Raw genomic sequence first — 128567 nt, forward strand, 5'->3', positions numbered from 1 at the left:
CAGGAAAGCAGAGTAAACAATCATCCCGTGGTGCCTGGGCTCCGGGTACAGCGTGTGCAGCCCTGGCCAGCGCTGACAGCTGACAGCGCTTCTTTGGGACACATCTGCTGATAAGGATGAATGAGTTTGTGCATTTCCTCAAAAACTCCACGTCCCATTAATCAGCACCTGAGAGGAACGACCGGTCTGGCAATAATCCTGACACCCACTCCTCTCCTCAGCTTCTCCAAGAACATAGTCCAGAGAACCCTGGAGTTATCCCAGATCACAGGAATGCTCTGCTCGGAGAGCTTTGGTGCTGATCTGGCTTAACAGAATTCAGCTTTTCATTCTGAGGCAGCATCTGCCATCAGAAGGGGTTGGGAAAGTGTAACACATTTCAGACATGTGGTCTAATCTGTAAAAGTCTCATGTATAAAATTAGTTCACAATTTTAGCCACTTCAGAGCTCCGAAGTCAGAAGACTGTTCTTTCATTCAAAATTAAAACAATCAGTGCAGTCCTTGATAAAGGCAAATTAACCTAATAAACAAGTATTTATCTTTCAGTGCTCATTTTTCTCAGGACAAACCCCAATATGTAGAGTTTACCTCTGAGTTCTAGAGCAGAAGGAGGAGGTATAAGACAGAAGTTGTTCCCTATCTCATTCATCATCTCATTATCAACGACTTTTACATTTTTCAGTGGAGGTTGTTAAAGCAGGACACGTTAAATCCTTTGGCCTTTTGCAGGACCTGCCCAGCTAATTTTTGCTCAGCTTGTTTGAGCACACAGGTATGTGAGGTTCATGTGATGATAAGAAATGAATGTTACACCGAATGATCAAGGAAGGAAAGAATTCTACTTTGGGAGAGAGGAGGTGAAGTCAGGACGCAGTGACAGAACCAGGGTGGAGAAATTAAATTGCTTCTGCGGGGTCTGTCTGGGCTCTGGTCCCTGCAGGACATGGGCACACTGGGGCCAAGCTCCTCTGGCTGGTCTGCTGGAGAATTCCATGCCCCACGGAGACTCTAGGAAATGATATCTGATCCTGATGTGAAGGTATCTAAAGATTCCGACAGAAGGCACAAACAGAGTCATTTACCAATCAGAACAACCCAGACTGTGTCTCCTCACACCATTTCATTTCTGCAGGACCTTCCCCTGGGATGGTACAAACTGATTGTTGCTCTTTGCCCTGCAGTGGCACAAGAAAGGGAACGCTCCTGGACAAGGCTGTCACAGGTAGCTCAGCCCTCTCTGAAGTGAATGCCAGTGAGGTTTGATATCTGCCCCTGCTTCTCCAGTGCTGATTGCCTGACCTGTTGCCCTGCTCAGGATTCAATTTCCAAACCACAGAGCATTCATCGAGCAGCCAGTGCAGACTGACACGAGACTCATTCTGAACACGGCAGCCTCAGCTGCGTGGGGATTTTGCTAAATTTGTGAGATGCATTTGAAAAACAGAAATAATGGTACATACACTTGTAAGGACTCTGTCCCACTGATAGTGAGCAGCAAAAGGATAAATAATACCGTGAGTATCTTTAAATACAAATATAAATATAAAGTGTGGGACAATGTAGAGTTAATGAAATCTCAGTCAGCTATCTCTCTTAAAACATGTTGCAAACACTTGAATTTCTTCTTTTCCCAGCTCTGCATTCTCTGAAGAATATTATAATTTATTGTCTCAAGCCATATTTGGTATTTAGTGCCTCAAGAAGCTTGTGAAAAAAGATCTGTTTGTTACATGAAAATGAAAACATGTTGTGGTTTCACCTCAATTTCTTTCCTTCTCCCCCACTTCTAAAGAGAAGAGACAATTTTAAGAACCAAGAAAAGTAAACAATCCAGATATAAAAAACATACAAACACAAATACAAACAAAAACAACTCATAAGTTAGGAAAAAACTGGAACTTGTGCCTGGGGTAAAGCATGTAAAAAGTGGTGATTTATTCAAGGGCAGAATTTTGGCATTTTCTTTAGCTTCAAGTAAATAAATAAGACAAAAAGTCTTTTCATCTGATTGTTTTGCAGTGCCTGGGGCTATGTACGTTGGACACTGTTTGCAACTGTTTTCATTTAGGGGTGAGTGAAGTGGTTCAATTAAAACATGAGCAGCTCTGAACCTTTGCTAGGAATAAATCAGAATATTTCTGGGAAGGTTCAAGGAAGTCCAGTTAATTGTCATTATTTACCTCTTTGTAGTCATGTGTTGAGACACTGCCTGGATTCAAAAGTGCCACCATATAGCCCAGCCCTATTATATTATGCTTAATCCTGCTGATCAAACCAGTTTGAATTGGTTGGGCCAGCAGCACGGAAATTTTGGGGGAACTAACCCAAATAAAAGATGAAGTTTTGAGTTCCACCCATTACAAAATTCCCACAGCCACAACTGGGCCCTTTACTTTGGTGGGAAAAAAAGGAGCTGTTGTAGCCTTCAAGGAGAGGAGCCCTGGAGCAGTAAAGCCAGAGGCTGGGTCTGCACCAGGGCTCTGCAGAGGTGAGAGGGGCTGTGGGAGAAGGGCTTGGAGGAGACCGTGAGGGAGGGGCAGGGCAGTGAAGAGCCCTGGGCCGGTGAGGGCTGGTTCCTCTGGCAGGAGCTCTGCTGAGTTCACCTATGTGGAACAATGAGTTTTACGTATCTCTGAATTTATCTGGCATGAAAAACATATTTGTCACTTTACACAATACTCAGGAAATCACGCTTTCTCTGAGATGCAGAAATCCTTTCAAAAAACCATGTAAATACGTCCAAGAATACAGGTATTTTTCTACAACAGGGTATTTATTGTGCATCTCTTGGATGCCAAAATAGCTATAATTGTTATACTGCTTCCTACTGAGTGGAAGATTTAGAAGTGCACCTTTATAGTCACAGAAGAGTAACAGCAATTAGCAAAATTAATTTAGAAGTGTGAATTCTTTTTCAGTCTGGGTTACAGTATCTTTTAATCATGAAACCGTAAGAGATTTATTATTATACTCTGAGTGCACAGGCTTGTTCAAGGCTGTTCTTTACTGTGTGTCATGAAGCACTGATACCACTAGACAGCCCCAAATTCATCAGTTCCTGGTTTTGCACATCAGAAGGGCCCAGCTGGCACCTTATGCCACATCATCCATCCGTGTAGCTCCCATATGTGGATTCCCTTATCTCTTATCAATTCAGGACTGCTCTGTTCTCCTGCCAAACCTCAGCAGCAGCTAACTTCTGAGGATGCTCTAAACATTCATTCACTCTTTCTGTGCAAGCAGCTGGTGAAGAGCTCCAGATAACGGAACTGAAGGCAAGGTACAGTATTGTCACAGAAAGATTAACTGAAGGCAAGGTACAGTATTGTCACAGAAAGATTAACTGAAGGCAAGGTACAGTATTGTCACAGAAAGATTAACTGAAGGCAAGGTACAGTATTGTCACAGAAAGATTAACTGAAGGCAAGGTACAGTATTGTCACAGAAAGATTACCTCTTCCATGCAAGGCTGGGCATTGGAGAGGAAATGGAAACTGACTGCAGTAACTAAAACTTCAGACAGACAGTGACAGTGAATCCTGATTTGAATTTTGATAATTTTGATCCCCCACTTTTGCAAATGTCCAGATAACAGAAGTGTATTGTCATGCAGAGATAAGAATATTATTTTTAAAAGAAATGCCTACTACGTTATTTCATAGGAATGTTTACAATTTGGAATGTGTGGTCTGTTGCAGTTTCTGAGCACTAGACAATAACTATTCCAGGCTCAGGCTTCTTCCACTTACTATATTTAGAATTTAGCAGCCACTTTGCACAGAATCACACCTTTCCTCCTTCATGCTTCCCCTGATTATACCCAGTTCTGAACCTGGAGTTTATCACAACATTTTCCCAATTGCTGTCTGTATTGTGAATCCCAGCTGAATTTCCTAGCAGTTCTGTTAAGGAACACTGATAAATGTGCATTATCACCCGGCTGAGTGAACATTACACAAGGATTCCTGGCTCCAGAAGAGGCAGCTCCAATGAGAGTTGAAAAATCCGTTCATTCATTCCCTCCTTCCCAGCAGCATTCCCTGGCCTGGAGCCAGATGCCATTTGACGTCACGGCTCTGACCAGGAACATAATGTGCTGGCACTGGGACAAAAGCTCTACTATGGAAAAAAACAGCAGCAAGTAGAAACTTATCAGGGTGGCTGGGAAGAGGGAGTTTAGAGAACGAGGCTGAGGGCAAATCAGCAGAAAATTCAATGAACGATGTCAGGTCCAATATTTTGCTTTTGCTTTTCTGTACAGCATCTTCTTGGGTTACTGCTCCAAAGCACCAATCTCATTAACACAGACACCACACAGCAAAAAGATGTCTTAAAATACTTAATACTTTCCATTCTACTCTTTGCAGCGCTTACTGAAGTGCTCCAAAAGGTCTGGTTTTGCTTTTTTATTCAAATTCTTTCAAACACAATAACCCAAAGATTTATTTTCTGGTCTGCCATAGATCTGTCCTTAAAAATCTCTGTTCTGTTTATTTGAGTTAAATATTAAGCAGGTCTTTAAGTAGAGACTTAGCAGTGTTAGTACACAAAACTCAGAAGGTGGTTTAAGGACAGGAAAAAAATCTTGTCTCTTCATAACCATAATTAAGGTGTTGGGTAAAAAACAAAGACCAACAAGCTTCCAAACTAACTATGAAGCAGAGAAATAAAATAATAATAAATATAAAAAAGACTAGGAAATATTTGAATAGCAACAACTGCAATGGTTGCTGCTGATATGAGTTTAGAATGCCAGACTGACAACCAGCAGAGTTCCATCACTGATACCCACAGCTGTAGCATTGCAGCTATTGACTTGTAGAAGTTCATAGGAGAAATTTCCTGAACTGTCTATAGATCTTAGGATATGCTATCATGGAATTAATTTTGGAAACAAATGTATGTGGCAGTAAATTAACATATAATTCTCAATAAAATCTCCTGAAGATGTCCATCACCTTCCTGATTGTTGGAGCTCTTGGGCTCTTCACAGAAAATGCTGAGTTTCAATTACTCTGGAATTTGAGGCTGCTCAGCAGATGCCACCAGACAGCTCTCTGAATTTCAGTGCATCTTCAAGGACTCTGTTCCTGCTCACTTCAGGCAGGAAGGACATTGTGGGAAACGAGCTATGCACTTCCTTCCACGAGTGGCTAAACTGGAATCATGAATATCTCGTGTCCATCCCAAGCCAATATCAGCAATTCCTTTCTGCCCAGGTCATCAGACTCACAGCGTCAGTAACTGGAGCGTCCAAACCCCTTTTCAGCTGAATGTACCCAGTCATCAGGGACATATGAAGTGGAAAAAGTTCACAAACATTGTGCTCCATTGAAATCTGGAACTACTTAAGCTGAAATGAGGCAAATCTGGACAATAGCATCCCCACTCTGCACAGAAAAAACTGCCCTGCCCAAGCCCACATATCTGTTCCATGGAGAGTTTTAACTGGGGTGCCAGTGTCTAAGAAACCTCTCATCCCGTGCTTATCTCATTATCCAAGTACCTGCTAATCAGCAGGAGCAATATAGGCACAGTTAATAATGACAGCTGATAAAACTGAGCACTGCTGAAATTCCACAGGACAGGCCCACAGTGAACTGCAAGCTCCACCTATCCACCCTACACATGGATTAATGAAAGTGAATTCTTGTCAAGGCACATTATCACTGAAAGATTATCCTGGCTTCAGAATTTCTAGTTTGAGTTAAAACCCTGACATGGAGAAAATGTTACCTATCAATTTGACATTATTTCATAATGACTAAATTAGAAGTAATTTTAGTTTTCTAATCTCATAACATTTAAACCATAATTGTAACATTATTTTTTCCATCCTCTTTGTAAGTTGTTCTTATGGACTGCTCTTAGTTTGAACAATAAATAATATTTTCAAAGTAGCCACAGAATTATCTCTTAATTTGTAATGGATGCTCTGCTAGCTTCACATCTCACTGAGCCACTTCTCTTTGACCAAAGCTTCATTACTGAGCATTTATCACTCTTTGGTCAACAGCAACTGCCCTCAGGCTCATATATCCTCCTCCTCCCATGCCTGGCTTTGCATTGATAAAAGCTGCTTCATGAGAGAAAAAAAAGAAAAGAAAAAAAAATTATGAAAAAAAAAAAAAGGGCAATTATTCTATTCAACATTTTCCATACTTTTAAACTCTAATGCAAAATTTTGATCTCACCTCAGCTGGATTTTGCCTGCCAACAGCTTGGAGTTTCTCTAATCCCTAAAAAACTGCTGCATTGCAAAAACAATTGGTGGGATGCCTCTTGTGAAATCATTAATTTGACAAGTTCTATATATTTTGAATAACTGATTTAATGGATTTCCTCTTGTTCATGATTTACTTGGGATCAATGGCTTATGTGCAGAATGTGCAAACCTAAACACAAACAAGCCCCGACTGTCCTATTGCCCAGCACACAGTTCTGGGTTTGGGTGTGCACAGCCCCACCTGTTCCAGGCAGGGACACGGTGCCAGAATCCCAGGCCACGAGGTGGATCATGCACCCCATGGCTCTGCTCATCTGGGCAGCACATGCAGGACAGGCAGGGCAGGGACACTTCCCAGGGAGCAGGAGAGGATGCACAGTGAGACTGCACAAAGGCTAAAAGCCACTGGATGGAACCACTGCTTGAACCACTTGAGGCTGCTCAGGAATGAATATCTGAGAAATATCTTGAGGTATCAAAATCTGGCTGCATTCCAAACTGGAACAAACTAAAGATCTTCCAGCTCTTTTCCAAGAGGAGAACACAAGAACATAGCCCTTGTAACAGGCAGACAAATCTCCAGCAGCCAGTTCTGCAGACACTTCTCTGAGACAGGCACAGGCAAGGCTGGCACCGCCAGCACTGACCACTGGGCCCCTCCACCTTCCAGAACATTCTCTTCCTCTGGCTACAAATTCCATCTGAGGCTCACATGGTCTTTTGTAAGAAGCACACATCCACAAGTGTTTCTCTTCAAACCCCAGCATTTTCAGACAAAGAATGCCTTGCTAAAACATCCCCAACCAGTGCTCGACCCTGCTCTTCCAAGCTTAGCTACATATTTCTACTTCAGAGAGGGAAACCAAACCTTGAACGCCAGACTATTGTGATTCACTGAAGTGTTGCATGGTGGAATGAATTTCAGAGATGCTGCTTTACTGAAAAACTGCAATTTGCTGTGAAGACACCGCCTTTTCCTGCACATCAAACTACACTCTGGCAGCAGAGATTTTTCACTTCATAAAACAAGACGTTCTAATTGAAAGCATAGAAAATTCTTTGCTGTAGCAGAAATGAAGTCTCTCGTTCCATCTTAAAAGTTCCTCGTGGGAAACAACAACAACAAAGCTTAAATGACCCTGAAACCGACCGTAAAATAGTATAGAAATTATCCTGTTAGGAACAGATCCTCTGTGGATAAAGGTGGTTTCTGTTTTTTTAAGGACCTTAGTCCTTAAAATACATATTAGTTTTGGTTGCCATGCACACCTGCTCCCTGAGAGGTCACTGTGACCCATTCATATTGATCTACATGCAGATAGGAGTGAAATGTTGATATTTTGTAAGTGTTCCATGTTTTCACAGACAATATTTTTCATAGGAACCAGAATAAATTGGTTTGGTTAAATTTTCTCATGTTTTATCAGCTACAAAAGAGAGATTAATTCCTGCTGGAGGGGTTTTCCTTATAAAGAAAAGCTTGTGATTCAATTCTTTATCACAAACACTCAGAGAGGATTCATGTGTGGTGTGCCTGATGCCACAGGCAGAGAAGGTAACAGATTTTTAAAGACACTAAGCAGGCACAATTGTTCTTGCAGCTTGCTTTGGAACAGAACACCTCTGGAAGCCAGTGGTGACAGGGCACTAAAGAACACAAGCCCTTACATTCAATAAACAAGGTGTTAACAGGCTGACAGAGAAATTACAGGTGAAATATAACCACTTCCACTTCCCTTCAGTGTTAAGGTAGCTGATTGGGCTGAGAACACCTGATCCAGGAGGGAAGGTGGAGGCACAGATAACTCACCTCAAACATCAGACAGTGCACACTGTGAAGTGTTTGGTTTGGAGTTTTCTTAGTACTTTAAAATAATAACAAAGACCTGAAAACTTCATTTCTGTTTCACACATTTCAGAAGGCATTTTCCAGGCTTTGCAGAATCAGGTAACTGTCATCGAATAATGACACAGTTGTTCTCTAATTTATACTGACAATTGTTTCACCTACCTGGCAGGGCAGAGAGAGCAGCAGCAGCTCTCCACCACCATGATTACAGATCGTGCAATTTTGTTGTCATTTGAGAAAACAGTGAGCAGATCCAAGGGGATTTCAGAAGAGCCAATGTGGGTTAAACCATTCCCTGCCCAGTCCCACCACCCTGCCCATTCTCCACCCCAACGCCTCCTCCTGCACACGCAACTTCTCCCTTCTGTTTATTTTTCATTTTAAACACTCTAAGCAGAAATTGACTTTGGCTGCTTTTCCTGAACTCTGAAGTGTTTGAGCAGATAAGATTCAGATAACCCATCAGAAGAAAGTTTCCTAGGTCCCTCTTCTCCTGGCAGGTGCTCACCAAGGCCAGCCATGCACTGAGGTTTCTTTGCCCTGCAGAAGGATTTTTCTGTCTCATTTACTTTTCAAAATGGGACAGATTTGAATTTTTTACTGCATCTCACTTGGAAAAAATGTTTCAGCTGAAAGATATGTGTTTATATACAGTGCTGGGGAAATACAATGTGTAAATCTCCCTGCTGCCATCCCAAATGTGGTGGTAATTTCCCAAGCAGTTTTATTAAGCCCCTCAGACTCAGCAAAAGGGAGCTGATCTGAGCTCCTCCTCCTTTATGGGAAATAAATAAAGAGTGATAAAATTCTCACACTGTAAAAGTACTAAGATGTGCCTCCAGAAATAACTGCTCTTTAGAGGACAATATAAAAATAGTCACATTTGTTTCAAGGAAATACTAGTTAAAATGGATAAACTTTTATTTTCCTACAACTATTGTTTTTTTCACTTAAAGGCTTACCTGAAATGAGAAAGCTTTTGTTCTCCTCCTAGACAAAAAGGAATTCAGGCTGTTCTTTCCACACAAGATATTTGTTGTAAGTACAATTTTACTTATGACTGGCATGGATTTTGTCACTAATAATAATAATAGTAATAATAATAATAGTAATAATAATATTATTATTGTTATTACTATTACTACTACGACTACAAATAACATTCTAGATCAAAGTTTACTGTGGATCACTAAAATTGTAGAATTAGCTGGGGTGTCTCAGGAGGGACTCAAGTGGTAATACTGGTTTATGGTAGTGGTATTAATCTTCTGTTCTCCTCCTGCCCCAGCATCAGTGTGTTCTGCTGTTGTAGAAATATTGTTTATGTGCCATGTGGTTCACTGTACTAGAGACCTAATCTGGATTAAAACTAATCCAGAAGAAAACACCTTTTTTTTTTTTTTTTTTTTTTTTTTTTTTTTTTTTTTTTGTGGGGTGTGGTTTTTTGGTGGTGGTGGTGTTTTTTGAGGGATTTTGGGGATTTTTTTAAGTAGCTGTGTTCCCAATTCCATTCCCAAGTGCAGCTGCATAAACACTGGGGCTGACAGAGCTGCAGGGCTGGGATGCCACAGAAACCAGCAGCAGGTGAGGCTCGGTCAGTATTGCTGCCACACACTTTGCCTGGATACCCAGCCTCAAGTGCAGCAGCCAGCAGATCATAAAGAGAACTCACTTCTCTCCAAGCTGAGGCTGCTGGCAGCCAGGAACTCAGAGCAGAGTGCAGACCCCTGTGGGAATCCCAGGTAAATCTGCAGCTGCCTTGCTTGCCCTGCCTGCCACGCTGCACTCACAGGGACACCGGGGACACGGCTGGGTCAGTAACTCACATTGAGCTAATGCTCCCTTGCATTTGTAAAACCACCAGCCACTCTGAATGAAATGAGACATTCCCTTGAACATTTGTATCCTCAGTGTGAGGGGAGAAACACTTCAGCTTGCCAGCCTACAGGTGTGCAGACTGGAGCACTCACCGTTCTGCAGCCCTGGAAGCATTGGTGAAGGTGATTCCAGACTCAGGGATGCTGGATCTGCTGCAAGGAAAAAGGATCATTTAAGGAAAGGGTTGCTGAATACATTTTCTCATTAATCTAAAACAGTGCATAAAGCATAAAACAGTGACTGAAAGCCTAGGGATAAATTACCTCACAATCATAAACACACACAAATCTCTTCTGGCACTAGAGAGTACATCACACCTGAGTCCCTTGTGACAAAACCAAATGCATTTGGAAATGTTTATTTAGAAAACTAAACAATCCGACAAGATTTTAACACAGCCCTCCTAAAGCATGATGCTGTGAAACTAAAGCCAGCTCTGCCAGTGTAATTTTACTCTATTATCACATTAGCCATAAAAAAAGTGTCTTCCTAATCGTTACTACTTGACTTTAAAATCCTGTGCACGAGTAAAATCCAGGCTGTGATCACCACGAGCAGTAAGGACTGGAGTGCCATCCAACGGTGAGATAGTCATTAACAGCTCAGATTAAAGATTTCTGCCTCTACCAGCTCCTGTCACAGCAGGCTGTGAAACACCCTGCAAACCCGTGGAGACCCTAAAACATCTGAACCAGCAGAAGGTGCCCAGGCACACACACACACACACACACACACAGAGTTATTCTTACTCTCCTGTAACACAGGCAGTAAGCAGAGCCTTTGATATCCTAGTCTTGTTTACAGCATTCAGGTTATCCCATCCCATCCCATCCCATCCCATCCCATCCCATCCCATCCCATCCCATCCCATCCCATCCCATCCCATCCCATCCCATCCCATCCCATCCCATCCCATCCCATCCCTTCTGTTTCCCAGAAGCTAAAGCCTGACAGAGCAGTGAGCCCTGACACATATCCTCCCACTCCAGTGTCGTTTGTGTATTTGCAACTTTCTCCATCAAGTTTCTTTGAGCTGTGGAGGATGAGGAGAGGATATGAAATGTAGGATTGAGTTTGGACAAGCACCTGCCTTTCTTATGAAGTAGAAATAAGTAACAGGATCCAATCCTTTCCCTGGATTCTCATTGTCATCTCAAGGGCCAGGCTCTAGTGGACAATTTGAAAACTAAAACCTCTGAACCAGACTACACTGGGATGAAAAACAATGTACCCTAAGCTGCACATGTTGGAATTATTTTGGGAAGGGACTGCCTTCCTATGTGCAAAATGCAAGAAGGGTTGTGTCCTGAGACCACAGAACGTTTTCATTTACCTAATCCTCCGTTAATATATGGATCTAAGACACCAGTAAAACTTTTAATCTCTTCTGTGGTTTTTTTTTTTCTGCAATGCTTTTGCAGATTTTGTAACTTTTAGTATTTTGTAAGGTAGATCATAAATTTCATAAAGCCTGTTAGGAAATTTTTTGCTGCTCTGCATTTTAGTGGAGGCACAATTTGAGGATTAAACATCTGTTAAAGGGTGAACACGTTTGTAGGGCACATGTCTGATCCAAGAGGCCCTTTTCAGCTCATATTTTTGGCTGAAATATATTTCAGACCTTCAGCTCTACTGGCACAGGCACCCAAAAGCGTGGAGCCAGTTGACTCCAATTCAGCACTGGGGTAATCAGGTATTGCCCCCTCTGGCCTCAGCTGAGGTTAAATCCAGAGATTAATTTACCCTTTTTCCCTTGCAAGCCAGGACTGGAAATGCCATGAAAACAGACCTTCCTGTAGCAATTTCAATCCAGACATTCTTATTACCTTTCCAATTCTGTCCAAATCATCACTAAATTCTATTGTAATTTTTAATTTTTTTAATTTTTTTTTTCAGTTTGTACTGCTTCCTACTAAGAAGGAAATGGTTCAGAAGCCACCTAAGAAACTTTGCAAAGCAAGCCAAACTATGCCAGGGCAAATTTTACCTGCAGAAGCATTTTAGACTGAAATATTCTGCAGTGGAAAAGTACATCTTCACAATGAGGAATGGAAAGAAATAGTGTAAACCTTGCACGAAGAGCTCTGCCCTTCCGCACCTGCCCCCGGCGCTGCTGCCGCAGGAGCCCGAGCAGGGTTTGGCTCCGGCGCTCGCCTCGCTTCTCGCAGCACTCCCGATGGAGGAGTGACACCAAGCGGCCCCTGCCACCGCTGCGCACCGCCTGCTGCTGCTGCTGCTGCTGCTGCTGCTGCTGCTGCTGCAGGGGAGCTGCTGCTGCTGCTGCTGCAGGGGAGCTGCTGTCAGGGGCTCCTCGTCGAGATCCTGCGGGGACAGCAAATCGGCTGCAGCGTGGGGACAGGGACCCCGGCCCCAGCCCTCACACACCTGAGGGACACCGGCCCTCACACACCTGTGTAACCCCCCAGCCCTCACACACCTGAGGGACCCCCGGCCCTCACACACCTGTGTAACCCCTCAGCCCTCACACACCTGAGGGACACCGGCCCTCACACACCTGTGTAACCCCCCAGCCCTCACACACCTGAGGGACACCCGGCCCTCACACACCTGAGGCAGCCCCCCCTAGCCCTCACACACCTGAGGGACCCCTCAGCCCTCACGCACTTGAGGGACCCCTCAGCCCTCACGCACCTGAGGGACCCCTGGCCCTCGCACCCCTGAGGTACCACAGGCATGACGTGGCTCCCTGACCCGCAACCCCCGCCCCAGTCCGATCTCTGATGTTGCATGTCCTTGTCCTCACTCTCATCTCTGCTCACCTGCCCCTGGCAGATCTGTCCCAGCCGAATCCCGGTGCCTGGCTGTCCCCTCTGCCATGTGGCTCTGCCCGGCTCCTGTCCCCGCTCCTCTGTGGCACTGCCCGGCTCCTGTCCCCGCTCCTCTGTGGCACTGCCCGGCTCCTGTCCCCGCTGCCGTGTGGCACTGCCCGGCTCCTGTCCCCTCTGCCGTGTGGCACTGCCCGGCTCCTGTCCCCGCTGCCGTGTGGCACTGCCCGGCTCCTGTCCCCTCTGCCGTGTGGCACTGCCCGGCTCCTGTCCCCTCTGCCGTGTGGCGCTGCCTGGCTCCTGTCCCCTCTGCCGTGTGGCGCTGCCCGCCTGTCTCCGCTCCTCTGTGGCGCTGCCCGGCTCCTGCCCCGCGGACACTGAGGCGACACCGGCCCCTCACAGCTGCTGCTGTTCCCATGCTGATCAGGAAACAAAGGGCCCAGCAAACCAGGCCACAGCATGGACATCCCAATTTCCTCTCTAGGACTGGGCACCTGAAGGCTGTGGGCACAAGGTGCCAAAGAGATAAAACCTTTATGCGGGAGCACATCCACAAAGCTGGGGAAGGGTCCGGAGTGTCCTGTGAGGGGCGGCTGAGGGAGCTGGGAAGGGTCTGGAGCCCCAGGAGGGGCTGAGGGAGCTGGAAAGGGTCTGGAGCCCCAGGAGAGGCTGAGGGAGCTGGGAAGGGGCTGGAGCCCCAGGAGAGGCTGAGGGAGCTGGGAAGGGGCTGGAGCCCCAGGAGAGGCTGAGGGAGCTGGGAAGGGGCTGAGCCTGGAGCAAAGGAGGCTCAGGGGGGCCCTTGTGGCTCTGCACAGCTCCTGACAGGAGAGGACAGCCGGGGGGGTCGGGCTCTGCTCCCAGGGAACAGGGACAGGAGGAGAGGGAACAGCCTCAGGCTGGGCCAGGGCAGGCTCAGGGTGGACAGCAGCAGGAATTTCCCCATGGAAAGGGGGCTCAGGAATGGGAACTGCCCAGGGAGGTTTGGAGTGCCCATCCCTGGAGGTGTCCAAGGAATTCCTGGATGTGGCAGTCAGTATGCTCTGGGCACAGCTTGGACTCAATGGGCTTGGAGGGATTTTCCAACCCAAATGATTCCGTGATTCTATGATTTGGCATAAATTGGTATCCATGTATTGTGAGGATCTCAGTTCTCTAGCCCTGGATATCCTTGCATGTAAAGGGAAATATACAGGTAAAAGCAAATATTTGTAAAGTAATCTACTCCCTCAAAATTTTCATATTTAGTAAAATCATTTATTGAATCAGACTGATACATTTAAAATGTTACTTGTCATACATTTTGCCTCTGTGATGGACAGAGATTTATGGAGAAATGTAAGATACACTGATTTTCTAGGTTATCCTGTGAAATCTTCAGCTGAGTATCGGTTTGTTTGGCATATACGACTAGGGATATCTCTGTATGGTTGGAGTATCTGGATTTCAAATCCAGGAGTAAGGACAGGGCCCCTCTGAGATGTGTGAGCTACAATTCCATTTGGAAATGAATGGCTTTATGAAAAAGCTGAGGTAGAGTGACAGGTTTACCTCCTGGGACAGGACTATAGCACCTGGCCAGTAATGGCCATTCAGGAGTAGGGATGCCAGCGCTGGGAACAGATGTTTAAATACCATCGGAGCTCGTCGATTTCCTTAGATCAAAGGTATGGGGCAACCGACACCAGTGCGTTTCATTCTGCAGATTGTGCAGGAGCGAATCTCCATCTTCTGAGTGCAACAAGAGAATGTCTTGCCCGGCGCTGAGCGAGCCCCCGGACTCGCACCCAAGCACCCCGCACGATCGGCTCTGGCACCGCCACCACTCCGCCGGTGCCCTCGGCGCCCTTCCTCGGCACCCAAAGGCCGCAGGAGAACGCGCGGATCGCGGACCCTCCTGCCGCAGATGAGCACATGACCCGGGCCGTTCCTGGCGGCCGGAGAGGCCAGCCCGGGGACAGATGGCTCCGCTCCGCCGCGTCCTCGCTGCCGCCGCCGCCCTGCGGCCCCTCCGCCGGGCCGCGGCCGCCGTACCCGGGGCTGGACCGGGAGCGCGGGGGCCGGGGGCAGCGCGCTGTGCCCGCGGCCCCGCCGCTGCTGCCGGCTCCGAGGGTCCCCTTGGCCCGGCCCCCGCGGCCCCCTCAGCCCCCGGCCCGCGGGGCGGGCGCGGCCCCGCTCCCGCCGCCCCGGACGTCGCGTCGCCGGGGCGGGTGCGCAGTTCCGGCGGCAGCGGGAGGGCGGGGGCCGGGCACAGCCGCCGCGGCCTCGGCAGCAGCTGCAGCCGGAGCGGCGCGGGGGGCCAGGCCCCCGCCATGGAGATCGAGAAGGAGTTCCAGCGGCTCGACCAGGCCGCCAGCTGGGCCGACATCTACCAGGTGAGGGGCAGCGCCCGGCCGGCTCTGCCCCGGCGCCAGGCGCGGAGCGCGCTCTCCGCTCCCTCCGGCTCCCTCCTCTCCCTCCCGCTGCCCGCGATGCCGCCGGTGCTGCCCGGCCCTGAGGGCCAGCCCTGCCCTGCCCTGCCGTGCCCTGGCAGCGCTGCCCCCGCTGGCTCCCCGCCCGGGGGCACAGGGAGCTGCCCCGGCCCGGCCGGGCTGCAGGCTGGGCACGGCGGAGCGGGGCAGCCCCGCTCGGCGCTGGGCACATCCCCGGCCCCGCGGGGACATCGCTCCGCCGGAGCTGCCGGGGCTGCCCCTCCCGAGCCGCGGGCAGCGCATCCGTCGGATTTGTCTTTGGCTTAGAACAGAAAGGCAGCGAAGGGGGAGTCAAACGCATTTAGCTTTTCAGTCACCTTAATCAAAGAACAGAGCCTGAAACAACCTGTGCAGCTAGCTGGTACTGCGTTTTTATTGTATCGTTTACTGCATTTAGATATTTTCATGATATTTAAAACAATCCTGTCGCAAACGTGAATGCTTGCAACTGTATTTGCCTTCTGGATCCAGCTTCACATACAAGCCACAGAAGCTCGTGCTTTTATCTTTAAAAGTTCTTCACACCTTTATCTAAAATGAAGTTTAAGAGAAGCTGAAATACATGAATGACTGGGCGGATGTGTTCAGTCAGAGCAGGCAGCATTGCTCGAACATCCATTTGAATGTTTAGGCTTGTATATTGCATAAATGAATGACTTGAAGTTCATGTTTGCAGCTTAGACGTTGAGCTTTGCTTATTTCAGTGTGAATTTCTCTGGCAATAGACCACTGAGAGAAGAACTTGTATAAAAGTGAAATAAATTGATTTCAGTTTCAGAATCGCAGCAGGCAAGTTTTAACCGTAATAGCTTGCAGGGTGAACATCTTCAGTTGTCTGGCATTTAGAGAATAAGCATGAAATGTTAAGCCTGCTTTTCAGAAGGTCCATTTCCTACATTTCCCTTCCCTGCCGAGTGTCAGTGCTTGCTGACTGTGAGTTGAAAGTCATGTGGATATATGACGTTATGTTTTTGCTGAACTGTTCTGGATGATTTGGGGTGTTGCAGGCTCAGTGCTCAGGAAATGATTTTGAGTAATAGAGCTTTGTAGTTCAAGTGGTACATTTCTACAGGTACAATTTAATTACAGAAGTGAAATATCTAAGTAGAATGAGGGAATGGCCCATTTTCAATGAGGGATCAGCATTCAGTGATATTTTTGTCCTGCTCTCTTTGAATGATATGACTCAGTGGCCTGCTCAAATTGTGGCACAGCATGAGCTTTGATTGAGGACTAAAATTCAATTTAAAAAAGGACTAAAGTGATTCTTTGATTTGCATCCAACTATTGACAAGCACAGGGGGTGGGTTTTGTACTTTTTTTTTCCCCTGATTGATTAGAAAATATGTGCCTCTATGTCATGAAATTCAGTTTTTCGGCTGTGTCCTGCTTTTAAATAAACTGTTGCAGATGGCACCTTGGCAGGTCATGTACATCTGGAAGAGCAATGTACTTCTCTCTGATCTGTGCTCTTGGTGTCTGAGATGTGACATTAACAAAGCAGTTTTCCTGCACCGCTGGATTTTGCATGGAGAGTGCAGTAAGTAGAACAATGGATGTGATTGGTGCAGAGGAACATCTTCCCCCAGGGTAGTTGTAGCACAGGCTTGTGGTACCCCAGAGCTATGGCTGGAACTGCTGAAATCCAGAAAGGTTCAGCGGTGTTCCAGGTGCAGCATATGCAGCTTGCTCCTGTGCCTTGTCTCTGTTATCTGGAGCTGCAGCACGGCATCTCCAGGAGGAATGAGCCCTAGACAGGGAGGTGTGGCCAAGGGAGGCTTGTCTGGGTGCCACATGACTTGGAAGGGTTAAAATTGTCCGTGCTTTTCTTCTTTTGGGACAAGCGGAAGCTGTGTTCAGCTATGATAGTACAGCTGTGAAACAACAGAATTGAGATTACCTTCTTCTTCAGCAGAAGTAATCACAGGACGGGGACACAAACATTTCAAAATTAAGACCTTGTTTAGGTGATTTTGAGACAATCATGTCTTGGGCACTGCACAATAGTGGAACCATTCTCTGTATACCTGGGCAGAACAGGGTGAGCAGAGATGAAGTTCTTCATGTTTTGTTAGTCTGGGTTTTTTTTTTAATGTTTGTTTGCTTTTTAATACATATTTCTATCCCTTACTTTCCCCTAGGTTTACTTTCTGCAAGAACTATGAGCCATGAGATCCTGTGGAGGTTGTTCAGGGACCCAAGTGAGAAAAAGAATTGCTCAGATTCTGGCTGTTGCTTGTATTTTAGCGAAACATAAGTACAAGAAAAGCCCATCAATTTAAAATCCTCTTCCATAAAACAATAAGTTAGAGGAATGTGAGCTTTACCATGTGCTAACTGTGGTAAAGGTGTGCAACAGAAAACAAATGCTTAAGGCAAGTGAATGATATGCACCCTGCAGAAATAGCATTAGAAGGTTCTGTTGGAATGAGAAGCATTCACTCTGGAGATGTCACAACAAAAACCCATACCCCAAAGCTAAGGAAAGCACAGCTGAGGTTTTTAGAGCAGGGAAAAAAAGTAGATATTTGTCCAGAATATCAAAGCAACACTGGATTGTTATTTGCTCACAGTGAGTGCAATATCAGATTTTAAATGCAGAAGCCTTTCAGAACTTTAGGAGATATTTTAGTTTCTAACTTCTTACACAGGGTAATGGAACAAGATATTATCTTAAAAACACAACCCTCAAATACAGGTAGAGTTGCTTTTTGTGTTTATATAAACCAGATATGTTGACTTTATGTTGGCCAATGATATTAACTTTGATGTGCTTATCAGGAGCAGTAAAAATACCTCTGAATTATTTACTGGTGTGCCATTCAGGTGGGGATTCCATTCACTATGGATGGAGGCAGAGTTGACATTTGGGGACAGCTCATGCAAAATTTCCCATGTGAAGGTAGCAAAATGAAACTAAAATGTGCACTCTTTTCTAGTTTTTATAGTTAGTGGAATATATAATAAGAAAGAACTGGACATAGTTTAGATTTTCCAGCATGTTTGGAAGTGAGTGTCCTGAAAACAGAATTACCTGTTTCTGGAAAGCCGAAGTGTACATAGAGCTGGGTTTGAGGCCTGTAAATAACTGTTCTCAGTTTCTTTATTAATTTTTTGAGGGTCTTTTAACCAAATATTAATGTGAATGTTAATTTTCCAAACCTCTCTAAGCTAAACTAAAATGCCATAAATTATGAAAATTAATGAACTTCATTTAGATTATGGGAGGAAGGTAAAAAGGTATTGTGGACATTTTGGATACCCCTCTGTCGAGAGGGAAAAGGCACGGGAAGTTTTTTAGGTATTCACTGTCTCTGGAAAAATATTTGTAGAATATGTAGATGGATTCTGGTGCTGAAAGTAAACTCTGAAATGGTTGACCCTGAGGACTTATAACAGCGTGGTTGTGTTGTGTATTTAAAAGCAATGGACAGGAAGCTCTACAAGTGGTGTTGGTTTATAAGCTGCAGCAAGAGTGCAGGCTGCAGTCTGAAAGCATTTGGGTAACTCCTTTGCTCGGGTGCTAAGCAGCAGATAAATTGTGGCATGAACATGACTTCTTATAAATGCGTCTTTGTGCTTTATTCTGCCAGTTGTAGCTGCAGGTCTCTGCATGCAGTGCCTTGCCACTGCTTAATTCATGCTCTGTTGATTCATCGAGGCTCAGCAGAATTGGCTCTGGTTGTGGAAAGCTGGTTTAGAACTCAGGGTTGCAGGAGTCTCTGTTCCCTCAATAAGCTGGAGATATTCTGTATTTTCCTGTGCTGTACCCCGAGTCTTGCTACACGTGTGCAGGGTTAGTGATGGAGGAGCAAAGCGTGGCTCACAAAGTCAGGATGCTCCCTGAAGGGCAGAGCCGCTGCTCAGCTGCAGCTGAGGGCACCTTTGTGCCCTGGGGCTGGCTCAGGGCACGCTGCTGCCCGGGCTGGGTTTTACTGCTGCCTTTTCCAGAGCAGCACCACCTGTGCCTGCTGCTGGCAGATTTGAGATTGGGTCAGTGCCATTATATAAAGGTACTGAGCCATTTAGTCTTGCTTTTTCTATAGAGTTTAAAATCTAATTTCTTGAACCCAGAGCTTCTGTGATAGTCTCGCTGGAAGCAGAGCATGGACGAATGGAGCCTGTTATGGTTATCATTTGCTAAAATTTAGAAATCATGCAGTGTGCACACAGTTCTCACCTGCTTCTGAGCATTTTTGGAAGGGTTTTATGGTGTTTGTGTGTTCTCCCACATGGCACTGTTGCCTCCGCTGTGTGCTGGAAGAAATAGACGTATGGAAGGAAACTGTTAAGGAGAAAGCAGTGTTGGCCACATGCCAAATGATGGCAAATTCAAATAGAAATAGCCCTTGCAAGTAGAGAATAAAATGTGGCAGTGGTAGACCAAATATTTTTCAAACTAAAATAACTTTCTAAATATGCTGGGTAGGTTTGAAATAACAGTTCATCCTGTAGTTAACTAAACATTAAAATCAAATGTTTTCCTGTAATACTTGCTTTGCAAATGGACTTTTTGCAATGGTTCTCTTTAGTTGAGACTCCATAAGATGTGGCTTACACTGAAATATCACTGCTATTTTCTTCTAAACATGAGAATTACCAGGTTTTTGGTCCGTGTCACTTGCATGGCCTTAGTATCTGTTTGGATTGTGAATTTAGGCTCATTAAATACCTGAGGATACTCAGCTATTCCATACTACACGATTGCTTCTCTGCAGGGTCCATAACGAACACAGACTTGATCTGATCTCTGAGCTTGGATGTTTGCAGCTCTTCCATTGAGGTTTTCTGGGTTTTTTTAGTCATTGGTCAACTTGTTTCATGTTGATTTGCAGAAGAGGTGGTTTTTGCTCTCTGGTGCCAGGAGACGTGCCCTTGCTGGTTTGACTGGGAGAGGCACTTTGATAGAGCATCCAAATGCCTTTGTGTGTTCACTTTGTAGATGGTGTAGTACAAATGCCAATTCACTTTCCACCAAGCCCTGTGAATTCAGATGTGCTTTTTCTCTCACCCACGCAGAATACAGCTAAGATTCAACAGCTTGCCTGTCATATTATACCAAGAAAAACTGGTAAAAGTGATTCTTGGAAATGCATGTGATTCTGCTAATAGTGATAGCTGATCTACTTTCAAATTGGCTTGTATTTTCTGCATTGAAGAAAGCAGGTTCATAGAACAGTAGTGAAAATTTTATATCCTGGTTGGGAAGGAAAATGAGCTGCCATAATATGAAACTTTTAGAAATATTTTTAATTCTATTTTTTCTTACTTTTCATTCTGTATGCTTTCCATGTGTACAGTTGTCTCAGCTTTTGGTTGTTGTGGATGCTTTAGGAACATGTAGTTTAAGGCCTCAAAAGTCACCTTCAGCACCGAGGGTGGGGAAGATTTACCTGTTTCACTAATGATGAAGAGGTCATTTAATCAGATTTACATTGTTCTGTGCAGACTTTTTCTTCTCCTTAGAAGGTTAAAACAGTTTCTACATCAGTAGAAATAGAAAATAAAGCAACAATACAGCAGGTTTTGCGTTCTGCCAGTTTAGGCCATTACAGAAAGACCTCTGTGGAGTACAGGGGTGAGTGTGGAGCTGGGCAGAGCTGGCTGCAGGCAGAGGAGACCTTCCCCACTGGGCTGAAAGCTCTCTCCATGTACTGAAATAATTGCTAGTTCAAAATGCTACCACACAGTACTATTCTGAACTTGAAGCAGCTATTATATTTGTGATCTGTCAGGTGCTTTTGCTTGTATCTGAAGTTCCCTGAATTTTATGCTGCTTCTGTCAAGTACTTGGTTCTTCAAGTACTTGATGCTGAGAGCCATCCTACAAAAGACACTCTGTTTCTCAGATTCTTCATATTTATATGGAACAAGTGTTCTACACATAGAGAGGAATGTTCTCATAACCTTCTTCCCTTGTGCACAGTTCAATGAGAATTGCTTGTTTATACCATTCCTGATCCCACAGTAACAGGTTACAGTAACATAAACAGCGTGACCTTTTAATGCGATGGCAGGAAGTAAAATGTGAAATCTATTTTAAAAATGCATCTTTGACTAAGGAAGAGTATACTTCCTTTTTCTGACAGGAAAAATAACCCATGCTCGTTCAGAAGATCTCAATTCCATTTTACTGTGTGGGGTCTATTTTTTCCACTGTCTTCTGTGCAGTCATTGCAGCTGCTTGAAGTAGGACTAAACCTCTGCCGTCCTCATGTGGGATTGTATCTCCTTTGTTAACATTTGTACAGCCACCAGTGAGTAAAGATGAGGCTACAGGAAAAACACAACTCTGACACAAGCAAGAGGTTTTAGTAAGAGGAACTTCTTTTGGAAAGAAGGAAAGGGTGGGTCACTGGAGCAAGAACTGGAAAAATACTACATAGCTTATTAAACAGCTAAAATATATATTGACACGTTTGACAGAATTTCTGACTATTTCCAGAAGTGGAAGAGCTATGGGGAATTTTATCCAGTAAAGGAGTGGGGGTGGACAGCTACCCAACTCTGGAAAATGTTTTTGTTTTCTTCCTTAAGGGTTTAGTTAAATTGGAAATCAACACTGTCACTTCTTTCTTACACTTCTGCCAATGGAGAATTTTCACAGTAAGTCGCAGTTGCCACCTAGAACTTCATGGGGTCTGTGGGATGTCCCGATCAAGAACTGTGTCTCAGCCTGTATGTTCTTTCATTCCCAGTATTGAAACCTTCTCAGCACTGGCCTCAAGTGTTCCATGTGCTGTTTGAAGGCTGCTGTAGGGAATGTGTGCAGGACAGTGTGTGCTGGGAGCCAACAAACCCCTCCTCTGGTCCCTGCACGTGTGAGCTGGGGTTGGCACTACAAACGCAGGGCTGGGGTTGGTGTGAGCACTGGGGCAGTGCTGCTGGGCCCTGAGCAGCCTTACCTGCTTGGCTCAGTCGTGATTTCCCTTTGGAAGCAGCTGCCTCCTGTTCCCCAGCAGTCCCTGGTGACTGGCACAGCTCCTGAGAGATGAGCAGGAGGGATGTGGCAGCCTGGCCCGTGTTGGGAGCAGCAGGGCACAGCAGTGCTGGCTTTGGGCGGTGTTGGCCTGGGCACAGGGAAGGTCTGATCCGCTGCAGGTACAAAGCCCACGGTGCTCAGCCCTTCCCTGGAGAAGGGCTCAGGAACGGGGCTGTTTTCAGGGGGCCCTCAGCTTCTAGAGCTGCTTTGTCCTGTGTCCATCAGACTGGCGCTCAGTAGAGGCCAAAGATTGGAACAGGAGGTTGAAAATATGTGAAATCTTTAGAGCTGCAAAGTTCCTGGATTTATTAGCCCACATGAGAGCATTAGTGGAGAGGTCTGAGTCTTTTTAGAGCCTGTCAGGAAGCAAAGCGAGCAGAAAGGTTTCATGGAAACTACTGACTTACCTCTTATTTGTCATTGATTTCATGTTTATAATTTGTGTCAAGCTGACCATCAGGAGCCTCCACTGGGAGCCAAGCCCAGGCTTTGGTTATTCGCCCACACAATCCAGTATACAGGATGCTGCTCTGTGACTGACTGGCTGACAGCAGGAAATTCCTTGTGTGCTGCTCTGCCTGCTGAGTTCTCAACCACATGAAATTTGGGGTGGCAAAACTGTTATGTGCTTATTATCTTCTAAGAGTAGCTAAATAAGTTAATATTGCTACCCAGTTAGGAGCAGGCACTCAAACATTTATTGCTCTCATGTAATAACATCTACATCTTTGGGGTTTTCGTGTACCAAAATCTTTGCTAACCATGTGTTCTGCATATTAAGCTCTCTCTCTAGAGGCAAAATTGTATCTTGAAATACTTACAGAAGAAAAATACAATCCAAAAAGCTTTGCCCTCAGCAGTGGTGATGTTAAAGGAGGCATTTGTGTATGATTCTGATAGTTGATAACCTTTATTTGTGGATCTGTGCTCAGAAGCCTTTGGTGTGGCTGTCTTTTGCGGGGTGGGGAATGGAAAGGGATGTGATAGGTGTGAAGAGTTTATTTAAAGGTATTTACTGCATTTTTTAGTATTCTTTTTTTCTGTAAGTGTTCCAGATCTGTTCTGCAGCTGCAAATGAGGATTTGAGGTAGACATCAAGTGCTAAAGCATGTTCAGTCACAACTGATAGCTGGCTTTGGCTGGCAGGAAGTGGAACACGATGAGCAAGAGTCTGGTGGAGCCTGGGGTGTGGTGGGTTCTTGCAGCACTGTCTGGGCTGGCAAGCAGTGCTGGAAGGAAAGGCAGTCGTGTTTCCAGAGAGGATACTGCCACTGCCAGAGGTGGGAGTTGTGAGGGTTGCTTGGCTTTGCTAAATCAGCTGGTTTAGTTCTGTGAATGAATTATTTTAAACTAGCAGGATGAGCAGATGTATGAAGTGGCAAAACTGTTTATCTCATCTGATCCACACCACTGACTCTCACTGCAGTCTGTTTCATTAGCATGGGGAGCACTCAGCAGTCCTTTGAAGGCCTGGCTTGTCGAGTTTTGCAGTCTTTTTCATGGGCTGGAGTGCAGAGTGCTAATCTGTCCTGCATTAGGATGTCTGTGAGCACTTACCTTGATTATGTCATGTCCCTGTTTAACACTGACATTTGTTTTTATAAACCCTCAGTTGCTTTCAGATGAGATGTCCTGTACAGTTGGGCATGAAGGCTCTCTGTCCCTGAAGTGACACTTAAAACATCTCTCAGAACACAGGATTGGTTCTGTCAGTGTCTTGAAGCATTGCTTTGCAGCTTGGAGAACTAAAAATACTGAATTTTAGCTTGTAAGGTCTGGCTGCTTTGGGGTTATGGGAGGGGTTGTCTTTATGCTGGTTCCCAGGCTTCTTGGCCATAGGTGGATTTTCTTACACATTTACATCTCTGTTGTTAGTATTGAAGGGTTAAGTCTCCCTTTCCAAAAAGAACACTGGCTTTTTCTCTCTGACCCTTAGAGCAGTTCACTACTGGAAGTAGTTGCATAAACATTGTGCTTTGATGTGCAGCTTCTGCTAAAGCTTCTGCAGACCAGAGGTGTCCAGCGTCCTGCCCCAGAGCCAGGGGGGCTGCACAGTCCCTGCTGTCCCCATCACTGTGCCCGGGCAGGACACACCAGTCACTCACCCCAAAACTGTGTTTGGGCCATGGACTGGAGCTGAGCAGCTCGGGTTCAGAGTGCTGTAAGGTTTAATATTAACCTAGCTTAGTTAGATTGCTTTCCTAAACACAAATTAGAGAGTCATGTGGAAAACCAGGAGTATCCTAATTCTGCTTTATCTAACATCTGTTTTCAGCAGTACTGTTTGTTCTCAGCAGGTTTTTGTGTGCATTGCAGTAGCTTGGCAACCTGTAGGTTGCACCATTCAGTGAATTCAGTATGCTTTTAATCATCACTACGATTTTCCTTTCCAAATTTGAATATTCTAAATACAGTGAAGTGGGCATCTGTGATTATAACTGCAACCCCCACGTTAAACAGATCCTAACTCAAACAAGCTGTTCATGCAAATTTGTAATCCAGCAAGTTCCTTCAATTGCCGTCTGAAAGTCTTTCTTAAGAAAAGACACTTAAAGCTTCTTTCTGGAAATGGTGGTGAAGCAGTTACAGCTACTTCAAGTTCCCAGAGAGGGATTTGGGCAGAATGCTGAGAACCAAAGCTGCTGAAAGCAGGGCTGGTTGCTGGTTCTGCTGCAGGAGCAGAGCTCGAGTTTGACCTTTCCTTGCATGCAGAGGCATGAACCTGCATTGTGCAATGCCAGTAATTGTACATTCTCTTTAAACTCTTGGAATCTCGTTAGGTTAGAAATGATAAAAAGCTTTTAGTAACAGTGTAATGAGCACGCTTTGGCAGAGTGAATCTGTAGTTCCATTGCCTGTCTACTTACTAATGGCCAACATGGTGAAGCATTCGTTTGTCATAGATGAGAACTCGCTGGAGTTTGGTCTTGTACCCTTAATTGTAGGGGACAAACAGAATGCAGGGGGGAGACCCACTGGCATTATGGAGCTGCTACCTGTGTCACAGAGGGATCAGAATTTTGAATGCTGAGAGTTCCTTGATACTGAATAAATTCAGTTTTCCCCCTCATAGATCCGACTCAAAGACTGCCTCTCAGGAAAGCCAGTAAAGCAACACACAGTACAAACATCTTCAAGGAAATGAAGTTTGCCACTGAATAAGATGTAGATGATGATATTTTTTTAATAGGTGAAACAGAGTTCACCATTTCCTATATAACAATTCCTCCACTCCCTTCCTCTACATACAACCTTATAACTTGGAGAGTTTTGATGGAATTAGTAGAAAGTTGGAAATATGGCTGTTGCTTGTCTCATAGAATTCTAAACTGAAAAATAACACTGATGTAGTCTGAACATGTGCCCCACTGTAGCCGTGGTGTGACTCTTTCATTAAGGTGCACATACATTAGAAAGTTCAAATTAGCTTTTAGATTCACTTTGGAGTACCCACTGTGAGTGCAATTATTTATGCAGAAGGACAGCCCTTAGCCATGAGGGAAGAGAAATTTGCTTTAAATTCTGACTTTGCTTGCTCAGTGTTTCAAAGTAAGGAACAGTTTACTTGTGCTAGAAGCGAGACCTTTCTTTCTCACGTGAAGCAGCTGGGAACTGGACCTTGTCTTTACCTTTCAAGGCTCTTGTGAATGCTCCAGGTAGAGGGGAGATAGCCTTTACCTTATCAAATGAGAATTTTGCCTTTATGAATGAAACATTTCAGAAGAGCAGTGGGAAATCTCTAAAGTCTGAATATTCTGTTACATCTGGTGTGGTAACAGCATTGTGCTGCGAAGGCTAATTTAGTAGGTTTTGGAGAGGGAAAAAATCTTTGGGGCTCTTATAATAGGCAAACTAATTAGAGGTTACAGTGAACACAGCTGTTTCTGGCCAAGCTGACTAAGCTAGGAATTCAAATTACTATTTTTAGGCATCTTGCAAGGTCTCTAGTTTTCAATGATACCCATGTTATTATTTCTAAAAATTACATTGTTGTGTATTTATCACCCTGACAATAAGCATTTTTGCTAATTGCAACCAGTCGATTACTTTTTAAGCCGAACAAAGTGTTTGCAGTTCTGTGAGATATTGTAAGATTACTTCAAAATAACATTCTGAACTAGTTTCTTTCTTTTACTAAGCTCTCTTTGGAACTTTCTGCAAAGATTACTGGATGAGAAAAAGCATTCCTCAAAATCTGAGTGTACTGAATAGACCTACTTCGTGCATAAATTTGTTGCTTTTTTTAAAAAAAACAGTCTAATTTTAACATAGCATATGGCAAGCTGGTATCTAAAACTGCTCTAACTGGCTGTACTTTCTAAATGCATGTATAGTTTAACTCCAGATAAGTATTACAGGAAAACCATTGTAATTAGTATTTTCTTCTGTGAACACCAATAGCATGCTTACTCTGTCCTATAAATTATAATAGATAAGATCTGAGTTTAGATTTGGTCAGTGTTGGGGGTAGAAAATGAGGCTTGCAAATTTATTCTGTTTTCACGAAATCCTGTTTCCATGATGATAAGAGACTTTCAAACCAGCTTAAACCAAGAAAGTAAAAATGAGGCAAACTCCAGAAGCTGTGATTCCTAGGTGAGAATCCTTTTGTTTCTGGCTTTGTGTCACCTCAAGTACACCAGTGGGAGTTAATCTAGAAGTGCTTTTGTATTTTTTACAAGGAGTTTCTCACCAGAAATGCCAGAGGAATGCAGGATTCCCAGGCCTGGCTCTGAACCCTGCTCCCTTCAGGGCCAGTCCTTTTTCCACGGTGGGGTAGGGGAGCTCATCTGAGGCTTTTTCCTTTGCCTTCAGGAAGCAGGGAAGGAAAAGCATTCCTACAAGAGCCTGAAAACACTGCCCAGAGAAATGCCTCCTCCCGAAGGGAGAGCTCCAGAGCTGTCCCTCACAGCTGTTGTTACACCAAGGGCTGGATTCCTGAAATGATACTAAAAACTCGGACTGCTGAGTTAGAAACGGAGGGGCTGGAGCAGCCCAGCTGAGGATGGATCCACTTGGAGGGCACCAGCAGCATCCCTGACAGAGGGACACCAAGAGCTGTCTCCTGCCTGTGCCTGCTGGGGACTGTCCTGGGGCACCGCTCCGCAGGGAGGACACCAGGGCTGCTTGGAGGAGAGGGTGTAGATCAAAATCCCTGCTCTAGCACAAGGCCTCCTTCTCATTGAAACCCTTTAATGTTTTAGCAGTCCAAGAAGACAGAGATGTTTACTTTGGAATGTAATGACAACAACAATCTTGACATTAGGGTATTCAAAGGACAATAGCAGTGATGTGAAAAAATGTGTGGTATTTTGCTTTGTAAACCCTAGAAGTATATTTTTGTAGCTCTGAGTCTCTGATGAGCAGAGGATTATGTGTGTGCACGTTCTCACAACCAGCCCATGTCTTCCCTTTGCAGCAAATGCTAATGGTGTGTTAACAGTGTAACAAAAAGGAATTGATGATAAGTATTGGAGTGTACAGAATCTCCTGCTTCCTTTGTTACTCACTGCATTGCCTGTGGTTTTGGGAGGTGTTGTAAGGTGCCAAGTCAAGCTGTTGAATTTGTAATGAGCTTGATAAGTAAATATGGGAAGTGTGGAGCTCTTTGCCAGCTCAGATTTTCTGTTTTCAGGCACATGTGGTTCTGTAAGGCCTCTCTGACATCAGTGAAGATTTTTGCTCTCACACTGTCTCTGTGTAGACACCTCTGATTCCACCTAGTTTGTAATACTTATTTTGAGCACCCATCAGAATTTCTGAGGTCAGATTATTTCCTGTTTTCAAGCAGGAATGTAAACTTCTTTGGTCTTCATTACTGCTAACCCTTTAATGTAGTCAGTGGCACCTTTCAGGAGAGGGGTGTGTTTCCTTCTGTTGGAACCTCCTCATCTCTCTGTGACAGAAGCAGTGCTGCAGAACGGGCTGGAAGTGTGACAAGCACTGTCCTGTTTGCTAAATCAGGGTTAAAAATCCTTGTGATCTTATTCAGGGAATCATGTGCCTTCCAGGCAATTGTCCTGGTGCTAAAATGTGTGGTTATAAAATCAAACTGAAAAAAACCCAACATCACCACTAGGAGACCATTTAAAAGATCTTCTCTTTTTCTGACTTGTTATGATTGCCTTGAGGATTAGAACTAGAGAATGTCCCAACGCTTAACTAACAGTTTATCTCTACTGGATGAGCAAAAATGATGGATTTAGGAGAGATGATGAGTTTGTAGTAGCTGGAAGTTTTAGCCACACCACAGGTGCTGCTCAGGTCTTGTGTATTTGTAGGTCCTTCCCTGTCCCCGAGGGAGTCACAGCCTTACTCCTGACTAAACTCCCTGGTGCTTCATGGCTGCTCCCTAATTAGTGTCAATTAGGGGCGAAAGGGAAAGCTAATGAGTTGGTGAGGTGGTGTTCCCAGGAGGGTGTGGTTGGTGTTTTGGGAATGTCCTTTTCCTGCAGCTCCTTTCCCTTTCTGGGGTGCAGCAGTGGGCTCTGCTGGCAGCCTGGGGAGGGAAGCTGGTGGCTGTGGTGGCAGGGCAGTGTCAGGGGCATCAGTCACCCTGTGCTGGGCAGCTCGGGGCTGTGCCCTGTGTCCATGGCTGATTTCATGACAGCAGACAGTGGCTGGGAGCTCGGGTGGGCCGTGGTGGAGCACGGCCTCGCTGCAGGGCTGTTCTCAGAGCTTTGGTGTCTCTGTACCTTCTGGTCATGGTCTGTGCTGGGCAAGCAGCTCTCTCACATGCGGTGCCTTACATTGAAAATGATCCTGACAAGGTTAGGATCGCTTGGGAATTGCAAACTGCGCTTTTTTCTTTGACAGTTCTGGTATTTTAGCAAATTCTGCATGTCACAGGTGGGTAGATGTGACTGTAAATGGTGAATACTGGACTTGGCTAATTATTTGCTATTGAGACCAGTATTTTTAAGATACCAGTTGGTAACCTAGACTTGTTAAACTCATGTAATCTCCAAAAGGATTAAAAATAATGCTGTGATAGTTCTGCAACTGTGCGAGTTTAAACTGCTGATGACACAACTACACTAATGTTGGCATTTCTTATTTGAAAAATAAATCGAACATTTGCAATCTTATTTTGTTTCTTTAAAATATTTGTCCTGAGTGAGATGACTGCGGTGTTTGTCTGTTAAGCAGCTAAAGTGCTGTGCTGTTTGTTTGGCTTTTAGTCAACACACTTTCCAGGAAAAGGTGAAAGGACACAAACACCACAGACAAGTTTCGGTTGTAGCTCAGTGCATGTGAAGTGCACATCTCAATCTAAAGCGAAGGCTCTTTTTAAAAAACTTCATCGAGGCTGAGTAGGAAGAGTGGAACTCGGATACTTCGGGCTGGTTGCTTTCAGACTGACTCGTGGTATTACTCATGGAGCCCACAGAGCTCGTTGTGTGTCTGTGTGCTCCTGCTCCTGCAGTGGTGCTGGCAGGGCTCATTAGATGAGTGTGTTAATGATCTTCCCAACTGATCTGGGGGCCTTCAACTGTGACTGTAGATCCAGTACTGAACAACAGCCTGGAATCTCCTCAGGCAGAAGGTGACAATGTCCTTCTCTGCTGTGCAATAGCCAGTTCTGCATGGCCTTTCAGGTTCCTCCTCAGCTGTAGGTAACAGCAGATATTCTGCAAATCTGTATTCTCTCAGTGGGCACTGTGCCAGCATGCCCAGCTGAACAGAAGAGCAGGATGTGTTCAGAGCCAAGAGTCCAGGAGCAGATGCATACACTGGGATCAAAAATGGGAGAAAAGGAAAAAGAATCTGTAAAGATCCATTCAGCTTTTAACTGGTAAGACCTTGACTCTGTTACCTGGTGAGGAAGCAAGACTTACATTTGATTATCTTATTTACTTATTAATCAAATTAGTTCATTTATTTTAAGATTGTATGGTGGTAATGGGTGACACAAGATTTGGGAGAATGGTGATGATGGATTATGCAAGATTTGGGGCAGATAGTGCAGTCTTGCTTCCTTAACATTAACTGAGGTTATCAGCACAGTGTCTCTGAAAGAGAGTAGAGGACTCTGAGTGTAGGTAAAAATTCTGTGGTAAATTATTCCATGATTCCTATTTCATGAAGTCAGAGACCCCCTTGAGAAACTCAGCTATCTGCAGTGGGGGGCATTTCTTGTCCTTTTGTTTCCAATTTGAAACACACCATTTTCGGCTTGTCTAAATTCTAGAAAATACCTTGGTTATGCAGCACATGGAAAGGTGTGAGAAGTCTTTCTCATCCCTCCCTTATGTTCTAGCATTTGCAGGGTTCATGTCGTTTGTTCTCCTCTGAAGCCTCCAAAGCCTTGGGGTTTGTTCATGGTTTTTTGGTGATGGTAGCTCTGTAAAAGCTATAATGCTCTTAGACAGCTTGTGAGATGTCAGATTGAAAATATTAGGTAACCAGGAAAGCAGGACTGTTTATAACCACACTTGTCAGTCTGTGAAGCCTGGAATACCCTACAGGCCAGCAATGATACATTTTTAAACTCACACAAAACCCATACTGCAAACAAATTAAGGTCTGGATTTGTAGTGCAGACTAAATTCCTTTAGGAGTTATGTGGCTATCTGGTCTGTGGGATACACCAGTCTATTTGAGATGAGGTTAAACCAAAACTCTTTATGTAGAGACCCCTGGTGTTTGGGCAAATTAAGATCTGGATCTCATCTTGGTGGTTATTTTTCTTACAGAAGAGGAGCAACTGAGTTAGAACCTCTTGACACTTTAATGAGAGTGTGGTTTATTTCCTGGCACTGGCTTTGTTTGATGATACAGATAGCAAAGCTTTGCTTTTGCACAACAGCTGTCAAGAAAAAGCCATTTCACATTCTCAAATGTCTCTATCCTTCCAATAATGTCCAAGATGTTCTTCTGGAGCAGAGTGAGTATCTGGGAGGAAAAATAGAGATGGATGTGAAGAAGAAGAAGGGAACTTGAGTTGTTTTCTTACGCCGACGCTCCATTCAGTTGTTTCCTGTTTTGGCAGTGAGTACATGGCTACAAAACAGCAGAAGTAGAGTGTTCCTGCCAGCAGCTCTGAACTTCTTCTGTTATGGGTCATAAATTTCAAGGACAAACTATATTTTGAACTTACTGAAATTTGAGAAGTCTCATGTAATTCTTTAACCTGATACTAAAGTTTAGCTCTTTGATTTCCCTGTCTCTGCTGCAACATTCAAAAGAACCAGAAGTGAAAAATCAGTTTTTACCCATTGCAGATGACACTGAAGCAGTCTGGGAATCTGAGCATTGAATTGTGCAGTATTGCTGTGGTTTATTGACAGCAGTGCCCTCCTTCTGGGAACATGCAAAATGAATGCACTGGTAAAGTTTGGAAGTGGCACAAGCCTGAGGCTTTGTCCCTTCAGGAAGCACAGCCAAGCCCTGACAGCCATTCAGGTGCAGGTGGCAAAAGGAGCATTTCCAGTTATGTCCCTGATAAAGTGGCTGCAGGGAAGGACTGGGATTTGCTGTCAGAAGCCTCTCCAGTGAGGCATGTTGGAACTGGTCAGTGGTGAGAGACAATCTGTAATACCTGCTAGCTGTGATAAATATGGGCCTGGGAAAAGTGAGCCCACTTTGCCACGTGTTGATATGATTTAATATGGCAGTCATGCCCAGTTTACATTCTCCTGGGGGGTTATTTCCGTGCTGCCAGCACCTGACTGGTGTCACAAACCCTCTGCTGTGCCACAGCCTGTTCAGAGTGCCCCGGCAGTGCTGAATTAGCAGGGGGCTTTCTAGGAAACTGTGTTGCAAGTGTGTGATTTCTTATTTATTTCTTTCTTTTAACCCCGTGTAATAGTGGTGTTGAACTTTAAACAAGCCTGTCCTTTCCTCTCTGTGCTGCTCGACCTCAGGAAGAAGCTTGGCATAGCAGGCAACTGGGTTCTTTTTTTTTTGAGGGAGATTAGTAAGGAAATCAATATTACCATATCTTAGTTGAAAGCAAAACTAGGAGACCAGATAAAATGTTTTTAAAGGGTATTAAACCCCACATCTATTTCACTTAGCTGGCTAAAATTCTGCAGCTGCTTGTTAAGATTTATGTTGTGTGATGCAAGTGTCCATTTATCTGATATTTAGATGACCTTCCTCTTATCTACAAGTTACATCCTCATTTCTTGTTCTTGCTCAAATATCCTGATGTAAAGCTTAATGTAGGATAAGAAATCAAATCCTCCTTGTCAAAGTGGGTTACATGAGCAGTTGTGTGCTTTATATCTTCATTTCAGGGCCTCAGGTTGCTCTCCCCATGCTGAATCTGGAGCCCTTTTCCCATTTGTGTAAAGCAGGTGTTTATTGTGGATCTCTTGGTACTTGCTGCTTTTCTTGTGCTCTTCTTTACAGGTCTCTGAAATCTCATTGGATTGTAGGGGTTTTTCCTTTCTGAAACCAGCCCAGAGTGACATCTCGGGAGAAGAGCACCTTCCACTTGACTTTATTGTAACTTTTCACCCTTCCACCTTTTCCAGCACTATCATGTGCCATCATTTTTTTCAGTGGCAGCTTTAAGAGGAGACCTGTTTTTTAAGCTAAGATTGCTTTTTTATGTAAGTCTTTATATAATTTTTGTGAATTGCTCTCCTTAGTGTGAGTGCCTCAGTAGATGGATTAGGAGCAATTCTGTGGCCCCTGATAAGATCTTGGCATTTGCTGCTTCCCGTAGCAGAACTGCTAAAATGACAGTAAATTGTTATCTCTGAGCCTGAGCTGCTCCAGTTTTATGGTGCAATTAAATAGTGTGATCAAATTGAGCCCTGCTGCAAGGCTTCCCAGGAGTCTGTCTGGTGAAGCTGAAGACACTGGGACTGCACCTTTAGTTTCTGTTCTAAATTCTGCTACAAAATCTACACAGAGTGCTTGAATGGCTGATGGCATGGCCGCCTCTTCCTGTGGTCTAACATAATATTTACTTGAAGATTTTGGGGTGCATCTTCTCTTTCTGAATCTCCTGCTGGCATCTGAGCAGGATGGGGAGAGTGAAGCCCAGAGTGCAGTTGTGCTCAGAGCTACAGAACTTCCCCTTTGAAGAACAGGGCTTCAGACTTCCTCTTTCCACCCCTGAAGTGTTTGGGGGTCAGGCTTAAAAGCAGGAGATGAGTGGCATGAAATGACTCATGCTCCAAACCCAAAGCATTTGACTTTGGAAAACTGACTTCAGTTCTAGCCCTTCCTCTTTAAAGTTTTATATTGCGCGACCTTTTAGATGAAATGTCGAGCTTGCTTTTTGACAGGCAGGATCTGTGCAGTGTGACTGGGTGTGATTCAAGAAGGTGTTTTGTAACTTCATAAATCCCTGCCTGCGTCCACTACCTTCAGTTCTCGTGACGTGGCTGGCTTCAAGTTCCTCAGAGCACAGTAATTCCCTGCTGTGAATGAGTCACATTTCTCCAGCATGGGACCTGTGGTGCTGTTGTGGACATGCTCTGGAGATACCCTCCCAGCAGTTAAGTGGTGTCAGTAGTGATGGGACACAGCAGTGTTTGGCAGGGCCCCTGGCGTGGCCACACAGCTCCTGTGGGCACTGGGATGTTTCTCTCCAGCCATTTTCTCTGCTGAAGGCAATTGCATTTCCACTGAAGTCAGCTTCATATCCTGGAAGTGACCTTGGTTGATAAACTTGCTTTGGTCACTTTAGGTGTTCTAGCAACTTCTGTAGCCAAAAAACAAGCCCCAACCAAAGCTCCAAAGCACTTTCCTCCCCCGTTGCTGAGGAGAGGATGCCCTGTCTGATGTCCAGGCACGCCTGCTCTCCAGGATTTTCCTTTTCACCCATATTCATCACGCTCTGCAGTGAAGTGCTGGGTGCTGGCTGGGTTTTCACAGCAGCTTGCCTGTTGCCATATCTTGATCCCTCTTTTTTTACCATCCCACCCCCACCCCATGGTTTTTCCTGTTTCTTGAAACATGCTCCAGAAATACACTGCTGTTTTTAAATAGTCTGCTGAAGGCACACGAGTGACTTCTTTCTTTCCATTTTCTCTGTGCCTGTGGGAATTCAGCATCTCCTAGAAATCCATTATTCTCCAAGTACCTTTAGGCACTGTGGCATCTTGAAAAAGATCTGATATTTGCTGGTGAGGTAATAGCCAGCTCGCTATTCCCTGCACAATAAATTGCCCCTTTCAGTTCCTGAAGTACTTGATGTTGGTGTTTGATCTGTGGAAACTCCTGGGGACTGGCAGTAGTTTGTGTGTGCACATACATGTGGATGCTTCAGTGTAATATTTTTGTATTAGAGTTCCTTTGTATAATTCAATTTCTCTAAAGAAGCACTTGATCCATTTCGTTTTAAAAGAGGGGACAGTTTTTTTAAATCTGTTAATGCTATGAAATTAAACTGTGTCCTAGTGCTGCTGCTAATATAGCCCAGTATTTACAGAAAAATTCCTCAGGGATCTTGGTTTGGTTTGCGTTTTGTTTGATGCTTTTATAATGTGAATCCTAAGTCAGGGGGAGTTGTGGTGGTTTTGGGTGTTAGGGATTTTCAACACACATTTGGGAAATGTGGTTAGTGATCTAGAAAACCATCTTTCCTAGTTACCTGTTTTTTTCTCTTGTTAATGCCATACAATCAGTACAGAAGAATAAATCCCTGTGAAGTACAAAGTCACCAGCCTAGCGTCAGAGACAGATTTCTGAAAACACCCATTTTAGCTGCCTCATGTTTGAGATATTAGACTGTGGCAGTCCAGATCATATTCTCCAGACTGCATTTTTCATAAGCAGAAATACTGACAGCCATGTGTTCAGTTATAAAAAGCTGGCAGCTGATGTCAGCCCTTATTTCAGTTTCAGAATACTGTGCTAATTTTGGGCAGGTTTATGTAAATCAGAACTCTTCTCCTGACATGTAGCACTCAGGGTAAATTGGTACATACCTGAATAATGCAGCAGAAGAGATAAACAGGTGATGTGCTGCAGTGGATGGCCCACTTGAAAAAATCTTGAGCGTTGTACATGATTTTTTATATGCAGAACTGTGCTTACACAGTATTTATTTACAATATGAAATTCTGTTTCAGCACATTGGGACTAATGTCCAAGGACAGCAGAATTCTTTTTATTTTGACTTCTGAAATTGTCTCAAATAGCTGAGCTATTACATACACCTGAAAAAACCTAACAGAGAGCCCTGGTGATCTGTTTGAGATGCTACATCTGTTTTAGCTGAGCACGTGAATTGGGTACAACTGACTTCAGCCATTGCAGCTTTGTGACATCTTGCTGATAACTCAAGATAATGATGGAAGAGGTGTTAGACAAGTCACCTCTGTGTGTGTGTGATGCCTGGGGGGGTAGACAAGTTCTTTTCTGCCACAGTGAATGTTTTCATTGCTGCTGAGTCAGAAGCAGGGTTGGTATTTTCACTGATGCTGCAAACAAGGGCTTAAAGCAGTTTATGTGGAAGTGCTTTGGGGCAGAGACCCTGCTCCTTCAGGAGCTGACAGGCATAATGTCTGGTGAATGTTGTGTTACTTTATTATGCAAACTAATAGTATTTTAATAAATAATGTTAGTGTTGTATTCTGAGAAATTTAAACTCAGCTCTTCATTTGAGGCCCGAAATGCTTTCTGTCCAGAATTCGCTCACGTGAAGATGTGAAGTCAAATGAGTATTTGTCTTAAAATAGCTAATGATTTGAAATTAGATGGATTCATACCTAACAGGGTGGTTTTTTTGTTTGTTTCAGGACATCAGGCATGAAGCCAGTGATTTTCCATGTAAAGTGGCCAAACATCCCAGAAACAAAAATAGAAATAGGTACAGAGATGTCAGCCCCTGTAAGTACACTTTCTTTTCCATTGTTTGTAAGACTGTTGACCTCTAATGACTTCTCACAGCTAAATGTTCTTTGTAAGGACAGGATTCTGTTAGGTGGATAAGCATCCAAGACAATTCTTTGTTAGTGTATTTATTTATTTGTGAGATTGGTGTCACAGGATGCTTTTATATCCATAGGGTTATACTAGAGCAGCACACAGTAGAGACTGCATTTGTGGACAGAAATCTGAAGAAAGAAACTTGCTTTTCCTTTGAGTTCTTCTGCTGGAGAAGAATGGTGGCTGCAGTAGCATTTGTGAGGTTGCAGGGGTGGTTTCTGTGCAGTTCTCACCTAGCAGAGCCAGGCAGCACAGGGGGAGCAGTGTGGCACAGAACTGTGCCAGGAGAGAGCTCAGCTCCTGAGCTCCCAGGCCACAGCTGGCTTTGGAAATGGCTGTGTCCCCTGTGCTGGGGGCAGTGCATCTCTGAGCACAGCCCTGTGCAAGCACAGCTCACTGTGCTGCTGCAGCCTGGCTCTGCTGTCATCCCAGGGACAGGGACAGTGCCACGGCCACCTGCCCACGCCTGGCATCCAGGGCTTTGGGCTGCAGCAGTGCTGCGAGGGCAGGGCTGCAGTCACACGGTCAGAAATGATGGATCTGGTCAGATACAACATTTCATGGATCTGGTCAGATAGAACATTTCATGGATCTGGTCAGATACAACATTTCATGGATATGGTCAGATATAACATTTAATAGATATGGTCAGATACAACATTTCATGGTTCTGGTCAGATACAACATTTCATGGATCTGGTCAGATAGAACATTTCATGGATCTGGTCAGATAGTTTTTAATGGATCTGGCACTGCAGGGAGCTCCCAGGAGGTCTCTGAGCAGCCTTCTCTGCACAGGGCAGTGCCAGTCCTGGCCCACGTGTCCCCTCAGGGTGCAGCACTCTGGGCTCAGCAGGCCCTGTCCCTGCTGCTCTGTGGCACAGAACTTCTGGCTTAAAAGCTGCTGAAGTCTTTGGGGCAGTCGACCAGCACAGAAATGTTGCACATAATTTGCTTTACTAAGCAGTTCTAATATTTGAGGTTGTGAGTAACAAATTCCTTCTTGCCTTTAGATAATCCTGTTCCCAGTCTGTTTGCTTTCTTGCAAAATGTGGGAACCCATGTGTGTATTTTTTAGCTGGTGGTTTGGTTTCTCTAGTCCCTAGTTGAGCACGTGACTAACAAAAGAGCAAATAATTTCCATTAGCTGTATTTCTTGAATTTTGCTATTTTTTCTGTACATGAAAGGGTGGTTGGGTTGGGTACAGTAGCTAGATGTCAGTCTGTCAGATAAAAGGTCTCTGTCCTGTTTGCCCGATATATGTTTAGACAAACCTTTAACAGCCTTGAACAAGCTGTGTTTGAATGTTTAAGCTGAAAAGATAAGCAGTTGTGTAATTAGATTTATTCAAAACCAGCACCTTGATAACTGCATAAATAGGTCAGTGGGATCTGGTTTGCAGATTGCAGTGGGGATTATTTCAGATGCAAACTCCACTCTGGCAGTGTTCTTGGGAGCGGAGTGTGAGCTGTGCTCAGCTCTGCCCAGGGACTGTTCTTGCAGCACCTCTGCTGTGCCCAGAGCCCCCAGGAGCGCTGCCCTGGCTGGGCTGAGCTCTTCCCCAGCTCTGTGACCCCAACATCTGATGGGGGTGTGCATGGCTTGTGCTGTGTTCCATATTCATTAACCGCTGTTTTCTAATTGTGCTGCAGTTGATCACAGTCGAATTAAGCTAAACCAAGGTGACAATGACTATATCAATGCTAGTTTGATAAGGATGGAAGAGGCCCAAAGGAGCTACATCCTTACCCAGGTAATTGCTGGCAGTGGATAATAAAAATCTTACGGTGGCTGGAGTTGTTTCTCATGGGTTTTCTGTTTGTTTTCTTGTTGTAAAGCTACTTAAGTGCATACGAACATCTGTGTGTGTGTAAAAATCACTGCTTTTCCCTGAATCTGTCAATTCCACACCTATCTGTATAACAAATTTAGAAGTACCCACATACCCTGTTGTTTCATTCTGAGAGCCAGCAGCTGTGCCAGGCCTCTTGTTTTTCCTAAATGTTCACTTCCCTGGAGACTGTCCCGATCTCTAATCTCGGCACTTTTTTTTACCCCTTCCGCACACACTTTAGATAAAGGTAGACTGGGATTAATATTTTCAAGTGACAGCTCTTCCTTCCTGTTTCTAAAGAATAAAGATAAATCTCCTCAGGAAGAAACGGGCAGAGCAGTGTGCATTTGCCCTTCACAGGACGGGGGGTTGATCACAGGGGTGAGCTCTGTGTGCAATAGTCAAACGTGCCCCTGACTGCTGCTGGCTCCTGGCTGCTGTCCTGAGCCAAATTTAATGGTTTGAAGGCTTCATTTAAATCCAGTCATTCTTTGTGCTGTTCTGTTTGAGCACAGGAGTGGATGAAACCCAAACTTCAGAGCAATAGCAATAGCAGAAATGGAAGTTATAAGGAAATCTACTTTGGGAATAGATAGTCTTTCAAAGGAGTCACCATTTCATTCAGTCCCAAAGTAAATCTCTGAAGATTCTGGAAGACCATATAATTTGTTACTGATTTTACATCCTTTCAGTCTTTTAGTCAAGTAATTTTCAAGTATCGTGAATAAGGATGAGGGATTGCAGGGTAGTTTCACACAGATGTTATTTTTGCTTTTAGTCAGTGGGGTTTATTTCCCCATGACCTCTGTATACCTTTCCTAGAAAAATGCAGCATTTTTCACTCCCAGTTCTGTTCTCACAAATGAAGACTGTCTCTCTCTTCCTCTAATGTATGGGGGGAAATATGAACTGTGCTTTCATGAGTAAATGCATAACATGGAACTTAAAGCTGTCTCACTGCATTTTTTACAGTTTTGAATGAGAAGTTGCTTGTTACTTGTTTAAATCTCTTGCCTTGTGCAGGGACTGCTACCGGGGAAGAATGCACTGACATTTACAGAAAATAATGCTTATTTCTGGGGATTCTGTCTCTGCAGGGACCTTTGCCAAATACTTGTGGTCACTTTTGGGAGATGGTTTGGGAACAGAAAAGCCGTGGTGTTGTCATGTTGAACAGAGTGATGGAAAAGGGATCTGTAAGTACTCACCAGTTCTAGCTATGTGTTCATCACATTTATGATTTTCTGTAATAAGAAACCCAAGTAAAACCAACCCAAAGAACAGGATGGGATGACTGTAAGTAGTTTTGTCTAAGAAATTGTGCCTGGAATTGAATACCTGGTGAACTGATCTTACTGCAGTCAGAAAATGAAAATCGCTTGGTTTGTAATTGTAATTTCTCGTGCATTTGTCTGAAATAAAACACAAACACAACATGACTCCACACAAATGGAAGTCTCTGCTGCTAACCAGGGGGTCTGGAGTTGTCAGTGTGCATGGATTTCACCTCTCAGGGCTCTGCAGTAGAGAGAGGAGCTCTGGGGCTCCAGGTTTCCATCACACACTGAGCTCTGATCATGCAGTGGCCCCCAAGGCACACTGTCCCCTCCAGGGTCACTGCTGGACAGAACAGAATAAAGTATAATAGTGTATAAAGACATTTTGGAGGAGGGCAGTGAGTGTCTTGGGTATCCACCAGTGATAACTGGGTGGTACATGCTTTTGCATCATCAGGAAAACATTCCCAATTATCAGGAAAATTCCTGGGCAATGAGCTGTGTTTTAAAAAACTGCAGTCTGGATTTTTCAGTGTTTGGTTGGGTTTTGTACAACAAGTGAAATTTAATCTTCAAAAGAGATGCAGTAACCATATTTTTCAATAGTTTCTTCCTTTCCAACCATTCTTGCTCCTTCTCTGCACTGCTGTAGTTTTGAACAAAACAAATTACTGTGATCCCTTAGGGCAGTGCTTACACTCCTCAGCAAACAGCAGTGGGAGACTCAGAGTGGAGCACAATAAAATATTGTTTGCAGACGCATTTGTGGAGAAACTAGACACAAAGGCAATAGCTATAACTTTAACATTAATACAAATCCAAGCAAAAAGTGCAGAGGATTCTAGCTGTGTTCTACATCCTGATAAACAAGAGGATGTGTTTTCAAAATAAACTGGAATTAGTTTGAGCAAAACCTCTGTTAGTCTGCCTATGAAGAAAATGCTGAAGGGGTTTTCTATTTATTAAAGTGCTGTCAGAAATCATCTTAGTCTCGAGCCTGGTGTAGGTTTAGCATCGTTCTTCCACTTTTGGTTTGGCCACAATTGTTTGCCCTTTAACAAAAGGGGCCAGGGCCATGTGCAGAGCCTCGGAGAGGGAAGGGTCAGGTGCTGATGCCATCCCAGGGCAGAGGAGAGGTCGGGGGCAGCAGGAGGAGGCCAAATCTCCCGGGCACAGGATCCCCACATTTCGGGTGCAGACTTTCCTTTTCATGATGCTGATGAGTATTTTAGTTCCAGGTTTTTCCTGCACACTTCCAAATGTGCTGCTTTCCTGTTTGGTTGGCTCATAAAGTCCCTGGCATGCAGCAGTCTCTGGGAGACCTTAATAAGAAAATTGCAATTCAGTCAGAGGTGGGTAATGGCATTTATGTGTCTCCTGCTTGGTTTTAGATAAAGTGTGCACAGTACTGGCCACGTAAGGAGGAGAAAGAAATGTTTTTTGAAGACACAAACTTGAAACTAACATTGATATCTGAAGATATAAAATCCTACTACACAGTACGACAGCTGGAGTTGGAAAACCTGACCGTGAGTACTGGATCTCATCCAGTCCCAGTCCTTGTTCTCCCTGGGGTGAAATTCATCTCCTCACCAGCAAGGGCTTGAAATTGGTGGTTGTGAATTGTCCTGGATTTGATGGTTCTGCATGAGATGTGGAAATGAAACTCTTGGGTATTTATGAGACGTACCTGGGGACCCTGCAGGCAGTTCAATGTCTCAGCCATACCCAGACACAAGCTTTTGAACTGTACTGAAATAACTAAACTCCAAATAAGTAAATTTACTTACCCAATCCCTTTTGCTCCCAGTGGAGACCTTCACAACAAGAGACCATTACTGGTAATTAGTTTCTTGGCTGTGCAGCTATAAGAGCTCCCTCAGACTGGTGAAACTTTGTCCTTGGAATTAAAGGCAGCTGTTCCCAGTCCCCCTGACTGGTGCACCCAGACCAAAAGAGTTCCCAAACCCTGTTTTTGCAGAGCCAGGAAACTCGAGAGATTCTACACTTTCACTACACCACCTGGCCCGACTTTGGCGTGCCGGAGTCGCCGGCGTCGTTCCTGAATTTCCTGTTCAAGGTGCGGGAGTCGGGCTCGCTGGGCGCCGCCCACGGCCCGGTCGTGGTGCACTGCAGCGCCGGCATCGGCAGGTCCGGCACCTTCTGCCTGGTGGACACGTGTCTGCTGCTGGTAAGGGCCAGCAGGGCAGCCTGCTCTGCACAGGGAGCTCTGCTGGAGCCCTCAAGGGCAGGGCCAGGGGCTGGGAAGGGTTCCCTGGGATTTGCCGTTGTTTTACTCCGCTGTTCTGGGAGCGAATTCCGAGGTCTGGTTCCTCAGTGGCCATTTTGAGCCTGGGCAGGAGAAGTCTGCAGTTTTCAGAGTGATTCACAAAGGCAGGCTTTGCCTTCAGGGAAAGCAGCATTTTTGAGGCTCAGTGTTTTCCCCTCTGTGTTTTTGGAGACCCAGTAATGAGCTGCTGATACCAGTTGTGTGTGAGTTCATTCCTTCTGCAATGTGGAGGGTGGTATGCAGGCTCTACCACAAAATGAGTCACTGTTCCATCAGAGCAGAAAACATGTTTCACATTTTCATCTGCAGATGGACAAACGGAAAGATCCCTCTTCCGTGGACGTCAAGCAGGTTCTCCTGGAAATGAGGAAGTACAGGATGGGGCTCATCCAGACTGCAGATCAGCTCCGCTTCTCCTACTTAGCTGTTATTGAAGGGGCAAAATTCATCATGGGAGATGCTTCAGTGCAAGTGAGCGCTCCTGGCAGCTCCCAGGGAACTGCAGCGAGTGGGTGGGAGGAACAGCATGGAAAGACGCTTCAAATGTGGTGCTTGCTTCAGCTTCAGTACATGTTTATATTATGGGGTTTTTAGGTACAGTGTTTTACAATCTGTCACGACCTAAAGTTCTGTATTTTATTTATTTCCAAAAGTACCTGTTATGTAGCAGGTGCCTCCTGCAGGTGCTTTCCTGCAGAGGGACTGGGGTGGGGCTGCTGCATCAGCCTCCCCTGGCATTTCAGACAGTACAAGTTTTCTAAAATGCCTGAAGTTTAAGTGTCATGATTAAATTCATCAGGGTTTTTTATGGTAAGCAGAACTCTAGCAAAACAGGTTTGATTTTGTGCTAAGTTTTTTAGAAGCAGATTGGAATTTTTTGCTTAAATGGCCAGTATGTTTTTTGTGTAATAGATATAGCTTGGGCTTGGAGTTCTTGTGTCTGGTTTGTCTTTCTTTTTCTTCAATGCAAAAAAAGAGCCACTTTAAGAGTTAACTAAAAGGTGGAGTATAAAGATTCTGCCATGGTAAAGTTTAAAGTTAGAGCAGCTCACATAGAAGAGAAAAGCTTAACAGGGCTTGTCCTTCCCTGCAGGAGCAGTGGAAGGAGCTCTCCAACGAGGACCTGGAGCCTCCCCCCGAGCAGGCGCCGCCCCCTCCCCGGCCCCCCAAGAGAACCTCGGAGCTGCACAACGGGAGGATGCACGAGCCCCCGGAGCCGTGCCCGGGGCAGGGGGCAGAGGAGGAGGGCAGGGCCGCGGGCAGCGGCGCGCAGGAGGCGGCACCGAGCAGCAGGGCTGGCACCGACAGGTAACGCTGCACCTGGGCCCTGCCCCGGCACGGAGTGACCCCGGGGAGGAGTGCTCTGTTCCACCCTCAGCTGCTCTGTGGGAGTTAGGGCCGGACGAGCAGCCACGTTCCATCCCTTTGTGGCTCTCTGGGCAGGTGCTTGGGGTTAGAACTCTGGTGTTCCCCTGGCTGTGGGTGTGAGCGGGGTTCGTTCACTGCCTGTCTTGCTGCAGGTTTGTGATGAGCAGTGAAAGCAGGTGGTGCTTAAAGCTTATTCTTTAAAGGGCACAGAATCCTCCCAAGCTCTTCCTAAACCTCTGTTGAACAGCCAGATGTGTCCTTACTGGAGACAGGCTGTGCTTTGCTGGCTGCTGCAGCTGCAGGAGGTGTCCAGCTCTGTGGTGTTCCCTGCCCTTGGAGCCCTTGCATGGCCTCTCTCCTCCATGGCCAGTCCAGCACGGACTATTGCTCCTCCCCAGCCCTGACTGTCCCTCCCTCTGTCCCCAGCACTAGTCACGACACTGAACCCCGGAGGAGAACTGTTGGTGAGAACGCGCGGCTCCCACCCCGCAAGGAGGAGTCCCTGAAGGAGAGCTCCGAGGAGGAGGATGAGAGCGTGGTGGCGACTTGGAAGCCCTTCCTAGTGAATATCTGCATGTTCACTTTCCTCACGGCAGGAGCTTATCTCTGCTACAGGGTGTGTTTCCACTGACAGCGGCCCGGAGCCGCCGCGGGGGCGCCGCTCCCGGCTCGTGCTCGGCTCCTCGGAGCCCCTCCAGGCAGGGCAGCCTTGGCTCAGAGCAGGTAGATTTAGGGGAAAGGCCAGAACTTTGGGTAGGGCTTCATGAGAGAATTGATGCACTAGGGTTTTATCCAGCCCTGTGGTCCCAAGAACATAGTATTGTAATCTCAGGGCCTTGAAATATTCAGGAGTAAGCAGAGAAAATGCCAAATAGTCTGTTTTCCTTTTTTGTTTTCCTTTTTTTTTTTTTTTTAACTGAATAATAGAATTACAACACATTGTTGTTTTTAGCCTTTTTTAAAAAGCCAGTTCGTTTTCTTTTGTTTCAGAAAAACTAGGCACAAGTGAAACTTGCTTGTACTCTCCAAGTGTTGTAACCAAATACATGACTTACATTGACAAGTTCCCAAAAAAAGAAAAAGAAACCCACATACCTGAAGAATGTAAACTTTTGGAAGGGGAGGTGTGTTTGTGGTTGGTTTTTGGTTTGGTTTTTGTCTTTTTTTTTTTTTTGAACTTGCTTCATCTGCAAAGACTGAGTTGTGGGCAGTGCCTGTGGTATTGATATATTTAATCTTGACATAACTGTTCTTAAAGAGCTGATTGTTTTACTTGTGTTGATAGAACCAGGCTTCTGCATTTGCTCAGGGTATCCCAACATGTCCAGCTCTTGGATTTTTTTTCTTTTTTTTTTTTTTTCTTTACTGAGTATATCTCCTCATTGACTTTTGTTGCACTCTACTTGCACATATGCCTCTTTACATTGCACCATCCTTTCTAAAGCTGTTTTTACTTTTATATTCTGGGTTGGGAGAGTTTGAGGGGAGGGAGAGAAACAGGAAGGGAAATTCAACCAAACCATGTCCACCAGCAATGGGGCCGTGCCCGTGGCAGGACCAGTCCTTAAACCTCAGCATTTGGAATGTAAAGTGCAGTTTCACTCTGCAGCTGCTCCCTCGCCCGGTGTGGGGCTCTGGGCAGGGAGGCACGGGGGGATCCAGAGCTGGGATCCAGAGCCCTCCCTGCTGGGGCAGCTTCCCTGAGCCAGGACAGGCCTGCAGGAGCTGTGCTGGCTCTCAGCGAAGCCCTTGGTGGGGCTGGCAGTGCTGGTGTGTCCTGCTGTGCTCCCAGCACAGATCCAGTCCTGGCTCAGCCCTGGGCTCCCCCACAGCCAGGGCTCAGGGGCTGAAGTGCAGCTGAGGGAGGGTTGGGGTGCGTGGGGAGGCAGCACTGAACCAAGCACCCGGTGCTGTTCCTTGGTAATACCAAATTATCAATAGTTTAAACAATAATAGCAAAGATAGCTTTGCTTGCGTTGTGGTGCAGAGGGCAGGAGCAAACTCACTCCTGGGAGTTGTAGTGACTGAACTGCCCCATGACAGCTGATCTGTTACTGATCTGTTTTATTTCTAAAGTCTTTCTAGATTGATAGCACTTAACACCCTCAGTGCAGCCCTCGCTGTGGAGGAGCCCAGGGGAGTCCCTCCACTCTCTATTTATTTTTGCCAAGCTGGCTGTAGGTGTAGCTCTTCCTTCAGTGGGTGAGTAGGTGAAGGGGTGGGTGGGGGTGGGAGTTACTTCTGTTTGTGTTTTGTTAAGCTTGCATCAAGGGCTTTTCAAGAGTACAATAATAAATCCTCAGGTAGTACTGGGAATCAATCCTTTACCTGTGAGACTGTTGGTCGGACCAGTACTTGAAAGGAGGAATGTTGTAATCAGTCAATATTTAGTTATATTATTGGAAACAGGAAAAATGAGTATAGAAAAATGGTAATATATAATGGCTCATCTGTGTATTTAAGATACATTCTGTGATTGCTTTGTCCCCACCGTTCTCTGCAGCGTGGGCAGGACCCTGCCCTGAGGCACCATTTGTACCCTTTGTATTCAAGTGCATGTGAAGTCTGCGGTGTCCCGACGAAACACCACGTGCTCGAAAGGTGACAGAACTTATACTCCTGCTTCCTGGTGTGCCCAAATGATATTTGCATGACCTGATCCTTAGTGGCTGTGGTTCAGAGGGTGTTGCTGAGTCTCCCTGTTCAGCACTGGACTGATTGGTGTTTATCAGAGCCCGTGTACTCGCCTAATCCTTGGCATGACTTCCCGTGGGATCCCGTGTGCTCCGTGTGCCCGGTGGTAGCATGTTCCTTTCAGCTGAGTGAGTGTAGTACAGACATTCCAGAGAGCTCAGGCAGCCCTGCCACACCTCCCCTGGCACTGGGACACCGGGAAAGAAACAAACCCAACCCGCCTCTGCCCCCCTCCCAAGAGGGAACATTTGAAATCTTAGGTATGGCAGGAAAACAAAGGATCCTTCCTTTGAATACAGAGTGACTCAGATGCAAACGATTCTACCCAGACCAAGTTCCTGCAGATGACACAAGAGCTTTGAGCATCCTCTTCGTGCCTGTTTCTTTCCTGTGTTCCAGGCCTGGCTCTGACCCTGTGTGGGCACAGTGGCAGTGCCCAGAGCCCGGGGGGCGTGGGCAGGGCTGCAATCCTGAGCTGTGCCCATTTTGTTTGCTGTCCCGTGCTGTCTGTGGTAGTTGGGGGGTGTATATACCGTAGCACAGTGGGGTGTTGGGTAACCTGTTCTTGGAAATGGACAAACATCCATGTTAGACTCGTTAGAAAGTTAGTGAGCTGCTCTGCTATCTGCCTTAAGCAAATATTTACTCATCAGGTCTTTCTTTTTTACAGATTGCCATAGAATAAACTTTTATAAAAAAATGTAAAAACTCAACAAAAAAGCTGAATGTTTTGGTATAATACAGTTTCAGGTATCTTGTCTTTTGTGTAAGCCGCTGCTGGGCCTCCCAGGTTAGAGTACAACTGTACAGTTTTTCAATCTCCCATACAAGTTTTCAGTTCTCATTTTAGTTGTAACAATAAAACTCTTTTTTTAAAGAACTCACTTGAATGTGTTATTGCTTCTGGGCTGGACCCATGGGCTCCTGCTGGGGGTGGGTTTGCAGAGTTGAGGGATTTAAATGTTACTGTAAGAACTTCCTGAGGGCAGAGCCCCAGTGAAGAGTAGAGGGGCCCCATCTCTCCCTGCCAGCCCCCTTTCCCCCTTCTGTTTTTTCACATTGAACAGTTAATTTTTAAGGTAAGAAGTGCAGGAACTCGGGCATGCTGGTGGTTTTCTGCAGGAGCTGCTGCTGACCCTGTTTGCAGCTGCAGCCTGCACATCCTGGTGTTTGAATTCCAGTACTTACCTTTGCTTTGTATTTTTGGGGAGACCTGCAACTGCAGGAGAGAATTCACCAAAGTGGAACAGGGCAGGGCAGGTCAGGGCCCTGTCCTTTGGGGGTTTAGTGCCTCTTACCTGTCCCCAGGGCTGCCAGCACAGCAGCAGGAAACACTGCCAGGAACTTGTCTCAAATGGTTTATTAGAACTTTAGAAAACAGTATGAAATCCAACAAATAAATACCAAATAGAAAAGTTTTATGTGTGTATATATATATATATATAAATATGTACACACAAGCCCAACCCTTTCAAGTATTGCACCTGAAGCCAGGCTGCTCCCCATGGGCCCCCTGCCAGCCAGGCTGGGGGACCAGCCCAGCCACGGGGGGGTGAGGAGGAGAAGTCTTGGTCTGTGACTGAATTCCGAATTTAAAATACAAACCTGTCCCTCCCTCAGTCAGACCTGAGATGGCAAACCCCCTGCAGCCCCTGCTGCTGAGCACACACACCCCTTACAGAGCCTGTCAGCCCTGCTGGACCCGGCCTGAGCTGCAGCAGGTACAAAGAAAGTGACTCAGGCAGTACCAGGTTTTCCTTCTGCAGCTAAACTGCAAAGGAATCCACCAAGCAATGGTGCTGGATTTGTTCTAATTTGTTCTCCCAGTTGATGGACTGGGAGAGTGATCATTTCTCTCCTTGGGGAATGCCAAATTAATAAATCACTTCCTGGGAAAACAGATCGTATTGGACAGAGTTGGAGCAGGGGCAGCTAATTCCAGCAAGGTGGAGATTTTAACTCCAGTTATGGCCTGGATCCACATTCTGAGAGATCTCAGTTTTCACTGTCCAGCACTTGCTATTTCATCGTGTGCTAGAGACTGAGAAAACACATTCCAGGCTGCATCCTGGAGATCACAGTGTCTCCTTTGGAAATAACCCTGTCCTGGGGCAGGAGGCAGCAGGGACAGAACAGAACAGGAGGAAATCACACAAAACCAAACCCTCAGGTACCCGTGTGGCTGTGAGGACGGTGGGATCCAGCTCCTCACATTCCACTGCTAGAACACTGTGATTTCAATCTCAGCCTCCTGAGCTGTTTCTCTCAGCTCACAGCAGATCCTGTCCATCTTCTCAAAGGCTTGTCGGCCCCGTTCCCCTGTGGAGAGAGGAGACAGCCCCTGCTGAGGGACAGGCACGAGCAGCCTGAGGAGCGTGGCCCTCGGGGACACTCCTGTCCCAGCCTGGCTTGGAAGGGAGGGCTCACGAGTGACAGACACATCCCTCAGGGAACAGTTTCCAAAACCAGCTAGAAGCCACCATGGAAAATCAGGACTTCCATGAGTAACAGTTTGGAGCACCACAGCTGGAAAAGCTGACAGGCATGTAAGCCTGGGGGTTCTGTGGGGCAAGGCTGGACATCCCCAGAACCAAGCCTGGCTCAGAGTGGGGTTTGGAAGAACAGGGAAATGATTGTTTCCTGCAGGCCTGGCCATGCTCTGGCAGCATTCCAGCTGTTGAGCCCCCAGGAAAAGCACAAATGCTGGGCAGCAGGAGATGGGGAACACTGACATTTTATCAGGTCACCTCCACTGTCAATCTACTTGGATTCCAGTGAAGTAACAAGTAATGAACCAGCATAAAACCATCAGTCCTTATCTGTGAGCTTCTCAAAACGTTCAGTGGTTCCTGAAGCACTTAATCCTTCAGGATCTCCTTGGTCTGGTTCTATAAACTTCATCAGGGGCCCTTGGCTGTTATGTGTGATGTAAAGTTTATCTTCATGCTATGGAACAGCTGCTCATGAAATATTTCCGCTGTCCTGGATGTGTTCAGGCTGAACTTGAGGCCCCTCCTGGTCCTGCACTATTTCTCACGGTGCTTTCAGACCATTTTAAAGCAGTACTAAAGCCTTACCAAAGGACAGCGTGGTTTCTCTGGCGGCGTTCCTGACTTCCTCTGTTTCCGACTGGCACAGGTGGGCAATGGGCTCGATGCTCTCCACAGCCTGTTGGAGAAAAGCAGAACGTGCCTCAGCAGCCTGGTGGGCATTTCCACAGAGCAAACGCAGGCACAGCTCCCACAGCCGCCCTGGGGCAGGGCAGGGCAGGGCAGGGGCGCTCACCCGGAGGTTCTTCAGGGCCAGACACGCAGCCTGCTGCAGCCTCGCGTCACAGCCCGACAGGGCATCGCTGTAGAACAGGACAGCCTGACGGAAAAACAGCAAAATAAAACACAAACTCAGGAGTGTGATCAAGCAACCAAACCCGAGTGGCAGGAGCGGTTTTGCCCCCGTGAAATGGAACCAGGAACAAATCACCCGAGCTCTGCTGTGTTCGGGGGCTCGTTCCCAGCTAGGACAGGGCGAGGGAAGCGGTGCAGTTCCAGGGGAAGCTCCTCAATGTCCCCCCCCGTCCTTGAGCTCCTGGCTGTCCCCGAGCTCCTCAGTGTCCCCTCAGTTACCCAGTGTCCCCCAGCTCCCCAATGTCCCTGCTGTCTCCCAGCTCCCTGCTGTCCCCCAAGCCCTCTGTTGTCCCCAGTGTCCCCCCGCCCTCTGTTGTCCCCGCTGTCCCCGCTGTCCCGGCGCTCACCCTGGCCCGGACGCTGCCGCTGCCGCCGGCCCGGGCCAGGCACGCCGTGGCCGCTTTGCTCACTCGGTGGTTCTCGTCCAGCTGCAGCAGCCCGAGCAGCCGCAGCGTCCGCGGCAGCGGCTGCAGCCGGCTCAGCCGCTTCCCCTTCAGCCTCTTCAGCGTCTTCAGCCTCCCGGGGCACTGCAGCTCCTCGATCAGCATCACTGCGGGCGAGGCCCGTGAGGGACAGCCCCGGGCGGGGCGGGAGTGCCAGGACAGCCCTGCCCGCCCTGCCCTGTCCCTGTCACTGCCCCGTGCCCCGGCTGGGACAGCAGAGCAGTGCCCAAGCTCTCGCCCCCCTCCACGAGTCCTCTGCATCAACACAAGCCCGGAGATGCAGCCAATAGCAGGACTAGTTTTAAATAACTCTTTTCTAATACACAGAAAGTTTTGGAGTGCTTTCCGTGTTGGACAAGGCTCCAGGGAGGCCCTGGCTACCTCAGGCTACAGAATGCACGGCAGTAACCTCTGCAATTTTATTGCTCTTTTCTGTGTCTGAGTCCAGCCACAACAGTGACCCCAAGCCACAGACTGCGCTCATCCTTGGACTCAGCTGGAGGCTGCTCCTCTGTGTCTGCCTCAGCTTTGGAATACCCAAAATTCCCCACTTTTCAGGGCACTTCAGCCAATCTCCACAGGGGGTTTGTTTGCACATGCTCAGATATGGGAGTCAAGCATGCTTTTCCTGTTCTCATTAAAACTACATGGTCATAAGGGGAATAAAAATGGAAACAAGTTGTCAGTGCGAGGGCTGGGCTGTTTCCTGCCCTGGAGCTGTATCTGGAGGGCAGCAGCAGGAGGAGGCAGGCACAGTTACCTTCTTTAGCCAGCTGTGCCAGGTGTTTCTCCAGGCTGCCCACGCGCTGCCTGTCCAGGTAACGGCAGAACTGGAACAGCGTCACCGGCTCCGTCTGGCAGTGGGAGCAGGGCAGCAGCCCCTGGCAGGTGAGGATCTGCTCCAGCAGCCTCTGCAGCACTGCAGGAACGGCACAAGGACACAGAGCAGCAGCTTGGTGACATGGAAGCTGCTGAGAGCAAGCGGAGGTTTGGGGTTTTTAATGCACAGGGAGAGTTTTCAGCACTGCACTGAAATGAAGGCAGGTGCTCAGGGGTACCTGTCTCCAGGTGGCTGGGGTACTTCTCCTTCACTTTGAGCATCATTGTGTATTTCAGTGCATGGCGGAACCTTTCTGCTGAGGTCACCAGGATGCTGCTGCCAGGCTCTGCGAGATCACTCCAGATTTTCAGATACTGCTTCTTCTTTTTAGTCTTCTGAATAACTGAAACCCAACGTTTTAAAAAGTCAGCGAGCTCTAGCAGGTTTGGGATTTTACATGAGAAATTAGGCACAGATGGCCTATCTGCACAGTGGGGCAGCGTTAAGCTGTATTTGCATCAGAGATGGTTTTGTTAAAAACGGGGCATTTGCTGCTACCTGCAAGCACTGATCCCACAGCCATCAGCAGCTCTTCTGCCTCTTACTGTTCCCTTCATGCCAGCACCTGAGTCACTTCCAGAACATTCTGGGAGCCAGGAGGTGCCACTGCCAAGGGTTCTGGGGATCCTCCTCGTGTTCCTTGCCCAGGGCAGAGCTCTGACCTCGGGGCACCCTCAAACTCCGCACAAGAGCAGGTGAGCAGTGCCCTGTGGGTCCTCACTGGGACCCTTCATCCCTCCAGACTCTGAGCTCCTGCATCTCTGCCTCCCACACTCCCTGCCAGCCCCTCTGCAGCCCTGCTCCAGGGAACAGGTTATTCTCACATCCTCCAGGATAAAATCCGCCAGCAAATGCTTCCAACTGAAATTTGCATTCTTGCTGCTGTATTTACCAAGATGAGAACAAAAGCCTTCCAAGCCTCTCACTGTGCTTTATCATTTTGTCATGTCCAACAGCCAGTGGAAGGATTTAGTATGGGAAGACCTGAGGTAGAATTCTGTGCCCACCAAACTGTTCTGGCAAGTGGCGCAGAATTTGGCTGTTTGCTTACCAAGGAAAAGCACAGATATAAAAGAGGATTTCATTAAGGCTGCTCTGCTGCTCTTTGACTGCAAACTCCACCATCCACAACATCCCTGTTTAACACACGTCAGTTCAGCTACTCTTTCTCTAAGAACAACTTCTCCAAATTTTTCCTTTTGTGTAGAAGAAAAAAATGGACTAAAGAATGAGCCCTGTTTTTCCCCAGAACCCAGCTAAAAGAGGTGGTTTAATGATTTCAATGTTTGCAAGGAATTTAGAATGAAACCCCAGGGGAGGCTTGAGCAGACACTTCAGGGTGCACCTCTCCCACCTCTGCGTGCCTTGGAGTAAGGCAGGTACTCACTTTTCTCCACAGACAGATCCAGAACATCCCCCAGCACTCGTGTCTGCTCTGACACTTCTTCCAAAATGCTCTCCTGGACCACCGGGGCTACATTAGGTCTCCTCAGTTTCTGAAATGCAACAGACATTACTCAGGAGCTGAAACAAGGGCAGGGTCAAGCTCCAGAGAAATGAGGATTTGTTTCTTAGAATCCAACTTTTAAGATGAGTGAGAAAAACCCACTGCTCTCGGAGGGCCCTTGCCCATCCAGACACCTGCTCCCTGTTGTAGCAGATTTTCATTCATTAAACATTACCCAAGCCAAGCCAGTGCATTTTTAGCCTGCTTTGGGCACAGGGGTGTTGCTTAGAGCTTCAGCAAAACCCAGAGCTGAAAAGAGGCAGCAGAGCTTTGTGTGACATGTTCTGTGTGGATACATGTGCACACTGCATTCATGCACCCCATTTCCATTCTGAGTGTCTCTGCTGCTACAAAACAAATAAAATATATTGAATTCTGCTGTAATCAGAATCAACAGTGACAGGCAGTGCCCTGGAAACCCCCAGGCTGCTCTGTACCTGCAGGAGACCTTTGCACAGCCTCAGGTGTGTTATCAAGAGCAGGTCTAGGTTGTCATCCCCAGTAGTGACATCCTGTGCCTCTGGCCTCGTGTCACAGCTCAGGGACTGGAGCACGTTGCTGTTGTATGTGCTGGTGAGACGAGGGGAAAAGAGAGTTTGAATTCTCATCACTAAACAGAGTTGAAGATGTAGAGTCTCAACAGGGAGACGCAAAAGAAACCGGGTGGCATTGAACAGAAACCAGCATTTTCTTCAATTGCATTTATAGCACTCTCTAAAAGCGTGGGGAGATATTTCTGTGCTGGGTTTGACCCCAGGGGTGTTCCCCAGGCCAGGGTGGCGGCTGTGTCCCCTGGCTGTCCCCACGGGGTGCTGCAGTACCTGCCACTGCCCGTCCTGATGCTCCCGAACAAGGACAGCTCGTCAGCGCTGCAGTCAGCGTTCAGGAAATCAAAACTCTCCAGCACCGTCTCCACCATCAGACTCTCCATGGAGGAATGTTTGTGGAGTGTCTTTAGCTGTGGATGCAATGGAACAGAAACACTGTTATTTGTAGTTGGCCAGCCAGTTTGCAGTTGTTCCTTGGTGGCTTTGAAATCACACCTACCAATAAATCACTTTGCTTTTTTGATTTCATTCTTAACACATCAGGGAAGTCTGCCCTTGGTGCAGCACTCTGACCTCAAAATGATGTTGCTAGTTAAACTCAAAACATGTTTCAATATTTTAATCTCTGTGGATTCCCCTTTATCTCCGTGCCTGCCAAGGCTGGTGAGAGCTGATATTCTCTGCATCCTCTGTCACTGAGTTCTCACCCATTCCCAGTTCCAGAGCTCAAAGCACCCACCTTGGGGGCTGTTGCACTCCAGCACAGCACCCAAGAGCTTCACATCAATGGTGAATTTCATGGGGCCACTGCCTTTGTCCCCCTTGGAAAGGCTGCCCTGAGGGTCCTTGGTTTTGGGGGTTAAATTCTGTTTTTCCAGGGTTTCGCTGGAGCGGGAGGCCGGGGCAGTTGTGTTATCATCAGTTCTGACTCCGGCCCGCTGCCCTGCCCGGCCCAGGCTGCTCACAAAGCCCAGCCCTGCGCGCTCCTCCCTGCGAGGAGAGGACAGTCCTGCACTCTGAGCTGGCACCGGGGACAGGCGGGCTGTGCTCGGCTGCTGCAGCCCCTGCGGCTGCACCGCCTGGGAAACACCCAGAGCTCGGAGGGCAAGGCCAGGGCTGGGGCGGACACAGAGCCCGGGCTCTGCCCGGCCCCGGCCCCGCTTCCCCGGCCCCGCTTCCCCGGGCCCCGCCTGACCTCTGGCGGCCAAAATCCGGGACCAGCCGCGGCCGCAGCAGGGACCGGGAGCAGACACAGGGGCACGGAGAGAGCCACCCCTGCCCCGAGAGGAGAGCACAGCCCTACCTTCAGCTTGTCCCTCAGGGACGAAACCTGGCACTCCAGTTTCTGCAGCTGGGCTTGCCCGTCCCGGCGCGGTCTCAGCAGATTTAACACCTCCTGCAGGGTCCTGTCCATGGACCTCGCACGCCCGTCCGCCCTGGGGTCGTGTGCGGCGTTCCAGCTTTGCTGGCTGATGTTCTCCTGCTCTGCCAGGCGGCGATCCCGGGGCTGGCCGAAGGAGTCTCCCCCGCCTCTGTGACGGGTGGGGAGGCTGGAGGGGCTTGGGAACCCATCCGCACACGGGGTCTTCTTCAGGATGTCCAGAGTGCTGTGAGCGGGCAGGGGATGCTGCGGCTCCGCTCCGGCCTCCTGAGCCACCAGCGGCGGCAGCGCCCGGAGCTCCAGGGCCGGGGTTGTGCTCCGGGATTCCGCCCCTTTCTGATCCTCCCAGCTCAACGAGTCTCCCTCGCTGGTCTCCGCAGCGCTGTGGGGCTTGTTCCTCCCGGGGACACCGAAATCGCAGGCGGCCAAGTAGCTCAGGATGCTGGGGGGCCGGGGGTCCTCCCCCGCAGCCCCCGGGCTCTGCCGCTGCTGCAGGACAGACTGCAGAGGGACCCGGCTGAGCCTGGGGACAGCCTGGAGCCCCGGAGAGGGGACTCTGCCCTGGCTGCCTCTGATTTTCACCACGCGCCACTGCAGAGACACCCACACCCCCACCCTTCCAGCTGCTGAGCAGAGTTTGTTGAGGGGTTTAAAAAATGCTTTACAAAATCTAAAATAGAACTTGAAAGAATACGGGCTGAAAGAAAAATTTAACAAAGCCCTAAAATAAACTGCGAAGGGGCCCGAGGGCTGTTTTCACATTTCTGAGTGTGCTCCTGGACAGTCTGAGCCACCCAAACCCAAGGCCAGGGTCTGTGCTGTGCCCTCTGCACTCACCAGGTAATACCTCTCTCTGAAGCTGGGCGTGTTTGGGGGGGTCCAGTTGTACAAGGAGCTCTTCCTGCTGCCCACAGAAAACTTGGCAGTGCTTCCAGGCGACAGAAACAGGTTCTCTGAGTCAAAGGGGCTGCAGCAGAAAACAAAGGCCCAGTGTCAGGGAGAGCAGAGGGCAGAGGAGCTCAGCTGCTGGTGGGGTTTGAGCAGGGACCTTCACCAGCAACACCCAGGGCAAAGCCAAACAGAAACGGCCTCCAGCCAGCATCTTTGGTTGCTCCGGCAGAGGAGGACACTGGCTCAAAGGCTGTGGGTTTTACACAGAGTTCTCAACAGCTTCAGACAGAAACCTGTGCCAGAGGCTGTGGAAGGGGAGCCCAGTGATCCAAAGGGCTGGGGGGCTCTGCTCTCCTGACACCGGCACTGGGCACTGGCACAAAACCACAGAGCAGGGAAATAAAACAGTGTAATGGGGAGAACTGCCAATTCCCCTCCTGCAGAGCACACACCACCTGGAAAAACCAATAAAACCCCTCATTATCCCTCACCTATTAATAAACAATTCCTTTGGCTGGCAGAGGAAGCCTGTGCAGCACTTCTTGGCAGGTTCTGTGGTTCACACAGGCAGGGATGAGCCAGCTACAGCCCCAGAGGATACAGGCTGTGGCTGCAAGGGTTTGTGAGTGCTGCTCCAAAGACTTCCTAATTACCTACTTCATCCCAGCCATCGGTTTCTCAACTTCTTTGCAAAGCAGTCTAAGGAAACTCACATGATTGATCCCCTGGGATGCAGCTCAGCTAACCAGGAGATGGAAAACACATTTCAAGTTAAGTAAAGCAAGTTTGGTTTCTATATGTGTTACTTTTTGTCGCCTATTGAGATGCCTTGTGGCACCCAAAGAAAGTTTGTTTTTCCCCTTGAGTACTGGCATTTTGAAAAAAGTGAATTGTTTGTGACAAACCCACAGCCTCAGTGATTGAACAGAACAACCAAAGAGCAGGATAAAATCAGCTGGATTCAGCTGTACATTGCAGGAGAGCCAAGTGATAATGAGGACTAATCAGTTGCAGGGAAATGAATTTCTGCTCTCCAGCAGAAGTTGAAAAGCAGAGTCCCAACCCTCTCTGGCTTCTGAGGCTGCCCAGGGACAGTTCTGCAGTGCTGCACTCTCCTTCCTGAGCACAGAAAGTGCTCTGGGAGCTGCCCCAGGCCAGGGCAATGGGCTGAAGGAGGCAGAGTCACCCAGCTGGGCTCCATCACAACCATCTGCACTGACTCATGGGCAGAATAACCGGGATCCTGACAGCAAGAGCCTCTTAGCCAAAGCCTGCTGTGTGTACTGATGAAAGCAAATCGCTCCTACCCATGACATTCTTAACAAAATCACAGGGATCCATTCCTCAGAGTTTTCATTTTTAGCTTTTGATACCATGATGCAGTAATGCAAAATGACACTTCTAGGAAAGGAACAAGAACAAACAAAATCTGCTTTGCCCCTCTGACAATTCCTAAAAGCCTCCAGCAAAAGGCATCTCCTCAGCTGGCTCCAAACAAGCAGAAGTTCCTGGTCCTGCAAGGAATGACTGAGAGAGCAGAGGGGGACAGCAAGGACGGAGTCTGGTCTGGAGCTTCTGTTACCTCATGGCTCTGAGCTCCTCGGGCACCATCCACCATCTCCCTCTGCATTTCTGCAGCAAACAAACGCTGGGACAGCTCCACGAGTGCCTCTGTCCCAGCACTGTGACACAGACAGGGCCAGCAGGGGCTGTTCCAGGGAGGGGCAGAGGAGGGCACTGAGATGGGGTGGGATGTTCCAGGGAAGGCAGAGGAAGGACTCAGCTGGGGTGGGATGTTCCAGGGAAGGCAGAGGAAGGACTCAGATGGGGTGGGATGTTCCAGGGAAGGCAGAGGAAGGACTCAGCTGGGGGAGCTGTTCCCAGGCCAGGCTGCACTTTGAGGCAATCCCTGGCTGGGATCTGTCATGCAGCAGACTCTGCAAGCAGACTATTGTCTTTAACTGTCACTGGCTTTTCCTCAGTTTGTTCAGTCACTTCCTGAAATCACTGACATAAAACCTCTGCAAAGGTAAAAACTATGCAGGAATGCCATTGTTTAACCTTCAGCTGGGGAGCAAGGACTTTGATGGGGGTGGCTGTGGCTGAGCTGAGAGAAATCGTGGCTCCACATTTCCTGTCCACATTTCCCAGCCAACATCCACATGCCTGCACAGGATTACCCAGCAACAGCTTTTCAGAGGGCTGAAAAACTCTATTAAAAAATAAATCTAAACTGACCCACAGGTCTGATCATCTTTGCTGTCCTCATTCTGTGCCCCAATCACTCCCCTCCTGTCCAGCCACTCCACGGATTCAGTACCCTCAGACCAGAAGTGTGGATAGGATTCCCTGCCTGTGTCCCACTGCTCAGCCTGTGAATCCAGGCTGACATTAATACTCCCCAAAAAAGCCAATTCTAGTCAAGTAGACTGGGCTTGCTGCTAATAATGAGATTTTTCTCTCCCCCATCAAGCCCAGGGGAAAATGCCCAGGGAATCTGGCAGGGGGTGGTTGTTGGGTCCCACCAGGTTACCCAGCCTGGCCCAGCACCAGCGGCGAGGGCAGAGCTGCACCAGGGGATCCCTGCCTGAGCTCCTGCAGGAGGAACTGCCCCTCCACCCCAGTCTGGGTCTGCAGGAGCAGGAATGCACCCCAAAATAAAAGCCAGACTTCCTTTTTTTTACTCTCCCTTAAGGTTTTGTCCTCCTGCTGCAGGAGCCCCTGTGAGCCAGGCCAGCACTGCTCAAAGCAGTCACCAGAGTGGTTCTGACTGGATCCCAGTGCAGGGCACTCCTGGAGCTCTGAAAAGAGAATACAGCTCTCTCTTTATCCTGCATGTGAGACACAGAACTCAGACTGCTGTTTAGGTTGGCAGAAAACCCAAAGCCTTTTGCCAAACTGGCCAACAAAGCTGCTCTGCAACGGCCCCGAGCTCATTCACACCCCTCATGGCACGATCTATAAAGGAGCTGAAGGCACTTTTGTTTGAGCCCAGGAGACCAGAGGCCTATTTAAAGAAAATATACATTTAGAAGCAGAAGAGATCTACACTTGGATTTCCCACAAAGCAGGTCTAGACTGAAAGCCTGCCTCTCAGGGAACTTCTGGTAAATCAGATGGGTTTGTTTAGTCGTTGTTAAATCAGAGGGACAAGCAGCTGTTCTTATGAGTGCTCTATCTCTGAAAACAGCAAGACCCTGAGTTGTCACCACACAGCTCCTCTGTTCTGTAAACAGCCCCAGCAAACACTGTCAGAGAGGAGAGGCCAGCTCTGACAGCAGAGCTCTGCAGAACCGCCTTGGTGGGATCCCAACACCTTCAGGAAACTCAAACACAGCAGAGACACAAAGCTGAGCTCTCACTGCCTCGGGAATGCCAGCAGGGATTAACTCCCAAAGAAAAGGAGTCACCACAGCGCCGCTCCCAGCTCGGCTGCTGCCAGCCCCGGGGCTGTGTGACCTGTCCCAAAGCCAGGGACTGCTCCTCCTGCCAGCCCAGAGCTGCACCCCGGGCTGGAGGGCACAGCCAGGGCCTGCCAGCAGCACTCACAGGGCAGCTTCTGCAGAGTTTTGCCCCAAATACAGTTTGCTGTGGAGATTCAGGTGATGAGGAGATGTGCAAGAGCCCAGAACAGGAGGGGGTTTCCTCACCCAGTTCTTTTGCAAGAGCAGCTCATGTGCAAGATTAATTCTGAAATTCCTGACAGTGAGGACAGGAAGGGAGGAGACCCAGCAGTGGGAATGAGGGACTCTGTCTGTCAGTGCCACTGCTGGGGGCCACAAGGAGAGAGCAGAAGTGATTTCTTCCAGACTATAAACTCCAGCTTGGGGGAAAAAGCATCATAAACAGGGGCAGGCAACACTCTGCCAAGGCGAGTTCATTTCTCATTGACTTCAGGCAATCTGTGTTTGAAAATAACTCTCAGGTGCTGTGGCTGGGACACATTTCCAGCTGCAGGTACAAGTGTCAAGAACCACAGCACACAAGGGACACTCAGGAAATGGCACTGGCTCAGCAGAGCTGCTCCTGATTTCCTGGTGAGAGCCTGCACAGGGCACTGGGGCCTTTCAGGGAGCTCCTGGCACCAAGGGGAGCTCAGGGGGTGCCCAGGTACAGAGAGCCACGAGCAGAGGGCCCTGTGCAGTGTCCCTGGGTACCTCACTGCGGGGCTGGGGTAATCCTGGACCAGGGCAAATGGAAACACCTTAAAAAGCCTTGGCTGGAGAAGGATCTCTGTGTGAGACAACAGTGCCACAGAACAGAAATCACAGAACTGCCTCAAAACCCTGTGCTGGTCAGTCTGGGAGAGGGAGAAGTGCCAGAGCACCATCCACAACAGTGAGAATTTACTTTAATGACAGCAGTAGTCCACTACAAAGATCCAGTTACAGATTTAAAATGTAAAACAGTTCAACAAATCACAGGCACCGTGACAATGCTCAGCCGTTTAAAATACATCTGTAAGCAGCTTCCCTGGAGGGCACAAACAGCCCTGTATCCATAACTGCCCACAGGGCACTTACAGAGCTGCCAAGCCTTTGGGAAAGCTGCTTTTAACAGATATCTTATATTTATATCTTGGTAACAGTGACTGCCCTAAACCTCAGCTTGTGTATTTTTTTCAGTGTGTCCAGAAACTGCAGCTTTCAGTTTCACTTCCCTGCCTCTAAGGCATTTTCCGCGTTCTGCAGGCTTGGAGGCAGACTGGGTGCTCCTTGCGAGGGGCAGAGAGCTCCTGAGGCCACTGGTGACACAGAGGGAGCGCTGGGAGGTCACAGGAGCAGCCTCTGTGCCCTGCCCTGGCCGGTGTCACCGCCAGGTCCTGCCCGGGGCGGGCACGGGGGGAGCTGGGGGCTGCGCTCTGCCCTGCACCTGCACTCGGACAGAGGAGAACCACGGCGCTGAACGCAGCTCAGGACACCCCTGGGAGCCCCGGGGACCCCAGGGCGCTCTGGCTGGTGCAGCTGCGGGCTGTACTTACTTCCAGAGCACCTCCAGGCGCAGCTTGATGGTGCCCAGCTCGGTGATGTCCACGATGATGGCCTGGGGCTTGGTGCTGAAGAAGTTGATGCTGTCGCAGGTCACCACCCCCACCAGGATGGTGGCCAGGCCCCGCAGCTCTGTCACCTGCAGGGACACAGACACCCCCAGCCCTGCCTCAGCAGGCGACCCCAACCCACTGCAGGGCAGCAGAGGAGCCCGGGGGAACCTGCTCCCAGCAAAGCAAACCCTGCACAGCCCTGCACCCCAGCCCTGGAGCCACTGTCCCCTCCAGGAGCACTGACAGGGGCTGCCACACAGGGGGCTCAGGGGCTGGGGACACACCTGTCCAGAATCTATTTATTTTAAACCTGCCACGTGTTTGTGCCAGGAAAAGGTTGTTGGGTGCAGAGAGCAGGAGGTGTGGAGGACATTGCCAGGGGCTTCCCTCAGCTGGCAGAGTAAAGCTCTCCTTGTCACACAGAGGGATACAAGTTATCACAAAAGCTACGGTAAACCAGGGATTGAATTAGCTTCTCATTGTGCAGTGAAGGTACAAAACCACCTCACAAAGCCATTTCAAAGGCAAGGTGCCAGAGAGTGTCCTGTGTCAGCCTCTGCTGCTGCCAGGGCAGGGCAGGAGCTGCTGGCACAGCTGCACAGCCCCGGGGCTGCCCTGGCACAGTTCCCCAGTGGGACAGGGCCCAGCACAGCCCTCAGCCCTACAGAGGCCAGCAGGGAGGCGTGCCAGGCTGCAGGGGCAGAGCTGCCCGAGGACTGAGCCCCTGCCAGGGCAGGGCACGGCCAAGGCTGGGATTCCCTGCAGGGACTCCTCTGCTCCAGCAGAGAGAGGGGACAAGAGTGACATCCACATGCACATCCGTGTGTCCTCACCCAGGCTGTGCCCTAGGAACCCCCAGATACTGATCTGGGACTGCTTCATAAAAACAAGCAAACAAAAAGCCCTAAACACAACCACACACCCCAGAGCACAGGAAAGGAGATGCACTAATACTGCTGCCAGTGCCAGGAGCAAAGGAAAAGCAGGAGGAGTGTCCCTTCACTAGGCACAACATGGATTAACTGCCTTTTTTTACATAGTTAGAAAAAGCAAACTATTTCAGAATTCTGAGAAACCCATGGTAGCCTAAGAGGGGAGCAGCAGAAGACCTCTTAACCCCCTGCTTCCAATCCACCCATTACACACCACACCTTGATTTCAAAGTTCTCATGCAGATTTGGTATAAAAATCTTTTCTTCCTCATCCCACGTTTGGCTGTCATCAGTCTCAATTTTGCCTTTCAGCCTCCATTTTTGGCGCCCCAGTCTCACAAACACCTGGAAACCACAAAGAAAAGGATGTTGGACCATTCCCTTCAGTCCCACAGGAGTTCCCTCCCCAGTCCCACAGCAGCAGCCCCATTTCCCATTCCCCTGCCCACTGGGAGCCTGGATCAGCACAGAACTGGAGACAGGGCTGGGGCTGCAGGTTTGAGCCCTGAAGTCAAAGGCACATCCCCCGTGGAGAGAGCCCGGAGCTCTGTGCACACTGCTGGGGCACACTGCAGCTCACGGGGCACCCGGGGGACACTGAGTCACCCACAGCGTGCCAGGGCAGGCTGCCAGCAGACAGGAGCCACTGCTCCTGACCCCAGGGCAGCTCTGAGGGCACAGCCCTGCACTGGGGTTTGGTGGGCAGGCACTGGGACCCTCCCAGAGCACCCCAATCCCACCGGTGCCCTCTGCCCTGCCAGCCCCCGGGGCACAGGGAGGCTGCCAAAGCTCTGCTCCCCTCCCAGCAGAGTGGATTCAGCAAATTCTGCTTCCTGCTCTCCCCAAAACCTCCCAGCCCTGCCCTCCTGTGCTGCCACTGCAGGAAAGGGAAGCACAAAATGCACGAGTTGTGTACTGCACCTCATATTGGTCTCCTGGGCAGAGACGAGCAAAGCCCACCAGCCCTGAAAAGAGAAGGAAAACTCCCAATGTCTGCAGAGCTCCACAGAGCCCCCAACACCTCAGACTGCAAAAAACAAACCCCCCTGACTCTCTGGGGAACACTCCCCCTCGTCCTCAGCTCCGTGCAGAGGCTGCACCCCCAGCCCAGCACACTCCTAAAGAACAACATTTAACTGAGCTGAGAAGAGGAAGTGTGTCAGCTTTGTATTCAAACATAAAATACCATGGCAGGGCTGTTTGCAGCACTGGAGCAAACCCAGAATTCTGTCTGGGGTCTCACTGAATAACTGGACCCTCAGTGGGTCAATTCCTACCCAGAAACCCCAAATCAATGAACCCCAAATCAACGAGCCTTGAAGGGAAGACAGGAGCCTACCTTTCATCTTCACGTGGAACTCCCCCAGGTGCACCTCCAGAGCCCCCTCGATGAAGCACATGTCCTAAAAACAGCTGCACAGTCACCAGCCCTGCAGGGGAGCTGCTGCCCCATACATACTATTGCTTTCAAAGGAATTAATTTCTTTTATTTTTAAAGGACACACGAGCATTTTCACCAGTAAAGGCAGATAAAATAATAGGAATGGATTCTGTATAACAGCAAATTTTCCACAGAGGAGTGGAACTCCTTGAGCTCATCACTGCCAGTTACCTTCCATGACTGGTTTTGTAAAACCAGCACAGCTCATTCCTTCAATCCCGACCCCACACCTCCAGTGGAGGCCAGAAGGGACCCCAGCAGTAAGGATTTTTAATAGTGTCCTGCATTTCACTCACACACATTCAGGTTTTAACCCACACCATTAAAACAGGCCAGCAGCACCTCCCAGCACATTTTTGTGAGGGAACAGCAGGTCCTGGTTCCCAGTGGGAAGGATTTCCTACCTCTGTGCACTCCTGGACGTTCTTGTAGAGCTCCACCAGGCTCTCCCTGGAGGCTTTGGTGGAAGGGGACAGGGAGAAGGCTTGTTTCATGTTGGTGGCCCCATCCCTCAGCCTGCACTGGATGCAGTACGCTTCATAGAGCTCCTCTACCTTTGGAAAGAGGGACTGGAATTACCCTGGCACAGCTCAGGAGCTCTGGGAAGGAGCATCAGCAGTTTCCAGGCAAAAAACCCAGCAACCAAAGCAAACCCCTCTGTCAGAGCACTGCAGGGTGCTGCAGCTCCTGCACCCCACAGAGTGCAGCACTTTGCTCCCCAATATCCCAATTTCTCCTTTTTCAGGAGTACAACCACCTCTGCCTGTGCCAGAGTGGAAGACAGGAAACAGAGTAAGACTTTCAAGAACTGCAGAGCAGGGAAGAATTCCCCGAGCACAGACTGGAAGCCCTGCAGGGCTGTGCCAGAGGAGAGGCTCAGCCCTGGGGAGCACAGAGCTGCCCTGTGGGCCCTCGTGGGAAGGGGGAGAGCACATCGGGCTTCCCAGAGCAGCACTTGCTGAATAAACTGGCAGAAAATGCAAACTGGCTTCACAGGAAAACTCAGGTTGGGTCGTGCCCAACATTCAGCCTGAATAGAACCATTCAGGAAAATAAATAAATAAGAATCCCCTCCTCCCGTAAAAAGCTTTCAGCAACTCCCCAGCATTCTCCCCCTCAGATGAATTATAATCAGAGTTTTCCATGTGGATGGATCACTCATAAAGCAGCGTGAGCCTTTCAGGTATAAACCCCTCACCTTGCTAATGTGAAACTCCAATTTCCTGATGTATCTCTCCACAGAGCGGATTTGCTTTTGAAGAGGGCAGGGAGAGAGAAAGGGATGTAAGAAGTTATTCCTGAATGTGCCATTAGGTAACACAGCAGGCAGAAATCGCCCGTTTTCCTCTCCTTGCAGCACCCCATCCCCAGCAGCCTTACCTTGTCCAGGTCATAGTAGAAAGCCTGAAAGAGAAATGGCACAGGCTGAGGGGGAGAGCACCTGGATTTGTACCACTAATGACACTTTCATGAGTACTGCAAGACTCACTAGGAGCAGCCGAATTTACACTAAATTAATCTTACAAACACTGATCACTGAGCAGACACAGGGAGATTCAGCCCAGTAAAGAAACACAACCTGAAGAGCATTGCTGGATGTCAAAATTGAGAAATTTCAAGTTAAATTCTCACATCTGGGGCTTCCTTGCTTGGGCAATTTCTGATTGTGCAGCTTTGCTGGATCCCACCTCAGCGTTTTAACTGGACAGCCCCTGGGAGCCCCAGGTGGGAGAAAACCCCTACTTTTGTGGGTTTTATTTAAGTATTTAACATGGAAAACCCCTTACCAATCTGGAGTTCCTTTTTGTGTCTTTGTGCCGACCAGAGAGGTAATCCAGCTCAGCCTGATGTGCCTCCAGGTACTCACTGCAGGGAAGGCAAGCCCAGGTTAGATCCTCCTGGTGCACCCACCAGAGGTGCTCTGGGGAGGGTTTTCAGCAGGATGGTACAAGCAGCAGAGGAGGAGAACCTCGAGTTCTGACACACACACAGGGCACAGAGCTCCCTCTCAGACTGCTCTGACTGCTCCCAGCCCAGCTTTCCTGCAGAATGGTTCATGTGCTGGGGGGTCCTGCCTGCAGTGCCTGAGGAGGAGGAGGAGCTCACCAGCCCTGGAGGGTCAGACCTGCCCATGAACCCCCTGCCCACGGAGCTGCACAGGTGAGGAGGGGCAGACACTGCCCCGGGTTTGAGCACACAGAGCTGGAGACTGTGTTCAGGCAATTTCTTAATGCAACTGCTCCCTTTCCAGGATGAGAGCTGTTTGCAAGGTGTGAAGCTCTTGGTGCCAGTTGGCTTCTCTAGAGCTCCTTGCATGCATGGGCTGTGCCTTTGGACTTTCCACAGGGCCTGAAACCTTTTCAGCTGAGACTCCTCCAACTTTGCTTTTAATACAGAGCAGCCTTAGGTAACTTTTTCCTCTCGTGTTTAAAAGGGAACCCAAAGCACCTGGTAAACACTACATCCTTAGACAGTCTCTGAGCAGTCAGAAAACTTCATTTAGACAGCTACACTTCCTCACATTGGCTTTGATGCATTTCATTGTCTCACTGTTCCAAACCAGGTCCCCCAGGACCTCCCAGGTCTCCAGCACTGCTCTTAGCACCAGCCCAGTCACAGCTCAGGGCAGAGGCAGCCAAGGCTGGAGGCAGAAAAGCACTCACTCACCTTTCAGAAAAGCCTCCCCACTTTTAGCTTTAAGTGTGTCAGAATTACCAGCTTGATGGAATGGCAGCCAGATGGTTAACACAATAAAGAGTTATTTTCTATAGCTATAAAGAAACAGGCACATAAAATATGTTCTGTACTGAAAACTCAAGTCACTCCAGCACCAAGTGGACTTAGTCTGCATTTACTTAAAATTTGGCCCTTGCATTGCTATTTGATCCAGTTGTGTTCTGTAGGTTACCTCAGGCAGTCACTCCTGGCAGGAGCTGATCATGTGGCACTCGCTGCAAAACTGGGAACAAATTCTGACCTGCTTTGTCATTTCTGCTCCCTAAGCTCAGATAAATTCTTAACTCTGCAAAAAACATTTGGTTTCCTTGTTTCTTTTAAATCTAAACCCTCTAATAGGACATTGGTGGATATTTTTAGGGCGAAGACCTCATAGTCTTTTATTGGATGATAAATGTGACACATCTGACTTTATAAAGTGTTGCTGCAGGGCATTTGGTGTTCTTTGCCTAAGAAAACAAACGATGACCAAAAAGAATACAGTAGCAAAACGTGGAGGACAGCAGTACCACACTGCAGGAGCTGCTAGGAGGGTGCCAGCAGAAAGGGCTGCAGGTTTACAAATCCAGGGAAGGTATTTTATCTCCTGATGGCGGCTGCAGGGTGTAAATGAAGCTCCTGTGATAACAGACCCAGAACATTCTGGGAAATCAAAAAGCTCAAGTTTGCAGGTGAACCTGCTTAGACCTTTGCTTTACAAGACACCCAGAGATGACACAGTCATTCTGAACTGTGGAGTTTAATTCTATTAAGAGAGGAAGACAAAAAAACAAAGAAAAGAACAAGAGCCACCCTGACACTCTGCTAGAACAGCTCACTCTGTAAGCGTTCAGTAATTAGCACAGGAACAGAAGTGCTTGATGAACCAGCCTCCCCCTCTGCCTTTGCAGGGCACACCCTCATTTCCAGACTGCATTTGAAATCAGCTTTTTGAGTCCCAGCAAACTCCACACTGCTCCAGTGATTTTTCCAATCACTCCCCAGCTCTGTCCCATCCCTACCCTGCCACCCCCAGCTGCTCCCCAGGGGATGGGCAGTGCTCACTGCTGCTTTGTACAGTGGAATAAAGCAGGAGCAAACAAAAGCAGCAGAATCCCGCGCTTGCAAGCAGACTGAGAGTGGATGAAAATAATTTTACAGGGTCCAGGTCTGGGGAAGCCACCACACGTGCCCAGAGGTGCCACCACACGCGCCCAGAGGTGCCACCACACGCGCCCAGAGGTGCCAGGTGCAGGCAGAGCACAGTGACACACAGACCTCAGCAGCACCACCAGTAAGGCAAATGACAGAATTGAAAAAGTCCTTACTTAAGTCCTTTCTTCAAAGCTTCAAAAATTTTCTTCACCTGCAGCGGCTGTGGGTCCCAGACGAGAGCCCCCTTCTGCAGGGAGTTGTAGGCCTTGGGGGGCTTCAGTGACATCCTCGACCTCACCGAGCTTCTGCTGAGGGCCTTGCTGTGGGAGAGAAGAGAATTTCAGAAAGGTGCAAAGCCCACCACCCAGGAGATGAGAGGCACAGAGCGTCAGGGTACACTTCCATCCAATCCCAAAAACGTTCACTCGAAATCACCCAGGTTTGGGGCACGTGGGAGCGCCCTGGCAGCAGCAGAAAGCCTGGCAGCAGCAGAAAGCCTGGCAGCAGCAGAAAGCCTGGCAGCAGCAGAAAGCCTGGCAGCAGCAGAAAGCCTGGCTCAGTGCTGGCTCTGTGTGCCCAGCAGGGCAGGGCAGCTCCCTGGGCACAGCCTGGCTCACCAGAGCCACCAATGGGAGCCCTGCAGGGCCGGGGCAGTGCCAGGGCAGTGCCGGGGCAGTGCCATCCCTCCAAACCTTTGCCTGCCCGAGGTCTCAGTGGCAGAGCTCACCCAAAGAGCCTTTAGGGATTCCTGCTCCTCTGCCTGCCCTCACCTCCCATCTAAACCGTGGCTCAGAGCCTCAAAAAGCAACTGCCAGGCCCAGACTGCACACAAGATGCAATTACCAAAGGCTTTTTCAGTGCCTAACACCTCAGCTAATTACTTTTAAAAAGAACTGCAAAATCAAAATTAAGTGTTGTTTCTACCCCAAGTCCCCCACCTAGAATGTTTAGTGCCAACCTAAGGAGGTAGAATACCCTGAACCACAAGTTGGAGACACCTTTGGAACAGAAAATGAGCTCTCTGCAAATATTCCTGCTTGGCATACATCTATCTATATCCTCCCCTAAGTCCTGGCTATTTTTATATAGGTTTGTTAATAATCCCCCCAAGTAAATCCCCCCTCTAAAATAACATTACCTGGAGAAGTTTCCCATCTGCCAAAGCAAGCCAAGGCAGCCAGATCTCTTACAAAGCAGTGGGATCCAAAAGCAAGCTTTCACTCTCTGAAGAGCTTCCCACCTTCCCTACAATCTCCATCCTAAACTCTGCTCACCTGCAGGAATGCTGAACTCACCAGGCTCAGGAGGGGCTGGGTTCAGCTGCAGGTTGTACCTGAGGCCTCAGGAGATTCTTGTGCTGGGTGATGAAAGCCCAGGCCCAACACACCTGAGAGCTGTCCCTGGTCCCATTAGAGCAGCCCTTGAGTACCTTCTTTAATTATCCTTGTCCTAAATTCCCACTTAACTCCAGGTTTTAGCATCTGTTCTGCAAAAAATCTGATAAACTAGGTGTTGCCAGCCCTGCTGGATGCTTAATTTCTTCACACCACTGATTATCTTGGTTTTTTATGATGCCTTAATGGAAAGTATTAATTAACCAAACCATTTGGAGCTCGGGTTAACTCCAGCAAGGAACACAACTGTTAAATTAGAACCCTACATTAATATTACTTTTCTCTAGTATGATAATGCATCTTTGGGTATTCCATGCAAAATGAGACAGTTTCAACAGGAATAACACTGGAAGGGGCAGTCTGACCAATAAGAGCAGCTGAAAGAGTCTCCTACAATGCTCAGTGCTCAAAATTCTTCCATGCTAAGAAGAAACAGCATCTAATTCCAAGCTCTAGGGTACTCTAATTAGCAAGATACCAAATAGAAGAGACGAGATAATTCTGTTTTGAAATTAAAGGCCCAGATTACTCCTGGGTTTTGTTTCATTTTGGAATTTACCTTCAGAATTTTGGAGTGCAGATCCCAAATTCTGGAAGTGACTTTCCTTGTACAGCATCTCAGTGCTGCCCACGAAGGGCTGGGATTTCCTCCCCAGCACCTCCCACTGGCTGCTGCAGCCCAGCTGAGCTCTGAGGTTACAAATCCCATTTTCATGCACTTCCTACAGGAGTGGAGTAGCTGACAGGGCCTGGAGGGCCAGTAGCTAAAAGCTGGATGTTCTCAGGCTGCTTTCCCTTGTGAACCCGATAATTTAGGGATCAGATTTCCCACTTTGCAGATAACAGAAATAACATTTACTTCCTGTGGAGACCATGGTGGGGAAATACAAAATCGTGTCTGACCGAGAGACCCAAGGGGAAGCTGCTAAAGAAAAGCAAAAGTATCTTTGACATCTGCTGCAGAATGTCCATGTGGGCCTGACCTGTGCCATCCCTGGGCAGACCTTGCACAGGGCCCCTGCAAGCTCCTGCTGAGTTTTGCAGCGGTGCCTGAGGGAGAGATAAGCCAGGAAAGGATGATTTAAAAAACTCTTGTCCATGCCAGGGCAGGCTCTCAGTCTCACTGGGCTGTGACTGAGGGTCTAGGACAGAAATCTTCCTTATTGCAGCGATGCCTGAACAAAACTGTCTGTCCAAACACTCACATGATGAAAAACAACATCATAGAAGTGCACGAAAAGAGGCACTTGGTCAGTAAAGCTTTGCAGCTCGAGGTAAGGGGATAACCCTCAGGGACATGTGAATTATTGTGTCTGCAGCTCTGGGACCCTGCTGGACTGTGGTGCTGGAGAAAGAACCGCTCACCTCTGCCCCTGATCCCTTCCCTGCTGCAACTCCCACTCTGGACTGCAGCTCAGGCTGTCTGTACAGTCTGACAGAGTTTTTCTCCAGATCTTAGCAGCTGCTGTGATTTTAGACATCTGATCTTTGCTAGGGGTAACATTAATTTTCACTTTCACCAACAAATTAATTTATTAATTAAAATTGAAGACTCCTCAGCTGCATCACAGTCATACAGGGATTTCATTTTTTGGCTCATACTTCTGTGCTTAACCAAAAGTTTAATTCAGTAATCTGGTTCTTTGAAAAGATATCTCATTACACGAGTCAGGTACTTTACTGATACACACCAGGGTTTTTTTGAGTACAATACTCCTGAGGCACACTTCCCAATACTTCCACATGCTGCTGCTAAATGATTCACTCTGTTATTGCTCCAGCATGCCCTGGCACTCAGGGATCGTGTTCACTTTCCATTTGTAGGTCATGTCTCCTAAAAGCACTCAAGATTTACAGGGATTGACAGGGATTGCTGAATTCACAAAAAGCACAGGATTTTCAGTGGCAAAGCTGCAGTCACTGCACAGAGCAGAGCTGTCCAGTGAGCTCTGGGAAGCAAAGGGGGAGCACCAGAGCAGGGTGATTCAGCAGCTCCAGATGGGATGTAGGATGTAGGCTAAGTTCTTTTTCGCCTTCTTCTTCATGGGTCTGGGTGGTGTTTTGTAATTGGGTAGAAAAATCCTCATTGCGAGCCACGGGTGGTTGGATATTGGGTTAAAAGTAAAAATAATTTAGGTGTCGTCCCGTTATTGGACGATTTGTGCTTTAAAGACCTTGGAAAGGGTTAGAGACAGAGCCACGCTGATACTTAGAGCTCACAACTTGTGAGACTGTGCCATAGATAAGAATTAATAAACATCTGAGTCCAAACACAAACATTGCTCCTCCCGAGCTTTAATCCCAGCTCCAACAGAAGAAAGGAAGACAAGAACCCCTCACTTTGGAGTCACTTACGCCAGTTTCCTGCTCTGCACAGTGCTGAAGCCAGTGAAGGAGCAGCTCCTGCTGATGCCACCCCCGTCCCCAGGGGACACGAACGTGAGCTTCACCGACATGGCTCCGGGCCAGGGGCTGCTGCTCCTGCAGAAAAACACAAAAACAGATGAGGCCAGACCTCCTTGGCAGCCCTCGTGCTGCTGCAAGTGCTGAGCTGCAGGGAAGTGGAAAGTCAAAACAACACACAGCAGAATAAATTGGAAAAAAAGGCTTGTCTGCAATTCACGTTTCCTGTGTTGTCATCCACGGGACAATTAATAGGGGATTGCATAGTCTAAAATGAAATCTCTCATGCCCTCTTCAATTTCTGATTGATTTTACAAACTCCCTATGCAAAAGCCAGAATAGCCTCAATTCAGAGGCTCTCTACATTTCTGACTTTTTAAAAACCCTGTAACTGTCCCAGTGCTCCGGGAGTGCAGGCCAGCCCGTGCATTTCCAAACCAGGGGGATGCCAGAACAATGCTCGAGCCCAGGCTCAGCTGGGTCCAAGGAGCAGCTCCTTGCATCTGCAGAGCCACGCTGCACTCAGTGCTAGGACTGCTGTGTGGTGCCTGAGCCCAAGGCAAAGTCTGGTTTCAGCAGTAAATTTCAGGTTCATGCTCCTCTTCTGGCAGGGTTTCTCTTGGATTGCTCTCTTGTTTTCCATCAAACTCTTTTGCTTTTTGGAGAATTGTGTTCTCTGCCATATGTCTATAGACTCCAAGCCCCAATATAAGTAACAGACATATCCTTCAAAGCAGCTGTAGAAAATCACCCAGACAGTTCATATACAGAAAAATTCCCTTCCTTTCCCCCTCAAGCTGGTGTAATGTAAACACCACAAGTGAGTAAATCTGGGTACAACAAAAAGCTGGAGGATGTCTTTGGAGGGAGAAGCACAAACTGCAAGAAGGAGCTCTGAATGCTCCATGCAGAAGTCAGTCCCACATTACAGAATGTGCTCTGAGAACACTCTTAATCCATCAGAGTGGGGCTGAAGCTCTGCACTCAGCCTTGTGCCTGACATTATCCTTTAGCAGGGCCACCACTGGTCAGGCTGCAAGCCCAGAAATGTCAGCGAGAGGCTCTTTCCTGGCTCTGCCACTAACTTGGAGAGCAACCTCCTCCCTGCCTGGAAGGGCTGCCTGCAGAGCACTGAATGCTTCCACAGAGGAAGGGATTTGAGAGTACTTTGCTAATCCTGGGCTGCTCTACAAGTACAGGGAATTGCTGCCAGTGACCACACTTTGGGTGCCATCACCTACCAAAGCTCTCCTGGATTTCCAGGAGCAGAGATCCTGCCTGAACACTGTTCAGGAGCCTCTCTGCCATTCCCTGGGCTCAGGTTTAAGCTCCCATCTCCTTGCCTGTTCTGTGGGCTGTGCCATGCTCAGGGATACCCCTGGGCAAACCAGGCAGGACATCGCAGAACAAGAGGTGGCAATGGCAAACCCAGGCAGCAGACACTGCTCTGCAGGGTCTCCAGTGTGCAGAGCTGCTGGCCATGGCCTGGGGTCTCACTGCTCAGAGGAGCAAAGTCCAGGGACTCACAGCCCCAGCAGGACTCACAGAAATCTGCTACATGCAAAATTCAGGTGCCTCTTCCCCACCTCTTAACCAAATCATGCAGCACTTGATTGTCTCACTTTGAAGAGATCCTCCTCAATACCCTTATTCAGAGCTCGGACTTGCACCATATCACAGCTGAAGTTTCAAAATATTTTCCATTCTTCCCTCTAGTTTTGAGATGTTTGTAAGTCTGTGAACTGTCACCCCATCAAAAGGATCATTAGCCTGAAGAAAGCATGCAGCTTACTGAAAAATGTAATTGCATAACAAGCTGTTAAAGGAAGAAATAAAAGGAATAGCCTTGTGGTTATTGACCACATCCCTCATCAAGGCTAAGCCAGATTCCCAGGATCTATTTTTCAGCTCTTTAACCTGGGAAACTCAGTTCATGGGTATAAGGAAGGAGGAAAGTGCAGGAGCAGCTGCTCTAAAGCCTGCCTAACATGACACTGAAAGCCTTTGGAGCCCAAAGATATGGAACAAACACAGCCAGGCAGACCCTTGGCAGGAACAGAAAGTGGGAGAACCTGTGGAGAACCCAGGGCATGGCGTGGATGGGAGGTGAGGAGCTCCTGCCTCAGCCTGGGGATGGCTGTGCCAGGGCTGGGTGAGGCAGGAGTGAGCTCTGGGCACAGCCTGGGCTGAATCCCCTGGGAAAATACACACTGAGCTCAATCTCTGCTCCTCAGCATTCCTCAGGAGAGCCACCGACCGCAGGAGCAATGTCTACTGTGCTGCATAAACATTCCAAATTTATCATCCAGACCCCTTGCATTTAAGTGGTTTTGTTCAGCTGTTTGACAAACATTCTATTTATACAGTTATGGGCACAACTAAGAAAACTTCATCTTTCAAAAGAAGAAAAATAATTTGAATTAGGGAGACACACGGCGTCTTTGATCTCAGAATACCTCTCAAAATGGGTATTTTAACACAACCAAACAGGGATCTTTTCTTCAGACAAAACCAGTCTGTGGCCAGCACTCCCAGCACGAGGATTGCCAGCAGAACCTGAGCAGGTTTGGAATTCCCTCCAACAGGGATTCTGAGCTGTGGTGTCACTGCTGGGAGCTGGAACTGCCCACCCCACACGGGAGAGCCCCTGCAGACACCCACGGGAAATGTGTGCTGGATATTGAGCTTTTATCTGGTAAAACAGATTTGTGAGAAGGGAGAGGAGGGGCACAAGCAGCTTCCACCCATTCATCAGACATTTCTGCTGGTTTAAGATTGAGCAGTGTGAGCAATTACATCACAGCTTTGCTGTAGGTGGAAGCTTTTGCTCCCCTGTGTAGCTGCACATGTTCCACAGAACTTCTTGACCTGAGCCTGTTTAACTCAGATTATGAGATGGGCCCTTTACTCTGCACCAAGCTTACATCTGTCAGGTCATCTTTTGAAAATGTCAAATGATTCAGGAATATAATCCCACTCCCACAGGTACTTCAGACTCTTAAGAGTTACTTCATTTGATTTTTTAATATGAATTACATTCAGAGCTTGCATTATTTAGAAAGACAGGACTTCAGTGTGTAACTAGTTTTGGTACTTTTGCAAATTTTATCTATGCAGATTCAATCTCGAACATATATTTAAATACTGCACATCTGACATACCTTCCTCCTAGCCATAGTTAAACCACTAAAAGGAAATCAGATAAACAGCTTTGATCCAAGTTATTGCTTTGCTCATTAGGCGCTCCCACAGCTCCGTGCCAGCTTCTGGAAATGGCATTCTGGAGCCCAGGCTTCCTGGGCAGAAATAAATTTGAATATCACAGGCAGTGCTGTCAGACAGCTTGTGCTGGAGGTCAGGCCTGATGGCTCCATTTCTAGGGGATTCTTTGAACACAGGACTCAAATTTCAAGTCCAGGGCGAGCTGCTTTTCAAGCCTGCACCCCAAATGTTCCTGAGTTACAATCACTCCCCATCTCAGCACGCAGCTCCAGGTTCTGCTCTCAGTGACAGTGTGCACATCCAGAGGAAATTACTCAGCCATTTATTCCAGATTCCCAGCAGAATCCAATTGTGCCTTTACTAAGGACTGAACCATCCAGCCCATCCTATGGCAACCATGGTCTACTCCCAGAAATGTTACCAAAATAATCTTGTGCCACAGAAATAAAGAAGTTGCTAAGTTAGGATCAGTATCCCAAAGAAAACTGGAAAAAGAGGAAAATCATATAAAATTTCATAGGAGAGAGAAATAGAAGGGACAAAAGTTTAATGCTTTAAGGCCAAGTATTTACTTGTGGGAAAAGCCAAGACCTTTGAATGTACACAGGTATATCTCAACTTCTCCCTCCACTTCTTGCCAGCTCCTGACACACATGCTCTGACATTCATGGCCCACATTTTTTACACTGTTATTCTCTGCTTTTATTTGGTTTGGGCTTGTTTTTAATGAGGTGAACTTTGCACGGCCCAGCTCTAGCTCCTATAAAATCTGACTCTTAAATGGGCAGGTTCAGTGATTTCTCTGTGGAGAGAAGAAGCCCTCCATCCCAACCACAGCTGTACTGGGAACGAGAGGTCTCACCCCCTTTAAACCGAGCTAATGGGGACAGGAACGTGGTCAGGAGAACTCCTGTCTTGGTCTTGCCTCTGGGATGATGGAAGGAGTGCTGCAAAGCCTGATGCTTGCACAGAGAGGAGAGGGAGAGGATGGTGACTCCTCCAGGAGGAGAATCCGCAGCGCTGCAGAGGCCCCTGCACCCCCAGCCCTGCTGGTCCCAGCAACACCGACACCCCCAGCCCACAGGGACCCCACAGGGACCCCACAGGGACCCCCAGGTGGTGGAACTGCCCTAAGCCCAAACCAAGCATTTACAGATCCCAGGGGCTGCCTCTGGGTCACCTCTGCACCAGCAGCTCTGAGGGGACTCTGAATCGCTCCTCTCAACACTTCAGTAAAACGTAAAGCAGACCAGTTCCTGAGGATCAGGCACTGTGAAAACCGTAATTTCTGAGAGAAATCTGACTGAACAAGAACACTTTTTAAACTAACTTTGCCCATCAGTGTGTTTTTAAAATATAAAGAGTCCTCTGGTGCTAGTTCAGAGAGAGATAAGATTTTTAGGACCATCACTTCTCTGCCCAGTTTTGCTCCCATCAGAGTCACTGGGAGCATTGCCATGATTCAGAGATCATCAACACGGCCTTGGAGGTCATGATTTGGCACTCAAACTGGAAAAATACATAAGTGTGGGGTTTTTTTCTTCTTTAGAAAAGATGCATCAGATTCTCCCTCTGGTGCCAAGCCTCAGCTTCTTTAAAGCAACGATTCTTGCTTTGTTTTCATGTGCTCTTCATCTGTCCTTTCCCTGCAGTGTGGAGCAGGTCCCTTGCACTGAGCCACAGCAGCAAAAAGGAATCTTCTGCTGAATAAAGTCTTGTGAGACACAATCATTACATGCAGAGGAAACTGGGTTTAGTGGGGCCCTAGTTCCCCTGGGGACTTCCATAATATAAATTATTAATAATAAAAATAAACATTGGCTAGCTTGAACTTCTCTTCATTCCCTTGGAGCTTATTTTTGTGATGGAATCAGCTAAATAAAGCCCACTTGAAAGACTGTTTAATTGCAAACTATCCAAAGAAAACAAAATGGAACTAATTGGTTCTTAGATATTAAACATTGAAAAGGAGATGGCTTTGGAAACAGCTGAAAGACTGATGTGCATTAGGATACAAATGGTGCAGTGAGCAGCTGAGGAAAATGCAGTCTAAACTGGACTACATTTACTTTTAAACCAGATATTCAAGTTTAGTCAGTCTGCCCTGCCTAGAAGACAGCTTTGGATTGTTTCAAGCCTAAACAGAATTACAGCAATTCTCTGGAAAGTTATAAAATCAGAGGAGGCAAACTTGTGTGCTGGGCATCCAGGAAACACTACAAACCTACAGTGATTGCTGCTCCCTGGAGTGCCCCTTCCATCTCCTCCAGCCCAAAGAGGACACCCAGCAAGGGCTGTTTCAAGTGGTTTTTCCAAAGCAGTTGTTTTCCTGCAAGTCTGGTGGGGAGGGCTCACCAAACCAGTTCTGCCAGCTCATCCCCAGAGGAGAGGGGCTGTGCCCCCTCCAGAGTGACTGAGACCTGCCTTGGCCTCTGCAAACTCCCTTCCTTCAGCCCTGGGATTTTGGTTTTGCTGTTTAATTCAGGTATTTCACAGGCAGCAAATAGAAAGAATCTGTTTGGCCATGTGAAAACTCCCTTTTCATATTCATTAGAAATTAAACTCCTTCCACACTTATTTCAGAAGTGTTTCTAGCAAGGCTAGGAAGTGATGGCTCCAACGTGACTGAAATTTGTAAACAAGAAAAAACCCTCCACATTAAAAGGGAGCAAGAAGTAGATAAGTTACAACAAAAATCACACAGTAAAGACAGTTTTAAAAATGACTGAGTGGTAGAAGAATTTTTCTCTGGAGGACCACAGTGTGCAATGGAATCAGCCTGGTGCTCAGCCACTGAAGGGGCACTGTCCCATCAGCAACGTGTTTACTTCCCACTTATCAATGACTGACAGTGACGAGGCCTCTGCCAGAGATAACAAATTCCTGGAAATGTCAGGGCCCCCAGAACACCCAGCCCAAGCTCACTGGAAAAAAAAGGCAGACACAACTGGAAGTGCTAAGCAGAAGTTGCTCAGCAGGATCAGTCAAGATCAAACCACTTCGACATTTAGGCCAAAAGCTAATGCAATTTAAGTCTCTTGAAATGTTATGAATACCATCAGCAAACACGGCAAGAGTCACTCATGAAAATGCATTTCAGCTTTGTGCACAAAAAAAATCCATCAGCTCTCTGTCTCAGATCTCTTCAAAGACTCTGAACCCAATTGTTTGTTCCCTGAGGACCCAAAGCTTTTACTGCAACTACCACATCTGCTTAGTGTTTCCTATTTTTCAGCATCACAAGGAGTTTTTCTTAGGGCTTGGACTGGTTTGCTCTGCATCTTTGGAGCAGTGATCTCCTGAACTCCCACTGGTGATTCTCTGCCCTGGACAGGGCACAGAGCAGAGACCCTGCTGCAGAAAGTTCACAGTTCAGAAATGGCCATTCAGACACAGAACACTGACCAGTGATTCCAGCAACACACTAATGCAGATCCAGGATTACACCCAGACTCTGACACAATTCCAGCAGCAAGGCCAGGCAGTGCATTTGATGTTCCAACAGAAACGTGGAGTTTTGCTCCATGTGACTTGGCTTCCTCCAGAGAGATATTTCACGAGAAGATACAGTTTTACTGTATTGTAAACATAATTTGACAATTACAGGTCAAAGTATCCTCACTTATTGCTTTAAAGGAAACTAAAAGTAGTCAAATTCATGCATACACATATGGGGAGAAGATTCATCATGTGTTACCAGAGCTCTGGGGAAAACAGCACAGAAACTGTGTCTGAACTGGAGACCTTACCAGAAGGTGCAGGGTGTGTTCCCATCCAAAGCCTTCTCCTGCAGAGCATGTTCTCCTTACAGGTGTGGTTTTGTTCTTGAAGAACCCAAGCTCAAGTAATTTTGAGATACTTTGCATTGCTCCCTCAGTGTTTTGCACTTCTGCTGTTTGTTTGCAGGCAGCTGGGATGCCCGCACTGATTTTCTAAGGTCATTTAAATTCTTCTTTATTTGTGAACAAATTAAGTTGTTGCACAACACATTGGCATGTCAACCCTTCAGAAAAAGGGAGAGGCACAACTGGGCCCCAGTGGAACTGGGAAGGAGCTCCAGTGACCTCGGCAGAGTCCCACAGAGCACAGCTCCACTGTCCCGGTGCCTGTTGTGCCTAACTAAGGAATATTTCTGTATCCAGGGCTCTTCAGAGGGGGCCTCACCTCCCAGATCAGAGTGTGGGGCTGCATTTCAGACAACAGTGACAATTTCCATCCAGCCTGGGCATTTGGTGCTGCACCAGCAGCACTGTGAGGTGTGCAGGCACATTCACACCCCAGCGCTGTGTGCTCCTGAGGGACCCAACCCCGGCACGGCACTCGTGAACCACCCAGGGTAAAAGCTCTGCTCTGCTCTGCCACTGTCCAAACCAGGCTGGCTACAAACAAACCCCCGACCTCCCAAACTCTGGAAAAGCCAAGGAACTCCTGTACAGATCAGCCTCAGCCATATCCCTGCACTGGACTGCCACGATTGCTCCAACAGCTGCATTTGGAATATCCCCTTGGAAAACCCTGGCCTACTATTCTAACTTTACAGACCTCATCAAACAAAATCCTTCCTTATAGTCTGGAGAAATCTTCTAAGCCCTTTTTGTAGAATTTCAGTGATGTAATGGAAACATTTCAGAAATTCAGGGCACAGGGAAACTGGAGGTTACTGAGGTGGTGTTTCTTCTGCACTGGTAGAGGTACAAACCTACTCATGCCAACATTAAAGCAGAAACATTCAGATTTTAAAGCACACTGAGGCCTTGGAATTGCCTCCCTGTTTATCTGTTCAGGCCCAGTATTGGAAAATGATATTTCCCTCTTCAAGTCTGTAGCAATTTCAATAATAAAACAGAGGTTATGTAAGTGCAGAGAATTATGGAAAAATATAAGCAGAAAGCACATAGTTTTAAAATTCATTTGAATAACTCAAATACAGCTGAACTGACATTATTCACACTTTCCAGTCATAGTCAATACTGGATTGAAACCAAGCACAAGACTTTTCAGGCCTGAAGGAGGCTTTTAAGAAAATTACAAGTACCTATATTTCCAGTTTACAATGCCTGTCTGGGAAAGCTCTGCTGCCTAAGGAAACACCAGGCTGCCTTCTCGTGGGATTAAACAGCAGAGATGTGAACTAATTAAAGCACCTTTGGATCAGCCTGTAAACACAAGGGCTGATCCCACCCCAGACAGCTCCCAAAGCAGAAACCTGGATGCAAAAAGCAGCAGTGTCCTGGGCAGACAGGGCTGCAGGCTCAGAGGCACAGCTCACATCTCTCTCCCACTGCAGGCTCAGAGGCACAGCTCACAGCTCACACTGCAGGCTCAGAGGCACAGCTCACACTGCAGGTGCACAGGCACAGCTCACACTGCAGGCTCAGAGGCACAGCTCACATCTCACACTGCAGGTTCAGAGGCACAGCTCACAGCTCACACTGCAGGCTCAGAGGCACAGCTCACACTGCAGGCTCAGAGGCACAGCTCACACTGCAGGCTCAGAGGCACAGCTCACACTGCAGGCTCAGAGGCACAGCTCACACTGCAGGCTCAGAGGCACAGCTCATCTCACACTGCAGGCTCAGAGGCACAGCTCACAGCTCACACTGCAGGCTCAGAGGCACAGCTCACACTGCAGGCTCAGAGGCACAGCTCACAGCTCACACTGCAGGCTCAGAGGCACAGCTCACACTGCAGGCTCAGAGGCACAGCTCACACTGCAGGCTCAGAGGCACAGCTCATCTCACACTGCAGGCTCAGAGGCACAGCTCACAGCTCACACTGCAGGCTCAGAGGCACAGCTCACAGCTCACACTGCAGGCTCAGAGGCACAGCTCACACTGCAGGCTCAGAGGCACAGCTCACAGCTCACACTGCAGGTTCAGAGGCACAGCTCACACTGCAGGCTCAGAGGCACAGCTCACAGCTCACACTGCAGGTTCAGAGGCACAGCTCACACTGCAGGCTCAGAGGCACAGCTCATCTCACACTGCAGGCTCAGAGGCACAGCTCACAGCTCACACTGCAGGCTCAGAGGCACAGCTCATCTCACACTGCAGGCTCAGAGGCACAGCTCACAGCTCCCACTGCAGGCTCAGAGGCACAGCTCACAGCTCACACTGCAGGTTCAGAGGCACAGCTCACACTGCAGGCTCAGAGGCACAGCTCACACTGCAGGTTCAGAGGCACAGCTCACACTGCAGGCTCAGAGGCACAGCTCACACTGCAGGCTCAGAGGCACAGCTCACACTGCAGGCTCAGAGGCACAGCTCACAGCTCACACTGCAGGTTCAGAGGCACAGCTCATCTCACACTGCAGGCTCAGAGGCACAGCTCACAGCTCACACTGCAGGCTCAGAGGCACAGCTCACACTGCAGGCTCAGAGGCACAGCTCACAGCTCACACTGCAGGCCCAGAGGCACAGCTCACACTGCAGGCCCAGAGGCACAGCTCACAGCTCACACTGCAGGCCCAGAGGCACAGCTCACACTGCAGGCCCAGAGGCACAGCTCACAGCTCACACTGCAGGCCCAGAGGCACAGCTCACAGCTCACACTGCAGGCTCAGAGGCACAGCTCACAGCTCACACTGCCTGCTCACTTCTGACCTGTGCAGACACAAGCTCCAGCCCCAGCTCTGCATTCCTTCCACACCCAGGGCTGGAGCTGTGCCTGCACAAGGAATGCAAGAGAGAAATGAGTTTCTTATCGGCCTGGCAGATCTTGTTGGGTGATGTAGATGCCTGTGGAGCTGCCAGGACTCCAATGTGGGACGTGGCATGCAGCCCAGCTCCAGAGCTCCAAGATTTCCATCCAGTGCTCTGGCAGGACACTTGAAATAAGGCAAAACTGTTCTCTAAAGCATAAGGAACTGCTCCTAGCTCAGGGATACCTCGATACATTTCTGTTATAAACAACTGTCATCAAAGGAAAAGTGAAGGTCCCGGATTTGTATAAGAATGAGTAAAAAAGGGAACAAATTGTGTATTTCCAGACTCAGGGATGTTTGAAAGTCTGGCTATAAGAAAATAGATTTGATAATCATAAATCTCGCAGAGGGGAATACTAAACACACAAATAAGGACAGGAGGTTTCTCAGGATAACCCTGTGTGTCCATTCCCTCCCAAATCACGGGCAGCATCATGCATAAAACTGCATGAGGCAAAATCTTGCCATCCCTGCAAAGAGACCCAAAGTTCACCTTGGCTTCTGGAAAGACAAACCAGTTATGGCTCCTTCAGTTCCACAGCCAGCAGTGTTTCAAAATGTGCAGACCTCCCAAATGCATGAAGCACAAAGAGCTGTGGAAACAAGGCCCTTTCTGTGTGGATTGTGGCCTTTTTTATATTTTGCCAGGGCTGGGGCTTTCCTGGATGTCCCTCTCGTTACTCTCCCCAAACAGAACACAAACCTGTAGGATAAAGATTCTGTGCTGTGCTCAAAAATGTCAAGAGGACTTATCAAGGTAATTCACACTGCGTTTTGTTCAGACAAATATTTTCATAAGAGTTGAGAAGGAGTGTGTTGAATAGAGCATCCACAGTTTTGAGAAAAAGAAATGCTAGCTAAAATCAAGGGCTTTGGCTACTTTAAGGCTTCCTAGGCAAGATTAAATCAAAATATTTCCTGTAAACATTCCCTCTTTTCATCAGAATGTCAGTTGTAATAAGGAGAATGTGATCCTAATTCTCAGCATCAAAATCTGGGATAACTATAAAGTCAAATGTTTTCTTACTTCCACAGAAACAACTGTGACAGGAAATATTTTCCAAAGCATGTTGCAAGTGGAGGTAAGTAAATCAGCTAGCACACAGCACATTTTTAAGGGAAAAAATTTCTAAAAACGAATCAGGATTTAATAAAAAATGTCTCTGAGGTACGTAAGTCATGCCCATAATAGAATATTTTTCAATTTTCAACCCTGTATAGAGAATTTTAAACCACTAGCAGATGTAGGAAACAAAAGCAAAATTGTCCCTTATTCTCTGCTGTGCACAGACACAGATAGAGACAGGGAAACCAAGAAAAGGCTCTCAAACATTTTCCACAAGAAAGACAATTTGCTCACAATTCCTTCTCCCTTTAAATTGTTTCTGTGGCAACACATCTGGTGCTGTAATTCTGGGCCAGAGCATTAACTATCCCGAAAGAAGAAAGTTATGTTGTTGTTCTGTCTGCAAGAACGTGGAGCAGAGAGAGATCTGTGCACACACGTAATCAGGTCACCCCTCCTATCAGCCAGGGATATTTCTGCATCGCTTAAAATTGCAAGTTTTAAACATTTCAACAATGGTTAGAGAAAACTCTCATGGTAAACACAGTCTATAAGCCAGGGGTTCTTTAAAATAAAATGATGAGTGCTTTGCTACTGCTGCTCCTACCCTGTGAAATAAATAGATTATCCAGCTGAGAGGAACAAGGTTCATTCCCCAGTCACAAACAGAACTCTCCCTATGTAATGGAGCAAGACTGATGCTGATTTCCATCTCCCAGCACTGCACAAGCATTGCTGTGTTATTGTTTTACACAGGAGATACAGGAGCAAAACACCTCGAGTGTCTGGAAAACCCAGCCCCAGGGTGAGTTACCCCTCCCAGAATCACAGAGCCCTTTGGGTTGGAAAAACCCTCCCAGAACACCAAATCCAAGCTGTGCCCTGTCCCCACCCTGTCCCCAGCCCAGAGCTCTGAGTGACACCTGGGACCCCTCCAGGGATGGGCACCCCAAACCCCCCTGGGCAGCCCCTGAGCTCCCTTTCAGTGAAAACATTCTTCCCAAAACATCCAGCCCGGGGCTCTCCAAGCTCTTGAGGACCAATAGATTTTACATTATGGAAATAATGGAAGTGGATTTTTGCTACTTCATCAAGCAGATCAGGGATGGATTCACGGAAAGAACATATCTGATGAGCAATAAAATGTCACTGACACAGTTACTGTCCCAAAAATAATTGCATATGTTCTCCATAAAATAGTTTTTATGATTTAATTTAAAACAGTTAAATTCCCATCTAGAGCAGTTACATATAAATCTGTTTGGTTACTACACTGAGGGGATTTCTGTATTAATGACAAGATCATCTTAGTGTTCTGATCTTCTAAATTACTGGTGATTAAATGCCTTGTCTGTCTGAAAACCAAGTTTTTGCCCTAAAAAGTTGAATTGAATAAAAATGATAGTTTTCAGGCATCCTATCTTTGAAGACATACTGGTTTAAAGCAGTCTGTCCTCAGGGAGAATAAACTGGCAGCAGAAATGGAAAAGTTGAAAAAAGTGGATAAAACCTGGTATTTCATAAATATGTATGTCCCTTTTGTGCTGCTGGAGGCAGCATCCCAGGATGGGAACGAGAGCCAGGCCCGAGCACCTGTAGCCATTAAAGGCTGGCTGATCTCCTTCGCACGACTGCTGTCCATAAATTTGGATTGTCACCAGCCAATCACCTTCCAAAATCCACTGCTGGCCAGCAACAGTCTGGAGAATTCAACTCTGTCTGTTCCCTCCTCCTCAGCCTTTTGGCTAAGATCAAGTGTGCAGATTTAAATAATATTAAACCTACTATTTTACATAAATTATCTCCTTAATTTCCAGTCTTTCTATTTATTTCATCCAAATGGAACAAATTAATAACCCTTGTGAGACAGTTCCCCCTCCCTTGCTTTATTTTGGATAACTTTCTATACCAGAACCTCTGCTTTGTCCTGGTGCTCTGTGACCCCACATTGTCACTCCTGAGACCCCTGAGAGACACTTGAGGATCACAGCTTTCCCCTCCCCACAGACTGAGCCTGCTTTCCCTTTCTGGCCAGAGTGGCTCTATTCCACTCCTCAACCCTTCACAGGATAAGGCAAAGGGGGATTTGTGAAGGAATGAGCTGTGGAGGGGAATAAAGAGGCATTGGTGATGTGCTGTTCCAGGACCCCAGCTCCCTGCCTGGATTGCTCCCCAGGAACCCAGGGCTGGGGGGAACCTTGCAGAGAAATGTGCAGCTGCTCCTTGTCCTGACAGAAGGAAACCATCCCATCCTTACCCTGTCCCTTGGGAATCCATTGCACACTCCCTGCTCAGCCTCTCCCTGCACGCCCCTGTGCTGCTGACAGGACAGCCCTGCGCCCTGCACAGCCCTGCTCCCCTGCACAGCCCTGCTCCCTTGGGAGCACAGCCCTGCTGCCCTGCACAGTCCTCCTGCCCTGGGAGCACAGCCCTGCTGCCCTGGGAGCACAGCCCTGCTGCCCTGAGAGCACAGCCCTGCTCCCCTGCACAGCCCTGCTCCCTTGGGAGCACAGCCCTGCTGCCCTGCACAGCCCTGCTCCCCTGCACAGCCCTGCTGCCCTGGGAGCACAGCCCTGCTGCCCTGCACAGCCCTGCTGCCCTGCAGCTCCTCCAGGATGGAGCCCTGGCTCAGGACCTGCCACCTCAGGGAAGCCCTTTCATTCCTGCAGAGAGTGTCCAGCTCTAACTGAAGGAGAATGCTGCCAGGGTAGTGTTCACTGCCAGCTCACACGTGCTGCACCTCACCCATTTCTCTCCAGACCTGGGGCACAGAGATGCTGGCCCTGCCATCCCCACAGCTCCTTTTGGCAGGGTTTGTGCAGCTTTCCCTGCACTGCCACACGTGGTGCTCGTGTCACCCACGGTGCAGGGTTCAGAGCAGCAGCAGGGAAGGGATGGACTGCACGACACAGAAATGCAACACAGGAGTTTCTCACCACACACTCCCTTAGGCAAAGCATCTCTCTCAGGTGTGCCTCTCCATTCAACATGCAATATTCCCTCAGACACATTTTGCACTGTTTACTCCCCTTGCAAATGATCTTACTCTGCTTTTCTTGTTTTTAATTAAGGGCTTTCCAAAAAAAAAAAAAAATGTAAAGCACCTCATCAATAGGTGTAGCTCCCATTTTGCAGCTGTGAAAACACAGGTATGGACAGATTAAGTCTTGATCCCAACAAAGGAAATGACGGAATCAGGAGTTGTTTGAGTACTGGTACTAGTTCAGTACTCAAGAAATGGCTCCAGAAATATACAACCTTATTTTTCAAATTCCTTCAAGTTTCTTTGGTTGATGAACAACTCTACTTCCATATGGCCCAACTTATTTAAAACACTTTTTAAAGGGGGAAATTAAACTCTGTCTGAATCAAAATGTAACTGGGCTGTGACCCAAAACCTCAATAACCTCAACTTGTATTTACACGAATAAGCAATAAAAAAAAAAAAGGCAAATAAAATATAATTTTTGCACAGACAAGAAGAGTTAACTAAAATATAACCAGCTAATGCAACAACACCTCCAAAAGGCAAACTCCACGGGATGGCATAAACCTCACCCTGCTCCTCTTTCTGTTCCACCTGCCCCGGCCAGGTGCTCTCCTGTGGGGGTTCCGGGGTGTTCCCTGCCGGGAATGCCCTTACCCCGGGCAGAAAGCCACCGAGCCTCTCTGCGCGGCCGCAGTCCCGGCAGGGATGCTGGCATCCTTGGAGGCCTGCCCGCTTACAGATGCTCGCCTGCCCCGCAGGTGACCCTATACCCCCGCAGGGTCCCGCCTCAGGTGTCCCTGTCCCCGCAGGTGACCGTATCCCCCCAGAGGTGACCGAGTCTCTCCTCAGGTGTCCCTATCCCCGCAGGTGACCCTGTCCCCGCAGGTCACTCTATCCCCACAGGTGACAGTCCCCTGCGGGCGCTGCGGGTACCCCGCGCCCCCGAGCCCCGCTCCGTGCCCAGGTGTGCCCCACCCGTGCCAAGGTGTGCTCCACTCGTGCCCAGGTGTGCCCCACCCGTGCCAAGGTGTGCTCCACTCGTGCCCAGGTGTGCTCCACTCGTGCCCTACCTGTGCCCCTCCTGCGCTCAGGCCGGCGGGCGCGGAGCGCGGCTCGGCTCCGCTGCCGTGGCTGTCGCGGCTGTCGCGGCGGGTCCGGGCTGCCGGCAGGGCCCCGACAGCCGCCGCTTATCGCCGCTTGTCGCCGCTTGTCACCGCTTATCGCCGCCCAGCCGCGCTCCGCTTCCAGGAAGCCGCGGCTCCGGAGCGCTCGTTTGCCGCTGGATGCCGAGGGCTCCGTCCCGCTCGCTGCTTCCCTTCTCCCTCCCTCCCTCCTTCCCTCCCTCTCTCCCTGGCTCCCCCTCCGACCCCCCTGGTGCTGGCAGGGGGGCTGGGAGCGCTCCGCGCGGCTCCAGCGCATGCCGAGCCGGCGGTCACGGCCCGGACCCTCTGCTATTAATCAGGAGCATCGCAGGCGCCCTCTCGCTCGCTGCGGCTGCTCCAGCGGGTCCCACAGCGCCGCGGGGCAGCGACAGAGCGGCAGCGCGGGCAGGACACCCGTCCTGCAGGACACCCGTCCCCACGGGACACCCTTCCCCGCAGGACACCCGTCCCCGAGGGACACCCGTCCTGCAGGACACCCGTCCTGCAGGACACCCGTCCCCACGGGACACCTGTCCCTGCAGGACACCCGTCCCTGCAGCCCCGGCCACTGCCCCGGCCCCTGCCCCAGCTCTCACCCCTTCTGCTCAGAGCTTTTCTGCCGTGCCCAGGTCCCGCCTTTCCCACCTTCCCCATCCGTTGCTCCCTCCTCCTCTGCCCTTACCCCACACCGCCTCTTCACCATCCCTTTAAAGGTTCCCTCCTCTTGCAGCCCTCGGTCATACAACGCTAATCATCATCATCATCATCATCACCATCATAATCTTGTTTCTTTTTCTCTTTGCCTCCTGCCTTTCCCCATCCCGCCCTTCCACAGCTTTGCTGGCACTGAGGAGATGTAATTTGCTCTCTTTGATTCTCTGTTGACCAAACCCTGCTCCGAGTCCTTCCTGCTGCACCCACTACTGACCTCCTTCTTTCTTCTGCAGGCAGGCGCTGCTCCTGGGGCTGAGCTCCCTTCTCCAGACACCTTCCAGGTGACCGTGGCAGGAGGAGGTGACACTGCCATGCAGAACGCAGGCTGGGATCTCCCTGCTCCTGTCTCACCCACTCACACCTCTCCTGAGCAACGCCTGGCCGGGCCTTCTGCAAACACCACACATAAAACATGTCCCTGCCTGGGCACAGCACCTGGCTCCTGCTGTGGCTCATCCATCTTCCCTTCCCGCTGGTTTTTAGCAGCACTTCCCCGTGCTGACTGACTGACAGCACAGGAAGCCAGACACTCCCCAGGGGAAAATGAGCTGACTGCACGGAATCTGGCCATGCCCTTACCAAAACTTCATTAGCAATGTGTTTGCTTCCCTTTGGACCATGCAGCATCCAGCACACACATCCTGAAACCCACCCCACTGCAGGAGGCTGAAGCACCAAGGGAAGTCCTCAAAGCTCCAGCTGACCAGAGATCCCATACAAGAACCTCTCCGGGCAGGCTCTCCTTTGCAGTTCTTTATGAACTAGGTCAGGATTTGTATTTCCCTGTGCACATGTCTAAAGGAAAGTCTTGAAGGAGGCAGAGGAAGATCTCTTGCACAGCTGAACACAGCTTGTAAGGAAAGGCATGAGGGAACTGACACACATGAAAGTGAGAGCAATAAGACACAAAACCAGATGGGCACATGGAGTTGCCCGAGCCAACAATTCAAGCACTCTGGGGTTTATTTGTATCAGAAAGAACTGTGCTGAGATGCAAGCAAAAGTGGGTTTCACACCAGGTCTTTAAAATGCTGGGGCTTGGAGCACTGCAAATGCCAATGGTGGTGCACCACAGATGTCACAGCTGGGGTGCCTGGAAAACAAAGCAGGGAGATGCAAATACATGGATTTGTGCAGGTAAGCACATGACATTCCAGTCGTCGTAACTCTACTAACTCTTGGCTTGATTTTCCTGGTATTTTGGGGGTTACATCCACTGAGTGCTTGAAGAATCCCCCCCAACAAATGCAGCTGCAGCTGTCCTGCTGCTCCGTGGGGTTTGCAGGCTGACAGGGCAGGCTGTCCTGCTGCTCCGTGGGTTTTCCAGGCTGACAGGGCAGGCTGTCCTGCTGCTCCGTGGGTTTTCCAGGCTGACAGGGCAGGCTGTCCTGCTGCTCCGTGGGTTTTCCAGGCTGCCAGCAGGCAGCAGTGGCTGTGTGCCCCAGCCTCAGGCAGAGGATGGGGCTCCTGCAGCTCAGGACAGTGCTGGAACACTGCTGTCACTGCAGCAGGTCCCTGTCCCCAGTGCTGGCCCCACTGCAGGGCAGAGCACACTGGAAAATCAGCTGGATTTGTAGGAGGACATTTGTCACAGCACCAAATCTCAGCAGGAGCCCTGTGCAAGCAGTTGCCCAAAACGCCATTGCTGTTAATGTCATTTCCTCCTAACCATGAGCCCTTTAACAAAATTCACAGAGCAGCCCCTCAGCAAACACCAATGACCAGAGTTCCCTCACTCCTGGTGCAGATGTCCCCATTTACTTCAGCTGAGGAATGGCTTTGTGTTTTTATTCCAGTTTACTTTTTATGATCTCCATTTGCTGTGTCTTCATCTGGTGTGTTTATGTGGCTGGTGCTTGGTTTTCATTATTTTTAACTGCATTTCAGATCATTTGCTCTATGGTTTTGTTCACATTCTCCTTTTCCACGAAATTCTAATAAAACACTTGGCTACAGATTTCCCAAATTGAATACTGATGTTTAGTGCAGCTAATTATGCAGCAGGGTTCAAAGTGAGTTCTATAATGTAACAATTTACATATTCCTGAAAACAATGGACACAAACCTACAAATTATTGCTACAAGCTAGTTTCACATTCTTCTGGAATTTCCTTTAGAAATACATATGTTTAGTATTCTCACGCATATGAAAAGCAGTAAATAGTGCATTGCTGGCACCATTATAAAATTTGTAGTGAAAAAATAAAACACACTCTGATGTGTCTCAGACCTAAAGGGACATGAAAAAAATGCCAGTTTGTTTCCTCCAAGATGTCAGAGCACTTCACAAATCCCTTCCCAAATTCAGTCACTCAACATCCATCAATATAAGCCAATGAAACACAAAAGATCATTTTACAACAAAGCATCCGCCGTGATTGCAACAACATTACACATTGAGCGTTTCAGCATCACCAGTGTTCTGGCATGATCAGATTAATCATAACTTTATTGTTTAAGTCCTGAATAAAATAGATTTTGTTTGTTTTCTAAATGGACCAGATCACAGGCAGCCAGCCCTGTGAGCAGAGCAGCCCAGCCTTCTCAGGAAGATCCAGACTAAACTGACTTTTAGAAAGGCTGCTGTAAACCATGACTGTTTATAAAAGCAAGAGCTAATAACTCAGTAGCTGGGCCTGTTACTGTGATCCTTTGCACCAGGCTGACTTGGAGAGACAATAACTCTTGCTGCTCTTAATGCAAGCAATATGTATGCCAACATTTGCCTGTGGCTCCACCCCACCCTTTTTAGTTTGTATTTTTTTAATTTTAGGATGCTGCTTACATGTTCGTAATGTGGAGTAATCTGCATAGAAGTGGATTATCTCTCAGTCTATCCATATATTGACCAGGCATTTTCATTGCTGTAACTATGAACTGCAGAGCATGTTCTAGAAAACCATCCCCGCACAGAGCATTTGCTCTGAGCCTCTGAGGGGGGTTACAGTGAGATTAAACTGTAAATACACATCCCCACTTCCAAGCACATGATTATTTTTCCCTCTTTGTGCATCTATCTGTGCTGGAGTTTTTAGTTCTTGGTGTAATAACTCAGGAGGGAAACTAAGAGACCTGCCAACAGAAGCAAAGAGTATCTTCTAAAACCTCAACACAACTGGGACACAGGCTGAACTCACAGGATTCAGTATTTCCAAATGTGACATGCATGGAAAATCTGAATTATTTTTCAAGCCTCCTTGGCTTGTACTTTTGTACAAGTCGACCATTTTACTTACGACCGTTGCACCAGTCCTGCCTGGTTAATAACCAGGGGCAGTTCTATTGCACTGATGTGTGCAAACCCGTCTGTTCACAGGGGTCTAACAGGGTTGGCTTGTTTGTGTATGGACAAATAAAGCACTGAGACAAAAAAAACCCTAAATTAATCTGGTCATCTAATTACAGTAAAAGTTTCATATTTCCCTAAAAAAAATTGTTCCTTATATGGTTTTACATTTTCCTAAAATGTTGGTAGCTTCGTCTTATGATTACAACAGGAAGTCTATGACAAATCAGAGAGATCAAATGAGAGTGCACCATCCCCGGGAACGTTGTCCCATCCCTGGAAGTGTCCAAGGCCAGCTTGGACGGGGCTTGGAGCAGCCTGATATCGTGGAATTGTCCATGGCAGGGGGTGGAGCGGGATGAGCTTTAAGGTCCTTCCAACCCAAGCCATTGTGTGATTTTATCAATGACATTTCAAGCCCGGTAAGAGCCATTTGACACAGCCACTACAAACACAGGTAAGGCTGTGGGAGCAGTCCATGTCCTGGGCAGCCTGGTGCAGTCTGGTTGTAATTAATTAATGGTGTAATAATGATGTAATTAATGGTGTCATTAACGGCCGGCGCTCCGGTCGCAGCCGCCGGGGTGACCGCGACAGCGCGGCCACAGCGCCCTCTGGCGGCGGCGGCTCCCGCTGCACCCGCGAGCGCGGGCGGCGGCGACAGCGGCGACAGTCGCGACAGTCGCGACAGCGGCGATCCAGGCTCCCCGCGCCATGGAATCGGCCAGCCCCCAGGGATTCCCTTCCCGGGTGTCCCAGCCCTCTCTGTGCCTCACAAGTGCTGCGGCGCTGCCAGCTCCTGCTCTGAGCCTGTGACCGCTCCTGCGTGACTCCTGTGTCAGCCAGTAAATAATTCCATCTCAACAAGCAATAGTTCATTATTTTAGAAAAGCTATCATTATTTTTGCAGCCGGATGCAGGGATGGTTTGGAATGAATTCATTGTCTCAGTCAGACACGGGAACAGTCCCTGCCACGAGCTCCCCTCTTTGTGCATTTCTGTCACAGCACTTTGACTCACAGAGCACAAATCGTTGTAGCAGCTCTGAAAGAAGGCAGACATTAAAAACTTATGTTTTTGTCAGCTCAGGAAAAGGGTTCGATGCAAGGTTTCTGGCACAGCACCTACGGAAGCGTGGGGCAGGAGGGATTTGGCCATGGGAGCACCACACAAACTCCCAAAGGGAGGTCAGGGTGGCACCCCAGGTTCACAGCTGGGGGACAGGGGGACACCGCCAGCTCGGGCCACTCCAAAATATTTTTCCCCAAAAAATTTTGGACCAGGAATACTCAGTGAGTAGTGGAAAACCAAACAAGAACTGTTCAGGAATTCCTTTGTGCAAAGAAACCCTGAAGTGTTACCTGTTGAGCTGCCCAGCTCAGCAGCAGCGTGGCTTCCTCTGAGCACTTCAGGCTCAGGGTTCAATCATTAAACCCCACACGAGAGCAAGTGAGAGGTGTCAGCTGGGCTGGAACTGCCCTGCTCAGACACGGGGGAACCTCAGAGTAACTCGGAGTCATTGCACACAAATGGATTGCTAGATGAAGGGGAAGAAAAAGCTCTAAAAACTTTTCATTGTTTTAGTTAGAAACCTCAGAGAGTATAAATGAATGTATCAGTATCAGCTTTTGACTTGCTAGGAAAGTATATTCAGAGAATTTCAAGAGTTTATCACTGGACCCAGTTTATAAGTGGGATTTATAACATACCTGAAACAAACTTTTTCTAGCAGGTAGCATGGTATGAAGACAACCTTTCCCATAAAGACAGACAAAATAAAAGTACAAAATGAAAGAAAGAAACCCAACCCCAGGAAACTATAAATATTTTATTGGAAAAGATCTCATACATGAACTTGAAAAACAATCAATTCATTTTGTCACAGACAGGTAAGTAAATATTGCGTCAAAGTAACAACTGAATGTTCCTGGAGGAGTAGGGAAGAAAAAAATGCTGCTAGGTTTGCTGACAGCAGAAAAGAAAGCAAAGGCAGAAACAGAACACAAAAACTCATTACTAACCCAACTGTTTGTTTCTCCCTCAATAAAATAGGATTTTAAAAACTCAAACAAACAAACAAACAGCTCGCTCCAAAATTAAAATCTGGTAACTGTCACAATCCCAGGGTAAGAAATTAATTTTTTATTATGCAAATGCTATTTAAATATAACCATTAATAATTAAGCAGCTAAGTTGCCACGCAGTGGGGTTCACTTGCTGAGCCTCGCTCCTGTGTTTGTGTAGAGCTGTTGGTAAGGAGTGTGTTCCATGGAGATAAAATATAAACAATCCCCTTCTCAGATTCCTCCTCTCTGATGCAGCATTTGTGAATTCACACATTCTGCCTCAGGATCAGCACTATCAGCAGAAAGTTATGGAATGTATTTCCCTGGATTCATGGGGACCTATAAGTACTGCTTTACAACATTATTTGCATTTAACATGAACATCTCATCTGTGAACATCAGAGGCCTTTGTGACAGCTCTGGTTTGTCTGCACCACTCACTTATCAAGGAGAGGGCAAAAAGCAATTTGAGCTCATGCTGGTCCCTAATATTCTGAAAATGGAGTATCCAAGGGCATACACTGCTGCTGAAAACGCCTCTTTGTAGGGAAATGTAACTAGCACACAAGATTAATGTTTCAAAATTGCAGAAGGTATCAAAAAGAAAGCTTGTAAGTACAGAATTTATTTTTGTTAAGGAAGGACCTTCCTATTATCATTTTGAAAATAAAGCTTCTCTTTTTCCTTTTGGTTTTCTTTACCCATCAAAAAACCTCTCCAGTCTCTCATCAGCTCCAAGACAAGACCAGATTACAATCTAGTGCATGTAACAATCACTCCTCTGAGCTGGCACTGACAGTGTAAATAAAGACTACTTTATATAAAACATGAAATCAGCATAAGCCCTGAACTATGCAATAAAATATTAGGTGGATCATCAATGACAGTCAGCCTAAGGTGACAGAAATTTTCTGTGCTTTACTCTTGGAAGTACTCTGTGAACTCCCAGGAGGGCTGTGTGGAATACCATTCCACTTAAATGAGGGAAATCTGGGATAGGAAAGCAACCTCACAGCAGCATCTCACTATTCTCCATGGTGGACCTAAGTGATGGAATTTCTACACCAAAACAAACAAAGGAAAAAAAAAAGGCTTCCCAAAAAAACTTCCCCAGCTGCTCAGAGATCAGGAAACCCAACCTGTCTTTCAACTTCACAGAAACTGAACGTGCCACGAATAGCTTGATCAGGTCTGAATCACAGGTTGTACAGAACTTGTGACTAAAATAGCTCTATAAGCTTGCCTTACAGCAGGCACAGAGCCTGCCTCACTCCCCACCTTTATCTGAGATCAAATTGTTTATCACATTCCTTCCTCATACGTCAGCTCCTTGTGATGAAAGCCAGCCAGTGATTAATACATTTTATTAGGTTGGTTCCAGTGACTTGAAATGAATTTGCCTTGACTCCTCAGGCTTGCTCCCACACCCACTGCCTGGCACTCCAGCCATGCTAGGAATGCACAATAGAAAACAAATTATCTTAGGCGATACCTCATAAATCTATACCAATAAAATTAACTGCAGAATGGCTCCAAACAGAAATCAGCTTCAGGAGGTTTTTCTTCCTTTTCTCCAGGAGAAAAGAGCCAAGCCAACAGCTTTAAAGCCCCAGAGAAATCACTGTTCCCTTGTCTCTTGCACTCTTCTCCATGCTCAGCTCATTAAACAGAGCTGTAAAAGACAGATATGGAAAACAGTCCAAACTCTTTTCAGTATTATAATTACAAAATGACAGAATAAGAGGTTTTATCCTGGTCTTGCTCACATAGCTGCAATCCGCCATCTACTACACCAGGATCACAGATTCTATCTGAATCTGCAGGCTGAATTCTCTGTGTATCCTGCAAACTAAAACACGCTGGATGAAGGATGAGAAGACTTGAATCAGCCTAGACACCGTCTGGCAGCAAACTATACTTAACTATTAACAATATCCTCTCTGCTAATTACAGCTTGTCTTGGCTCGAGTGAGAGCTGCAATTCCTTTGCCTTTGGCGTGATGCGAGGAAGATCAACTGTACAAAAATCAGCACCGACTTAGAAGTGATTCAGCACTGGATGCTTTTTATTTAATTACTGATTAGCAGCTGAGACTTGAGAACTGACGAGACACCCACGGCTTGCCTCAGTTGCAAGGCATTGTTTGAGCTCCCATCACAGCCATCCACACAAGATCTACATGATGAAACCTCACACCACGTTCTGTTCTACCAGGTTTACAGATTACGGAGAGACATGCAATTCAAAGGTCTGTTGATATAATGAGATTAATGTACACGCTGTCTTCTTGTCTATATACACGTGAGAAGCCTTTTTTTTTCCCAGACAATTTACAGTCTCTCCACTCATGGATTTTGTACTTTTGTCAGGGTAGCTTACCTAGCCTTTAATTGAAAATAATTGATCTGTCTCAGAATTAAAACAGTAAGGGAAGGTTAGCTCTGACATTACCAGATCCTGCAATCTTATTTGTGACTAAAATGAAAACAAGCTCCATGAACAGCTTTACGTTCAGGAGGAACGCAGAGCCACATCCTGAGGGGGAGACTTCAATCTTTGGGCCTGAGCAATGTTTATGTAATGTGTAAACATCAACTAACACTGGTGCTTTTTGTGTTACTGTGGGACCCTGGATCACAGAATGCTGGGGCTGGAAGGGATCTTTCTTTGGAAATCGTTCAGTCCATCCCCAAGCTCGATGTCCGAGGGGTCTGAGCCCTCAGGGCCGCCTGACCCGGGGCTCCCGGGGCTGTGAGGGCTGCGGGATGGCGGCTCCTCGGGGCGGCACGGAGGCTCCCGGGAGCTGGGCGAGGGTTGGGGTTAGAATTAGGTTCGGTTTAGCTCCTCGGCGCTGTGGAGGAGCGGGAGCGCGGCACGGAGGCTCCTGAGGGCTGTGGGAGGTTTAGGGTTAGTGCTGGCTCCTCAGGGCTCCGGAGGAGCGGGAGGGCGGCACGGAGGCTCCTGAGGGCTGCGGGAGGCTTGGGGTCAGAGTTCGGGTTAGTGTTGGCTCCTCAGGGCTCTGGAGGAGCGGGAGCGCGGCACGGAGGCTCCCGAGGGCCGCGGGAGGATGCGGAGGTGCGCGATGGCGGCTCCCCGCGGCGGGAGGAGCCTGAGGAGGCAGCGGGAGCCGAGCCGCGCTCCAGCCCCGTGCGCGCACCGCCCCGGCCGCTGCGGGACAAGGGCTGCGGAGGCACGGCCCGCACCTGCAGCGGGTTCAGGAGCAGAGAGCCGAGCACAGAGCCCGCAGCGCCCCCGCCTCGCCTCCTCCATCTTGCCGCGGCTGCGGCGGCAGGTGCGCGCCCCGCCCGTGCGCGGCCCCGCGGAGGCGGCGCAGGCGCGGCCCCGCCTCGCCCGCTCCCCGGCAGGTGCCGGAGCCGCGCGGCCCCGCCCCGGCCCGGCCGCGCTGAGGGCGGAGGCGGCGGAGCGGCCGCGGCTGCCGGGGGCTCTTGGCTGGGCCGCGCCGCTGCCCGTCCCGCAGCGCTCCGGCGGAGAGAGGAGCGAGAGCAGCGGAGGCAGCGACCGCGTGCGGCATGAACCGGGCTCAGCGCGGGGCCGCGGGCAGCCGCGGCCTGGGCACCATGGAGGTGAAGAGCAAGGTGGGAGCTGCCGCCGCCTGAGGGCCGCGGGCGCGGGGGGAAGGACGGCGCCGGCCCTGCGGGGCCGCCGGGCCGCGGTGTCGCTGCGGGGACGGGGACGGCTGCTGACTCACCTGCCCGAGGAGAGCCGGGGCACGGCCCCGCCGGGCCCGAGCGCTCCGCAGGCCGGCGGGCTCGGGCGGGCGGGCCCGGCGCTCCCTCCCCACCTGTGCCCTGCGCCCGCCGGGGCTGCCGGAGGTGATGGGGTCGCTGGCTGGGTGCGCTGTCTGCGGGCACACAGTATAAGTGGTTTTGAAGTGTTTTTTTTTTAAAAACCTAGGTAAGTGGAGTTGGCCCCCAAGTTTCTGGACAGACTAAAAGGCGTACACAGAAATATGTGTTATGGGGAAAGTGTGAGATCACTGGGCCGAAAGAGGTGTTTAGAGACATACTTGGGGGTGGACTACAGGATCTCCAGAGATCCCTTCCAACCCTAACAGTTCTGTGATAATTCGAAAGCGTCAAAACCCACTCTGTCCGGGTTGCAATGAGTGCGTTTGTTAGTGACTGTTTCTGTAGTTACCTTTCTTTTTCCTTAATGATTGTGTCTTTCTGTGGCTTTTTGCGGGGTACAGCGTACGCTTACCATAGAGGTCGAGGTGAGCCCTGGCTAGCTTATCCGAAAGTGGAGTTTGCCTTCTCTTAGAGGCCCCGAGAGACTTTTACCCTGGCAGTGTTTCAGGAGTGTGTACCTGTGTGTTCCCGCAGAGATCACCGGTGTCAGGTGCTCACTGCTTTGCCCCATGTGTGTACCCACATCTCTTCTCTTTTTAATTTTTATTTTGTGGTTAGGCAAAGTTTTTCTGACGAAGCTTTGATATTCTGAGAGAAATTGGGAGCTGTGTGGACTTTTAAGGAAAATGCATCATGGTGATGGAATTCCTAGAGGATGTGTGGTTGGTCTCCACAGCTTCAATGAGGGTGATTTCTTTAAAGTGTTCATTTTTCATGTGGCCTAAACCAGCAAGCACAGGAATATCTGGTAGCTGTTATTTCAAGTACTAGTTAAGTTAGTACTGTGATGGTGAAGTCTTTTATTTATGCTCTTTATAAGGTTGAAAATAATCAGTATGATGTGCTTACAAACCCAAATCAGTTGTTTCCTCAGCCCAAAACTCTAGGTTTACTGTTTCCCTGCTGTGCGTTTTCCTTGATTTAAAATATATCTAGGGACTCAAGCATGCAATGTGTTCCTGGTGTTTGTACAGAGAAATGTAGCCCTCATGACTAGGGATTGTCCCTCAAGTGCATATTGTGGAGCAGGATTCAAGGCTTTCCTAGAACTACTTGTTGCTAATGCATTATTTAGCAGCACCTCAATTTAATATCGCAGAGGAGTCATCTTCCTTCTATGAAAATGAGCAATTCTGAAGAGAAGGAAGAAAGGCCTTTGTGGGAGTGGAGGGAGCCATTCCTGTGGAGTGGCCTGGCCTTTGAAGGCTGCTCGGTGATGTGCAGCTCTTTATTTAGATATTCCAAATCAATAATTGTGCCTCAGCTGACAAGGCTGGGCCAGCACAGCCCAACTGTGGTTGCAGTTATATGAGCACAATCCTTTTGTTAGTTTAGTTTATTCAGTTTGGGTAACTGCTCTGAGCTTGCCCTGGCGATTCCCCATAGCACTTGAATTCCAGTCAGCCCGTTTGCTTGTCATGGAACATAAAACTTTATACCCCAGACTGAAGTTCCTGGTGATGATACGGAAACCCCAAAATAAGCTTCCGGTTCTCTCTATATTAAAATTCAGGTTTTCCCCCTTTCTCATGACTTGGAATAATATTTTTTCTGAGTAAGATCTTAGTAACTGGTCAGCCAGAGAAGGTCACTGCAGCTGATGTTCTGTCGGGGATGGCGACTTGCATGGAGCAGCTTTGTGCTGTGTAAATGAGTGTGCAGTGTGCTGTGTAAGTGCTGTGTAAATGAGTGTGCAGTGTGCTGTGTAAGTGCTGTGTAAATGAGTGTGCAGTGTGCTGTGTAAGTGCTGTGTAAATGAGTGTGCAGTGTGCTGTGTAAGTGCTGTGTAAATGAGTGTGCAGTGTGCTGTGTAAGTGCTGTGTAAATGAGTGTGCAGTGTGCTGTGTAAGTGCTGTGTAAATGAGTGTGCAGTGTGCTGTGTAAGTGCTGTGTAAATGAGTGTGCAGTGTGCTGTGTAAGTGCTGTGTAAATGAGTGTGCAGTGTGCTGTGTAAGTGCTGTGTAAATGAGTGTGCAGTGAGCATCCCGGGTGCCTTCCTGGTGCTGCCATGGCTCCCCTGCCTGCTCCCAGGGGAGTTAGAACAGCACGGGCTTGTGAAGAGCTCAGGTGGCAAAAGGAGCCCTCTGTGCTTAAGTTACTCTTCCAGTGTCTCATCTCCAGAACATCGAGAGCAGACCTGTTTCATGGGAAGGAGTATCTGCATAGAAAATGCAGACGTTTCAGGGATTCAATTAATGGAATTGCACAGTTGGTAAAAGATTTGTCTTTTACCTGCTTTCTAATAGTATTGAGGAAACTCTGTTAGGAAATACGACTAGGTTATGAATCTCGGTATTTGCACCAAATATGTATAAAATAGCATGGAAAAAATAAAAATCACACGTTTGAGAATCTGGCCCTTTGCTTGCTGTGGTAAGAGTCAACATTTATTTCAACCTGAGGGTGAGGTTGTTGGCTTTTTAAACTTTTATTACTGATTCATGTTTTAAGTGTGTAATCCTTGAAGGCCAAACAATTTCGATTACTGCCATGCATGGACAGTTCCTCACACCTCCCGCGGCTGGGGAAGGATCTGAGGCAGGACGAAGTCCTGCACTGATGTCATGATCCAACTGTGCTGCCTCTGACGTGCTGGGAGTTCCTCCTGTGGGCTGGGCTTTTGTTTGTAAGCAGGGATGAATCATCCCTTCTGCCTTATTAGTTAATGTTAGGGTAATCGCAGGTTTTCTAGAGCAGGAATGTTCCCAGATAATTCCTTTATTTGAAGCTTTTGGAGGAAGGTGGGGTGTTGAAGGTGTAGCTTGAGTTAGCATGGTGTTAACATGCTAACAGCTGGGTCCTTGTCTGCTGATTTTCAGTCCTTTGTTTGTATGTGAGAACTCCAAGGCTTTTATTCTCCAAAAGATCGTAATCAGGTGTGAGATAAAGTGCACCTCCCCATCTCCTGTGTGTAACATACACCGAAGTATGTGATACTGAGGCTCAAACTTGCACCCACAGCCTTTTGTTCCACGTGTCCTTCTGCTCTGCTTGAAACTAAACTTGCTAAAGACATTATTTAAAGTCTTTATTTTTACTGTAGGTCAGCAGTAGAATTTACACACAAAAAACCCAGCCAGCTGAGGTTTTTGAATTATTACCGTATTATCCTTTTAACTCATATACAATCTGTTCTGGTTTTTGTAATCTGGCTGCTGCTATCTCTGAATTCCTTTTGACATCTCTGGTATGTTGTGTATGTGCCTGATATGGAGGATTTGGAGTAATTTTTATCCAAGATTCTGTTTGCTTTGGGTCCTGCCCTTGTTAGGCAGAACACCACATTTTAGTAGCTATGTGTGGTAAAAATCACAATTTGTCTAGTCTACATCAAATGCTCATCCTTTTCTTGGCACTCACTTTAGTCTCCTGCCTGCCCCCACTGTATCACTGCCTTAATAAGCAGCGTGTTTTAATAAGTGTTTGCTTTAGAGATGATTTAGGAGACTGAGCTTGAGTGGGTCTCTGAGCTGGGTTTTTTTCAATGATTACGTTGACTACAAGCAAATCCTACTGCTGAAAGTAGTGTCAGTGACTGATTTTTTTGTTGTTGGTTTGGTTTTGTTTTGGGGTTTTTTTTTCGTATTTTCCGAACCGTGCCAGATTTGGAAAATCCACCCCCTGGACAGATCCCTGCTTTCAGACTGTTGCAGTCCAGATGTGAGCCTTGCTCATGCAGGGGAATCTTGTGGGTGCTCTCAGAGGCAGTGGCTGGTTGCTGTTACCCCTCTTTGGGCAGGAGCAGGGGACCCGAGATCAGCTCACCGGGCTGGGCTGCACGTGGGTTGTACCGAAAAGCAGCAGCAGTTCTTTGGGTTTTTCACATCCAAGCGGCATTTTCACTCCTGCCCAACAACTGGGGGTGTGAAGGCTGCTCAGCCCTGCGTGGGTGAACCAGAGTTGTGTAACAATCTCTGCACGCCGCTCTCAAGGGCACTGCGAGTTCTTGGAACCGAATTCCAGGTGGTCACATACCACAGGGTGTTAATCACAGCGCTGGGCTGAGCCAGGACAGCCGTGCTGCCTCGCAGTTCATGAGCCTGGGAGGCTCTGCAGGAATCCCTGCTCCGGTTTGTCACCTTCGTGCTGATGAGCTCCCGTTAATTGGAGCAGTGAAACAGCCTTGGCATGCTCCAAGGTACATGTTCTACAAAACTAGTTATAACTTTGGGGGGAAAACCCAACTGTTTCAACTGGCTGTTCTATACCATGTCAAACTTTTAGTTCTGTAACATTTCTGGTTTAATATAAAATAATTCTGTTGCTTCCATATTAACGATGTAAGCAATCTTTTGTTGTAGTTTGGGGCAGAATTTCGCCGATTTTCCCTGGAGAGATCCAAGCCTGGGAAGTTTGAGGAGTTCTATGGCTTGCTGCAGCACGTGCACAAGATCCCAAACGTCGATGTCCTGGTGGGATACACGGACATCCACGGGGACCTGCTGCCTATCAATAATGATGACAATTACCACAAAGCAGTTTCTACAGCCAATCCTCTGCTCAGGATTTTCATTCAGAGAAAAGGTAAGAGCACTTGAAGAATGTGAATCATCTGTTTATCCAGTTACAGTGTGATATATGGAGGAAAAACCCCTTCAGTCCTATTTCATCATGTCAAATTCCATAATTACGGGTCATGAAAGGTATTCACAACTTGTCTCTCTTGCAAGGGCTTCCTCGGACAACCTATTTATACTTTGTGATTTTTTTGCTTGTATTTAGTTGATTTAAAGTCAAGTTAAATCTCTAGCAAATGCTTCTTTCTGGTTTAACGTAAGCAAATGAAAATAAACTTAACCTCCAAGGTTTTCTGCTCTGTATGTTGGATACTTTTCACTTAAATTCCGATCTTGGTCAGACAAGAAGAGAGATCATTAAAGGATGGAATTAATATTAAAAATGTTATATGAAGTATTAAATGCAATACTGAAGTATAAATTCAAGACTAACTTTGTAATATGGTATTCTTACCACACTTTCCTAATAAAACATTTTGAATTTTTCAGTTGACAAGCTTTTATCAGTTAGCAAACCTCAGGAGTGAGGACTGCTTGCTTTGTTGGTTTGACTTTAAAAGTAGTGTGTCTGCTCTGGTTGTGTGTTCCTACTGTCTGCTTTTGTTCATGAAGGGAAAAAATCCAATTACAAGTTTGTATTTGTTCTTGTGGTGCTGTTCCTGGTTGTTGCTAAGACAGGCACCTTTTCCTTAGAAAATGCTTGGGCATCAGAACCTTTTATCAGCTCCCACTCCAGAAGGTGAACAACTCCTCAAGAGCCTGACACAAACCCAATATTCATAACCAGAGTGGCTGCCTGGAGCTGCCGGGTGCTGGCAAAGTGTTTGTTTTGTTGTGTTGGTATAGACTGGTGAGGCCTGTGTGCTGAAATGCCAAAGGCGTGAGCCACTGGCTGGAGCAGAACCTGGAGGGAGACCCGGCCTGGGATTGCATCTAATCCCCTACAGTAGCCATATGACAGGAAGGGATAAGCCACTTTGTCAGACTGGGATTATTGAGTTTATGTTTTAACACCATATGTTTTTAGATTGTTCCTCGTGTGACAGGTCTCATGTTCCTGTTCCTAGTGTTACATTTGTGCTGCTTTTTTAGTTTCCTGCCATCATTTACCTTGATTTGATCTGGGTGGATTATTTGTTACCACTCTGGTTCCAGCAGTTGATATAATGCACAAAAGTAAAAGATGAATCCATTTTAGTTTGTCAGAACAAGAATTGACGGGCAGGAAAAGCTCTGTAGAAAGTACCAGGTGTCAGTGCCTTCCCTTGGACACAGGAGCCTTCTGCCTGTGGAGTTTGAGGGCACAGAGAGCCCAGGCTGGCACCACAGCCCCCACTGCCCCTTGCTGGGAATTAGTAATGATCACACTGATCACATCTGTGAGGAAATTGAGGCTTTGCCTTCACTGGCATCTTTGCCACATAGAGTAGATGTTTGATGGAAAATACAGAAATAACTTTATTCTGTATTTCATTTGTGATGATTTGCCAGTGACCAAGGCTGGATTGGTGGAGTTAGGGATGGTTCATATTTTGTGCAGCATGATTTGTTTAAGTGTGCTTAATTCATAGATTGCAGCAGCATGACTGGCTCTGCCTCTGGAATGGAAAAGAAATATCTGAGCAAATACCTGCTGTTGATGGGGCTGCCTTGATCTGGGCTGGTTTGGAACTATAATAAGTGACACAAGTTACTTTTCCACCTGCAAGGCTACTTGTGGCTTTCATGCGTTCTCTTATATCAGCTGAAAAATTTTTGTGGGCTTTGTACTGGAGCTTTGACTTCTTTTATATTTCCAGCAGCAGTAGTTGGGAATTTAAGATCTTTAACAAAAAAACACTATAGGGAAGAGGGAAAGTGTTTTGATGCCTTATAACATATGAAATTTTTATCATAGTGTCTTAAATATTTAGAAACTACATGTGATTGATGCAAAGCTAACTTGAGGTATGAGCAGACTGCAGTGAAATCTATTGTAAATGGTATTAACTTCTTAGTATATTGCATCCAACGAACACCTTGACAGGTTGAAATGGGAGCTGCAAGATGGTTTTGCATTTATTAATAAGTGACGGTTGTGATAATGGGACTCCAGAATTTGGGAGATGTTATGCCCAGAGTAAGAACTCTTCTCTCCTGTTTGATTTTGACTTCTCATTTCTGAAAGCACTGTTAGTCATGAACATTTATGTGGCTTGGTTGATGTGGTAGAAAACCTGGAGATCCTGTAATGAAATCACATTATTCCCCTTAGACTCCTCTAATTGTATTTCACAAAATTCCTTTAAAATACTTTATGAACCGCTCCAGTGCTAAATCCAAATGGGGGCTTGAGGTTGCACAAGTCAGGATTGCTGTCAGCTTGCAGAAAACATTCCTCGCTGGAATTTCATTCTGCAGTTTAACAGATTAACAGGTACTGTTGACATCTGGTATTTAAAGGTTAAACTGATGTATTGTGATTAAATCCAGATGTATGGGAGTCGCTCTGTCTGTGAGAAAAACCCTTCTGAAGAGAAAATGGAGGGGAACAGCCTGCACAGGCTGAAGGGCAGCTTGATGTGGGGAGCTTTGCATTGTAAATACAGGAACAATAGAGATAACAGAAGATACATTTCATTATAATATCCTTAACAGTCCCTCACAGGATTCTAAATTACAATATGCAATTCCTGCAAGTTCTGCGTGTATGTGGCTGTCTTTAGTGAGAAGTGGATTCTTTGGTTAATCCACTTGTGCCTCTTGAGAGAGACTCTGTCACTGAGAAGCTTTACCTTGGTGAGAAGTAAGAGCAGTTGGCTTTTTGAACAGCCCTTTGTCAACTAGCCTAGCTATTCTGAGCCCTCTTCCTGAAAACACAGGATGGTTTGCTAAAAGCGTATTTGGTTATATTTTGTGACTAAACAAGAGGAGATTTGTTGGGTCGTATTTAAAAAATGCTAAATTCTATCTCTGTTCAAATACACTTACTACTTTGGGGTTTTGAAAATTTAATTCTCAAGGGATAATTCTACATTGATTTGCAAATGGGTCAGGAAAATATTTCAAAAATCTGTCTTCAATAACATCAAATTGAAACCAGATTTGGCATTTGTGGGCTTTTGTTTTCAATTTCATGTAATAAGCCTGTACAGATTGGTGCCACCTTGAGCTTGAAAGGGCTGGAGAGAGAAATCCTTCCTGCACCGTGTGGACGATCTCCTTCACACTATCTGTAGTTAACACCTTGTCCTTTGGCTTTAGGCCAAAATATTTTTCGCTGGGGCTTTAAACTGATTAGTGAGGTGCAAGAACAAAGATGCCTTTGTACTTGAGAGTATTGCTGTAGAAAACTTGTTTAGCAGTGGAAGAGGGGTTACCCAGAGTGTGCTGTTCTGCTGAGATTTGGGGGCATGAGTTTATCAACCTTTCACTAATTTTTCTCACAAATTCTCTAACCTTAACTGTCTACCATATGGTTTGTGCTAGTTCTGAATTATTAAACTATTAAGAGCAGTTATAATGAAAAAAACTTTCCCTCTGGTGTGTCAGGGTTTCAGCCAGTTTGACATCTGGCTTGCAGTTTTGGGATGCTTTTATTTCAGCCATGTGCTCTGTAGCTGAGGAAAGTTACGGAAAAGAAAACCACCAGCTAAATTAAATAAGATTTCTGATTGTGTATTTGTCCTCTGAAAGAGACTCTTGAAGTTCCTTTCTTTTCCAAGAAATGTTTTTCTGCTCTTAGTTTTTGTTTAAAAAATCCTTTTGAATCTGTTATTTCACATACAGACTTTACATAATATTTCTTTCAAAGCCAGTCCTGTTGGAGCTGATTTTCATCTTCCTCTGCTTGCTGGAAAAATTTCATTTGGACAGAAGTTACCAGCTGATGGTTGTGGAAGGCAGGCTGGGAGGGGATTTCTGTGCAGGAAGTTGGGAACAGTTCTGATCTAACTTGAGTAGAGCACGAACTGTCCTTGATCACTCACAAGACATGATAGATCTACTTGGATGTGATAAATGTGTGTTTGTATATCCAGTGCATGCCAGACTTCCTGCAGGGAGCGTGGCCTGCCGTGAAGGTGGAGAAGCCTTACAGCCACTGTGGCAAGCTGGGATCATTGAATGCTTTACATATTTGATATGACACATTTGATATGGGTAAAATACCACAGAATCTGTCTGATTCCCTGAATCTGTGCACTTTGAATTTAGCAAGAAACCCCATCAGTTGAATACCTTTTAGTGTTGCAGTGCACATGGCAGAACACTGGTGAGAAAATCAGTCCTGACAAAGCTTTGCTGTCCTGTTTTCTCGTGCTTTTTCTAAACCAGCTGTTGTACTAAAAGCAGCAGGAACCGGGAGCTTGACTGGCACCAGTCTGTTGGGCCTGTAGTGTCCTGGAGCTGTCATCAGCAACTTGCACTTTAGCAGGAAAGAGTGCAAGAGTTACCTTGTATTTAAAGCAGCAAAAGGTATTTAAAGCAAGACCTGTCTAGGATCTGATTTCACAATTTTCCTTTCCAGGTTGTTTTGTAAACAAGTGTAGTTCTAAATAAAAAAGAGAAGTTATTGCACCTCATTGAATTGCAAAAACCCTTTCAATGAAACCCCAGATGTCTAACTGGAAACTGGTTGGATGGGTTGTCAGGAGAGATAAGGGCAAAACTTCTCTCACTTTTTTCTTTGATGATAAATTTTTAGCGAACATGAAAAGAATTGCTCCATGTTGTCTGAGAAGTCGGCATGTTCGTTGTCAGCAGTGGAGTACAGGGGTTTAACCAGCTGATCTTAGTCAGACACCCCAAAGGGCCTTCTGCAGAGAAAAGGCTGAGTTTGTATTTCTGTAGGTGTTTCACTTCAGACACAGTTCACCTGTTACAATGCTGAATGCTTTGGTGGGGAGGTTGAATTGTTTTATAATGCACCAGCTCTTCAATACAACTGATCTAACACTCTTAGACATGTGAAGATCAGATTTTAGGCTATTTCTAAAGCCTTTGTGCTTGATGTTAAAATCTAATGTTATGGTAATTAAACCTTAAATTACAAAGTAACTGAGATTGCTATGGAAATAACTTCAGGCTACAGTAGGGCTGTGTCTATCAGGTATCTTCAGAAATAACTCCTGATAGTGTGAATTAAATTGTTGAACAATTTTAGCTGTAAACATGAGTGCAAAAGATGCTCTGTGTTTAGCAAACAGCTGAGCAAGAGCTTTGCCTTCCTTATGGTTTAATTATTTTTTTAAACAAAGGAAATAAAAAAGAAATGTAAATGAGGCCATCATCAGGGCACATTTTTGTAAAACGTGTTGATGAACTATTGTGTAGACACAAGCCAGGAGCTGACAATAAATCCCTTTGAGGTTTTTCTGTGAGCTAATTTAAATTTGTTTCTTTTCCTCTTGCCCTTTATCTTTTAGAGTACCAGGTCCAAGGCTGCTGCCTTCTTAGAGCAGCCAAAGGACTGTTCTTGTTTTCAGCAGCCCTGAAGGCTGGGAAGGGAGGAGTTGGTGTTACATGCTGCAGTAGTGTGAGCCTGTTGCTCCAGGGATAGTTTCTCTGTTCTATTTTGCTTAAAGCATCTGAGGAGTCCAAATCTACTGGTTCATGTCTGTATATCTCAGCCTCAGAAACAAGTGCACTCATTGATTTCCTCAGCAGCTGGCAGCTGTCCTGAAATGCCACCAGGGCGGCATTGCCACGGTCAGCCCAGTCCACAGATTGAAATGTATAGCCATTCTTCCAGTTTCTTGGCTGTACCAGTGGCATCTGAATGGGATAATACAAAGAAATCCCAACTTCTCTGGTCCTAGGGTTAGTGCAGTCCAGTTCTGCATGATTATTGGGGGTTTTCCCCTGTAGAACAAAGATGTGTGCAGTAAGTACGAGTGCAAGTCTGAGGAAGCTCAGATCTGAATGTATTCAGGCTCATCCCTTTTGGTGAGTTATTGCATATTAAAAAGAGAAATGGAACCTTTGGTAAATAAGAGTTTCAGAAATCAGTATTGCTTCCACAGAACGTGTTTTCTCATCGCGTACAAGTAGTTGTAGGACTAACATCTTTTGTTTTGTTTTTTTTAAGCTCCAAGCCTATTCCTGTATCAAGTTGTGGCAGTTACAGCATTGCTTGCATGAACAGTTTTGCCTGAAGTATTTGTGTGCGAGGTCTCTTTGTTTCTGCTCCCCAGCCATTTTACCTACATGGCGTGGGGGCAGGGGAGAGTGCAGAATGGAATAAGCTTTCTGGAGTTTGAATCCAGGTCATTTGGCTGGCTCCCAGTAACCAGGCAATAATAGGCACACTGGCTGCTTTCCCTTTTTCATTCTTTCTTTTCCAATGATCTGAAACCTGAGGAGAGAAAGCTAGCAAGTGGAATTACTCTGAATAAAATTAAAATGTTTCTAGGAATGTACTCACTCTTTCCATTCTACCCTTTCTCAGGCAGCTGTAGCTCTTTGTGTCTGCTGCTGCTAACTTGCTTTCATTTCTTTTGTGCACACTCTATCCTTCCGTAAGAAGAAAACCGAAAGTATTCCAGCCTTTGAATCTCATACCATTAAAGCTTTGTTTCATGAGTAGAGTGAAAGGTTTCTGTGATAGTGGGGCTGACACCTAGAGGGGCTGAGCCAACCCCCGGCAGCAGTGTGACCTGGCTGTGCCTGCGGGCTCTAATCCCCGTGTGCTCTGTCTTACAGAAGATGCAGACTACAGTGCCTTCGGGACGGATACCATGACCAGGAAGAAGAACGTCTTGTCCAACGTGCTACGTCCAGATAACCACAAGAAGAAGCCCCACATTGTCATTAGCATGCCCCAGGACTTCAGGCCCGTGTCGTCCATCATAGACGTGGACATTCTGCCTGAGACGCACCGCAGGGTGCGGCTCTACAAGTACGGAACCGACAAACCCCTGGGCTTCTACATCCGCGACGGCTCCAGCGTCAGGGTCACCCCGCACGGGCTGGAGAAGGTGCCCGGCATTTTCATATCCCGGCTGGTGCCCGGGGGGCTGGCGCAGAGCACAGGCCTGCTGGCTGTCAACGACGAGGTGCTGGAGGTCAACGGCATTGAGGTGTCGGGAAAAAGCCTCGATCAAGTTACAGACATGATGATTGCAAACAGCCGCAACCTGATCATCACCGTCAGACCCGCCAACCAGAGGAACAACGTGGTGAGGAACAGTCGGACTTCGGGCAGCTCCGGCCAGTCCACCGAGTCCAGCCTGCCCAGCAGCACTCCAAACCTTCTGGGAAGCCTGCTGCAGGAGGAGGAGAGCGATGAAGAGGACATTATTATTGAAGACAGTGGCGAGCCGCAGCAGATCCCAAAAGCGGCACCTACCAGCGAAAGCATAGAATCCTTATCACAAATTGAACTCCTCCACGAGTCCACACAGAATGGATTCCTTCCTTCCAGCGAGATGGACTTGAATCACTCCGCAGGCAGCATTAGCATGGAGTATGATGTACCAGAGCCAGGGCGTAAGTCCTTAGAAGAAGATGGAACAATAATAACGCTATGAAATAACGTTGGTGTGCTTTGTATAAGTAAGGATGCCATACGTGTTTTAATTGGGCTTAATAAGTAACACATTTTATACCTCTCCATCTACCAAGCACTGCAGTTAGATTAAAAGGAGGGAAAAAAGTAAATTCGAGAAATTCAAAATTACATAAGTTGACTAACTTCATTAATTCTGCACTTCAGTGTAAATAATTCACAAAGCTGGACGATAATTGATAAATAGCTGAAACTGAATGAGAAAATTTAAATTGAAAATGAAGGATAGCTAAGAGATGGCTGTGAGCTTTCTTTTCAAGGTACTTGATTTTTATTATTTTTTTAATGCCATATACTACTGGTTGTATAGAAGTAAACTTCCTTACGTGTGAGGCTGACCGTCTCATGGACTGTGGTTTCATGTTCCTCTGAAGTGCTGCTTACGTGTGATGGAGCTGCTGCAGCCCCTCGCTCCTATCCTGGCTGCTGCTCTGCTGGCAGAGCTGTGCATGGCTCCGAGCAGGGGAGAACTGGAGAAAGCAGAGGTGGGCTGGGGGGAGATGGGGAGGCTGGTCTGGTCCTGGCTGGCACAGGGACACCAGGGCTCTGTGGGCAGCACCTGCACTGGGGCTTTGGAGGTCACTGTTCCTTTGGGAGTGAATGTGCAACCACAGGCTCGTTAGTCAGGCACCATTACTGGTTTTAATGGCCAGGCAAGCTTACTTTTAATGACTCTGATTTTGAAATTCAAATGTGAAAGTCTTAACACTAATGCATCAGACCTGTTCTCATTCTAGTTTGCAATATTTAAGAATATCATTGGATTTAGTTACTAATCCCAGTAAGTTACAAACAAATCAAATGTAAACTTAATGCTATGGAAATAGCATAGCATAATCTCTGTTAAAATTGCAGTCCTAGTAGAAGCTGTAAAGATTTCTACTAGAACAGGTTTGTTGGAATGATTCTGGATTATATAAAAGTGACTTTCTTCAAACCTGAACAAGTTAGAACAGTCAAAGTTAAATCCCTGGATTAAAAACAGTTTTAAATCAGAATGAGGCTTTACTACACCTTGTTTGAGCCATGTGATATGAAGTTATTCATTGTTGGGCACTGCTCTGTAAATGCAGGTCATTTGTGCCCCTGGCTGGGTGTTGTGGATATCCCAGTGTTGCTCTGTGTGAAAACGCTGCTGAAAGTCCTGATGCTGCAAGGGCAGAGGTGTGTGTGTAACCACTGCACCCACTGGGACAGCTGCAGAGGAGGCTTCTGGCATTGTTTTTGTCCTTCCCCTTTTTGTATCTCCTGCTTTACCCCTTTGGCCCTTGGTTCCCAGCCTGACCCCTTTGGGAACAGAAGAAGAGCTGGGGACTAACAGGACTGGGGAGAGGGATCTCTGCAGGGATCCCGTGGCCTGTGTCAGCCTGTCGGGAGGAGCAGGGTGCTACCAGTTGTGTCCTGTGTCCTGAGCTCCCCAGAACAGCAGCCAGGTGCTTGGGAGCCTGTTCCACCCTCTGGGAAGATGTGATGAGTGGGAAGGGAGACTGACCCCTTTCTTTTTTTCTCCTCAGTCTAGTTGAGGAAAATCTACCTCTGGTAACTTCACTAACAGGAGACCAACTGTAATTTAATGATAGAGCATCTGTAATAGTCGTTGCAGACTGTGAGAGGCTGAACCTGTGTTTGTTTCAGGTTTTTGTGATGATGCAAACACTGCTGCAGAAACAAATCCCTGCTGTTTGATGTTACAAAGTGCACATTTGAAATTAGTATCTGATGAGCAGTCACTTTCTCAAACCTCCAATGCCGTTGCAGTCCAAGATGCCAAGAGAGGCATTCATCCCCCTTAGGATTTATGGAGAATAGGCACAGCAGGCAGTGGCACTCTGCAAATACAGGTGAGGGGCTTTTTTGTCACACTTATTTATGGTTTCTTAGTGTGTGTGTGTGGAGAGCCCTGGAATCTTTTACAAGAACAAGAGCTTTCAAGTGTTTCACTTGTTTTGCTAATAATTATTAAAAATGAAGTAACTGCATCCACTTAGTATGAAATGAGAGAAAGAAATGTTCATTCTGCTACAGGGAGACTTTACCTGTACATGTTTTCTCTCAGCGCTGCTCTACACTTCCTTTCTTTACAGAAGATTGTTTACTTTGAAAATATCTTTTTTATTTTCCTTTGTCAAAAGACTTTCCTTCCTGTATGAAATCACCAGTGGAGGGTGAGACTCATTTTTCTGCTAGTTTGCACTTCTGTGCCTTTGGTTTACTTGAATGTATTGTGAATAGTCAAAGGAGTAAAGGCACTTGGGAAGAGAAGAGAGGTCCACAGGTACAGAGAATGAACTGGTAGTGCACTCACTGCAGGTGTAACATTTCCATTCCGTGCAGATCCGCTCTGGGGCAGTGTGGTCTGTGAGGATGGGAGGGCTGGCCTGGCCAGGAGGAATGATTCTGGATTGTATAAAAGTGACTTTTCTGTGCAGATCCTCTCTGGGCTGGTGTGGTCTGTGAGGATGGGAGGGCTGGCCTGGCCAGGAGGAATGATTCTGGATTGTATAAAAGTGACTTTTCTGTGCAGATCCTCTCTGGGCTGGTGTGGTCTGTGAGGATGGGAGGGCTGGGCCTGGCCAGGAGGAATGATTCTGGATTATATAAAAGTGACTTTTCTGTGCAGATCCTCTCTGGGCTGGTGTGGTCTGTGAGGATGGGAGGGCTGGCCTGGCCAGGAGGAATGATTCTGGATTATATAAAAGTGACTTTTCTGTGCAGATCCTCTCTGGGCTGGTGTGGTCTGTGAGGATGGGAGGGCTGGCCTGGCCAGGAGGAATGATTCTGGATTATATAAAAGTGACTTTTCTGTGCAGATCTGCTCTGGGCTGGTGTGGGCTGTGAGGATGGGAGGGATGGCCTGGCCAGGAGGAATGATTCTGGATTGTATAAAAGTGACTTTTCTGTGCAGATCTGCTCTGGGCTGGTGTGGGCTGTGAGGATGGGAGGGATGGCCTGGCCAGGAGGAATGATTCTGGATTGTATAAAAGTGACTTTCCGTGCAGATCTGCTCTGGGGTGGTGTGCTCCGTGAGGATGGGAGGGCTGGGGCTGACCAGGAGGAATGATTCTGGATTATATAAAAGTGACTTTTCTGTGCAGATCCTCTCTGGGCTGGTGTGCTCCGTGAGGATGGGAGGGCTGGGAGGGCTGGGGCTGACCAGGAGCAATGATTCTGGATTATATAGAAGTGACTTTTCTGTGCAGATCTGCTCTGGGCTGGTGTGCTCCGTGAGGATGGGGTGCCTGGGAGGGCTGGGGCTGGCCGGGAGCCCCGGCAGTCCCAGCCTGAGGCTGCTGTGCTGCCAGGCACGGCCCTGGGCAGGTTGATTAATATTGATGCCAGTATTATGGACTTGGAGAAATGTAACTGGGGTCCTACTCTGAACTGCATGAGACTTCATCTCCTGGGACCTTTCCTGCAAACTGACTAATCTAAACACGGGATAATGTTCTTTTTGATGTCGACTGTGTTCTGTTCCACAGAAATTTCATGGCATGTAGTAAAACCAAGCATTTGGGACTTGATAAGAACTTTAAAGAATAAATCTAAAAAATGTGTATCTACAGTTAAAACGACAGACTGCACAGCATGTAATTGCTTAATGCTGCAGTTACCATAAAGTTTCTAAAGTTCTTCCATATCTTACTAATACGTACACTGTTAATTACAAAAGATTTTTAATTTGCTACTTCAGGATGATCAATGGTTGATTATGAGTGGCTAAATTTAATTTTATATATAAATGATACTGGGGTTCAGTATAAGGTTTTTTAAAATATGCTGATATTGTTAGCCTTTCATTCACTACCTCCTAAATTTTTAACATCTCTACTGTTTTCTCCCTGGAAGACGATACTTAAAGGCTTGACTGTTTTATATAGATTTTACCTATAGCTAAAAAAAGGAGAAAAAAATCCAGAAGTGATGGTGAGGATGCTGCGCATGATTGACAATATTACGCTGCTATTGATGTAATCTGTGTATCAAGTATCCTGTGTGTGTAAATTGTATTTTCAATCCAGATTTTATAAATTAATTTATGAACTACCCAAATTATTTGAGAATGGAATGAAAAACTAAAATTCCTTTGACTAGTGTTATATGTTGTATACATGCACGGAGGGGGACAAGTGATTCCTCCCTGGTGACCGGGAGATCTAAGTGCACCTTAATAGGAAGAAGAACAAATTCTTAATAGAATTAAGATGCATTTACTTTAAAGTTCTGCTATGGTACTGGAGAAGTCAAGCCTAACTGTGAATCATGGTTTTTTCCACACCTGAATTAAATTTAGGACAATGTTCTCACAAGCTGTCTTTAACATGTGTATTTTTGTGAATATTATGTATTTTCTAATTAAATTTTACTTGCAATGTGATTTTTACATGAATGAACTTGTTTAAAATGTCAAATATCAGTATTTTTCTTACAACTTTAATGTATAATGTACATTGGTATCTCACCGAATGAAGATTGATTTTACAAAAATCAAGCTAGATGTAGTTGTATATTAGTCTTATATTTTTACAGACCAAAATAATAAATGGATATAGAAATAAAATGTTTTTTCTCAATTTCTCTGTCAGATAAATCGAACTGAGGAAGAATGTATCCTTTTTTTAAGTGTGACACCAGCTGGGCTTGGTTGTTGTCTCCTGGCCAGCGGAGCAGGCTGTGCTCAGCCCTTTGCTGTGGTTTTGTTTCTGCTGCTTTGGGGCTGAGCCCTCCCGTGTGTCTGTGGGCCGGTCTGTGTGTGCTCGGTGCTCTCCATCCCTCACACAGAGCCTCGGGAGGGGACAGCCAGGCTGGGGACAGCAGTGGCTCAGGACACAGCCAGAGAGCCCGGGCTGCTGCCCCAGCACTGGAGCAGGAGTGCCTCGGAGCTGGGGCAGTTCTGTCCCTGCACAGGACACGGGGAAGGAGTGCTGGGATCACAGTGGCATTCCTGGGGTGCTGTGAGCTCCCTCAGTGCCCCCTGCCTCGGGCAGGGCGTGGGGTCACCCCGGAGGCAGCAGGAGCAGGGACAGAACTGTCCTGGAGAGCGCCTCTGTGAGGATGGAGTGAGCCTGACAGGGCTAGCTCTGCAGAGGAGGCACAGCTCGGGGCTGGCCTGGGACACTGCCGGGAATGCGGCTCGAGTGCACTCACACAGGTCAGCAATGCTGCTTTGCAGAGCACTCATACCTGCAGCAGTTCCCTTAACACGGAGAAACTCACTCTGAGGAAGAGACTAACTTCGTACTGCTGCCTCCTTGAGGAAGGAATGCAGCCATTAACTGCATCCGTCCTTCAAACCCTGCAGCATCTGACTTTTCTCAAGGTGATGAGCTCAGTTCATAAGGCATTAGGACTTGGGTTATTTTATGAAACTGAAAATTCATGTATGCTTACAGATACAGGATTTTCATAAGAAATCAAGTGAAAATCCTACTCTCCCTAGTATACCAACAGGAGGAAAAGATTTAGACTAGTGCTAAATACCCCTTTGAAGTTTTTTTGCTTTCTTCAAATTATCTGTGGCATTCTAGTTACAGACTTTCCAGAAGTCTTCTGAGCACGTTCCTTGCAAAAGTGTCACACTCAGATCCTGGGATGTGGTTGCATGTGGTAATGCTAGAGAGGAAAAATCAGCTTGAAGGTAGCTTCATAAGTGCTCACAGGAGGGAAGATGTGTTGGATGGTAACAGTATTCTTGGATGCTGTAGAAGTATGCAATAAATGGCACAGCTGGTCCTTGGGGAGGCGAGACTGCAGCCAAGATGTAGGAATTCAGATTCTTGTGCAGCTCTGACAGATCATTTGTGTACTTTTCCTCTCACACGGGAGATAAATTTGTCTCTGGAGACTTAATGTTGTGTGTTTGATTTAAAAGTGCTTTAGAGCCATGAAGCACAAAGCGATTAAAGAAGTGCTGTGCTATTAAACCAGCACTTCTTATACCGAGTCCAGAAGTGTTGCTAATAAGATATAATTTCCTGTCTTTCCAATTAACATTCCTTTCTATTGAACTACTCCTTTATTACCTGATAGCTAAGGAAATACCTCGCATTTCATCAGTGAGAGACTTGTTTCAGGCCCTGTGGTATGTTTAGGTGGTGTGTAAGGGTGTATTTATTTATTGTCCCCACATCAGAACAGGGTTCATGTCCTGTGTGGTGCAGTGACTCCTCCAGAGCGCTCTCCTGAGCACCTGGCAATGGCCCGGTACTGATCAGGGGTTTTTGTAATCGCAAATGGAATGGCAGTGCTCAGAGCTGAGGAACAGAGAGCAGTAATTCTGAAATTTAAAAACCTAAAAGCTTAAATCTTGTAAAAACCTTGTTCCTAAGTCTGCCATTCTTACTCTTTTCTATCCTGTGCAGCAAAATGAGAAAAGTAGATATATTTCTGCAAATTCATGAGTTTATAAGTGAGCTAGAACTTAAAGCAAAAAACTACTTGCAGAAGAGCATTTGGGTTTTATTAAACATGGAAATGCTATTAATTGTCTTTCAAATGTGCTTCAGGTGGTTAACAACTGGATCTCTATAGTGTAGAAAGGAATGCAGAAAGAAAGGGAGAAGGCGGTAAGGACAAGACCTGGCTGTGATCTAGGCACGTCTCTAACCTCAAATCCTTTCAATACCCACAAGCGGGGACAGAGAACTTCCGAGCGCCTCAGCGCTGCATTTTCTTCTGCCCTTTAACTTCCCGGGGACTGAACCCAGAGCCGAGCCCGCCCCGCACCGCCGGGAGCCGCGCTCGGCGCGCTGAGCTCGGCGGGGCCCGGAGCACCCCGGGAGCGCTCGGGATGCACCGGGAGCGCTCTGGCACAGTCGGAGCAGCCACCGCCCAGAGCGCACCGGGAGCGCTGGGGACGCACCGGGAGCGCTCGGGATGCACCGGGAGCGCTGGGGACGCACCGGGAGCGCTCGGGATGCACCGGGAGCTCTCGGGACGCAGCGGGAGCTCTCGGGATGCACTGGGAGCGCTCGGGATGCACCGGGAGCGCTCTGGCACAGTCGGAGCAGCCACCGCCCGGAGCGCACCGGGAGTGCTCGGGATGCACCGGGAGCGCTCGGGATGCACCGGGAGCGCTGGGGACGCACCGGGAGCGCTCGGGATGCCGCGGCCGGAGCAGCCCCGGCCCGGGAGGAGGTGGGTGCGGAGGCCGGGGCGCGGAGCGGGGGCTGCCTCCCGAGCCGCTCCTTCGGGGGCACTGCCGGGGGGGCTGCAGGCGCGGCCGGGGTCCCGCGGGGCGGTACCGAGGGGCTGCAGCCCCCGCCGCCCGGCCGGGTCCCGCCGCAGCCGCGGAGGCTCCTGTGAGTGTTCTGTTCCCTTCGTGACCTGCAGGAAGCTGGTATCCCACCTGAGCCTGGTGGTGATGTCGGTAATGTTCTCTTGAAGCAGTTTATTTAAAATTTTCTCTTGTCACAAGAAAAGATGCTCCTAAACCAACCTTTTAAACAGCTTCCCCTCACTCCTTTCCTTCATTTTGACAGTAAAATGTTGATTTGATTTATTTCTGTCTCCAAGAAAAAAAAAAAAAAAAAAAAAGGAGGGAAACTTGTTCAGTTTCATTATTCAGAGAATTTTTTCCCACACCTCTTCCTTTACATCATCTTTTCATATGTGGTTGTAAATGATATGCAATAAGTCAGACCACTTATACATATCCACATCTTGGGATCTTTGTTTTGGTTTTGTGTTCAGCGTTTTCAAGGTGATGACACAATGCCTGGTCCAGGATACCCACATCATTTTCATGTGGTTAAACCACTGACAGTGTTTGTTTTACCTCTGTCATCTACACATCTGCAGTGGGCAAGACACAAATCTCATTAATGCTGTTTACATTTACAAAAAATGAATAATGAATTTGCAAGCTTAAGATGATGTTGCAAAGTGAACTACTTAGTAGGGAACAAGTTTTATTCAAGTATTAGCTCATGTCAGCTGGAGTCTGTTGGTTTAGTCAAGTACCACTTGTCCTGGTGTTAAAATAAGAAATAGAGAGGACACAAACAACTTTCTGGTACAGTGCTGTACAGCAGGTGAGTGCCTGTTAGTTCTGATGAGAAATACAGAAATAATTTGTGTTCTTTGCTCCTTGGAAGTCATTCTGTTTCCTTCAGACCTCTTCAGCTGAAATTAAACACCTGTTTTACTGCTGACCTCTCTTGATCCTTGCACATCTCGGTACCTGCTCCAAGCAGCTGTGTAATTTGTGTGTTTTACTGCTTGAGAATCGATCGCAGCTTTTGTGTCTGCATCTTCTTGAGTGTCTCTTTGGGTGGGCCTGGTCCTGCACATAGAAACGGGGATGGGGCTTTCGGTTCCTTTTCACAGAGAGTTGCCTTAGTTGAGTTTTTTACATTTTCAATTAGGAATAGCACTTTCCTCTAGTGCATGGCTTCTAACTTCCATTCCGATGTTTAATTTTGTGGAGCAGTGGTAGCACGTGAAGCTCCGCTCCTGATGAGCTTGGTATGGCCCAGCTGAAGGCTTTGCCCAGCGGGAGCTCTGGCGCCTCTGCTGCAGGACACCGTTGTGCTGGTGTGAGCGCCCCTGGCCGCAGCTGGGGCAGACACAAGTCTGTGTGTGTCTTCCAGACACAGACTTCCACACTGTGGATGTGCCCCCGCCCTTGGGCTCGTTTTGTCCCCGCACGCCCTGAGTTTGCCGGGGCGGGCTGTGCCTGTGTCCGGGGCGGGCTGTGCCCCGGGCGGGCTGTGCCGGGGCGGGCTGTGCCGGGGCGGGCTGTGCCGGGGCGGGCTGTGCGCCGGGCTGCGGGCTGTGCCCGGGGCCCCGGGGCGGGCTGTGCCTGTGCCCGGGGCGGGCTGTGCCCCGGGGCGGGCTGTGCCCGGAGCCGGCTGTGCCCGGAGCCGGCTGTGCCCGGAGCCGGCTGTGCCCGGAGCCGGCTGTGCCCGGAGCCGGCTGTGCCCGGAGCCGGCTGTGCCCGGGGCCCTCAGGCCGCCATCTTGGCCGCGGGCGGCGCTGCGGGGCCGCCGCCGCCAGGTGGCGCCGGGGCGCGCGCGGGGCCGCCTGAGGGGCGAGGCGGGAACGGGCGGAGGAGCTGAGGGAGGCGACAGGGCCCGAAATAAACACCTACAGACACTGCAAATACCGCTAAAAATACCACTATAAATACCCCTGTCCACCCCTGAAAACACCCCTGCAAACACCTCTGCAAATACCCCTATAAATACCCCTGTCCACCCCGATACAGCCCTATAAAGAGCTACAGACCCTGACACAGACCTATACACCCCTACAGACCCCAACACAACCCCATCAGACCCCTACAAATGCACCCTTATACACCTGCTATGTACACCCCTACAAATACCCCTACACACCCCTACAAATACCCCTACACACCCCTACAAATACCCCTACACACCCCTAAAAATACCCCTATACACCCTTTCAGACCCCTACACACCCCTACAAATACCCCTAACACACCCCTACAAATACCCCTATACACCCCTGCACACTCCTACAGATGCCCAGAAACCAGGCACATTTAGTCTGTCCTAAGTGTAGAACTCTAGAAGTTGTTTTTTTTGGCCAAAATCCCTTGAGTGCGTTCTGGAAGGTGCTGATTGCTCCGGTGGAGGGCATGGCCAGCCCAAAGGCACAGGTTGGAATCTACAGCTCCTCACTGCTGACTGGATCCTGTCTGGTTTGCTGCAAGCTTCATTCACTCAGCTGCAAGATTATGGTAAGATATTTTATGTTCCTTGTGCTTTGCGCCATCAGTCAGGCACGCACATCACACTTCTAGCTCCAGTGAAGGGAAGGTGGCAAGTTTGTTCTGATGGGTCCCACAGGCTTTTGAACCACTTGTGAACATTCTCCTGCCAGCCTTTCCTACCCCACACTCTTCTATCTGCTGCTCTCTTATTGTTTTCATGGGTCAGTGCTGGTTACCTTTTGAGAGAGGATTTTTGTGTTAAAGCACGATTGGAAAAAGTGTCTAACTCAGACATGCACAGCTGCTTTAGTCACTTGTGGAAATTTGCTGTTTCCATTTCTTTGGCTTCAAGTCCTTCAAGAAGTTGTAGAGATAGCTACAAAATCTCTGCTTGTATTGATAATACTTCATGTTATTTTAAATGCATATGTTGATCCTCCAGCCATACTCTTGTTACAGAACTTGGTCTTGCTGATTTGCATTAGAAGACAAAGCTCAGTCAAAACTTCCCTCCTCCAATTAGCACAGTAAAATGTAGGAAGAGAAACACGTTTTGGGTTTTTTTTCCCCATGGACTGCTGTGCTCTGGTGTTTGTGCTGAGCACACTTGAGTAACTCTCTTCAGTAAGATGAAGTAAACTCCGTTGCCCAAGGGGAATCGATCACGGTGTGGGGTTTCAGAGCAGTCCTGCTCTCGTGGCTGCACCCAGAGCATCCCTTCCCTTTGTCAGCGCTGACTCCTGCTGAACCGGCTGCGCTCTGCAGGCTGTGCACAACCACTCTGCAATCAGATTTGCATTTCATTTCCTTCCAGCACAGGCTGCTGCTGCAGCAGCAGCTCTCTTGGGTCCTGGATTGGTCATTTTCTTTTACCCTCAAAGAAAGATGGTCTACATTTGTTTCTTGTCTGCTCTGCGATTGTTATCCTGGGTTTGTGCACCATCTCTCTGGCTCTGTTCCAAGCTCTTGTTCAGAGCTGCAGCAGTTATCATATCAATTACCTCAGCATTGTGCTGTAGGTGTGGCTTTTCCCTACTCCCTTCTGACATCAGTGTTAGAAGTTTGTACCTTATTTTTGGAAATTCCAGGCTCAAAATTTAATCTGATGTAGTTTACCTGAATATGAGTCATACCCCAGCCCACCAGTCTGTTGTTTACATATATGTTATGATAGAGGAGGATTTTCCTGCCCACCATCAACCTGAAATAATTCAGTAGAATAAACCTGCAATCAATCTGCTTCATCCCCCCCATTCTGTATTGATTGTGTATTTTGACTAACACTAGGAAATATCAGTCTGCCTCCTCTGACAGAGTCCCACCCTGCGTGTCTGTGCTCCCTCTCTGTGGCTCTGCAGGACAGCCTGTAAGGACACCCCAGTGTCTGGGGCTGCACTGGTGTCACTGCTGGGGAGTGGCTGCGTGTGCATTTGGGGCTGCAGTGCTGACACCGTAGTGCAGGGGACACTGCTGGTTTGTGTTCAGGAGAAAGCTTCTGCTGTTTGGTCTGCTATTGCAGAACACTCAGAGCACTGTAAAAGCACTTGATCTGCATTGATCTACTCCTTCTGGTAATAAAAATGCCATAAAATCTTACTAGGAGTAATTATATATTATATTGCTTTGTTTATACTCAGTTGTTAAAAACACAAATACCTTAAAAAAAAGCAAAGACACAAATGAGTTACATTTTGTGAAAAATGTGACTCATTTGTATCTTTGGTTTTTTTAGGAAGTAAAAATGTACAAGTACCTGTTGGAGTAAAAGGTAAATGTTCAAGTAAATCAGTAAAATGTACAAATGCCTATTGGAGTTTATAAAGCTTGATCCATAGATTAAATGACCTACAGTAGTCATATATGCTTTATTTGACATTCTAGATTAAATACCTGAAACTGCCCCCCAAAATTCCCTGCACTGTTAGCCCAGTGCCAGGTTCTCTCCATTCTCACTCTCCTCTGTGTGGTTAAAGAAGATTTTCCTCTAGCTCGGGGGAGCCCTTCCTGACCTCAGCCCCTCATTCCCCACAGGTGCCCCTGAGCACTGGGCACACCTGCAGGAATCCACAGCTCTGTCAGGTGCCAGAGCGAGCTCTGGAATTCAGCTGCAGGAGGAATCCCTCCCTCAGTGCTGCTCCTGCAGGGCACAGAGGAACTGCCCAGGAGAGGAATGGTGATCAGTGTGGCGTGGTCAGGAGAGGCTGTGCTCTGATTTCATCCTCAGCTGTGGAACTCCAGTGAATCTTCAGGAAAACACAGTTATACAGAGTAAAGAATTCAGTAAAGAATTGTAACTTGGCCAAGTTCAGTCATATTTTCCTGGAAATGGGAAAATATATCCCAGATGAGGATAGTTTTTTGCCAATTTGAAATCTCTTCTGTAGCTTATGAAGGCATTGAGGCTTTTCAAAAGAGCTAAACAACACATACTTTTCCTTAATTTCATTATCTGATTTGGTTTTATTCCCTAAAACTTTCCAAAGTTGTTAAATCTGCAGCAAATACCCAATCTGGAAAAAAAGATCAAAGCTGTAGGTTCTGCAGGGCTGGACTGCCCATACAAAAACTGTTGTGTAACTGGGACACCAGTAAGAACACCAAGGCCAGGCTGCAAACACAGAAACTTCCTTGAGTTGGGCTTCAACAAGTACAGTGCCTTCATTTTTAAAAAAAAAAAATTAAGAAAAAATTTGACTTTTGCTTAATGGTATATTTATGCTTGCAAGCACCTTGGAATGATGACATCAGTGAAGAAAAGAGAAAGGGATCTAATCCATAGGAGAAAAGTGAGTTGTACTAGCTTTGTGTTCTTAAAGCTGGAGATTTTTTTTCAATGGCATTGGCTGAGAATCTTGTCAAATATTTGTTTTAAGAGTATTTTTTAGCCCTTGTGTAATTTCAGACTTATAAAACATAACCTCCAAAAAAATCTCATGCTGCTGGTATGAAGAAAAAGTGCACATTTATTAGATAATTGTTCTGGAGGCTTTTTACTGTGGTGTGGGTTTTTTTATTTTTCTTTTCCTGTACAAATATTGTAACCTGTGGACCAGCATCTGCCCCTCTGAGGTGGAGTTTGCTCTCTTGTCCTGGTCAGGGTGCTGGCTGCTGGTTTTTCCTGGCCCCTGGAGCTGATTCTCAGAAAGGAAATATGAAACTGAGGGTGGGATGTGGGACATTCTCTGTGCTCCTTTGCTGCTTCACCTGAGCTCAGTAAGGAGCAGGAGCTGCTGGTGAGTCTGACTGGCGTATCTAGGAAAGAGAGCTGTGTGTGAGGGGCTTCCCAGGGATCCCACACTGCTGGCTGCACTCTCCAGGGGTGGATCAGAGCCCCCTTCTCCGGGAGAACAAAGCTCAGGGGCTCTGAGGGCTCCGTGCAGTTCAGGTGCTGCTTCACGTAGAACACAGCAAGCTGTGTCTTATCAGAAATAAATCACTGGAGTAAGAAATCTTTCCTATGTGAGGACTTTGCACTTTTTAACTTTTGCAGATCATCTTTCAAATGTAACTCGAGGAAGGTGTCAGCCTTGCTCTTTGCTGTATATTAGCAGTTTCTCTTCTTGAAAACTTCAGAGCAGCACATACTGCAATTTCTGTTATTCTTTGCCACTGACAGTGTGTGATCACATGTATGCCATGCTGCTTTCTGTGTCCTAATTTACCTCACAAGATAATATTTGGTGTTTTCAAAGTGCTATGAGATTTTTCTGACAGCCTTGAAGAAAAATATTTGTTAAATTAATACTAAACCTTAACAGATGGGAAAGATGAGAGGAGAGAAAATAGTGCAGAGTATTTCAAAACTGGGGGTGTACACTGTTCGTATTTCAAACTCATTAATTTTCAAGTGCTGAGTACTACAGGCCATTTTTTTAATAATGGGGAAAATAAAAAAAATCTGGCACGTGCTTAAATATTTAATGTTAAGAACTTTAGGGGAATGTTCAGTTTATTTTACCTGCAGCTGTGCTTGAAATTCATCCAGTTCCATTGTGACCTGGACTGATATACTGAGTGATCTGAGAGTCCTCCTTGGTTCTGTGTTGAGAAAGAAAACAGTTTAAAATGGGAACACTCAAGGGAGAGGGTGCAGTAGGCCCAGAAGTCAGGATTTCAGCTGTCACAGTGCTGTGACAATGACAGCTTGCAGTTTTCAAGTGGGCAAGAGCAGTCAAAATAAAAGAAGTCAAAATACAAAGGTACTGCCTGTCCCACCTGAAGCGATTGTGTTCGCACTCAGAGCAGGGTACAAGGGCTTTGCAGCAGACGTGTCCTTGTCACCCTGTGCCAGGCAGCACAGGAGTGACACACACCGCAGTGGGGGACACTGCAGAGCCACCACTGCTCCAGACACAGCACCTGGGGCAAAGCTCTTGTGTAAACAGGTGCCACATATTGGGGACAATCAGCTTTAATTGAGCCATCATGCTGCAGTGGCACCGGGGGAAAATATGGTCTCATTTATGTGTAACAAAGACGTTAAAATAACAATCCAGAGCCCTTTTTTCAGTCAGTGCTAAGATTGGCTTCTGACTTCCTGTTCTCTAATGGGAGGGATTAGGCCTTTTATGTTTTGAAAGATACTGAGCCAATTCTTATTACAAAATTCCAGTACTGAGATCAAATGAATGAACAAAAACAACTAGAAAAAAAACTTGATTTGCCAGAGAGGCACCTTCATTAGTGCTCTCGTCTCTTTTCTGTCATAGGGATTGTTTTTAAGCTATAATTGGATCTCACTGACAAAAGCTTCTGGCTACATATGTAAAGATTTGTAAAATGCTGCCTTTCTGTAAGCTGGTGTGATCTGTGCCAGAAAATAGGAACCAGAGCTCCTCCCCCGTGTCTGTGCCAGGGACTATTGGTTAGTTCAGCTTGAAATGCACTCTGCAGCACACGGGTGCTGGCCCTGATGCTTGCTCTTGAAAAGCAGGAAAAATCTTCCTTAGGCAGCATTTTACACAACACTCTCCCTGTGCAGAGTTAAAGTGAATTACTTACAGAGCAGGTTACAGTCAGCAGCAGGAATTGTCTGCTCTTCCCAGGCCCTCTGCTGCTCCTGTCAGGAATGCTGGAGAGAGCTGCAGCTCAGACCCTGATGGAAGTGTCTGTGTGTCCCTGCAGCAGAGCTGCAGCTCACACTGCTATGGAAGTGTCTGTGTCCCTGCAGCAGAGCTGCAGCTCAGACCCTGATGGAAGTGTCTGTGTGTCCCTGCAGCAGAGCTGCAGCTCACACTGCTATGGAAGTGTCTGTGTCCCTGCAGCAGAGCTGCAGCTCAGACCCTGATGGAAGTGTCTGTGTGTCCCTGCAGCAGAGCTGCAGCTCACACTGCTATGGAAGTGTCTGTCAGGCCTACAGTCTGTGTGTCCCTGCAGCAGAGCTGCAGCTCACACATGGATGGAAGTGTCTGTGTGTCCCTGCAGCAGAGCTGCAGCTCACACATGGATGGAAGTGTCTGTGTGTCCCTGCAGCAGAGCTGCAGCTCACACATGGATGGAAGTGTCTGTGTGTCCCTGCAGCAGAGCTGCAGCTCACACTGCTATGGAAGTGTCTGTGTGTCCCTGCAGCAGAGCTGCAGCTCACACACTGATGGAAGTGTCTGTGTGTCCCTGCAGCAGAGCTGCAGCTCACACTGCTATGGAAGTGTCTGTGTGTCCCTGCAGCAGAGCTGCAGCTCACACTGCTATGGAAGTGTTTGCATGTTCCACTGCAGCTCTGCAGGCCTGGCTGCTGGGGCAGGGGGAGTGGCTGCAGCTGCAGCAGCTTTGCTGTCTGTACTTGCATTTCTGTCTGCAGTGCAGGCTCAGTGCCACATTTACACGGTCAGACAGGGTGCTCAGTGTCACAAAACAACCTGTGTGGAATATTTATGGCTCAGGGCTCCTCTCCATAAACCTGGGCTGTAACTTTGTTACAGGTGTGCCATTCATACAGCTGTGTAAAGAGAAAATAACCACACTTCCCAAATTTTAGAATTGCCTTGCTAGGGAAGGCTGGCTCTGTTTCCTGTTCCAGGGTTTCTTTGGCTGTACTGTTTTTCTTGGTCTGTACTCTGCCAGCTACACGTTAAATTCCAGCTGAGATGAGGAAACATCCTGCAGGTTGTTTGACGTTAGGGTTAAACATTTCAAATGGATTTTAGTACACTGAGAATTTCTGTTCTCGCCAGCCATAGTTGTGGTGAGAGTGTTGGGAACTTTGTTTTACCATATTTCTGTGGATTATTGACTCCAGGCACGTTATGCTCCTCTCCTTACTGCTGTAACCATGTAATAGATACTTTTGGAACGGTGTCCCATCAGAGGAATGTCTGTGGAAATTGTGGTCTCAGTGTGACAAAGGCAAAAATTGTTGTGTTTATTCTGTTCCTATTTTTATTTCTGCACAGGAAAAAAAGCTATAAAATTATTATCTGTTTACAAACATTTTACTTTATAAAAACATGTTCATAATGTATACTCAGGATTCAGTTGGGGTTGAAAATCACTGCAGCTGTCTTCATGCAAGCTGTTCTGTCTCTGAGCTTCCAGTTTAATATATACAGTCTGCCACATTAATTCTTGAAGTGGCTCTTAAATGGGAAGCTGTAAAAGGGGTGATCTTGGACCAAGATATTTTTGAAAATAGGAGACACTTGTCTTTGGTTTCTTGTGTCCAAATGAGCTCAAAAGAAGCCATTTTATAGTCGCCTTCAGAATCATGAAAGGTGTGCATAAAATCCCTGCAACTTTTTGTAGTACAGGGAAAGCTGCTCACAAAGTGAATTGAAGTCTCTGGAAAAGAGCCTCGAGGAAGACAGGGAGGGCAGGAACACTTCACCATATGGGTTTCATTAATACGGGAATGAGTGAAGTGTTGGGAATGCAAAGTGAATTCGAGAAACACCTGGGCTCCTTTGTGCAGAGGAAAGAGCTGGACTGGCAGTAAAAGGGTGCGAGTGTGAATGATTAGGGATCTGGGAAGGGTGAAGGGTTTTTCAGGCTAAAGGATGCCTGGTGCCCAGGTGTTTGTGGCATCAGGATCTCCTGCTAAAGCCCCCTTTTCCAGCTATGTTTGGCTTTTGGGGCAAAGTATTGATCTCCCTTAGTTTCCCAGGCAGTGAGAAGGGGATTGCACTGTAAATCTAATTTTTGAAAAGAATGAATTTAACTCATGCCCATTTCCCAAAATGGAGCACATTCCATCACTGGTGCCGTGGCCTCGGGCACTCTGCGCTGATGTCGCGGTGTTCCGGGCAGGGGGCTTTGCTGGGCAGGAGCGGCAGCTCCGTGTGCGCTACTGAGCATCCCTGAGCATCCCTGAGCATCCCTGAACATCCCTGAGCATCTCTGAGCATCCCTGAACATCCCTGAGCATCCCTGAGCATCCCTGAGCATCCCTGAGCGTCCCCGCGCATCCCTGAGCATCCCTGAACACCCCTGAGCATCCCTGAGCATCCCTGAGCATCCCTGAGCATGCCAGAGCATCCCTGAGCATCCCTGAGCATCCCTGAACATCCCTGAGCATCCCTGAGCATCTCTGAGCATCCCTGAGCATCTCTGAGCATCCCTGAACATCCCTGAGCATCCCTGAGCATCCCTGAACATCCCCGCACATCCCTGCTCTCACCCGCGCATCCCCGCGCATCCCTGCTCCCGCCTGTCCCCGCCCGGTCCCGCCCGGTCCCGCCCGGTCCCTCGCTGCCCGCGCTGCACAGCCCGTGCTCCGGGCGGTTTTTCCCGGTTTCCCAGCGTTGCCATTGGCAGGCTGAACTGCCCGTTTTACACAGGTGCCTCTGCGCTGGGTGCTGAGAGCGAGGGGAGTGCGGCTGTAAGGGAAACCCGAACAACCCCCGAGTGTGTGGCTCGGTGGGGTCGGGTTTCTCCTCTGGCGCTTCTGAGGAGTCTTTACTCAGCAGTCGCGTTTTTCCCTGTGGTACAAACGCAGCCGAGCAGATGGGGAGTGCGAACACACGGACTGCGGCTCTGCCTGGAGCCGGGAACGGGGAGCTGGGCTGGCGCTGCCTCCCGGTTTCCAGGAGCGTTTACAAGTTAATGAACCTGTTCCACTCGAAATAACCCGTGCTATGTGCTGGGTTCAGCGGTGGAGAGATCCTTTAGGAGTAATCGAGGAAAGCGGGAGGTTTTTAGACACTGAGCTTGTGGGTTTTTTTTCCTATGGCTGATTTTGGCACATTTGTCTTTAATATGAAACTGCACAGAAAGGCAGAAGGAACAACAGTGGATAACAACAGGCAGCCTTCACCTGAAGGCGCCTACAGGAAAGATGGAAAGGGACTGTTAAAAGGGCCTGGAGTGACAGGACAAGGGGCAGTGGCTGGAGAGCAATGTTGGATGGGATATTGGAAAGAAATTCTTTGCTCTGAGGGTGGTGATGCCCTGGCACAGGTTGTCCAGAGAAGCTGTGGCTGCCGCATCACTGAAAGTGTCCAAGGCCAGGCTGGACAGAGCTTGGAGCAGCCTGGGACTCTGGTATTGTTGGGGTTTGTGTAAAACGTTCCTCACTTCCATAGCATTTATGGAAACAGGACTGAAGGCCAGGTTCCTGCTGGGAAAGGGAAGGGTTCTGTACCTGGCTCACCTTTGGCTTGAAATGTCAGCTCACGACTGCTGGGAAAGACCAAACTACTTACTCTGAGTGTGCACGAGTGTGTCTTTAACACCCAAAGGCTGATTTGCTGTACCTTCTCTCCAAGTAAAGCTCTGTCCTGTGCCTTGGGACCGGGCTGTGAGCACAACAGGGCCCGAGGGCACACCGCTGCAGCTGTGGTGTGGTTATGGGGCAGCGAGTAAGTGGGGTTACAGTGGGGTTACAGTGAGGTTACAGTGGGGTTACACTGCGGTTACAGCGGGGTTACACGGTGTGGTTACACTGCGGTTACAGTAGGGTTACACTGCGGTTACAGCGGGGTTACACGGTGTGGTTACACTGCGGTTACAGTAGGGTTACACTGCGGTTACAGCGGGGTTACACTGCAGTTACAGTAGGGTTACACTGCGGTTACAGCGGGGTTACACGGTGTGGTTACACTGCGGTTACAGCAGGGTTACAGCGGGGTTACACGGTGTGGTTACACGCCGGTTACTCCACGGTTACACCGTGTCCCCGTGTGCGCGCTCCGAGCGGAGCCTCCCCAGCCCGGGCTCCGCTGGGCTCCGGGGCTGTGTGACATCATTGGCAGCCAATCGGGAAGTGCTTCAGGGCACAGTTTAAAGCTCTTTCATAATATATTTATAGTCAGTGCAGATATTTTTGGGCTTCAGTAGCATTCATTTTGTCGCAGAGTCCATGTGTCAGCATGGCTGGGGAAAAAAAAAAGACAGGTATGAGCATGTTGGGTTTGCACTTCAGCCGGGCACTGAAGCGCCGCAGGAGCCAGCTCTGCTGCGGGGGATTTGGCTCCTGGGCTGGGCTGGGGCGTGCTCCTGCTGGGCTGCGCCTGCTTGGGCGCACCTGCAAGGACTGCCCAGCGCTCTGCCAGGAACGGACATGCAGGACATGTGTGTGTCCGTGTGTGTGTCCGTGTGTGTGTCCGTGTGTGTGTCCGTGTGTGTGTCCGTGTGTGTGTCCGTGTGCCTGTCCGTGTGTGTGTCCGTGTGTGTGTCCGTGTGTCTGTCCGTGTGCCTGTCCGTGTGCGTGTCCGTGTGTGTGTCCGTGTGCGTGTCCGTGTGTGTGTCCGTGTGCCTGTCCGTGTGTCTGTCCGTGTGTCTGTCCGTGTGTGTCCGTGTGTCTGTCCGTGTGTGTCCGTGTGCCTGTCCGTGTGTGTGTCCGTGTGTGTGTCCGTGTGCCTGTCCGTGTGTGTGTCCGTGTGCCTGTCCGTGTGTCTGTCCGTGTGTGTGTCCGTGTGTCTGTCCATGTGTCCCAGCCCGACCCCCGGGCCGGGCCGGGCCGGGCTCACCCGCGGCTCCCCTCGCTCCCGGGGCTGGCGGGGTTGGGGTGCCCTGGGCTCCCCCAGCCCTGCTGTGCCCCGCTGTGCCCCGCTGTGCCCCGCTGGCACACGGCCCCTGCCGTGCTCTGCCTGCTGGCACACCTTGAAGGGGAGCTGTTCCCTGATGGAATCTCTTCCAGCAAAGTCTGGGTAATCCGTGCAGAGCCCCCACCGTTCCTGTTTAACTCTTTCCTTTCCTGAGTGCCCTCTGAAGCAGGACCTTGTGGGATTGCAAAACCATTATAATTTCCAGCCCATAAAACAAAACATTCTTTCTTCTTACAAAAAGTCAAACAGAGGCTTGTATCGGTGGAGGGACTACCTGGGCTGTTCTCCTCCCACCTAAGCACCATGGCTGTACTCTTGCCAGGTTCCTAAAAGTCACAAATTCAAATATGTTCCATGACGGGCCTGCCAAGTGTAAAAGTGCCGTGCTGGCTCCTCCATCCTCTTGGAATCCCAAATATTTCATGTGCCCCTGAGCTAAGAGGCTCGAGAAGTCTTTCAGGTGCTGCCTGTATCTCCAGCAGGCTGCACAGCGTTCACAAAGGATTTAAAAAATGAGGCAAACGATGAGGGGAGAAAGGTTGTTGACGTGGTTATTTTGAGTTCACCAAAGGGAATGGCAACTGCAGAGAGCTGCAGACAGACCCTGCAACATTGAGAGACCGAGAGGAACACTCCAGCCAAAACAAGGTGTTGATAAATGCTGGTGCAATTGGGGCTGATGTGAGGGAGCCTCACGTGAGCGCTGTCGGTCTGTGTTTTCTGCTGTTGTCAGCAGTTTTCATTTCAGAAAGAGATCATGGAGTAACCCAGGCCTCGGGAAAACCTTCAGCTCACAGGTCAGTCACAGGCAAGAAAGAATTGAAAGTTAGGAACTATTAGGAAAAGTACTGAGACAGAAAATCAGAACCATCTTGTGCCCCTCTCTGCATCTGGGGTTTAATCTTTGATTGAAGCTCTGATCCTGTTGCAGCAGGACAAGAAAAGGCATCTGGACCAGGAGTTGGGAACCACATCCCTTTGGGAAACAGCTAAGCAGACTTCAGTCGTCTCTTTTACACACTGAACAAGGATCCAGCAGAGTTTATGAAATCTGAAATTGCACGAGGCAGTAAGTAGAAATTATCAAGAAATGGTCCCCAAATGGACTCAGGGAGGGTTTTTGAAGTGATATATCACTGAAGTTTGGAACTTGCTGTTGCAGTTGTAACTGAAAGAAGATTTGTTAATTCATCAAAGATGTTTAGCAAAGTTACCTTTCTATTTCTAGAAACTCTTCTGCTGCAAATTCCTATAGGTTAGGGGAGTATTTCAGGCAGGAATGCTGCATACTTGCCCTGCTTTTGCACTCTGAGCATCAGCTGTTGGTCTCAGCTGGAAACGAGTTCCTCAGCTTTGTTGGACAGTGAAGGCATGCTGGCTATTCTTGTATTTGTGGGCAAATTTCTGCTGTACCACCACAGAACAGCATCCCAGCTGCTCGCTAGAGGTTGACATACAAGCCAGCCCTCACTGGTCTTTATTTCCTGCTGTATTCCTCTTGGAAAATGAGTGTAATTTTCCATCTCCTGTGACTTGTGGGAGGGTCAGTCTCTGTTTGTCTGAATGCCTTCCCAATGAGCATTAGAATATTGAGTATTTTGCCAGGCTAGATCTGCCACTTGCAGTTTTGCCACACTTGCAGGATCTGCTGCAGTGTCCAAGGTGCTTCCCATCCCCATCCCCATTCCTGCACTTCCTCAGGCTGAGGGAACAGCTCAGGCTCTGCTCATGAGGAGTGAGCACACTGGCTGTCCCCTTGCTGGGCCAGGAGCAGCCCCAGGGGCCTGTCCAGCCAACCCTGCTGGCCTGGGAGCCCCAGCGAGAGTTCCTGACTCGGTGCTCACCCCTCAGCCTGGCTGTGCTCGTCCCTGTCCCCACTGTGTCACCTCTCCCCTGCCAGAGGCTGCTGGACCAGGGCAGCTGCTGCTCCCCGAGGGACACCAGCCCTGCCTGCAGAGCCGCCTCCTTGCTGGGAATCGGGGTCACTGACCACTGCTCCCCCTGACAGAGCCTGACTCTTTCTGATCACCTCATTTGGAGTGCTGGAAATGGATTCCAAAAGGGTTTACTCCATGTTTTTGTTGGGACTGAGGTTAGGCTGAACATCCTG

At 47.7% G+C, this 128567-nt stretch overlaps 4 protein-coding genes across 11 annotated transcripts; 2 read left to right on the top strand and 2 right to left on the bottom strand.

Annotated features, from left to right (window-relative positions):
• The first annotated feature begins 14954 nt into the window (after positions 1 to 14954).
• On the top strand, positions 14955 to 46432 carry PTPN1 (protein tyrosine phosphatase non-receptor type 1). Its single transcript, XM_063404155.1, has 9 exons — positions 14955 to 15113; positions 35895 to 35985; positions 37738 to 37838; positions 39017 to 39115; positions 40588 to 40725; positions 41178 to 41387; positions 41796 to 41957; positions 42580 to 42794; positions 43281 to 46432. The coding sequence occupies exons 1-9, from the start codon at positions 15051 to 15053 to the stop codon at positions 43483 to 43485; spliced, it is 1284 nt and encodes a 427-aa protein (XP_063260225.1). The 5' UTR covers positions 14955 to 15050; the 3' UTR covers positions 43486 to 46432.
• A 461-nt stretch (positions 46433 to 46893) lies between these two features.
• Positions 46894 to 85979, bottom strand: RIPOR3 (RIPOR family member 3). Of its 7 annotated transcripts, none has more exons than XM_063404156.1 (22): positions 85734 to 85979; positions 69636 to 69761; positions 66060 to 66206; positions 63804 to 63882; positions 63397 to 63420; positions 63215 to 63268; positions 62421 to 62570; positions 61915 to 61978; positions 61497 to 61540; positions 60795 to 60920; positions 59584 to 59729; positions 54549 to 54678; positions 53634 to 54212; positions 52604 to 52740; positions 52220 to 52352; positions 51663 to 51771; positions 50454 to 50618; positions 50156 to 50314; positions 49300 to 49502; positions 48834 to 48917; positions 48626 to 48716; positions 46894 to 47867 (listed from the first exon to the last, which is right to left on the bottom strand). In XM_063404156.1, the coding sequence occupies exons 1-22, from the start codon at positions 85973 to 85975 to the stop codon at positions 47770 to 47772; spliced, it is 3090 nt and encodes a 1029-aa protein (XP_063260226.1). In that variant the 5' UTR covers positions 85976 to 85979; the 3' UTR covers positions 46894 to 47769. The 7 variants fall into 7 exon arrangements, with proteins under 7 accessions (XP_063260226.1, XP_063260232.1, XP_063260229.1 ...); XM_063404162.1 differs by lacking the exon at positions 85734 to 85979 and adding an exon at positions 85488 to 85506; XM_063404159.1 differs by lacking the exon at positions 85734 to 85979 and adding an exon at positions 84734 to 84972.
• An 8287-nt stretch (positions 85980 to 94266) lies between these two features.
• PARD6B (par-6 family cell polarity regulator beta) lies at positions 94267 to 108546 on the top strand. The gene is made up of 3 exons (XM_063404164.1): positions 94267 to 94468; positions 99043 to 99265; positions 105940 to 108546. The coding sequence occupies exons 1-3, from the start codon at positions 94403 to 94405 to the stop codon at positions 106764 to 106766; spliced, it is 1116 nt and encodes a 371-aa protein (XP_063260234.1). The 5' UTR covers positions 94267 to 94402; the 3' UTR covers positions 106767 to 108546.
• Positions 108547 to 108691: 145 nt separating this feature from the next.
• On the bottom strand, positions 108692 to 111377 carry LOC134553962 (uncharacterized). Of its 2 annotated transcripts, none has more exons than XR_010081175.1 (3): positions 109993 to 111376; positions 109698 to 109886; positions 108692 to 109506 (listed from the first exon to the last, which is right to left on the bottom strand). XR_010081175.1 is itself a non-coding variant. In XM_063404165.1 (3 exons), exons 1-3 carry the CDS (start codon positions 110199 to 110201, stop codon positions 108988 to 108990), a joined length of 909 nt encoding a protein of 302 aa, XP_063260235.1. In that variant the 5' UTR covers positions 110202 to 111377; the 3' UTR covers positions 108692 to 108987. The 2 variants fall into 2 exon arrangements, 1 of the variants encoding a protein (XP_063260235.1); XM_063404165.1 differs by having other exon boundaries at positions 109698 to 109930; positions 110045 to 111377.
• Positions 111378 to 128567: the final 17190 nt, after the last annotated feature.

This window comes from Prinia subflava, chromosome 8, assembly GCF_021018805.1.
Source record: "Prinia subflava isolate CZ2003 ecotype Zambia chromosome 8, Cam_Psub_1.2, whole genome shotgun sequence".
In the NCBI taxonomy this organism is placed as follows: Eukaryota; Metazoa; Chordata; class Aves; order Passeriformes; family Cisticolidae; genus Prinia; species Prinia subflava.

Excerpts from the sequence above, each read along its gene's own strand:
- RIPOR3 (XM_063404156.1), bottom strand. The coding sequence starts at position 85,975 with ATGAGCCACAGCAGGAGCCAGGTGCTGTGCCCAGGCAGGGACATGTTT. Across the intron at positions 63,421-63,803 it reads CAAAAAGGAACTCCAGATTG|GCTTTCTACTATGACCTGGA; the intron begins GTAAGGGGTTTT and ends TTTCTCTTTCAG. Across the intron at positions 59,730-60,794 it reads ATGAGAACTTTGAAATCAAG|GTGACAGAGCTGCGGGGCCT; the intron begins GTGTGGTGTGTA and ends GTGTCCCTGCAG.
- LOC134553962 (XM_063404165.1), bottom strand. The coding sequence starts at position 110,201 with ATGAAGTCTCATGCAGTTCAGAGTAGGACCCCAGTTACATTTCTCCAA. Across the intron at positions 109,931-110,044 it reads GGCCAGCCCCAGCCCTCCCA|TCCTCACGGAGCACACCAGC; the intron begins GGCACCCCATCC and ends CCAGCCCTCCCA. Across the intron at positions 109,507-109,697 it reads GAGCAGATCTGCACAGAAAA|TCACTTTTATATAATCCAGA; the intron begins GTCACTTTTATA and ends TGCACAGAAAAG.
- PTPN1 (XM_063404155.1), top strand. The coding sequence starts at position 15,051 with ATGGAGATCGAGAAGGAGTTCCAGCGGCTCGACCAGGCCGCCAGCTGG. Across the intron at positions 37,839-39,016 it reads GGAGCTACATCCTTACCCAG|GGACCTTTGCCAAATACTTG; the intron begins GTAATTGCTGGC and ends CTGTCTCTGCAG. Across the intron at positions 39,116-40,587 it reads GAGTGATGGAAAAGGGATCT|ATAAAGTGTGCACAGTACTG; the intron begins GTAAGTACTCAC and ends GCTTGGTTTTAG.
- PARD6B (XM_063404164.1), top strand. The coding sequence starts at position 94,403 with ATGAACCGGGCTCAGCGCGGGGCCGCGGGCAGCCGCGGCCTGGGCACC. Across the intron at positions 94,469-99,042 it reads CCATGGAGGTGAAGAGCAAG|TTTGGGGCAGAATTTCGCCG; the intron begins GTGGGAGCTGCC and ends CTTTTGTTGTAG. Across the intron at positions 99,266-105,939 it reads GATTTTCATTCAGAGAAAAG|AAGATGCAGACTACAGTGCC; the intron begins GTAAGAGCACTT and ends TCTGTCTTACAG.